Raw genomic sequence first — 144,179 nt, 5'->3', positions numbered from 1 at the left:
ATTATCCTGCATTTTCAATTGGATGTGGTACTCTTCACTCCCTCTCCTTAACTTTTAAATCAGCTACCGTGATCCATCCTGGCCACGTATCAGTAGCGGGTGAAGTGATTCCTACCTCACAAGAAGGTTGGGGGACTTAATGTTTGTAAAGGAGCCTTTGAGCTCCTCATATTGAAGGTGAAAAGTGCTGTTGTTATGAACAGGTTTTGTTTTAGAAATATATACAAAAAATCCCATGTTAGCCTGGGTTTTAAATAAAAATTAAAAAACCCTCTCAGAAGACCTGACTTTCGCATGCAGAGAGTTTTGGATTCAGAATTCTGTATGAGGCTTTATATAGACTCAGTGAGATCAGTTGGCTAGAGTCAGGGTTCCTATGTGACTTTTGGCCAGCACCAGTAAGATATTTGTGGATATATAGAGTATTTTTAGTGCATCACTTGTTTATTTTTGTTTGTTCTTAGACGATTACAAGGCTCTCTCAAGGATGAAAAGAAGAAAAAGTTTGTGACTGGTGAATGGTTTAATGAAGTGAAGGCAAAACGTTTTCAAGAGGAGTTAGCGGGACCAGATCTGCTTCGAGCATCAATTAAAAGGAAAAAGGAGAAACCAGAAAGTAAGTACATTACTGCACATCACTGTCTGTTTGTGGCCAGAAAAAGGTGAGACCCAGACACTGTATGGTCTGATTGCTAGATGCCATACCTTTGGGATACTAGCCTTTCTGTATCTGACATTTACATTCCAACAGGGGTTTTGTGAACTATGTTTTCAGTTCTAGGAAATGTAACTGGATCCGCATTAGGACATACAGGTGATATTCACCCTGCTCCAGAGACTAAATGCACTTCATCCCTGTTTTGAGGACATAGCTAGGAGTAAATGGTGCATAGTACCTGGTTTGGGTCCTCAGCACTGGGCTGATCACCATAAAAACACAGCCAAAACAAACTGGGTCCAACAGCCCCACAAGTGTTAGCAACAGGAGATCCTTTGAGAAATGGCTTAGTTAGCTCCAAACGCAGTTAGTGGAGAGCAGAGATCGGTGACTTGTGCTGAGGACCTTCTGTTTTACCACAAACTGAATAGGAGTGCAGGGCTGAAACCGTGTTTACTGTTCCTGGTGTGATTTCACTCTGGCTGAGTAGTGAGAATGGGAATACTGTACTGTATTCTGTTTGTTAGATAGACCGTGGAGACCCAAGATTAGTGGTATGCTTTCTCCACATCTCCCCACCTCACAATCGCTTCTCATTAAATTCTGGATTTTTTGCAAGGTATTTTTTATTCCTGTAGTGGCACCTCTGTATCCCAGCTGAGACCAGGGCCCCATAACACTATGAATATCAAGAGACAGTCTCTGGCCTGAAGAGTTCACAGTCTAAATCTGTGGTCATGTGTGCGGTAAATGTAATGTGATGTTCTAGGGCCAACTCGTTCTCTCTCTTTCCCCAGTGCTTTTCAGCTCGGTAGGGGGGAGTGCTTCCTCCTTGGCATCATTCCTCTCTTCCTTCAACCCTGAAGACGCTCTGGTGCCTAGCAGGGCTCAAATGTGTGAGGGGTGGGCTGGAAGTGACGGCTGCTTGTTCCCTCCCATTTCAGTCCTGCGGGATCCTCCAGAGTTCAGTATATTGGCACTGTGTCCATCACTATTACCTTGCTAGCATTCCTCCTCTGGAATGTGACCCATCCCTGAGAGGGGTTTGTGAGGTTTCAGATGGCAGGGAGCTCCCGCAAGAGCCATGCTGTCAAGGGACGAGAAGGGAATTGCTTCAGGGTTTCCATGTGGATGGCTGTCTCCTTCCTTGTGCTCCCTGGACTGTAGCCTCTGCCTCTTCTGCTGGAGGGGAACCCTTGCTTCTCTAACAGGAGAATGACCAGGCAACTCAGCAGGTCTAGTCAACTACCAGGGAGCAACTGTGCAGGGGACAAAGGGTGCTGAAACAGTGCTGAAAATGTCTGATGTTGTGCCAAGCAAGGGTGTGTCTAGGACCATGCACTAATTCCAGGATGCACTTGAGGCATTTGACACGCACGTGTAAATTTGTGATTGTGTACGGAACAGAACAAATCTGATTTGACTGCGAAGGGCACTGAGGAGAATAGTGCAGCTCTTTGTGAGATGGGTAGAGCTGTGCATTGAATTCAAATATAATTAGCCTGAATTTGGCACTTTTTCCTGAGCACTTGTGGAAAATAACACGGGGGATGATTCACATCCAGTCCTGAGCATGAATATGAGCCAAGTCAGACTCGGCAGAAATACTGCGGGACTATATGCTAGCCTTATGCTATCTGCAGATTAATTATTTTGCTAGGGTGGGAAATTTCAGATACCCAGACATGCCCGATTAATTATTGGCTCAAGCAGATTCTGGGTAGCCATGGTCCTGATGATAAATTTTGGTTAGAGCTGCCCAGTGATAAGATTGTGCTTTGTTCCTTTGCAGAATCCAGGTTGAGTTGCCTTCCAATTTTTCAAAACTCTCTGTAGAGTTGCTTCATCTAATTTCAAATCCACTTACTCTCCATACTGGGCTCCTTCTGTGTTTCCTTCTTGATACGCTCCAGGAGTGGGGCATGACTCTTTACTTTGCACTCTCCCATCCACCTTGAACTTCCTCACACAGAGTCCTGTGCCCAATTCAGCAAAGCACTTAAGCACTTGCTTAAAGCACATGCTTGAGCACATTTGCTGAATTGGGGCCTGAAACCATTTTCTCTTCTCCTTTATCATATGTCTGACTCAGTGGACCAGATCCTCAGCTGACGTAACTTGACACAGCTCTGAAGTCAGTGGAGCTATGTCAAATGACACTGGCTGAGGAACTGGCCCATTATATTTCATATCAATATTTACCTGATATTTAGGTTGTGTTTTTTCCCAATTAAATTCTGGTTAAGAAATTGGGTGTAATGATGTAATAGCAACTTCTGTCACTTTTCCAGGTTAAATTATTTCTTTGTAGAATGGCTTTTTCAGGGTGTGGAGAGGTTTCTCTAGATTTTATGTAAGTGCTGATGATTTCATGCACTGTACTATTTTATAATCTCAAGGAAACGTACAAAAAATTAAAATCCTTTCCAAACTTGCACATGATGACTTGCATCTTCTAACAAGTGCTCTGTGGAATGGTGTCCTTCCAGGGTCTGCAGCAATGTTCAAACAATATTTGCATACCGACTGGCATGCCGGCAGCCCATCTGTCATTGTGGGAGTGGGTGCTCAGGAGTCTTTTCTCAAAAATCTGGCTGGCAGCCAACACTGAATATGAGCTTTTGACTTGGTAGAGGCGCCAACATCATCAGCAAACAGGCTTGGTAAGAGGACAGGTTTTTTTTGTAGAAGTATGGCAACCAAAGTCCACATACCATACCACAAACCATACTTCTATAAAAAGAAAAAAACTTCAAAAACAGACTTCAGTGAGAAACTGCAGAGCTGGAACTCGTCTGCAAACTTGACACCATCAGACTGGGTCTGCATAGGGACTTGGAATGGTTATCTCATTACAAGAAGTAATTGTCACTGTTCACACATTCTCACCTTCTGATCAATGGTTGTGAATAGGCCTCATCTACTCTAACTAAATTAACTTTGTTAGCACTTGCCCTCCCCATTGTTATTTCTTACCCTTGGATGTGTATATATACCTCTTATCTGTGATTTCCATTTCACGCATCTGACGAAGTGGGTTGCAGCCCCCGAAAGCTTATGCCCGCAGAAATTTGTTAGTCTTTACGGTGTTACAGGATTCGCATTGTTTTTGCTGTATACAGACTAACACGGCTACCCCTCTGGAACTGCAGAAAATGTGTCTTTGCATATGTATTTCAAGCAGTGTGATCCATATTTGTTTAAACATGGCAAATATTGCTAAACTTTCATATTGTTTATTGTTGTGGTTAGACTTTGCCCTTTCTTCCTTCTCCCATTTTCTTTTTTTCCCTTCCTCCTTGTTTCTCTTTCTAATCTGAGTCTGATTTCAAATCACTGGAGCAGCATGTGACTTTATTATTTCTAAATTTAATCTCTCCTATTAACCTTCCCACTGCCATTCTGTAGTTTTCGGTTATGGGACAAAGATCAGGTATTGGAGCTATTACTTCTATCAAAGGCTTCCTCTGGTATTTAGCCAAATGCTGAAATCCCTTCTCTGGTTACTGTGTATTAATGTATTAACCAATTGCTCTCAGCTGTAAGAGGCAAAAAAAAAAAAAAAAGATTTCTCCAACACTGGTGTGATTTCATCGATGATGAAGTTACACCAGAATGACACTGGTGTCACTGAGAGCAGAATCTGGCCCATACAAGTAGGCAGGACTAGAATCTCTCAGAAGGGGCCATGCCCTACAGCCTATGTTGATCCTGAAATCAGTGGAATAAGGGCATTCAGTTGCTGTCTTGCCAACCTTCATTCTTTCCCATTGGAGATCAGAACTGTGCACCCTGCAGTCAGTTCTTACATCTGATTGGAAGAGGAAGGTGTTCATTTAACAAGATTAGCTCAATGCTTCCATGAGTCTCGGGCTCTAAATCTTGAATTAAAGCTCTGAGCATTGTGTTATGAAATGAAATGAGAGACCCTCTACTTGGAAAAGTCTGACCCAATTGGACACTCAGCCATTGCAAAAAGGAAACAGGAGGAAATTTTAAAAGTTTAAAAAACAAAACAAAAAAACCCAACAACCCTACCAGAAGCAGAGTTTGGACCCCAAAGGAAAAGTGTCAGAGACTCCATGTAGTCCACTGGAGACTTTCACTATTGCTCTTCGCTATGGAAGATGCTCTGATACTGTGGTGATGGGCAGCAGTATAAAATCCTGAGAGACAGAGACGGACTTCATATAGAATGATCATAGCTTGGCATTGAGTGAATTTCTTAGGTCTTGGAGATAATGACTAGCTTTGAAATCCTGGGAGGAATGTGATGGTAAATGTTTGCCTACAGTCAGCCGTCTTAGCTTATTCTTCGACTGGGTAATTTCGTGAATTTAGTGATAACTTCTTTGTTACTTATCCTGTGACAATCAGTACTTGAGAGGTGTAAAACACCTAATTGAGCAGCCAGGTGTTTTTCCCTGCCAATGCAGGATGGTCTCCTATAGTACAATTTCTAGTGTTTCATCTTGTGTCAAGTGCAGGTCTGTATTTTAATGCAATGAGAAATGGATAGCTGGTCAAATAGTTGAAGTATTAAAGCTCTATTATTAAGCTATACCTATGTTTGCTTGTTTTTTAAGAAATAGGTAGGCAAGCTAAACTGGTTTAACAACTGTTAATTCAGGGTGGAATTTGCCTCTCACTGTATCTGTTCTTAAAGTGACCAAGGCCACTTTACTTGCTTTTGTAAGTTATAATATCCAACTAACCCATTTGTTGTTAAAAAATCAATTATGACAGTTTATTTGACAGAGAAATCTAGATCGTCAGTCATTTGAATGATAATACATGAAGATCTCGCAATGCTCCGCTGCAACAGTGCAAACTATGTTTTAAACCTCCGAGAAACTTCTTAAAACAAGTATACAGAAAAATGCAAATAGTTGTGATGAGTTTCATGGTGAATGCAACTGTTAGTTGTCCAGGCCTGTCATGGCTTGAATAGGCAAGTATAAATGTGAGGGACTTTAGCGTTTGCCTCCTCTCTTTCTGGTTCCAAAACAATAACCTGCTTGCGTCTCACTATCTCGGGTGCAAGTGTGTTAGGGTGAAGAAGAAAGCTTTTGCTTTTGTTCATCAGCTTGGTTTTATATACATTGCTTGTCATTTGCCAATTCTAAGCATCTGCCCAGCCAACAGGGGACTTCTTACCACATTACAGCTCTTTGACTTTCCTTGGTACATTTAAATCCTACTTACTTGTTCAGTTCTCTAAAAAAAAGATTGTGTAAAAATGGAGAGACAAGGTGGGTGAGGCTACCCAACACTGCATATGTAAAAATGGCACATTCTGACTCAGTGGCCTGCTCCCTGTATGTGTGGGGTTTTATCTGCTCACATTACTGACTATAATTTTACTTCTGTAAGAATTTCAGAATCCCAGCAGCTCTAAGAATGTTTCTAGCTTGTGCATCACAAACAGAATTGTTACTTAAATTCCAGTGGGGGGGTCATATTCTGCCCTCCATTTACACCTCTGCAACCCAGATGAAGACAATAGTTACATAGATGCAGGTAAGGATAGAAAGTGGCTTGCAAAATCTTTGACACATGAAGATTCACAGACAAGAAAAAACCCTAGCTTGATTTTTTTCAGATCTTAGGAACATAGATATTGCTATATTGGCTCCAGGGATTGGTCTGACAGTGGCCGGCACCAGATGCTTCCGAGGAAAGCACAAGAATCCCTGTGGATGCAGTAAGCAGCTGTACCATAATCTGTCCATAGAGAGTTTCTCTGCTGTTTGACTCACATTTATCCAAACCTATGGCTATACAGCCAGTGATACCATGTTACATAATGTGTATGGAGCCTTTGAACACAAGCCTTTGTATGGTCTGCTTCATACAATATAATCTAAAGAGTGCTGGTAGGTTTAGTAACAGGTATATCATTTCTGTACTATAGACATTGCGGGATAGTGAATAAATACCATTTATGAAGATTAAGATTCGTGTATCTTTTATTGCTCAGAACAAGTTGATATTTTTCATCCCTGTTTGAGAGTATAACCCTTTTTGTCGTATGGTAGATGTGTTTGACAATTGAGTTTCTAAGGCAGCTTCTGTACACTGGCATGTTGCTTTTAAACATTACTGTCTTCTCTTGTTTTTCCTGTCAGTTGGTTCAGTAAAACTCAGAAGACACAGCTTATCCCTGTGCCAACACAAACAATAGGGATCTCCTCTTATTAACTCTATTGGCCTCCTCCTCTGTTTGCTGGGATCAGATGACTTTGAGTCAAAACAGGAAATAGCTGAATTCAAATCCTGGAATGGATTAACTTTATTGACCACCACTGTAGTGTCCTGTTAAGGCTTATAGCTGGTTTGACAGCTCCTATCGTTAGTAGAGTCATTAGCCAGATCTGTTTATGCTGTCAAATCACAAGGGACTGGGACACGCTTTTGACAGTGCTGCTTGTGAAAGTGCTGTGTGTGTGTGTTTTACATTTTCCTACCCCATTGAAACTGGCAGATCTTTTGAGTGAGAATGTAGGAGTGGAGAGGCGGCCAGCCTGCCTCCCTATCATTTACCCCGTGTTAATTTCACGGTTTAGCTCTGGTATGAATCATTTAACAAGTGTTTGCTTACACCAAAATAAAACATAGCGGCTGTCGCAGTTTTTAATTAAATGTCATTTCCCAATCCTCTCTGTTATATAATAGATGAGACTAACGAGCACGTCCGGCAGAGCCTGGAAGGCAGAGCAGCTTCACTGCCATCAGAAGCAACCAGTCCTCTCTTCCCTGAACTCAGTCCAGACTTGGGCGATGAGAGGTAACTGACGAATGACAATCATTCAGTGGTGAACGTTGACTGCACAGGATACTCTGGCTGTTTCCATTATTTTTCATGAAAATTAAATGTAACAACCAAGATCCTGGTTCTTTAACTGAGCTTTTGGTTACTAACAGATATTTTAAAAATCCTTTTCAGGGGATTGTCTGATATTAACCTTCACTTAATAAGTGTCTAATAATGTGCTTATTCCATCAAGGCTTTTCCCTACATGGTTTGATAAGGGGCCAGTAAAAAGGTGGCAATGGGTAATCTCAGAGTATTAGGGATAATTTTTCAGATAAATTGTGGTTTTATATTTGTGTAATTTTTGCAGCTGAGCACCATTAACAAAAGAGGATGTTTTGGGGACATTGCTTATTTCCTGGCAGTTCCTTGCCACCCCTGTTAATGATTCAGAATGCCACATCGGAATTTGATAGTCCTTTTTTAACTGTGCTGATTGTGCAAAAAATACCATGTAAAAGTATAGAATCATAGAATTGGAAGGGACCTCAGGAGGTCATCTAGTCCAACCTCCTGCTCAAAGCAAGACTAACCTCAGCTAAATCATCCCAGCCAGGGCTTTGTCAAGCCGCAGTTTAAAAACCTCTAAAGATGGAGATTCCACCAGCTCCCCAGGTAACCCATTCCAGTGCTTCACCACCCTCCTAGTGAAAACTTTTTCCTAATATCCAGCTTAGACCTCCCCCACTGCAACTTGAGACCATTGCTCCTTGTTCTGTCATCTACCATTGAGAACAGCCTAGCTCCGTCCTTCCTTGAACCCCCTTTCAGGTAGTTAAAGGCTGCTATCAAATCCCCCCTCATTCTTCTCTTTTGCAGACTAAACAAGCCTAATTCCCTCAGTCTCTCCTCATAAGTCCTGTGCTCCAGTCCCCTAATCATTTTTGTTGCCCTCCGCTGGACTCTCCAGCTTTGTTCACATCCTTTTTGTAGTGGAGGGGCCCAAAACTGGACACAATACTCCAAATGCGGCCTCACCACTGTACTTGAACAAGCAAAGTGATGACTGCCTTCAATATTTATAAGCTATGGATAAACCATTACAATATTTGCATTTCTGTTTGTTTCTCCCATCTCATTTGCATTTTGGTTGGCAAAATAAGAAAACGTTCTTAGCAACAGGAAGGCAATTATATATGACACAAAAATGCAGCCATGCCCAATGCAGTTTATCAGAGGGGATTATTTAATAAAGGACACAGTCTAAAAGAGTTTTCTTGCAGAAGGATGTTTTCTGTGTACTTTCTTTGCCAACATAGAAGTTCCTTACATTTCATTTGGGCCAAATCCTGAAATCCTCAGGGTTTTACTCTGTTTTTCTTGGTCCTTACTTGGGCAAAAGTCCCATGGGAGTCATACCTGAACACGGGAGTTGCTGTATTGCATCTGACCTGCATGTCAAGCTAGTTCAGTATCCTGTCTTTGACATTGGCCAGAACTATCAGAGGAAGGGGCAAGCAACCACATAGCCTGCCCATAGGGAAGTTTCTTCCTAGCCTGTAGGCAGTTAGCAATTGACTTATGCCTGGAAGCATTTATATTCCATATATATATAATATATATTTGTCCTGTCCAATGTACTTGTGGCTGTTCTCATGATCTGTATAAATGTTTAAACCCTCTTTAAATGCCACTAAGCTTTTGGATTGAATGTGGAAGAGCTGGGGGCCCAGTCATGCCCAGACCCTTCTAGAACCATGTCTAGAAGACCTCCCTCGCCTGTGCAGCTAAGGTGGCCACCGGCCTCAGTGGCAGCGTGGTATCTGGGGATCCATGTCTGACAGCAGGTGGCACTGACTGGGCTGGGAAGGAGTGGGCATACTGGGGGTGGGGAGGATACGCACTGATGCCTCCATTTAAGGCGGAGGTTTCAAGAATGCCGTTCCCTAGCTGGAGGCTGTGTGACTCCATTGGTGACTCAGTGCCAGGCAGTAGGGTAGGGTGGGGTGGGAGGCTAGCTGATAAAGACCAGTGCAGAGGCATGGGGCCTTCTCACAGATGGCTCTTGTCTCCTGTGAGTCCTCCGCAGGACACAGTTGGGAAATATGAGGGTCCCACCATCTGTTCTGCACCGGTGCCAATCCCACCGCTCTGATGGAACATACCGGGAAGGAGATTCCACGGGAGAGATCTCATGGAGTTTTATTCCCTCAGGTTTTCCTCCAGAAGGGGGAAAATCTCACCCCAAGAAAAAGGGACAAATCCCTAGGTTATTTTTATTGAGCGATGTCTCTATAAAGGCCCTACTGATTGCAATGGGAGAGATGTTAGTATAGCCTGGACTTCCGGATCAAGCCCTTTACCGTGCACCAAGCCATTCCAAATACTAGTGAAGAAAATAAATGAAGTCAGCCGCTCTGGATGATTTGAACAGAGAGATGTCTGCATAAAGAGCAGATGGAGAATGAAAGTAACAAAAGTAGCTCAACAGAACTGAGCAGACATGAAAGAAGGTTAGATCACCCTGTAAGGAAAAACCTCCCCGCAAAATGCACTTTCCCATTTGCTATTTGGTGTTGGAATCTCTTTGCTATGGTGTGTCTCCTCTTTTGCAGATCCAATACAACTGTTTTTGATTCTTCAAAGGGATATAAAACCCGGCCAAAGCCAAAACCAAGACTCTTCATACTGCCATCCTCATCAATTGAGGTAGTGTCCACCTGTAGCCTCTATAATTTGCTTGATTATCCCTGGGATCTGTACATAACATATGTCTACTGGCTTAGCAAGAGACCTGAAGGACTCCAAAGACTGACTGCTTTGTGTCCATGCTGGGATACAAGACAGTGTCTTTCCAATTTTTATAGTTTGAGGCCAGAAGGGACCATCCAGTCATCTAGTCTGACTTTGTATCAGAAATGACTAAGCCCTATCCAGCTTTCCCTGTCTTGAGTCCAATAACCTAGACTAGATTAAAGTATTAAAGCCCTCTAGAGACTAAACTATTGTGTGCCATAAGCAGAGAACAGGAGGTACTGAGGTGCACCAATGCCCGACAGTCCTGCAGTGACAGAGAATTGATCTGGTGAGAAATACCCAAATGTTTTGCCAGCCCATATACACTGATGGGGTTTATTTTCCCTGCAGAGATCCAGTGTAAGTGACATCTCACCAGCAGAGAGCAACACTGGAATAAGTCCATTTTTGGCTACAACAGACAACTGGCAGGTGTCTGAAAAAGGTATGGTTTTTTTTTTGTTTGTTCATCAATCTGCACTTTTATTATGCAACATGGAAGGCATCTAGGCACAAAGCATTGCTTGGTGTGTAGGATGAAGGACAGTTCTTACCTCAGCACAAAGGAATGGGTTCCCTGAAACACACAAACATTACATCAAAGACAGGAGAGAGGGAGAGAAACCCTCTGACTAAACCTTCCTTCGGATCCCCTAGTGTGTCTTGTGTTGTCTGGCTTGTAAACTCCTTCGGGCAAGGATCATGTTGTCTTCTGCCCCTTGTCCAGCACTAAGCACACTGTTGGTGCATCACAAATAGTCCATATGAGTAATATCTAAACAGAGTCAAAGCTGCGAAAGCAGTGCTGCTTGCTTTTCCTCACAGGGACAAACTAGAGCTGGGGGGATTTAAAAAAAAAATATTTTTTTTTTTTTTTAACTTCAAAATGTGAGGGGGAAAGGGAGAGGGAAGGAATGCTGGCCACTTCTGCAAAATTTTCTCCCTTTCATTTTGATCAGCTGTAGCACAAACCTTGTGGTGAAGTATTGTGTGAGCTCCTGGAATAGGCTGTGAATGTTGTTGTTGTAGGTCATGAAGTACATCCGTCGCCTGGTAAACTCTCGGAAGAGGATATGCTTCAGTCCAGTTATTCTTCTGGGGTGGAGGTTCCTGATGTGGCCAGTGGAACCCCAGCAACGCAGAAAGCTTCCCCTGAAGACACTAATATTTCCAGCAAGATACCAGTCAAGAGGAAAGCGAGCAAAGGCCTGGTCAGATCAGAGGCTCTTGTGAATCACACAGAGCAGACTGAGGGCAGTCACACACAGAGAGAGTCACTTAAAAGCTCAAAATTACTGTCTGGAGAGGAAGAAAACAATTGGACTCTGAAGCAAGGAGCCAACTATACTATCTCTTCAATGAGCAATAAAGAGGAGGAAACTGGCCTAGATCATGAACACTTCAAGAACCTGAGGAACTTTTGGGAAAAAGGTGCAGATACTGTAGTAGCAAGTAATGTTTCAGAGGAATCCTTTGAAAAACCCAGCTTGATGGAGTCAAATGGGAGACCATTCACAGTGAGTCGCTCTCTCTCTGTACAGTCTAATCAAAGCCAAAATGGTGAAGAAAAGTCCAATGTCTCCATGAAAACCAGAATTCCCTATAAAAGAACAGTAACTTTGTCTTCTAGTGAAGATGAACCATGCTACGTAGCTCATCCAAGGAAGGGCTCAAACTCCTCTTTACCCAGGTCTACATATAGCAAGAGCAAAGGAGCAGTGGTTACTAGAAATTCACCGAGTGAAAGTAATGGGAGGCAGGAGGAAGAGAGAAAGGCACAACGCTGCTTGAGGAAATCCAAACTGCCTGTGCGAATGCCTTCAATCAAAATACAATCACCCAGTACAGAGGAGCCCAGCAGCACGTTTGAGCCAGAAACTCCTGCAGATGAGTATATTATGGCTGAAGAAAGCAGACGCAAGGTGGATTCGTTGGCGAGTAGGGTTCAGATATTGATAGATCCTGCATATTCAGACAGTGACAGTGATAGGGATAAAAGATCTGATTTGGGCATTCAAGACAACATGGAAACTAATGGAGAGCTGCCTAAGACCCGAGAGCCTGCAGATAACTTAATGCACAGTGAACCAGCCATGGAGAGAGAAGCGATTCAAGGAACTGACTCAGCTATATTCTCAGGTATTGAGAACTCCAGCCGCATCCCCTATGAAGCCCTAACAAGTAGAATCCCAATGAGATTTATTTTCTACTTCCCTGCACGTATTCTCTTCCCTAAGGCCCTTTCCCCTCTTTACTTCCTGCACAAAGTTTTAGTGCTTGTGGAATGTGCCAGGGTAGCATCTTTGGAGACTGAGAAATCCTCTATTTGTCCACCGTACTGTTGTAGAATGGACAATAGTACTGAACAATTTCCTCACATCACCCCACCAGTGGGCCTAGTCTCTGACCTGGAGGAACCTAATCTGAGGATGAGGACTGTTTAGTTTGTCTAATCACTCCACTCTGTCTGTAGAGGCCTCCATCGGAGAGCTTTTACCCAGAGATTTCATCTTAATTAGGTAACCAGAAGGGACAAGTGTTCTTGTATAAGGGCTAGAAGATGGCCTTTGGGTTTATTACAGGGAATTATTTGTTCATCCCATTGAAGTGTTGCTAGGAATATCAGAGACACCAGGATGCCTACTTTAGCATAGTGGATATTTGGCTATTTTTGTTTTGGTGGTATGGAGACCTCTCCATCCGGAATTGGATTGAGGCCCCCAAACAGTGTTCAGATGGGAATGACTTTTGGGCATTTCACAGGCCTCCAAGATTTTATCCACCTTTAAACTAATGCACAAAATTGCAACCGCAATTAATTGCACTGCCGTTATTCATCTTGCTGGGTTTTTATGCCCTGCTCCTCCTCATGGTGATGTTGCTTTGATATGCCTAACTGCCTGAGGTGTGAGTTTGATTACATGCCTTAGGGGTTGCTATTAGGGGCAAGGTGAACTGAGCGAGCATGAAATTGCAGGTGAAAAAACTGTTCTTGCAGTACTGGGGCTGTTTTTTCTTAAAATGCGCGTTGTGCTTATGCGGCTAGTGACAGAAGTGGAAGACTCTGGGTCTCATATGTAGCCTCCTTAGCCACCTTCTGCTTTTATCATGGCCTAGAATAATGCCAAATAAGGATCTATTTAAAAACATTTTCTTTAAACTTTACCTACCCTTATTTTCAAGTGGAGCTGCCACGGCACGGCTTATTCTGTTTCTCCTAACATCTTGGTAGAAATACCGAATTGCGCTTTCGGTTAATGTGTTCCATGTAGGTACCTGGCAATTTTTCAAAGATATATTTAAATTTCTTTGTCTAAATGTTATCATCACAGTCATGATCCCGCCAGGTGGCGTGTGTTGTGTGGGAAGCTTTGTGCCAATGATGGTCTATTTTGGTGACTAGATTCATCCTTTAAGCGTTTGCCTTTTCCATGATGGAGATACGTTTTTTGTTTTGTTTTGGGTTTTTGGTTTTGGGGGAGATTTTTTTCTCAGGCACCTAACAGCCATGTGTGCCTTTGAATCTCCCCCTTTATTTAATCCAGTTAGTGTCCTAATTCTTTAATTAACATGCCAACAGTGAGACCCATATGTTCTGGATATATTGTTTCTTTTTATTCATTTGCTTATTTTGGTGCTTTGGTTTTTAATTTATTCCAGAGGAAGATGAGGATCAATCCCCTGTTGCCATGGCTCTGGCACGAGCGAATAGCATTAATTTAGCCAAGAGCATGGTGAACATTTACACAACCAGTGACAGTGAGTAATGTCTGTCTTTCCTCTTTCTGTTTCACATTCTCATAAGATCATGCTTTATGGCCGGGATCTTGCAGCCATTGGGTTCTCATAGGTGGACTAAGCAAAGAATGTTTCATCATCAAATTAGAAAGCTGATAATGCCTAGGATTAGATTCCTACCCAGTAAACCTCTAACCAAGTTGATGTTCATTTTTGGCTTGTAAATCCATTGTAGGTGAAACGTTGGTGGCTTCAGTGGGGTGATAAAAAGCCCATAACTTGGCTGTCTGGGCACTGTGGGATTGGGCTCCATGGCAGCCCACTCAGTGGCATAGTAGAGGTTGGGACTGTGGCAGAATAAGGATCTGCTGGCTGCAGTCCCTGTGTTCGGAGAGGCTGGAGGAGGTGACACTGTGGTAGTGGCATTACTGGCTGCACCAGTTTCCCACGTTGCACAGCTCAGTTATTTGGCCTTTGTTCAGAGGACCAGGATTTCAGCCTCTGTCTTTTAAGGTTGCTGTGAAGTTTTGTTCAGAGCCATTAACTCGGAAGGTAGCAAAATCTCCTGTGTAGTGTTATTTTGATGTGTCACTGGTTTGCAAAATAATAACCCTGGAGCGGGGGGAGTGGAATCAGCAATTTATTGTGTTTACTCCAGTTTAGAAGTGAAAATGACTTGTAGGTTTCTGTAGTATGGATAGCGTGCTTGGGTGCTTTGATCACTGTAGCTTGGTAGGCCTTTATAACTGATCTTGATAACTGGGGGAGGAGAGAGGGTGTATTATCTTAAAATCAAGCCCATTGTCTTAGAAAGAGGTTTGTCATTGGAAAGAAGTTAAACAAGGATCAAATAGGTTTGATATAAGTTGGCTGTTTAAATGTCTTAACCCTCTTTCTAACTTGGCACATTTTTAAAACTCTCTCACTTTTTTTTTTTTTTTTAAATACAAGGCTTTTTTTCCCCCCTTGTTTGTTTAATTTTGGATTTTGGATCTTCCCCCTGAGATGTTGCCATATATTCTGGAAAACCAGCTAGTCTGTGCCAATGCAATAACTAATTTTTTAAAAAAAATGTTAATAGGAATCAGTGCACACCATGTATTCAAAGGCGAACCAAATTCTGCTCAGGGGTACGCCAGTGTAAAGTTAAGGAACTGATTAAAGTCAGTGGAGTTTCCCTGATTTATACTTGTGTGACTAGAAGCAGAACTTGCCTTTAGATGTTAATGGCCAATATCATTCTTTTTTTAAACAATAATTAAGAAGTGAGATGACTTTCCCCCATATCTCATGCAGCATCAAGATCAAATCAGTTCCAGAGGGGTACCTGTGATAGACTGTATACAGCAAAAACAACGAGAGTCCTATAGCACCTTAAAGACTAACAAATTTCTGCGGGCATAAGCTTTCGTGAGCTGCAACCCACTTTGTCAGATGAAATCAGATATTAATGATGAGTTTGATAACTTATAATATGATCCAAAGCCACTGAAATCCATGGAATTCTTCCCATGGACTTCAGTAGGCTTTGGATCATGTGTCTGCATGACTGCAAAGAGAAAGTCGGACTCAGAATAAGCATCTGTCCATCTGCCTGTCTTCATCTGAAGTATTTGAAGGCAAGCATATTCAACTCTGAAATTGTAGGCACAATTCCTTAGTGATTTTTGCAAACAGTAAATACTGCATGCAATACACGAAGAGATGAAAATGTCAGAAATGTTTTGGTTTTGTGTTTACAGTCTATCCTAAATTAAACCTAAATTAACAAGGAGATAAACTGTTGTTGTTTAGCTTGAAGATAGTAAGTGACACACAACTCTTTAGGCTAATGTTTAGATTAAATTAGCCACTAGAGGAAGTTTACACATTCCCTCAAATATAATGAAAACACATTGAAAATAGTTCAGAAATGTTAATTGAAAGTATTTCAGGGATACAGTTCAACTTAAAGGACCAAATTCAGATGTGCAGTAAATGGTTAGAACTCCAATGACTTTTGAGATCTTTTCCCTAGTTCATCCCAAACCCTGTGTACATGCCACAGGTAATGGAAGCTGGGTCTGTCTTTATTATGTTTTCTTGCCTCAGCGTGTAGGACAACGTGTTGCCTTTTTCCTCTTTGTGCCTGCAGCGTACAATAAGCCTCAGATAACCCATCAACTTCTTGAGCCCGACCGCGCTAAAGAGCTGAGCAGATCTACCCCTGTCCTGCTATCTGAGGTAGGGATGTGTGCATAGCCCAATCTCCACCCACTTTAACCGACATGAATAACACCTGCATCTCAGTAAAATACATTGTTGCAAATGCTCTTCTTACGTGTGGATTGAACCGTGAGCTCTGGAGATGACGCTCTGTGTGGTCACTCGAAGCACTCCTGCCTTCAGTTTGGGAGGTTGAGTCAAAAATCCTTTTTAACAAAAATATTCCTGGAGGATCCCCAGGATTTCTCCTTGGTCATTCTCCCTCAAGCCCTAACATTATCTTCTCTTCAGCCAGGGAGATTCTGTGCAGCTCCACTTAGAGTCAGTTAATGATGACGTTTTTCAGTCAGTCAGAGGGAAGATCCCTGAGGGAGACTCCCTGCATTGCGTTCCTTTTAAACCTTCGTCTAACCTGCATCTGTCTCTGATGGGAGTCTGCTGAGCTATTGGTTTTTGTGCTTTAGAGTGCTCGTATGCAGTGTTTAAAGATGCCTGTTACTTTCTGTACAGACTGAATCGGACACGGCTTCAGAAATCAGCTTCCAGTTTAACAGGCACAGAAAGACTCCTAGCATAGGCAGCCACTCCTCGGACATGGCATCAGTCTCTTCGGTAGGTACTTAATGGGCTCATCTTGCTAAAAAGAGGTTTGCAGTAGGATGCAGTGATGCTGCATTTAGCTCTGGTGCTATGACACCTGGAGTCTCGTATTATGTTTCCGTGAGGAGGAGGAGAATTGTTATAATGATTGTATTTTCTTTTTATTATTATATATTCATGTTATAGTTGTGTCTGTAGGGCCCCATCCAAGATCAAGGTGCTAGTTATTAGCACAAACAGAGTAAGAAACAATCTATGCTCCAAGCTATTTACAGTCCAAAAATAAAACCGAAAATGTGTGGGAGAAAGGAAGGATTATTACCTTGGTTTTACAGAGGGAGAACTGAGGCACAGATTAAGTGACTTGCTCATGGACAAACAGGACATATGTGACGGAACTGGAAACCAAACTCAGATCTCCTGAGTCCCAGTTCAGTGCCCCAACAGCAAGACCATCTTTCCCATTATTGACAAACTGGAGGGAATTCAAAGAAGCACAACGAAAATGGGATGAGGGGAATTGACTCTGAGGGAAAGATTACATGATCTAGGTGAAGAGAAGAGTAAGGGGAAAGGCATGTTGGGGTGGGATTTTTAAAACTGCCCAAGTTAATTCAGGTCTTGTGTGTCTATCTCACTTAGGCGGTTTCGAAAAATCCAACCCTAAACTATCTACTGGGATGAGCCATTGCAGTGAATTTGGCTCCAAAAATTGAGAGGAAATATTTAGGGGATTCCTGAGGGATAATGGAATGAAGTTAAGAAGGGAGAAAAATGAGGCTGAATAGCAGAAAAAACTTCCTATAAAATGGGGGTGAAATATCGCCCAGGGGTGTTTTGCGGGTTAATGACTTGCTTTGTATACTGCAATGTCATCAACATATGCCTTCAGTGAATCCAAGTAATTGGTGTAATGGAAAAAAACTCTCATCTTTCACCTCTGGGCCTGTGTGTGATTTCTGCCTAATCACCTGCTCCTATTGAAGGCAATGGGATGGGCCAGTTTTGTTTTTTTTTTAAATGGGGGCCCGAGGCGAGGGAGTAAATGTACAGCTATGTTTGTGAATGCAGAAGATTCTGTAGGTGTCTAGCTATCCATTTCCTTGTGCAAACACATAATTTGTATGTGCAGTCCTGGCAACCAGGCACACAAAGGAATGTAGCTGATGGAATATCCGCTCCTTAGGGCAGGAGTTTTGTCTGCCTCTGTTTTGTACAGCACCATGCACACTGAGAGTGCTTAACAGTATAATAACAATGGGCCTAACCCTCAGGTTCCTGCTCAGTTTTTAATCAGTCTTTGCTCAGATAAAGCATTCCCTGACATCAGTGGGAATTAACCTGAATAAAAACTGCACAACAATTGAGTAAGGACTTTGGAATTTGGCCCTATAATTGTAGATGCGTGCAATGAGTTCTGGTTGTCTCAACTTTTTTCTGTTCTGAAAAACCCAGTGGTGATATTGGATCAGAATAACAGGCAGCTGTCCTGTTGTGTGTTGGGGTAAAATGGCTCATTCGGTCTGCTGTGGTCTGGTGGCCCAGCTACCCCCTCCTCACAGAGGGCTTTGAGATCTCAGGATGAAAAATTCTGTCAGTGGGGCACTTGGTGAATTCAGACATTCAGTATCTCTTAGCACTGCCCTGAGAGTATGCCAGTCTGCGCGCCTGGCTCCCATGCCATGGGGGGCTTGATCCCACAGCCCTTACTCACATGATTTGGGACACAATTATGTTTGTATCCGTGAGCCAGCTAAGACCAAGCACAGAGTGTTTACAGAATGTTTTGCTGTAATGTACCTCTAGGGCTAGTTGTTACCTTTTTCTAGCATAAGGAGGCTGCCTGCCTTATTAACACTAACCTTGGTCTCCTGCCCGAACAGGTGAGTGGTAGCGTGCTCAGCGTGTACAGTGGTGATTTCGGGAGCGTAGATGCACAAGGGACTGTTCAGTTTGCTCTGGATTATGACGAGAAAAACCGAGAATTCCAGATTTATGTTTCCCAGTGCAAGGACCTGGCTGTGGTGGATGAGAGAAAAAGCAGATCTGACCCGTGAGTGAGGCTTTGTTTTGGTTTTATTTCTAAATTGCCTGATCTGTTGCCCTGGGGGAATTCTTGCTTCACTTGTTTAATGTTTTTTGTAGAGAAAGGTATTGATTTCCTCCCTCCTTCAGATTTCTCTCCTTTGCTGGGCAGTACTGCCTGACAGCCCTGCGCCCATTGGAAGCGATAAGGGACGTGCCATTGCCTTTAATTTTAATGGGATTTTGAAACGTCAGGCTCTGGTCATGACAGGGGCTGTGCGCCTGGAATTCCTATTGAAGACAATAGGGGATACGGGTGCATGAAATTTCGTATGACCAGATTCTTGCTTAGTTTGGTTTCTAGAGACCTTTGGGCATATGGTGGCAAATACCACCACCACCACCACCACCACCACCACTACATTGTAAACACACTTTGGTGGATGTCAGTGATGATTATCCATCGGGAAGCTGAAAAGAATAACATCCTTTTTAACCTTTGCCGGAGCTTCAGTGGAATATCTTCTATACTCTGCAGATCAGCGTAGGACAAAACCCACAACATAATTGCTGGGGAGGGGACAATTAATACTCTGAGCTGCTGCTCTTCTCTGTTGTAGCAAATCTTGAACTAGAACTGTGCACGTTCGTTCTGGTGCAGAGATGCACCATAAACTGAAAGGAAATCGGTCTATCTGCATATGTGGCCCCTATTGCCATAGTATCTGAATGACTTACAAACATTAATAAATTACCCTGTGAGGCAGGGAAGTATTGTTCATCTCTGTTTCACAGATGGGGAGCTAGGGCACAGAAATGGATTGACTTCCCCAAAATCACACCAGGAGTTTGAAGCAGAGCTAGGGATTGAACCCAGGTCCATTAATCCAGTGCCCTGTCCATGTGATCATGCTCTGTGGCACAAGCAATAACCATACAAATTTCCCCCACACCTATGTACTATAATCCTGACCTGGAGGTACCACATCTGGGAGTGAAAGGGTAGTTCAGTTCTCAGGCAATTTCCAAACACTGTATTGGCCTGGCAAGCTCTGCATGCATTTCCAAAGCTGGAAGGGTTCAGAATACTTCACATCCCTTACCTTGGGCTTGCTGGAGATCAATACAGATAATAGAGCATCTGCCCAGGATGGAACTTCACAGTATATGTGGGGTGTATTCTCCCGAGTGAGTCCATTTTGTGCCTTATCAGTCCTTGGCCCCTCTGTGGAGAATACCTAAAAGAAAGCACTTCAGTCCAAATTGTAATGGTGGTTCTACTGATGTGGATGCTTATCCACTAGCAACTGGATGGTTTCAGATGGTGAAAGCTTTGGCTTACCACCAATACAGTTCGGACTCAAATGTGGAAGTGACAAGCTCAGTCCCCTTGAGACATCCTACCTTTCCTCCTCTCTTCTATTATTTTACCCTTACATAAGGTTGCCGCAGTCGTGCATGTACAGATATCTTATGGTATGACAGCTGGGCCACTATCCCATTTACTGTCTTTCCTGTCACAGAGAGCGGTCTGATGATTTTACAGTTTTACATATAGGCTGGGGAGCTGCCTGCTTCTGATTTCATTAGCGTTCGATGTATAACTTCACCCAGAAGTCGAGCTAATCTCCTAGCAGGTTTCTCAAGTTAGTTTTGGTTCCAGATGATCAGCTCCAGATCTTTTGTGACCATAAATTCCAGGTCACCGTGCAGAAATCTCCTTTGTTCATTGGGGCGTGGCAGTGTTGAATGTTACTCAGCTGGAGTTCTTTTTTTTCCAGGTATGTCAAAACTTATCTGCTTCCAGACAAAGCTAGGATGGGCAAGAGAAAAACCTCGGTGAAGAAGAGAACAGTGAATCCCGTTTACAACGAAGTGTTAAGAGTAAGAATGTTTTGCCATGAGCTTTATGATCGCACACCTGGAACTCATGGGCAACACCAGGGTCTGCTCCCTAGAAGTGCAAGGCCCTGTTGACTTCCGTCAGAGTTGTGGGTACTCCTAACCTCTTTGGATTCTGCTCTCCAGCTTGATGCTCCTTACAAAGTCACCCGGCCCTGATCTGAGCAGGCTACCTCCATGGCTGAGAAGATAGCCCAGCCACCATGCTCATTTATGCTTTGACCTCTAGGCCAGTGGTCCCCAAACTTTTTACTCCGCGCCCCCCTTACTCCTGTCCACGCTGCCCCTTCCCAGCTGGGGCTAGGAGCGGGGCCACAGTTGGAGCGAGGGACTGCGGCAGGGCAGCGGAGCTTCCCCGCTCTCAACCCCAGGGCAAGGCTGCAGGGGTTCCCCCACCGCCCACAGTGTTCCTCCATGCCCTCTCAGAGGGTCGCGCCCCAGGCTGTGAAGACCTCTGCTCTACGCTGAGGCTGCCAGCAAAGGCACTGTGTTGGGACCGTGGGTTTTGTGATGTGGATAGAGAACTAGGAGGAGCTGGGCCTGTACAGCTCGCAAAAGCAACATTGGATAAAACTAACTCTGCATTCTGGTGAATGTTAGTCCTTTATAATGGTAACCACTGAAGTGTGCCACCCCCTTTATGAGGTGGGTCATTAATATTCAATCCTATTTCACAGACTGAGGAAACTAAGACCGGTTAAGTAACTTGATCAAGACCACAGAGTGAGACATGTCAAAACTGGGATCAGGGCTCACGTTATAAGCTGTTGGACTCGTATGTCAGGCTCGAAAACTCAGGACTCAATCAGGCTATAAAACTCCTCATCTTACCTAATCATTTCCCTGCCATTGCGGGAGCCTCCGACACTGGTGCACCTTGGTCCCTCCTATTCTCTGCCTGTGGCACATAATAGTCTAGTCTCCCGTGGGCTGGAATGCTGTGGTCTCGTTTCAGTTGCTGGGGTTAGTGTGCAGGTGCTGGGTGGTGGTGGTGGCTTGTGACACAGAAGGTCCCTTCTGGTCTTAACCTCTAGGACTGTGACAGAGGTAACACTGGCTGCTTAGCAAAGGACCTTGCTCATGTGTAGGCACCTGGCCGGGAGGGAGCTTGTGGCAGTGCCCCTAATGCCATCAGTAACATTTAGGCTGGCACTGCATAAATAAGTCGGAGGTCCTCCAAAATATCAAGGGACTTGTGGGTGAGGGTTTTACAGTCCCCAAAGCCTCAGGAAGAGTGAGATGGGGGAGCAGAAGGGGTGACTTGCAAATAACTTCTGGAAAAATCTGGGGCCGGTATCCAGCCCTCTTTGTTTGGATTACGCTTTCAAGGCTCTGTGCAACAACAAGAAGCAACAAGCTTCCTTTAAACAAACAAACAAACAAACAAACAACATGGAGATTAGCTCAAACCCTTCTCAGCCCCCAGCATCAGAGGGTTGAGATGTTGCCAACCCTCCTGATTTTATCATGAGTCTCGTGATACTTTGGTGGGTTTCCTAAAGCCACAGCGGCTGGAGGCCTGTGATGACATGAGAGTCTCTGCTTTCATTTTGAAAAAACAAAAAGCTCTAGCCCTCCTGGTTGCAGAGGAAATTTTGAACATGTTAAATCCTAAAGATTGTAAAAGCAAATAAAAAGAACCCCCAAATGTTTTCTCTTTTTAAAAATCCCATGGCTTTTAGAGCCAGTCGTACAATCATTGGGAGGACTGAGTCGCGATTTTTGAGTGTTTGAGGTTGGCAATACTGGGGTTGTGTTGGGATTGGAAAAGGGGGTTTTAATCTGGTTTGAGAAGCCTTCTGACCAGCTCTGCCTGAGCTATTTATTTCCTCTATCCTGCCATTTATAACACCTGGGATTATGCAGCATTCACTACTATGATCTTACTGATGAAAGCTCTAATGATTATTTTAAAACCTTATATCCTTTTTAATAATTGTTATAAATGTATTGGAGTATCCTTATAAAAACAGAACTCGTTGTTGTTTCCCTGCATTAGCAATATCTGAATAGAGTATGAAGCAGCTAGGCTGACATGAGATTTTTAATTGTCCAAGGAAGGGGCCCCAATCCTTCAAAATAAGCACAGAGTGGGTGTCTTTTGGTTTGTTTTCTATTTTGTTTCTTTTTCAGGCTGCACTGGGACAGGTTGTTACTTTCCATTTGCACTGATGAAAAAAATTAGGTCTAGTTAAAAATGTATATCTAACATTCAGACAAAAGCAAAATATTTTGAACAGCCCAACCCTCTTTTTCTCCCCTATAGTATAAAATAGAGAAAATGGTGTTGCTGATCCAAAAATTAAATCTTTCCGTGTGGCACAATGACCCACTAGGACGTAACAGCTTCTTGGGAGAGATAGAAATAGACCTAGCTAGCTGGGATTGGAGCAACAAGAAACTCAACTGGTACATGCTGAAGCCACGGGTAAGTATGTCTCAGCTGGTATCCTGCTCAGTGTGTTAATTATGACTGAGCGTTTCTGAATGTTTTATCGAAGTGTTAAAGAACTCACTAACTTAACTAACAGCTTGACAAAATGGCACAGCGCCAATGAAAGGACATCACTCTCCACCTGGAAATGTGGCCTGTTGGGCCAGAGTGGGGAGTACATTTCAAAGTTACTGTAACTGTCCAGTTTAAACAAGGGATCTGTTAGTGCCTCATCTGATCTCAACCGCCACGGTGGAACATGAGCAGAGAAGCAAGGGTAGCCAAGGCCCAAATCACGTGGCAATTTTTAAGTCAAAGGCAACACCTTACGTTGCACCTGGAAATGAATCAGAAGCTAGCACGGACAAAGGCAAAGCAAAAAGTGTCATTCCATTTCTCTGTTTTCTGCACATGCTGCATGAAGAAGGTTGTTAGAGCATCTCAAGGCTACAGCCTCTCTGTCCTTACACAGCTAGGTGTTGCAACACACCCTGACAGTCAGGATAACTTGGGTATCAGGTGACAATTGGCTTCTGGGTGCCTCTCTGTTGAGATGCCCAGTTTGAGGTCCCTTTAAAGAGGCCTGATTTTTCAGAAAGTGATGAGCACTTGCCTTCTGAAAATCAGGTCCCTTTAAAGTGTCTCAAGCTGGATTCATAAATTCACAAACTAGTTTTGGGCCTTTGGGTTCTGACAGACTAAGTGAGGAAGCAAAGTCTCAGAGTGAAGAGCCCTCCCCCGAGAACAAACTGCTCCAGCCATAAATATCTAGGGACTATTGGTTTGAACATCCCCACTGATCTTAAATGCTGCTGGGGGTTTGTTGCCAATACAGGCACGTTTCGCCTAGCCTTAGATCTTTCTTTTTCAGAGCCTTTCTGCCACTAATGGTGTGGATCATCGAGGAGTGATGAATCTGTCTATTAAATACGTCCCACCAGGAAGTTTAGGTAAAATAAATTTCATACATTAAGAAGAAATATTACCAGTGCCTAGAGGGTATGCAGCTTGCAGCCCCGTCTATTTAAGGCCTGCTTAAAGGGTAATCTCATTAGAGCAAGAGATGGTCTTTGTGGTTAGCGTGAGTGAACAACTGCAGGTGCTTGGACTTCAGTCTGCAGGCTGTGTATGGTTTGTGCTTTAATCAACCCTTTGCTGTTCATTGCTCAGCTCTGGGTTAGACAGGAGCTTCCTCTTGCTCATCAGTGCACTCTGCCCGTTGTTCGAAGGCAGCTGTGCTGGCAAGTTCTGAATGGAGCCCTGTTTACTTACTCCCCGATGGGGGCGGGTAGCTGCATCCTGGGGTGTTTTGGGGCGAAAGAGGTGGAGTTGGGGATGGGAATCCTTCAGAGTCAGTCTTGAGTGGAGATGAACTCCCAGGACAAGAGCACTTGCCGGCTGAAATGTTGGGCAGTGGCTCTGACAAAAGGAAAAGTTAGTTAGGCAGGGGACTACAGTCTGCTTGGATCTCTGGTGGGGTCCAGAGGAAATGTCGTCCCTCTCGAGGGGGAAGGAGTGTGGGTGGGCACTAGGACAACAGCAGATTTCGGATGAAATGAGCAGAGAAGAGGGTATATAACATGCTCCCTTGTGCTCTTTGGATGTCTCCCCTCAATAATGCAGATCAGTCTCCTCTCTCTTACATGCTGCAGAGAGTTTTCAGTCCTGCCAGTGCCTCTGCCTCTGATCACACGTCTCTTACTGTCGCCACCTCCCAAGCTGCAGACTGGCCTGACTAAACCGGCTTTTCTGGGGGTGTAGCACCTTCTGCTGGGCCATGAGAGCAAGTGCTGCCTCTAGCATCTTTAGTAGGAGCATTTCAGTGCAGGGCTGTTGGGACAAACAAGCTGACAAGCAGCTGCAACCAGCACGACTTGTATCTAGACGAAGTTGTGTGTTGCGGGAAGTAGGGGTCACAGCTAGGCTCTGGATCGACACCTTCACACTTCAGTGCAGTGGTTCTCAAACTTTTTAAATGGAGCTCCTCCCCTCCTCCCCCCGCCCCGGACTTTTGTCTAGCAATCGCACCCCCCACCTCCCGCAAATCACATCCCCTCTTCCCCCTTCTGAAAGGGGGGAGCCTTCAGAAAAAAGCAAGGGGGCGCTTCCTGCACTGTAGGCCATAACAATCATGCCCCCGAACTCCCCCCTTTCAGAAAAAAACAGGGCCTATAGCACAGGGAGTGTGGCAGCAGCAACGAGGGGAGCAGCGGGGAGCAGCGAGCACCGGCAGCAGTGCAGGAAGCAGGGACCGGGAGCAGCAACGCCAGGGCAGCAGCGCGGGGAGTGTGCCCGTCTGTGGCAGGGGGCTGCTGCAGGAGGTGGGCAGCGGTGGCTGCTTCCGTCTCCAGGGAGCGTGGAGCTGGACCGGCTCTGTCCCCTGCTCCATGCTCCCCCATGATCCATATCGCACCCCCCTGACTCTGAGAACCACTGCTTTAGAGAAGGAAGCTGCTCCTGTGCTTGCTGACTACTACCAGGACTTGATTGAAAACAGTTCTATTTTCTGAAATGGCAGGTCCAAAGAATCCCTCATCTGGGGAAGTTCATATCTGGGTCAAAGACAGCAAGGACCTCCTACAGTTGCGCCCTTCTGGAGTTGACTCCTTTGTGAAATGGTACGTGTATGAGCTTTTTCCATATATGCAACAAGTGGGGAAGGTGCTGGTCTCTCATACCTCCAGGAAGGTAGGGTGTGTGTGTGTGTGTGTGTGTGTGTGTTCTCTTCTAATTCTCACCTAGCATGCATCAGTTCTTTGCACTATAAATAGCTGCCTGCTATCTCAGGTGCAGTGCTCTATTCTCTAGACCCATCTGGGGTGAATTGCCTTTTGTTGTTCACCAGAGCCCAAATCCTGATGTCTTTACTCTGGCCAAATTCTCACTGATATCAGTGGGAGTTTTGCCTAAGTGAGGATTGATTAAAAATGGAGAAAGGGCCTCAGGGTTTGACTTTGTGTGTTCAAGAGAAATTGAGTATTTTGTTTATAAAAGGACAGATGGACACACACACAAGGCACAGAGAGATAAGAGAGTTTTGTCTTTGTACGCTCCTTTCTGTGTGAAAGTTTGATATACCCAAACTGTGTGGCTGCACCCCTCTAAATGTCACGTAAGCACATAAAGCACAGAACCGTAGTTTCAGTCTTGGTCTCAGCAAAATGTGTTCTCGTTTATAACAGCAGCTGAGATGGGGAAGAGTGAGGCAAAGTGGGCTACTTCAGGTGCATGTCAACATCCAGCCTTTCTGGAGCAATGCTAGGGTGTCTGTGCTTTGGGAACATACCCAATTGCTAGACCAAGCACATGTGTGCAAAGCACACGGCTCTTTTCTGTAGTGCCAATAACCATACAAACCATGCATCGAAACCTTGTGAATCTGTCTGGCAGCTGGGTTGGTCTTTATTTTATTATTCATACATTCCCACTCAGAATTATAGGTCTTAGTGCCATAGCTGCAACCTAAAATAATAGGATCTTAATTAGAGAATTAGTATTCAATTTACTTTTCCTTTGAACTGACATATTTTCAGTTCCTGCCAGTAGCTGACAGCAGAGTATAAAGCATTCTTGATGGCATGTGGCTAAATGATACGTTTACCTTCAGTTGCTGAAGATTCCTCCTAAAGAAATCCACTGATATTGACAAGATCTAGAGACTTACATGCTGAAGGATCTTTGCTTTCATAATCCTAAAGCAAAGGAACCTCTGGACTTCAGTATTGTTTAATGGAGTGGTGTGAGAGAGAGAGATTGGGTATCTGTCCATGTTTATGCAGAGTAGAGATGGCCTCAGTCCTCGAAGTTTGGATCCAGGCTTTGTCCTCTCCATAGTCCTGTGTTTGTGATGTTGGGTATTGGGTCTGCCTGTTCCATAAAAGGCTGGTCAAAAAACCAAGAAAGTGTTCCTACCCTTCTCCTTTTTTCCTTCTGTCTGATAAATCTGGCTTAGTCAGCCAAGACTGTATATTTTGCGACACTGCTGTAAGCCTGTGACCAGAAAGAGGCAGCTAAAATCAGTGCCCTAAGGTACGAGTTTGCCAGTCTCAGAGTGGCTGATAAGACCATATGCTGTGCCTGTGTCTTTCCAGCTGTTAGGCTGCAAGAGTCAATGCTGGAAACAGAAGCTACGCTTTCCGTCTTTGCTGTTCTTTTTGTTTCTCCTCTTTTTTGCGTGCATCTTGTTTTTTCTTTTAAGAAATGGAATCAGACTTTAACAACAACAGCAATGACCACTCCAGCCCATCTCTGCTAACATCTCTTTTCCCCAAAAAGGATAATTGCCATCTTTAACACTATCTAAAAGACAGTTGGACAAGGGGGATATTCCTTCTAAACTCTCACTAACTAAAAAGGGAAAGGGAACAAGGAAAGTTGTTAACATGAAAGCCTTATTTAATACTTTACATTTCAAATGCTTTCATTTGCTTTTCCTTCGTCTCTGAATCTTTAATAAGGAGTTAAAAAGGATTTTTAAAAGATGTGTTTGCCGTGACACTCAGCAAGCGGAGATCTCGCTGTATCAAATCCTGACCCTTGTTTAACATTGTTTAATGTTGGACAGTGACAAGCGTTAACACCTTTGGCCCCATATATTCCATCTAAATTCATACAACAGGGCCCTGGGCTAGGATCAAGAGTGGGGCCTTTGACTGACTGCAACACTAAACCTAGCCTGGCTAGCCCTACTCACCCCAGCCTACATTTAGGGTTGCAGCCAGTAGGACTCCCCGGGCTCGGGTTAGGGTTGGGGCTGGCAGAGAGCTCTGGGCTCGGGTGAAGGTTGGGCCCTCGCCGGGCTAGAGGTGGGGACTGTATGAATCCCTGGGTCAGAGTTGGAGGTGGTAGGGCTTGCTGGTCCCACTAGGCTTGGGGCCAGTAGGTGTTTGTTTTGGGTTGAGGCCAATAATTGTACCAATGCTGCCATTGAATGTATTTCTTGTAGGAACCCCTGGGCTTGTATTAGGGTTGGATCCTGTATGACTTTCTGTCTTGTTTAGAATTTGTACTGAGATGAGGTCCAGAACTATTATTAAGATTAGCGCTGGTAGGTATTACAGTCATTGGGTTCTTGCGCTAATGTCCTTTCAAGACATTGTTTATTTTAAAAAGTTTATTTTTATAAGTATTAAATGAAAATGAATAATTTTAATAAACACCAAATCTTTGCCAAAACCATCACATTTTAAAATGGGGAAAATTCTTCATGAAAACTCTCACTTTTAAGATGGAATCTTATGGCAAAAAACTTCTATCATCTAAGACTTTTGACAATTCTCATGTCTATACAGACTAGTTGTTAAATTGAGATCAAATTTCCCCTAAGCTCACAATTGAGGAGTCATTGAACCCAGGAATTTGGTTCAGATCCATCCTTGCTGGAAAATAGCTCTGCATTACATGATGTATTTTTTTTCTCCTCTCTAAGCTATGTGCTTCCAGACACCAGTAAGAAGAGTTACCAGAAGACCCGAGTTATAAAAAGAGACCCAAACCCTGTTTTTAATCATACTATTGTGTACGATGGGTTCCACACGGAGGATCTGAAAGATGCCTGTGTTGAGCTGACTGTGTGGGATCATGAAAAACTAACCAATCACTTCCTCGGCGGAATCAGGCTGGGTCTTGGGACAGGTAAATGGATCCTTATTTGAGTCAGTAGATTGTTTTCTTTAAACTAAGTTTTGTTAAATTTTGTCGCCCCTCTGCTGAGCCATAGAACATGATGGGGCCTTCCTGGTCCACTTCATGTTGGAGGAGACGTCAGTGACAGTGAGTATGGGTGTATTCTAAGTGTAACTTGGATTTACATGCACACACCAGTCCTGGGTCAGAGGTGGTCACAAACAGCATGCTGGCAAACCCCCCTTTCAGAAATCTCAGCCCAGACACTAATATCCCTCCCAGTGTTCCATGGGCTAAAGTGGGACATGTTCTGCCCCCCAGGGGATGGGAGGGTGGGGGAGTTACAGAGAGACCTTGTCCTGCACTCACCCTGCAGCAGCAGCTCCTATTATGAGGGGCTGGCTGGGTTCTGTTCCAAGCTTGAAGAGGGGCCAAGAAAAGCTTGTGGGGGGCAGGACTTGGGACCAAAATTGTCTCAAAGCAAGGAGAAAATTGGAGAGCAGGGGGAGGAGGGTAAGCAGGTTGCAATGCCTGGAGCAGGGAGAAGAGCCCAGTCAGCCCTACAAGACAGGAGCCATTTCAACTGGGACAGGGGTTTCATAGGTGAGAGCAGGACAGTCCTGCAAAACCTGGGACTGTTGGGAGTCTGCACCAATACCTGGATCCTAAGAAGCAACTCTATCCTAAGAATTGGCTCTAGTTTGAGAGAGAGAGGCAAAGAAGAAACTCTCCTGTTTGCAGCAGCTCCCCACAAAGAAACTGCATCACAAACAAAGAATGCAGCACTTTTTCCTAGACTGAATAGCGCTTGCCATTTAAAAAAAAGAACTTGTATACCAGTCCCACCTGGTAACTCCCTCTATAACAATATATTGAAATGTACAAGTAATATCAATAATGAATACCTTAAAATGGTGTTGGGTGCACACTGGGTACTCCATGGTACACAGTTAGTGCTGAGGTTATGGTAGCTGGAAATACAGCACAAAATTGAAAAGTATAGTCTGCTGGACATAAACTATTAGTATATATTATTAGATTATTATATTATTAGATTTATTTGGATCACAGTAATGGAGATTGGCACCCTGTTGTGCTGTATAGAGACAGTCCCTGTCTTGGAGAGTTTACAGTCTAAGGTCCCAGTTCAGGCAAGCACTTAGACATGTGCCCAATTTATTTCACCAGGATTATGACGCGTAAAGTCGGGGACATATTGATGTATTTTGCAGATGTGGCTCCCAAATAGACCAGATAGACAAAGGGTGGAATACAGATGATGTCCATATTTCTGAACCTAGATTTCTACATGGACGTCCATTAGGAATTATGTTTTCTGACACAGTGCTTCGCTGTCCTTCACTTGGACAGTCGTCCTTCGTTGCATCTTCACTTCCATTCCAGTCTGATTATCCTCCGCACCACCACCACTTTCGTTGGGGGGATCATCATAGAATCATAGGAATGTAGGGCTGGAAGGGACCGTGAGAGGCCATCAGTCTGCACGGAGGCAGGACCAAATACACCTAGACCATCCCTGATGGGCGTTTGTTCAACAAGTCCGAAAAGCTTCCAGTGTTGGGGATTCCACAACCTCCCTTGGAAGTGCGTACCAGAGCTTAACTACCCTTACTGCTAGAAAGGCTTTTTTCCTAATATCTAACCTAAATCTCCCTTGTTGCAGATTAAGTCCATTACTACTTGTCCCACTTTCAATGCACATGGAGCACAACTTATCACTGTCGTCTTTATCACATCCCTTTACATGTTTGAAGACTGTTACCAGGTCCCACCTCGGTCTTCTTTTCTCAAGATGAAACATGCCCAGATTTTTTAACCTTTCCTGATATAGGTCAGGTTTCCTAACCTTTTATTGTTTTTGTTGCTTACTTTTGGATTCTTTCCAACTTGCCCACATCTTTCCGAAAGTGTGGTGCCCAGAACTGGACACAATACTCCAGCTGAGGCCTCACCAGTACCAAGTAGAGCGGGACAGTTATCTCCCATCTCTTACATACGACACCCCTGATAATACTTCCCAGAATGACATTAGCCTTTTTTGCAACTTCATCACACTGGTAACTCATCTTCCATTTGTGATCCACTATAATCCGCAGATCCTTTTCAGCAGCACTACCACCTAGCAGTTAGTCCCCATTTTGTAATTGTTTTTTTAACTTCCTAAGTGAAAAACTTTACCTTGTCTTTATTGAACTTCATCCTGTTGATGTCAAGGTGATTTTGAATTCTAATCCAGTTCTCCGAAGTACTTATGGCTCCTCACAGCTTGGTGTCATCTGCATATTTTATGAGCGTACTCTCCACTCCATTATCCAAGTCATCTTGCCTTTAACATAAATGGTTGACCTAAAAAATGTTACCTCCTAATGCAGAGATTATAATCCACATTATTGATGCTAAAGAAATGAATTCTGTTCTGGTGAAATCTGTTCTCTGTCTTTTTCTCATGTTGCTCATTGTGGGTTAGCTTGCAGCGTATCCTACATTAAGATCTTGGCAGATTGTGAGTTATACTTGTTGCACTTCAGCAATTTCATACAGAAAAATACAAAACTCCAAACTTCATTTATTTATTATTAGAGCAGGAAATTGTCATGGGAGGCCTTGCTGAGAGGAAAGGGACAGATGAAATTTCAGTGGGTCATAATACAGGATGAACAGTCCCAAGGGGTTACTTGGAAAACTTTGTAGCTGTTGGAAGATCTTCCTCGCAGACCTACTTAACAGTGTTGGACTTGCTAACACACCCTCTGTTTTCTGTCTCCTGACATGTCACCAAGAGTGTTATGAAGTTCCCAAGTGTGAAAATAGCAGCCACAACAAGCTAATAAACAAGATATAAAAATCTCACATGCAGGATTCACTGTTGTCCATATGATATGGTACATATTCAGACATTTATCTGCTTAGCTATGTTACATCATAATAGAAATATAGGGCTGGAAGGGACCTCAAGAGATCAGCTGGTCCATTTCCCCTCCCATGCTGAGACAGGACCAAGTATATTTAGACCATTCCTGACAGTTGTATGTCTAACCTGTTTTTAAAAACCTCCAGTGATAAGGACTCCACAATCTCCCTTGATAACATATTTCAGTACTTAACTATCCTTATAGTTGGAACATTTTTCTTAATATCTAATCTAAATCTCCCTTGATGCAGATTAAGACCATTATGTTTTGTCCTACCTTCAGTGGACATGGAGAACAATTGATTGCTATCCTCTTTATAACAGCCTTTGACATGTTTGAAGACTGTTATCAGGTCCCCTCTCGGTCTTCTTTTCTCAATACTAAACATGCCCATCTTTTTCTAACCTTTCCCATGGGTCAGGTTTTCTTAACATTTTATCATTTTTGTTGCTCTCCTCTGGACTCTCTCCAGTTTGTCCATATCTTTCTTAAAGGGTGGCGCTGAGAACTGGACACAGAAATCCAGCTAAGGTTCACAATTACCACTCGTGTCTCTCAACTCCTGTTCACATACCCCAGAATGACATTAGCCTTTTTTGCACCTGCATCACGTTTGTTGATACATACTCAATTTGTGATTCACTATAAGCCCTGAATCCTTTTCTGCAGTACTACTGCCTAGGTAGGTATTCCCTATGTTGTAGATTTGCATTTGATTTTTCCTTACGAAGTGTAGTACTTTGCATTGTCTTATTGAATTTCATCCTGCTGATTTCACACCAATTTGTCAAGATGTGTTTTAATTCTAGTCCTGTCCTCCAAAGTGCTTGAAACCCCTTCCAGCTTGCTGTCCTCCACAAATTTTATAAGCATAGTCTCTTCTCCCTTATCCAAAAAAATAATGAAAATATTGAACAAGACCAGACCCAGGACAGATCCCTGAGTGATCCCATGATATGCACCTTCCCAGTTTGAAAATGAACTGTTGATAGTTGCCCTTTGTGTACGATCTTTCAACCAGTTGTGCACCCACCTTATAGTTCATCTCAACCACGTTTCCCTAGTTTACTTATGGGAATGTCATCTTGGACTGTGTCAAAAGTCTTACTAATATCAAGATTTATCACATCTATTGTTTCCCCCTGTGCACTAGGCCAGTAGCCCTGTCAAAGAGGAGAATTAGGTTGGTTTGGCATGATTTGTTCCTGACAAATCCATGTTGGCTATTACTTCTCACGCTATTATCTTCTAGGTGCTTAAAACAGATTATTGTTTGAACTTAAAGCCAAGTGCTAGGCAGATGAGAATTGCTAGAGTAATTGAATTGGAATTAAATTTACACATTCTTACAGTATCAAAAACTTGATTCCTATATGGAAGAAATGTAGACCGATCAGGAGAGCCCTGTGCAGATACAAATATGTGGATCTGCATCCGCTGGAACAAACTTTTACCTTACCCACAATCCGCCCTTCCTGTTTTAGATTTAACTGCATTGCCACATCAGCTGTTTTGGAGCCAGCAGTCCCCCATCAACTGTTGAGCCCTGCCCACTGTCTAACAGCTGATCAGCCCCACCCTCCCACCTAACAGCTGATCAGCCCCACCCTCCCGCCTAACAGCTGATCAGCTGTGACCCTGCCTGGCAGCTGCTCCAGCTCTGCCCCAGAAGTCAGAGGTGCCCTGACCTCCATGACCATTCAATCCTGCAAGAAAGGGTCTGCAGATATAAAGCGGATATGTGTGGATTTGCAGGGCTCTACCTGATCAAACTGAATGTCTCAGGATTCAGTAATATTTTGAATGAGTCCTAAAATATCTTAGTTCATTCACATCCATATTTGGATGCATCTTTAAATTCTATTTGCACTTTGTAGCAAAAACTGCTGCTGTGCTTAAACATTTTGTTCTCAATGTTTTTTTTTCTTTAAAAAATAATTCACGATTATTTTTGATCATCTCTAAAACTTGCAGTGATGTCTATCTTCATTGTACCACTGTTAAAGGTCTGTAAGTTTTAAAGGAGGCTATTTGAGAAATTGGGCTTGTGCCATATTTTTGCTTCTTTATTGTTATCTCTCTATCATGTATCTCACACTAGCACCCAGAGGCCCCAGTTTGGTTTGGTTTCCAGTTATCTTGGGCACTGTGCAAACGTACAGAGTCAGTCCTTGCCCAAAATGTTCATGTCATTTGGCCCAATCCTGCAGACACTTAAGCACATTTTAACTTTAAGTAAATGGGTAATTCTGTTGACTTCAATGGGGCTACTTGTGTGCTTAAAATTACATGTGTATAAGTGTTTGCAGGGTAAGAGCTTAAAAAACAGAGGACTCAAATGATGGGTGGTGGAAAGGGATATAATATACAGGTAAAAGATGATGGATAGTGATGACTGACACCATATGAGGTGCAAAAAAAGGAGATTTTAAACATTTTTTTTCTTGCTCAGATTTTTATCTTAAACTATCAGGAATGTCAAGTCTGGTGTTCACTCACTTTGCTCCAAGACCTTCTAGGGACTCCACATGTATGGATTCTGAGCAATTCTGAGTTAATTTAAGTACGGATGTTGAATCTTTAACAATGACATCCTTTCTCCAAAATGTTCATTAAGCTTCGGTGTTAAATGTGTGTTAAAAACACCAAAAGTTTTTGAACAGTCTGACAAAAATCCCTTCACCTCTCACTGGCTGAGCTTTCAGTCTCTTGACCTTCGTGATACCATCATTTCACTAGTGCTTTCAAGGTAGACAAGGTGTGAATTTCTGATCTAAAACAGGCAAAAAACAAAAAAACAAAACAAAAAAAAAAACCCAAAGGAACCTTTCCCCCCACCCCCCCAGGCTCACAACAAGTTCCTTTTAAAAACAAATGCATGTTTAGGCCTTCCTTACCCATCCAAAAAAAAAAAAAAAAAAAAGGGAGAGAGAGAAAGGGCATGAACCCACTATCCTTTTCCTTTGCAGATTGCATTTAAGGGACTTCTGACTTTGGGCATTTAAACTGACTTTGGCCTGAAATGTGTAAATGTGACTTTCAAGGTCCCGGCAGTGGAACAATAAGTGTTCAGGGTGCTCAGCCCCTTTCAGGATTGGGCCCCCAATGCAGGACTAGATGACATTTAAGTATTCTTGCATGTAATATAAACCTCTTCTGCATCTCTTGCCATGACCAACTGCTTCTTTTTCTTTCTAAGGCACTAGCTATGGTATCCCTGTGGACTGGATGGACTCCACACAGGAGGAAGTGGCCTTTTGGCAGGAAATGATGTCAGCCTCCAATGAATGGATTGAAGGATCGCTGCCGCTCCGCTCGCTGGCAGGGAGGCGGAAACTGAAATAAAACTTCTGTTGTGCAATTCAAACTGAGCATGTTCATTAGAATTGGAAAGCTCCCCAAGACCAGGGAAGGGAGCCACTCCCTTCCCCAGACATGTGTCAGGTTAATTAGATGATGATTGGATTGCACTTTGAAGATGTTAAGTGCTAAATGGTGTTAATTCCCCAGTAGAGCACTTAGAAGATGCTAAACTGATGCTATGCTTGATCTTAGCCAAGAGGCCAAGAAAAAACACCGGTTACGTTTGTTAATCATTTATATACTCTATCTTAAGTTTCATTAGACTGAGTCCATTGGCAGGGAAGTGGAGGTGTAAATATTTTTTTTTATTACAGGGTTTATTTTGCTACTGGATTTTGTGCTGTTTTTCTGTGCAGTGTGTTAGTTGTAATAAAGCTGCTGCTTGGTATTATTCATATTCCCTTTAAAGTGGTACGATTTGTACTGGATGCAGGATTGCAAGCATCATCTCAGAATAGCAACTTGCCATCTGTCCCTGGGAATAATGTGGCTGTGGCACAGAGGAAAATTCCCCTTTAGATTGCTTTGAGATCTAAGGTGAACCTGCGGAAAGAGGACTGTTTTTGGAGCAGCCAATGTAGCAACATGACTGGGATGTCAGAGAAGAATTCAATACATGTAATTCCACATGGCTTTTATTTGGAAAAGAGGAGTGATGGTCTTGCAGCTAATGTACCAGCCTGGGTCTATTCCCAGCCCTGCCACAAACCTTCTCTGTGGCCTTGGGCAGTCACGTAGTTAAAGGAAAACTGCAGTGGGATATAAATTAGTTTGCAGTCACTTGGCCAAATATAACATATGATTGAATCACTGTTCGACCAAATCAATTCTTTGAAATACTTTGCATATAAAACATTAAGTATGAGATCATGATGTGGAGGAAGCAGCCTGATGAGGTGTATTAAGAGAGGTCAAAACTGCAGCCATAAAACAAGTAGTGGAGGGAGATTTTTGAACCTGCTGGGAAAGGTAAGTATTCCATGACTGTACACACTGAACCAAAGTAACAACAAGTTACATAGTAAAAAGAGCTGGAGAAATCTCCCACTGCTCCCCGTACCTCTGGCTACTTCTCTGATCTTCCTTTCTCTCAACTGATGTAACAAGTTGCAGTCTGTGTTGGAGTTATCATTATATAGCAGCTTACAGGGATTTTGCACTCTTCACATCAATAGAGGTTTTGCAACATTTTAAAATGCAGTTTTGTAATCTCCTCTTCAAATGTACATATTCTGATTAAATAGAATGATTTCCCTCAGGTACCAAATAATCTCCTTATACCCAATCATTATCATGGTTTGAATAACCAAATATATACAAAATAAAATAAAGAGAGAATGCCACACTAAATGGAATCATTTTTGCCAAGTCCAGAGTAGTAACTCTTGGAGAAATTTCTTCTCTAGCTATCTGACCTTAAAAGCAAATTGCCAAAAGCTGAGTAGAGCTGGATGAGAAATGGGGAGGAAAAAAAAGTCATGAAAATATTTGATGCTTGTTTTCCTTTTGAAGGGTTTGAAACTGATCCATTTTTGTGGATTTCTTCATTATTTGTTTACCAAAACCCCTCTTAGATTATCATAAACTTTCAATTTAGCAAAAACCAAATCAGAAGTAAATGATAGTCTTAATCAAAAATGTTCTCTATCAAGAAACTTTTCACAAACCCAGAAACATTATGATGAAGTCGGTAGTTTTTTCATTAAAAATTTCATTTTAGTAAACCAATCATTTATTGATAATGTTCTTAACCATTGTTGAAAAAATTTCACCAGCCGTAGTATTGAAACACTAAGCAATAGCCCCTAGGAAAACAAGACCAAAGAGAGAGCGATCCTAAAGATACATTCTGTGACTCCCATTCTGGCTCAAATCACCCACGCACAAGTTATCCCGTTGCCTGCCTCTATGAAGTGTGAACAAAAGGATCTTAGATTGGCCCCAGGGTGGGATTTGCTAAATTTAAAATCCTAACTTTACTACCACGAGTAGCCTCATTGATTTCAATGGAGATACTCTGAGTGGATTCCAATACTTTTACATGGAGTAATGCTTTACTTCATGCATTGAAAGGATTACTCCTTGGCTAAGGTGCTAATTACCACAGTAAGAGTATATCTGGCCCATAACATACTGAATTTCTATTTACATAGGACCAACCAGAGCCTGATATTCTTACTAACGCCGTGAGTGGTCCCACTGATTTCTATGGGATTATTTGTGGAGTGAAGTGCTATTTATTGTGAATAATGGTATCGTGTCTTGGCCCCTAGTGCAAATACATATCTCTTTCTTCTTTTACTGATTTACAATGTTGTACATTTGTGATGAAGGTGCCAAAACTGCTGTTTTTACACACACTTACACACACACACACACACACACACTAATTTGAAAAGGGCATCTAAATATTTATTTCAAATTGTTATTAGCACCACATCTAAGGTTCAGTTCTTTCATAATATGGTGCCAATAAAGTGAAATAATTAGTGTTAATGGGCCAAGTTCAGCTCTGGTGTTGAGGTTTGGATGAGATTGGCCCAAGATATAGGGATCTGTGTCTCTTTGTTTTAAGGTTGCATTGGGGTTTTTTTGTTGTTTGTTCAATAGTTTGTAAATTTAAGCCCTGATTAATTTCAGAAGCTTTTTGTATTTATTAGTGTATCAGACTAAAAGATTACACCGCAAAGCATAATACATTGGTACCATAGTCCTGTGTGAGGTAGGAGAAATTTACCATCTCATATCTGTTTCACTTAATAAACAGAAAGCACTTTATTAGCAAAAATGTAAGGCACTTTGTCACATGGCAGTGTCATAATTGGAGGGGAGGAACCTGTAGCAAATAAAAGGTTAATGACTTATTGGTATGTCTTATGATGTTGACATTTGTCATCTGTGAATTCTACCTGTAAGGGGGGAAGTATCTTAATGTTATAGGCTGCTATAGCCCAGGTCCATGCTGACGTGCTGCAGATTAATTTGGAAATAAATAGACCAAAAGGATTCTGATTGTATTTATTAGTTTTTTGTATGATGGACTAAACAAGGAGACAGGGCTTTTTTTTATACATAGTAAAGGTATTTAGGGCATAATTCCCCTGGATATGAGCATGCAACTTTGAACTCAGTGGGATCTTTGCATGCAGCTTAAACCAAAGTTATGGTTCTTAGAGCTAGACCCTGCAACCACCAATCACAGGTGGTACACAGATAGTCCCATTGTCCTGAGCAGGCCTACCCATGTGGTGAAGGGTTGCAGGATCTAGCCTTTTTTAAATGAAAAAGTTAATATCTTGACTAGACCTGGGCAAATTCTGCAGAAAAATTTCCCGTGACCATTCTTCCGCACTCGTGAATGAATGTGCTTTCACTAGGTTCTTGCCCCTTTCATATCTGCTTTTTTGCAAATATCTTGTGAACAAGCAGGGGTGTTTTGCTCAAATAGCACATTTTAATTCACCAATAACAAGACATACATAGGAAGCCGGATTATAAGAAGTTTTGCTCTTTCATTCAGGAAACGGAAGCACATCATGTGACCTGTGTCCAATCAGAACTGCTCAGATTATGAATACCAAATACTTGGAACAAACCATTTATGAACAATCTTTGGACAAATTAGCAGAAATAATTTGGTGAATAATCTTGAATAACATCTAGAGACTCTGTCTGTACTTAGATAGGAAAAGTCAACATACATTGAGTAAAATATCTATTACTAAGTATTTGCCTAGCTCTATTCTTGACCAAGACAGAAAAAAGCAAAATTGAGGTTATTGTGAAACTCATAAGATGTAGAGAGAAATATTAGTAGGCCCCCCGACAACCTAAATCTATGTAATAAGAGTTGCTTGAAGAAATACTGTATTTTTTGTGGGCTTGTTAAATAAACCAAAAGGAATGTGTAAAACTGATCTGTGTGAGAGAAACAAAATCAATAAACCACACTTCAGTTTCTTATAAGTGTGTATTCAATGTAGTTGTTCTTAGTTAACTCCTTCCCCCCCCCCCCCCCCCCCCCCCCCGCATTTAGTTACATTTTTTTCCATTTCTAAGGTGTTAGTCATGTTCTGTTATTTCCAAGAGGATTTTTCCCCGATGTGTTTTATTCACTTTGGCAGCTGCCATCAACAAGCTTGTCAGAAAGACACTGGCTAACTCATGTTAAAATGTCACACTAAAATATATTTGCAAAGACATGATAAGATGTTACACTGAAAACATATACCATTGGACATGAATATCACCATAGCAGGGCAGCACCTATCTCTTTGCAGCTAGTTTTGTTTCATGAATGCCAGAAGAAAGCAATAGAAGACAATTAGATCAATATAACTTGGATCTTGATTTTTTACCCTTTCCTGCCAATGTTCAGGGGTTTTGACCATGAGCCTGATTCCTGATCTTATGGCAAGTAACTTCAATGAAGTTTACACCACCATAAAAGTGACGTGAGATCAGGCCCAACATGTTAAAGATTTCCATTTCACAAGTACCAAGAAGGCAAAATCCTACTGCACATTGGAACCATTTGTGAAATGGAGATTGCATCTGTATGTGATCTGGGCTCTTCTGTGATGGGACCTTGCATATCTGAAAAGCACCAGGTGCCTGGCCTGATTAAATTCATGCTTGGGTACGTAAGGAACTAGCTGAAGCAATCTTGGAACCATTAGCAATTACCTTTGAGAATTCTTGGAGGTGCCGGAGGACCGGAGAAGGACAAACATAGTACTTATCTTTAAAAAGGGGAACAAAGAGGACCTAGAAAATCATCAGCTTAGTGAGCCTAACTTCAATACCTGGAAAAGATACTGGAGCAAATTATTGAACAATCAATCCTACGCACCTAGAGGATAAGAGGGTTATAAGAAATAACTCGCATGGATTTTCCAAGAGCCTAATCATGCCTAAATCATGCCTAAACCAACCTAATTTCCTTTTTTGACAAGGCTACTCGCCTAGTGGGTGAGGGGAAGGAATAGATGCAATATATGCTGATTTTTAGTAAGGTTTTGATGCAGTCCTACATGCCATTCTCGTAAGCAAACAAGGGAAATGCGGTTTAGATTAAATTACTATAACAAAAGTGCACAATTGGTTGAGTGCTAATCCACTGTCAAAGAGAAAGGGTGTGGGATTCATAGTGGGATCCATCAGGGGTCAGTCCTGGGTCCAGTATTTGGTCAATATTTTCATTAATGACTTGGATAAGGGAAAAGAGAATATTCTTATAAATTTGCAAATGACACCAAGCTGGGAGGGGGGGGCAAGCGCTTTGGAGGGACAGGATTAAAACACAAAACAACCTTAACAAATTGGAGAACTGATCTGAAATCAATAAAATGAAATTAAATAAAGCCAAGTGCCAAGGAAAGAAAAATCACATACACGATTACAAGAAAGTGAATGACTAGGTAAATAAGGATCGGAGGGCTATAGTGGATCACAGATTAAACAGCAGTCAATGATAGAGCTGCAAAAAAGGCTAATATCATTCTGGGGTGTATTAACGGGAGTGTCATATGTAAGACGTGGGCGGTAATTGTCCTGCTCTACTAAGCACTGGTCAGACCTCAGCTGGAGAATTTGATCCATTTCTGGGCACCACACTTGAGGAAAGATGTGAGAAAGTTGGAGAGGAATCCAGAAGAGCTACAAAAATGGTAGAAGGTTAGAAAACTTGACCTATGGGGAAAGGTTAAAAACTGGGCATGTTTAGTTTGGAGAAAAGATGGAGGGGGAACCTGATAAGTTGTCAAATGTCAAAGGCTGCTATAAAGAGAATGGGGATCAATTGTTCTCCATGTCCACTGCAGATAAAACAAGAAGTTATGGGCTTAATCTGCAGCCAGGGAGATTTAGATGTTAAGAAAAACTTTATAACGTTAAGGCTACTTAAGCTGTGAAATAAGCTCCCAAGGAAGGCTGTGGAATCCCCGTCACTGGAGGTTTTTTAGAACAGGTTGGACAAACAGCTGTCACGGGGGGGGTCTAAGTTCACTTCCTCAGTGCAGGAACTTGATGACCTTTCGTCCCACCCTACATGTCTATGATTCCATTTTCTGCACACCCCCTTAAACAATACAGCCAGATTCTTATTCCTCTACTCACCTCACTCCACAAACAGACCCCCTGAAGTCAGAGGACTGCTAGGGACATATGGTGTTAATCAACATTTGGGTATCTCTATTTGGCCTTTGGTAAATAGTAACAATTAATAATTGACATGGGCAGAGCAGATTCCAGAGAGAGCTTGACGCATCTAACCTCTCGTCTGGGCTCCTCAGATCTTCTGCCAGGTTTGTCAGACTTCTCGGGTTCCCTTTCAAACGTTCTGATTATTCTCCTGTGTCGGTTTCTCGGATCACAGCCAGGCCCATCGCAGCATCGTATCGCATCGTAGCTCGCTGATTTCTCACAGCATTGCTAAAGCCTAGCATGCGCCTCTAGCCTTTTAGCAGGCAGCAGATCAGATTTAGAGCTCAGATTAGCTGGATTTGGACTGTGGCACATGCCCCAGGAAGTTAGGAGATTGAAGAATAAGCCAAGCAATAAGGCCCTTATCTTGGGAGGTGCTGAGTGTCTTCAGGCAGGCCCAAGCCCTAAGGGGGGGGGGGGGGTCAACATTTATTATTTGGTTCCCTGTCACGCTACCAATCAACTTAATCCAAAATGTAACAAAGGGCCCGTGAAGGCTCTTTTCTAGGCAGGCTTACTTAGCACATCTGCTGCACGGGCACTGAGCTGGCAAATGGGTTTAAATAAAGAGGCAAATATTTGCTTCTTAATAAAATGGAAAGTCACACAGCTGGATCTGCCATGCCTTCATGGCAATTCAATCTCTCTAATGTTCCAGAATTAGGCCTCCACCTGTGTTTACTGGCCTGTCTAAAGGCAAAAGGTGGGGAAACCAAAGTACAAAATCCTGCTGGCTAAATCTGGGGGCATTTTTTTCATGACTTCAGTTGTAACATGGAAAAATATATTACCACACATCGACCAAATAACCCAATACTGTTTCTAACCAAGTAGTTGAGCGGCGGATAGAAGTGTGGCTGACGGCATGTTCGTGTGTTGTGTTTCGTCTTAGAACACAATTTCAAAACACATACCAGCTGCACTGTCCCTTATTCCATTCTAAGGGCCCGTCCCAGCTCCCACTGAAATCAATAGCAAAGCTGCCGTTGATTTCAATAGCGCAAACTCAGGCGCTGTATGTGTAGCATCCCTAAGCTGACCTCACAGGCTGCTGACAATAAAAAGTAGCTTTCCAGCTGTAAACAAGTGATTGAGGGCATGTCTCAAAGGGGAAATTATAGACCCATTGGCTAACAATGTTAAAGTCAGACTGCACAGTGAAAAATTGCTACACCCTCCCCTCCTTTCATTATTAATTCTTCCTGATTTGTTGGCATTCTTTTATGTATAAGGCAGTCCTGTTCGCTCACTCAAAAGACCTGCAGGGCTACAAAGGCATAATATTCCTGACGGAGGAGCAGCTCTTGGATTTAAGTTGTGTTTTATGGGACAGCTGCCACTTAGACCAATCAGAATGCACCCTTTTGAACTGTATCACGCTCTGAAATAAGGCACTAGCACTCACACCTACAATACACTGAGCAACGGTTTCTAATTCAGTTTCATGGCAATCAGTGCTTTGCTATGGCTCCTGGAGCATTTGAAGAAACCACTCTGAGAGGCTTTCCTTTATTTGGCTAACGGGGCTAGCCTAAAATGTACTATGCCCGCTGGCTGGCAGGACACCACACCATAACTTTAAAAATAGACAGGCCCAAATCGCTCCTCTGTGTAATGTCACTACGGTCAGTCAAGTTCTATCTGTTCTGAGCCCTTTAGACTCAAGGGCTGGCAATCTGGCACCTTTAAACCATCGCGTCTCATCCACAAACATTTCCAGTGCTGGCTGAACTGCAGCTGTTGTGGAGGCTTTGCTGCCAGGACCTGGCTTATTTAACAGGAAGCTGTACTTGTGTAACCATCTAATAACTTGTCTGGTGCATAGAGTTACTTTTAACCAAAGCCAGCACATTGGGCAATTTGGCTATGATGTATCAGCGGATGTTCAGTCGGTACATACCTAGGGGCTGAGTCTGTTGTGATTTGCACCAGCACAAAAGCCCGTGGCGTATAACGTAACTTCAGTGTAAGTGAGTGGAGAAGCAGGGGCCAACTTCAGAGCCAGTGTAAGGTGCCGTTTAAGACGCCTGAATGCTTAGTTGGTGTAAAACACAACCAAATCTGCTTGGGTGTGACAGACATGGCACAGCAGGTCTCAAAGCTCATAGACCCAGGGCGGCTCTCTCTGTAAGCCTGACGCTGATCACTGGTCAGTGTGAAGCAGAGTAACTCCATGGAAGGCAATGGCGTTACGCTGGTGTAAAAGCGCTCAGAGTCAGGTCCTCTGTTTCCCGCTTGTGGAAGCTGGTTATTCGATTCATTAGCCTGTCAAACTCGACACTGAATTAAAAAGTTGCACTTTTCCGTTGTGTGCAGAGGGGCAGGTGCTGCACTGTGGGGCTCCCGCACAACCGGTGCTACAGAACTGTATGTTTGATTGCTTTTATTTGTTAGTATCCTTGGAAACCAAAAGGGCATTAAAATTGCATGGAGGGCGCAGCTCTGGGCAGGGTTTATGTATTCCCGTTGTAGTGCTGCCGTCGGACTGGAGATGGCAATTAGAGGGTGTAAAAAGCACTGGCTGGTTACGAGGGCCATAAATCATGGATAACTGGTACCATGTTTGGAGCAAAGGGCTCCAGTAAATAGCAGTTCTGAGGTCCTGGCTGTGGCTTTGGCTTTTAGCCATCACTGCCCATGGTTCAATAGCTCCTCTGCTTGTGGTGATTGGGGTCTACTGCACTGCCACAATGTGCCGTGTTGGCACGGAGTCAAAGAATGTGGTTTCCGTCTAAAAGGCAACCACCTTCTCTGAATCCTTCTTTCCTTCTAGAAGGAAGCTCCCATTTCAAAATGAGCGCAGCACCTAACACCAGTGCTTACCGTGGCCTTGACCGTTTCAGTGAAAGCCTTGTGGCTCATTGTGCCCGAGGCCCATAGTGAGCGTGGCCAATCAAACCACAGCCCCATCGGTGCACAGAGACGATCATCATGGCCCCATTGAAGCAAAACACACCTTGACTTCAAGGGAGCCAGGATTTCCCTCCCGGTTTTTTGACCAGCGTGACTCAATGTGTGCTCTGCCCCCAGACCGGATCATGGCCCCTTCCCAGCTCTGCTGTCAAAGGAGCCAACCACATGCCCTTACTCACGTGCGTGATCCCACTGGAGTAAGTACGAATCACACGACGAAAGGATTGCAGGAGCAGACGCCATGATCACTTGTTTAAAGCTAGCCCTGGGGAGTCAATCTCCAACCGCCCCCCAGCATTCACTGTGGTCCAGACACCACCTCCAAATTTTAATAAAGTAGTTAATGAACTTCAGAGCAAAACCAAAAGGAATGAACAAGGTGCATGGACAAACGAGTGCTCAGAAATGAGCCATCACCATTGCAGTGCTTTGCTGTTCGCCTTGTCTTTCGTTCATAGGCATCCTAGTTCAGTTCTGCCTGGAGTTTCCGATTTTCAGTGTGCGCGCATTGCTTCAAAAAATATTAAATCTGTTTGACAGAGCGCTTTAAAAAGTCATAAAAGTGCATTGTCAGCAGGTTTAGCAATTTAGCAGCAGCAATGAATTATAATTCTGTGTTTTTATTCATTTAATTTATTTATTTCTTAGATCAATTTATTTTATTTTAATTCTTATTAATTTAACCATTTAAATTAATTTTAAAACCATATCCAAAGAGTAAATGTTATTAAATAAAGGCATTAAACTCAGAAGCGAATAGTATCTCAGTAGCGTAATAAAGCGCTAGCGGATCATCTCCCAGGATGCCACAAACAGGTTTCAGAGGTGGTCACGCCACCCTCCTTTTCTCGCTGGCTAGATGTTGTACAATGTGGTCACAGTATGGCAAAGCTTAAGAAACACGGCAGCTGAGCAAGCAGTAAATAGAAGGGTCTGAGCCTGCAGAGCTAAACGCATCTGTTTGTTTGCGCTCCCTGGAGCAGTCTCTTAGACAACAATGGCACTAGTCATGTGGCAAAGGCATGCACGTGTGAAAGTGTTTGCAGGGCTAAGCGATGTTTAAACGCTCCCATGCTCTGCCTCACCGAGGAAAAAACAGCCTCAGTTCAGAAAATGGGTGTTTCCCATTAGCACGCCCGACAGGAAGAGTAACACACCCCCCAATTCCAGCCACCGCTTGAGCTAAACTGCAGCCCAGCGGGCGCTGGAGAAGACGCAGCGTTATTTATCGCAGGTAAGGACAAGCGTGTTGGACTCGTTAACGCCCCTGTAGTGTTCCTAAATCAGAGCGAATTCTCCCTTCCTGTGCGGCTGCTCTGTCTGAGGAGAACTGCTACATCACAGCTGCTTGCTGACAAGGTGATATCTAGTCAACCACCTTCTGTTGGTGAGCGAGAGCCACACACTTTTGAGCGCACCCAGAGCTTTTCCTCTTCTTGTTCTTGAGCCCTGCAGAAGAGCTCGGTGAAAGCGTGTCACCTTCATCAAGAGAAGCTGGTCCAATAACCGATCTTACCTCGCCCACCTTGTCTCTCGCATAGCCTGGGCCCCACATGGATACACCAACCCTGCACCACAGCAGCAAGAGCTGTTCAAACTGGGCCTGGTTCATTTGCAGCACACGTCCCTTCCCCGTGACCATGTTGAGCCTCTGGGCTGCTAAAGGAGCCAGCATTAGCCGGCCCGGTGATGCTGCACATTTACAGTCACCTAGCGCTTGCCAGGTGTCACCTCGGCAGGACAAGCTGGCCTCTCCAGAGTCCCTTGCTTGCCGTTTTGATCTCTGGCACGCTGGTAGTGAGCGATGGCGCGCCGGGCTGGCACGTGGTGGCACGCTCGCAGGCTGGGTGTGCTGAACGATGGGACAACAGCCAGAGCAGAGGCTTCTCTGCTGGGAGATGGGGGGATTTATTTGGTTGCAATGAGAAATGTTCATGTGGGATTAAGGGGGGTGGGGGGCATTTTCATTTACAAGGGAGTAGTGAGCCCCCTAGATCGGCCCAGTTTTGACTCTCTCCTCCAAGCAGGAAACACTCCCTTCTTCTTTTCTTGTGCGATGTCTTCTGCAATGGGTGTTGCCACAGACCTGCGCCGGCGCCCATGAAGGCCAAGGAGAGCAGGCTTGGGCGCTGAGTGGACAGGCAGCTGTGGGCCGGACCTGGTGCCAAGAGGAGCCCTCATCTGCCCTCCGCGGAGAGCAGCTTGAAACAAGCACGGCAGCCCGGCAGCTCAAAGCGGCTGCTGCACCGGCTGAGCTGTGCAACTCTTGGGAAGGTGCCGCCTTATTTGCTCAGGCAGGGATGCTGCAAAACGGCCAGGGCGCATTTTTCCCTGCTGCCGCCTGGACCATTTGGCTCAGCCCACGCCCCTCTGCTGCACTGAACCGCGCCCAGCGGCAACGGAGCTGAGTTTCCACATGTAGACTATGGAAGGGAACTTTACAAGGCGCCAGCCGCAGTGTGGGCCGGAGCTAAGCCTGCTGAGTCGTTACCGCCTTCCTCTCTCAAGGCTAAACTGGACAGCAATGCAGGTCGCTGCGCCATCACGGCCAGTGGGTCTCCAGCCCAGCGCAACAGCAACACATGAGCCATCAGCCCAGAGGCCCCGTGCAGCTGCCAGGCAGAGCTGTGTGCAGCCAGGTATGCCCCAGCTGGCCAAACGCTGCCACCCGCTTCACAGACGTGCGCGGCAGAGGTGGCTGCAATGTGAACTGAAAGGGAGCCCGGCGCCTGGCGACAGGCTGGTCAGGCAGCAGCGGCTGGGGCTGGCAGCAGGTCGGTGTGCATGAGCCAAGAGCACCGCGTGGTGCTCAGCGATGTTGCCCAGAGAGCAGAGGAAAGAGCAGCAGCAACCCCCAGTGTTTGGTTTGACCGCACTGTACGGCCGAGGAGCAGGAGGATTTACACCCAAGCCCGTCACGGCCTGGCTTGTTAGGCCCCGTTAGCCTGTGCTGTTTGCAGCCTTCAGCTGCTCCCGCTCAGTAGCGTTGGGTGAGGCAGAGGAAAACTCACTCATCCGTCAGTGCCGGAGTGAGGCTCCGTGGCCTGGCCGTCTGCCGGGGCTGCGAGGGGGGAGCCCAGACAGCTCTGTCAGGTTCAGGTCACGGCGTTTCCTGCAACTCTGCCCCTCAGGGAGGGCGTTCGGGAACCAGCGAGGCGCCTGAGCAGGCAGCCGCCAAACCCTGGGCTTGTTGGGCTTCGGCCGGAAAAGGCATGAGTCAGGCCTGCTGGGCACCAGCCCCGCTGCAGATACGGCAGCTCGTCCCCAGCTCCCTCAGGCCTGCACCTGTGTAAAGACCCTTCTCCAAAGGCGGTACAGGCATGGGGCGCGTGTCAGTGCTGCCTGGAGCAGCATTAACTGCCGTGGGGTTAGCCAGTGGGATCACAGGAGAGCAGGCCCTGCCTCTGGAGCAGAGGGGCATGTTTAGGAGCTGGGGGAAGCAGACTATGCCATGCAACTACTGCTCCCCTCCCTTCTGTACCCACACGCTCTGGTCCAGTGGCACCTGTTCCAGGGCACTCAGGGCCAGGATGCTGCAGCAGGATGGAGCTGGTAGCACCCTGCGCAGGAAGGCAGAACTCCTCTACCACACACGCAGGTGCTAGAACCTTACGGCCCCGCTGCAGTGTAATTCTGGCACACTTCTGCTGACTGGGGCGTCTTGACCAGATGCAAGCTAGCTAGGCCCTGCCACAGTGGGGAAGGACAGACAGTGTCGCATCTTGCTGTAGGAGATGCAGCAAGTCACGTTATCTCACTATGGCTTCATTTCCTTATCTGCAAAATGAGGATAATAAAGCAATCTATGCATGAAAAGTGCAATGTAAGCGTTAAGGAGGAGGGCTGAGATTTTCAGCAGGGCCTGTGGGCTTTAGATGCATGCTTCCCATTGAAAGTATGTGTCTAAGCTGGCTTTGACATATCTAGCTATCACTGTTTCATTTCACTAACATGCAGCCACCTCTGGTGTGGCACAGAGATTCAGTTAACAGTGCACAGCAACACTAGCCAAGCACAGATTTGAAATGGGTTAGAACTGGATTTTAAAAGCTCCCCCACCTGCAAAATACACTTAAATCCTCAGCCATCAGTACTGAGGGGAGGCTGGAAATAACAGCAGGCATTCTGCAGAGTAGATAGGAAAAGGGTCTTTTCTCAGATGCTTGGATTTTCCTGCCTTAAAACAAGTTACCAAGTCAGATGTGTCCTCTGTAGTCTAAAGCCACTAACAGCAAATAAATGTGTGTTTTAGCTGCATCCAGGCCCTACAGTGATTACTACATACTTGTGCCAGAATGGGGTGGTGCCTGCAAGGGGTTAACTGTCAGGCCAATGCTGAGTCTAACGAGTTAGTTTGAGCCAAATGCTGGTCTTGTTTATACCTTTTGATTTCAGTGGGCTGCCAGGGCAAAAGTGATGGCAGGATCTTCTAGAGCCTTGTTTGCCAATGTGCTAGGCTGGTTTCACTAATGCGGCCTGAGGCCATTTTTCAAAGCTGGCAAGAGGCATTATAGGCTACTCAGTGCTAGCGTTAAAGAGCGTGTGTGTGTGGGAAATGAAGGGTGCCAGCAAGGAAACCTGAATCACACTGGCTCTGAGTTCCTGGCCAAAGGGGCCTCCATGTGTGCCGAGGTGAACGGGGCTCAGCGCATTCTGTCCAGTGCGCCTCTAATCTTTCTGCCATAGGTTGAAAGATGCCGTCCACAAATCTTCCACTGACCTATAGAACAGGCTTTTAAAAAAAAACCCTTTCGCACTCTATGTCATCACAGCAATGCGGAAGGGTCCTTTAGGGGTTTTTTTAACTCCACACATCATTGAAACGCTGCATGTCATTGTTAAGATCGCGCCTGTCCATTTTGGTGCTCTCTCTGCAGAGTACTGCCCCAACAGCAAACGGTCAGCTCCTCTAGCCAGCTAGTGTGCTTGTGTAGTTTGCATTAACTCTAGGTTATGTTTCTTTTAGGGGTCAGATTTTTCACTTTCTAAAATTGTCCCACAACCACATTTCTCTTAGGAGCTCATTTTCTTTGGCTTTCTCAGCTGCTACAAATTAACAGCTGGGCTGCCTAGGCATGCCACTTACATCCATCTATATTCATGTGTCTGAAGGAAATAAAAATAAGGCTAGTTCATGTGACCCTACTGGTTTATCTGGTGGGAAATACAGGCTCTGCTGCGCAGGGAATTCCTTGGGATTCAGCCTCCCCGTTTCAAAGAAAGCCTCACTGGAACTCAGGGCTCAGACCTGGCTCGCACACCTGTCCCTGACACACCCATTATACCAGTCCTGGGGACTCTTGGTTAGCTTTGCCCGCTCTCACTTTTGGGGTGGCCCCAATCCTGGATCATCCTCTCAGTCCCAGTTCATGATGCCACCTCCTCCTTCGTAGCCCTCCTAGACGCGTCTTGGTTCAATAACAAGAAATAATGCATGCGCACGCTAGCAACCCTGGCGCTGTCCATTTGCCTAATGCAAAGTAAACATGTGGTCTTATTATTATAGCCCTTGCCTGCGCTCACCCTTTCCCTTTTGTTTGCCATGTCCTTCAATTGCTGTATGCTAGCTAACAGTGATCCTGTGAGTTCTTAGCCAAGGTCTTTAGTGGAGCTTTTAACATCTCTAATGCACTCTGAAGGGTTTGAAAATAATGACTGTAGCATTAGAGTCACTATCGTCCTGTAATGGCCAAATGAAAGAAATACATTGGGGAAGGGGGGGGGGGGCAGGGAGTGTGAAAAAATAGTGATAAAACAGAGATCTGTTGTGAGGCTTAATTCATGTTTGCACAAGGCTTTGAGATCGTTGTGTTAAAATACAGTTGATACGGGCAGAGTATTACTGTTGATGCTCTGGTTAATTTAAAGCTAATTTTGATTAACATTTTTAATATCATGCTTTTGCCCTATTTCTGTAGCTACTTGAAGCAGCATTGCATCCTTTTCCCCCCATCCCACGATATAATTGAAATGAGAACTTCCTGGTTAAATATTTTAAATTAATAAATTATATTTTAAAATCCATTAAAAAGCCTTTGACATTTTTGCACAGGAATAAAAATGTTAAATTAAGTATCCTGGTAAAAGGCCATGTTGGGAAATTTACTTCTGCCTCTATAAATGTCCCTTGCAGTGTCAACTGGATATAGTTGTTCTTCGCTTATTATTTATTACCAGAGTAATGTTAGAGGTAGTAGAAGTTTTTTGAACAACAGAAAAAAACCCTTTTATCAAAAAATGCCCATTTTTCTTAATAAAAATAGTCACCAATTGTCAGCACTTTCAACATTTTTATTTTTCATGATTTCAGACCTTAAAAATTTCAGTCAACATTTTTTGTTGACTGAAATTTTGACTGTATTGTTCTTCCATTTAAAAGGGTTCAGTCAAGATCAAAGCTCCATTGTACTAGGTGCTGAGTAAACACAGGAGCGAAAGATAGTCTCCACCTTGAGTTTACAGTCTAATTAGCCTGTCCTAAATGGTTGTGATGTATGATGTGATGTAGCTATGTGGTGTTACAGAGCTACCATGTTCCACTCCAGAGATGGTTGCATTGCAAGTGTTGGGTGGATTTATTTCTAAATTGTAAAGAGCCGTGTGCTCCTTCAGAATGGGAGATGCTACAAACAATGTAATGTGCTTGTTCCTGTGGTTTTGTTTGTGCAGCACTAAGCACACAATAATGCTCCAAAGATTTTTGTTTGTTGCTTCTAGAGCCCGGATAAGCTCAGCTCTGTGTAAAAGACATGACTGCTCATTCAAAACATTGCTAAAAGTAGATGTGGTCAAATGTAATGGATGAGTTGGATAAGTTTTGTGATATTTCATTATCAGTTATTCAAATATTTTTCATTAGCCACTCAGTTTATGGGCGAATATTTACAAAGCTCTACCAGTGTAACTAGTTTATTTCAAATGCAATGTTTTCCATTATGCGCCCTGTGAAAAGCATCATTATCTAGACAGTGAGCTCTTCTACACGAGGACAGCACCTCGTGCGTTATGTGTACTCCCAAAATAGACAGAATAAATAATGATAATATTAGATGTTCAGGGCCAGCATTTCTAGATGACTGAGCCTTGCACAATAGGCCTCTTGATTTTACCAAGCGATCCGTTTGCTAATTTCCTTTGTCTTCAGCTAAAATATGGATCTTTGTTGTGGTAGGGGTTGTTTTTTTTGTGCGTAGCTTCTTTTCTAGTCAATGTGGTAGAATAAGGCAGCAGGAGGTAGCTCCTCTATCCTGGGGATTACAGTAGCTGATGATGCCAATGATGAGTCAGAGTGTTTGGTGCTGATGTTGCTGCCATTTCATCAGCTCTGTGGTCCCCAGCATTCACCAGTTCTCCATCTTTACAACCCTGGGCATCTCTGCGACTAAAGTCCACCCTGGAGGAAGGGTTGCAAGTCTGCTGTCTGCAGGGAAATCAAACCTCTTCTCTGGAGCCAGCCGGTGCCCTTGAGGACTGTCCCCTTTGTCGTCCCCGCTTGGAGGCACAGAATAATAGAGCCTAGGAAGCCGCCTAGCATCGGGTTGTTTTTTGTTTCAATCAAGCCCGGACCTGCCTTCTCGTGGGAGGATGGACGCTGCTTTGCTGAGGGGTGCAGAAGGGGGATCAGAGCGTCCTTGCTGACCTGGATTTGGGCTGCTGAGTTCTAGCTCTAGCGATTTGTGTTAACAAAGCGAGGAAAGGGCTTGAAGACTTGCATGGGAGCTGCACAGTCAGTCCAGCCCCTTTTGTGCTCCTGTAAACAGCCAGCCATTGCCAGGGTTTTTACAAAAGCGTTTCTCTGCCATCGCCAAGGGAAATCCTGCTCAGCAGGGAAAGGCACGACTTAGCCGGACTGATTAAAAAGCAAAGCGAGGAGCTGCTGCCGGGAGAAATCTGGGCTGGTTTGGGGGCAAAATGGAGACCATCTGACCTTTGCATTTCCAGCAGAGACATCTTGCGTGTGTGTTGCAGAGCTGGAGGAAGAGGCGGGGGGTGCAATCCTGCCATCCGCCTCTCTCTGCCAGGCAGATTTCCCAGCTGCAAGACACCATGACTGGACGGGTGGAGAGAGATTCCCTGCATTTTGAAGGCTTCCCTGTGGCTCACCTTCCACACAGACCTGCCCTGGTAATGCTTCTATTTCTCTCCTAAATAAGAGAACCAGCCGCTAGCAGCAGTGGGGAGACCGAGCGCCCTCTGGTGGCAAGTGCAGGCGAGGCAGCGCGCCCTTTGGTGGGGCCGTGTCCCGACAGCGCCCTCTGCTGGATTGATCTGGCGTCGGACCTGTGCGCAGAACCGCCGGGCAGCCGGCTGGCCGCAGAGGCTCCGTCTAGCATCCGCTCCGTGCTTGGCATGGGCCGCGGGGAGCTCGCCTCGCCCTAGGCTCTCCGCACCGGTGGCGTTGCGGCAGGCTGTGTGCAAAGCCAGCGAGCCCGGCCGGCTCCGAGCCCGCCCAGCACGGCGGCGGCTGGGTTCCGCGGCCCGGCTCCGCCACGCCGGCCCTGGAGCTGCGCGGCGGCTGGAGGGGAAGCATGGAAGCGATTTGGCTCTACCAGTTCCGCCTGATCGTCATCGGCGACTCCACCGTGGGCAAATCCTGCCTGATCCGCCGCTTCACCGAGGGCCGCTTCGCCCAGGTCTCCGACCCCACGGTGGGCGTGGATTTCTTCTCCCGCCTGGTGGAGATCGAGCCGGGGAAGAGGATCAAGCTGCAGATCTGGGACACGGCCGGGCAGGAGCGCTTCAGGTGAGGGCGGCCGGGGACCTTCCCGCCGGCGCGGGGCCGGTTCGCATCCCGCCGGCCGCCTCTCTTCGCCCGCCGCAGCACCGCCCGGGGGCAGCGGGAGGAGGCCGGGGGCAGAGGCGGCCAGTCCCGCCCGCCCGCGCCAGCTGATAGCGCCCAGCTGCAGGGGAGCCACGGGCCTGGCGCTAGGATCCCCCCCGCCCGGTTCATTGAGCCGGGGCTGGCCTGGGCCGGTGCCTCCCTTCCCCGGCGGAGTGACGGAGGCTGCCCGCGGTACCAGGCACCTCCCCGGTGACACACAAGTCCCAGGTGCTGCAGGGGCGGCAGCCGCGTCCTGCCTTTCTCCCCCTGTGCGTGTGACACCAGCTGGGCCTGGGCAACCATCTGACCGGGGGGCGGAGAAGGAGGCGAGCCCAGCCCTGGCTACGGGCAATCGGGTCGCTCTGCCCCAGGGGTCACACCCCCGCAGGGCCCCCCATGGGGGGAGAAGGGTACACTTCACCGGAGTCCCTGGGGGGGGGCAACTCCCATTACCAGGAGGAAGAAAATGTTCCTGGCTCATGAGATTGTAGGGGTGTGTGTGTGTGTGTGTGGGAGGGGGCCTGTGTTACAACTCTGTACTGGGCCCCCCAAAAAATTATGCTTGGGCCCTGCTCCCCAGCACACGTCAAACAAACCACAGGAACCTTGACCTGGAGAAAACGCTGCTCTCTGGCTGCTTGGCAGGAGAGCAGAGGTGCCTTGTAATACCTGTTAGGTCAATTTCCCCCCCTTAGCCAGTCGGGTCCTCCAGCCTAGACTGACTGGAATTAGCTGTGCACCTTTTTCTGTGATGCGTTGTTTGCCTTTTGTACAACGTTTGGGTTTCCATTCCGCCAGCCCGCGCTGGCTTTTGTTGCAACAGAACAGTACATTCAAATCTCCGAGGGGAATGAATGAAGCCTAAAGATCAGTACAATTCTGATTAGAAAAACAACCATTGTTAGTATGTGAAGGTGGAGAAATCAGGCTTTTTGGAAGCCAGGAAATGCACAGTGAACGCTGCTCACGTGGGCTTAGACCTGGCAATATGGTCCTGGGATGTCATTATGAATGATTTGTCCATTAATACTATTCTATGCCAACTGGATTTTCTAAACAGTTTTTAGAGCAGCAGGGTGTAGAACGATACTTACCAATCAAGGCTGAAGATGGTATGTAGCTGTCCAACAATATACGGAGAAAGCCAAATTATAAATTGTGACACAGAGACTAAGAGAGGTATTTGCATTTACAGCCAAATCCTCCTTGCTTTGTTCACGTGTCAGAGTCCCCTCGAAGTCAATGGAACAAAGAAGATTTTACCTTTAGTTTTCTGCTGAGCCCCAAGAGACACAGTACGCAAAACGCACATTCTGAGCATGTGTTAACATTTGCCCACGTTACACAGAAGCATGCAGCCTTTCTCTCTCCCCTGCGGAGGATGAATGGAAGATTTTGAAACATAACAAGGCTTGTTCGCCTCTCACTGGTCCTAGGGAAAATAAATCAAAAGAGAACTCCCCGTGAGCTAGATACGGGAGCAGAAATAAATGGTCACCAAGCCCAGGAAGTCAAGGCGCATTCATTGCAAATTGTTGTTGTCACCTAAAAAATGCAGTTTCTGCAGGAAGGTGAAGGCAGAACACGTTAACAGTCTGATGTAAAGAAACAGCAGCCAAGAGTTGCAAACATGGTTGCCTAAAGTTAAGTTCCTAAGGCCCCCGCTGAGGCATCTAAATATGCAACCTGATTTGCAACAGTGCAGTGCAGTGGCTTACACTGAAAGCTATAGATTATGGGATGTGCATCACCGCATCCAGCACTGAATACTGATTGGGGATTAGTCATTTAAAAGACTAATTGGTAGCAAACTTGACTTCATTAGCAAATAAAAGGAATACATGGGGGAACATCCATGGGATTCACTGCAGAACCATATGGTAAACTGCAGTCATGTGATAATTGTATTATTATACATCTTTCACCTGCCCTGTGCTCACTGATCCATCTCCCTCGTGGGCTACTTTCATCATTCCAAATCTCTGAACAGCTTCAAAAAGCTGCCATTTGTTGTTAACTGCTTCAGAAATATTTCAGTAACTGAATCCCTCCCTCCATTTGCTGAAATGACACTGACTGTGGCCCAGGAGGGACAATATTCAGTCCTGAGCTAGTGACATGTTTAAGGTCTGATATTTTGCAATCATTCAGGGCCAGAAACACCAGTTTTATACCATTGTGAGAGGACGGTTCCCAGATTTCAGATAGATACAGACTCTATCCATAGAGATTGGAATTTAAAGGTGACCTGTTAAGGACTTCTTAAAGATTGATTTTATACCACCTCCCCCGCCCCCGAGACACACACACCATGGTTTATGCTGCATAAAGAAGGGTTGAAAGATTTTCCCCTAAAATAATATTTTCTTGCTTTAAAGCCTTAGAAATATTGGGACTACTGATGTAGCTTACCCTTGGTTTTGCCAGCTGACCTCTTATGGGGTCTCAAATCATGTGGATGGTGAAGCCCTCCCACCTTCATTGAAAGATCAGGGCAGGTGGGGGGTTTTGAATCTTTAAGCAAGATGCCCTTTTTCCCAAAGGTTTGTTAGTTATTGGCACTAGGGAGGCAATAATAAAAACAAAACAAAAATGAAGCAATTTCAAATGGTTAGACAAAAATCACTTTCCCTCCCCATTGCTCAGCTTTCAATCTCTGGAGATGTCCTCATTTCACTGGTTAAGCATTAGGTATTGTTATTATTAGGATGAGGAAGAAGAATTCTCCAGTCACCATAGTCTTGCCAGGACGGACAAAGACCTGGATTTCTAATGCGAAAAGCATCAGGAAAAAAATCAATGTTAAAAAAACACCAACTCCTTTTTCCAGGTCCTCTTTGTATGGCATAAAGAATGAAAAAATCAGGCACAAGTCCAGTTTTCTTTTTGCTCCTTTGCTCTTTTAAAACTGTGACATCATTATATAGGAGAAAGGTCATTTTTACAACATTGGGGGGGGGTTTCTAAACTCTATTATTTAGATCTAATTTCTTCTTCCACTGAGGGACGCAGGCTTTTCAGTCTGGCATCTGAAAAATAGTACCTGTGAAATACACTAGTGCTCTCATGGTGGTGTAAGGCGAGTGGCTCTCAGGCTTTTTTCATCGGTTGAACTACTTCTTAAGAGAGCTGTCCTCTCACGAACAAACCCTGCTTCCGTGTCTTCGCTACAGCAATTCCATTGTTTGCTTACATGGCAAAAAGCACCGGGCAGCAATCATTATCCTTCGACAGCTTCTTTGGTATTTAGTCAAGGTTAGTTGTCTTCAACATGCAAATCTGCTCAGGCTAAAGTTCCCGGTGTGGTTTTGTGGTAGTAGTTCCGTTTACGGCATGAATAATACACAGGTTGGCTTGCTCTCACTTCATAGTTCTAGCTGCATGTGCATCTGCCCTTGCTCACAAAGCGCTTGCAAGGTGCCTCACAGTTCCTGGCGTGTTGGTTTTAATCCTCTTCATTTTTTTGCCGCAATGAGAACAGAGAACCCATTAATGTGCAGGACTGAGGAATCTAAGGACACAAATCCATTGGCATTCACTGTTTTCCACTAGAAGCTTAATAGCAAAAGCAGGTGCACAGGTGCTTGACTGAATTGGGGCCTAAATCAGTGGCAGAATTAAGTACCTGTTGCCATAATTAAGTTGGAAACAAGAGTAAGAGGCCTCATGCCAATCAAAGTGCCTTTATTACACTTTGTTGTAAGTTTGGGATTGCTCCATGAGGCAAATCAGCCCATGTGAGTGTTAATAAGAACGGCCAGACTGGGTCAGACCAATGTCCATCTATCCTGTCTTCCGACAGTGGCCAATGCCAGGTGCTTCCGAGGGAATGAACAGAACAGGTCATCATCAAGTGATCTACCCCTGTCACCCATTCCCAGCTTCTGGCAAACAGGGGCTAGGGACACTTCAGAGCCTGGGTTTGCACCCTGCCCATCCTGGCTAATAGCCATTGATGTAGGTGACATTCTTTATGGGCCTGAGCCACCTTCTTTTGGCGGCAATGGAGGGACGCCTGTTGACAGCAACGGGAGTTGGATCAAGCTCTTGTATGCCACATATTTTACCAAAAAGAAACAACCCCCTCATTTTAGTCATGTCTGGGGAGTGTAAAACTTTGATAGGGACCTTCGTTTTTCATTCCTCCCCCTGTAAATCCAGGCGCTTCAGTGACCATAGGCCAGATCCACCAGCGGACGTAGGCTCAACGTTGCAATGCCTAAGTGTAGGTGCCCTGCTGCGCACTGGAGTCCTCAGCCCCCAGGCTTCCTAGGCAGTGCCTGTGGAGAGTCAGGAGCAGGGCTTAATTTGTAATGAAAAAGGTGCTGGGACTGAAGCATTTTTTCTGCATTTGTAACTGCTGCAGCAAGCCCAGAGGTGCCAGGGCTATGAACTGCCAAGCCCAGAGACTTGACCAATGCCAAGACCATTCAGTAGTGGTCAGGAGCCTCGGAACGGGAGCGGGGAGCTGCCTACGGTAGCCAATAGGACTGAGGAGAGGGATGAGGAGACCTCCACTCAGGAGTCACAGCCACGAACCCTCTCCTGCAGTCAGGTGTCTAAAGCAGGTCCGTCCTTTCTCATGACCCTGTGAGTGGGAGGTGGTGGCCCCTTTTTACCCTATAGTCCCTATAAAGCACTCATCCAGAGCATGGGAAACCCTGCTTCAGTCCCCACTCTGTCTGATCCAGAGCAGGGACGTGACCCCAGGTGATGCCCTAATGACCGGGCTATAGGCATTTGGGGATGGGGGTTGTCCCACTTCAGGCCAACTACACCTATGTGTCCCTCTCATGGTCCCTCAATGGCACCGTTGTAGGTTTCCAGCTATCACCTCTCTTGGGCAGAGACCTACATCTCTGACTGTGTCCCTCCTGACTGGGGTTTTTCACCGTTCCCTGCCTACTTGGTGATACCCCAGCAAGCCAGGCTGCCCAACCAGGCCAGCATGTGTACTTTGCGTTTGCGCCGCAGACTATGAACAGCTGTCATTGGCAGCCGTTACACGTTACCCCCTGGCTCTTTCTAAGCAAGCACATTGGTTCTTAAGGTAAAAGCATTCCAGAGAAAACATTAAACACCCGAGAGTTTATTAGTATCCGATAAAGAACCACGAATAGTCCCGTCTTTCCCCTGTACAGCTTGGGTCTTTGAGCTGAGAACAGGTAATCAGCAAGCAATGGGCCTCTCTGCAGGGCATAGCTCCGAATGGCGGGGTTTTTGCATAACTGGGCATGGGGAATTTGCAGTCTTCTCCCCCTAGTGATTCCCCAGGAAATCCATATCAGACCCTTTGTCCCAAAAGACCATTCTTGTCTGCCACATTGTTCATTATAGCTCTTTGATCACCCCGGCCCCCAATAATACCTAACCTCCGCATTTAATACCATCGACTCCAGAGATGCATAAACTTAATTCAGTACGGTTTTTCCGAGGATACTGCAGGAGGTGGCTGTAGACATCACAAGGCTCTTCTGAAGCTGTTCCACTTCGTAGAAAATTCTTACATAGTCGTTGGAGCAGGGGGCCGGGAATCTGGGGCTACCAGGATCACGCACTAACTCCATGGCGATGGAGTCATTCTTTCTCTGGCCCAAGGACTATTTAAGTGTTTTATACAAAGTGAAACAGCTGCATGGGTGGTGGGTAATAGGCCATGGGAGCCTAAGGGCTAAGCCTCCCCTGACGCAGCCACCAGATGCTTCATGGGTGGTGGGTAATGGAGCTGGGGGGGGCCAGGCTGTGGTGGGCCTCAGAGCTCCTCTGGCTGACCAGATCTCAGGGCTTGGCCTCGGCCAGGCAGGGTTCAGCGCTCCTCTGCACTGCTCCAGGAGCCCGTAGGCCAGTCAGGGCTGCTCTGGGTGCTGGCTAGGGGGAGGGGCTGGGCCACTCAGTGAGAGTGGGTGGGGGGGGCGGAGCAAGGGGTGGGGCCTTGGGCAGAAGGGGCGGGGCAGGGGGGTGAGATTCTCTGAAGGGGAGGGGGTGCATGCACTGCCCATGAACAGCTGTACATGACAGACTGAGTGAGCCCACCCCAGAGTACCCTGCAGCCCAGTGGTTAGGACACTCCCTTCCCCCTCAGGCAGTGTGGGAACTTGATTTGTGGCTTCCACCTGCCAGGTGAATGCACTGATGACTGGGCTAGGTATGGGGGGGGGGAGGAGGGAGAGAAGACACGGACCACGTGTGCACCATCTCCTTTGGCTGTGTTTTGTGCAGCCTCCCCGGCCCTCCAGTAGGTGTGCTGTTACACAACCTCTGAGGCTGCCTACTGGATCAGTCCCCATTAGAGTAACCAGCTGTCCCGATGTTATAGGGACTGTCCCGATACTGTCTTATGTAGGATCCTATTACCTCCCCTTCCCCCCCCCCCTCCTCCGGTGCCGATTTTACAGACTTGCTATCTGGTCACCCCAGTCCCCACAGGTGAGCTAGGCAAGGAAACGCCTCGTCTGAGCAGCTTGGCAGTGTCAGCCCTTGGATGGATTTGCATATGCCCACGGGCAGAAATCGAGGAGAACTTAGCAGTGGAAACTTCGGTGCCTAGAAACTTTGGGTGCCTCCAGGGCGAGGCAGCAACTGAGCAGGGGGAGCGAGATTTTGGATTTAGGTGGCAAAAGCGGCAGTTGGGAGCTTAAACGCCTCTATGGCTCTAGAGCCCCATGACTTCAGGTCTTGCAGGGAGGGGAAAATGATAATAAATAACTAGTGCTGGCGTGAGCATCTGGAGAAGATTGACATGTTGGCCAAAAAAAAAGGGCACATCATTGTCCGCGGGACCTTTTCCCCATGTTTTCATCCAGCTCTATTATTAAACGTGATCATCGCTAATAATGCCCCTGCTTCCAAGCTGCTTCCAGCAGGGTTGCACCAGAGGGCAGTTTGAACTCTCCTTAGCTCTGCGTTGTCTGTGATGTCTGTACCACAAGCCATTAGAGCAACCGTAATAGAATGAACGTCTTCATGTGTGTGCCTCTGATTTTTCTAGGTTCTGGCTTCCAACTCCAGGCCATTAAAAACTCCCTCTTTCCCTAAAAAAAGCTATAACCTGCTGAGTGCATGGTTCCAAAAAGACCCTTTTTAGGGAAGGTGCACAGTATACAGTACGGTGTCTCTAAACTTGAAGTGACTGGATCATGGTGTATCTGGAGAAGAAATGTCTGAGAGCATACAACTCTTTCATATGGCAGACAAAGGCATAGCATGCTCCAATGACTGAACAATGAAGCTAGACAAATTCAGAGTAGAAATAAGGCAGTAATTTTTAACCGTGAGGGTAGCTAGCCATTGGAACAACCTGTCAAAGGAGGTGGTGCAGTCTCCATCACCTGAAGTCTCTAAGTCAAGACTGGCTGTCTTTCTAAAAGAGATGTGATAGCTCAAAGAAAAGTTACGAGTTTGAAGCAGAAAGTATTGGGTGAAATGTTTTGGGCTGTGTTATGCAGGAGGTCAGACTACATGATCAGAATGACTCCTCCTTCCCTATAAATCTTGGAACCCAAATACCTGTTAACAAACAGAACTGGTCAGAAATGTTTGGCAAAATGAAAATTTCAACAACCAACAAAAGCACAAAACCTGCCCCCAAAGTGTTCAACTTCTAAAATGATCTTTACTTTCTTGTTGGGGGGGACGGGTTCTTTTTCAGATCCATCACCAGAGCCTACTACAGAAACTCAGTAGGCGGGCTCCTCTTATTTGACATTACAAACCGCAGGTCCTTCCAGAATGTCCATGAGTGGCTGGAAGAGACAAAGGTGCATGTCCAGCCATACCAGATTGTCTTCGTTTTGGTAGGTCACAAATGCGACCTTGACACACAGCGGCAAGTCACCAGACACGAGGCTGAGAAGCTGGCTGCTGCATACGGTATGAGGTACATCGAGACATCAGCTCGGGATGCCATCAACGTGGAGAAGGCCTTCACTGACCTGACTCGAGATATATATGAGCTTGTTAAAAGGGGGGAAATTTCCATCCAGGAGGGCTGGGAAGGGGTAAAAAGTGGGTTTGTACCGAATGTAGTGCACTCTTCAGAAGAGGTGGTGAAATCAGACAGGAGGTGCTTGTGCTAATCATTTCTAGTGAGAAAAGCTATGATGAACTCTCCTAACCAAACTTACTCTACTAAGTGAACTCAGTGTGATGGAAAGAGATCGTAATACTAGCATGGTGAATGCCATCACTCGTTATTTTGGACACCAGAGGAACAGAACCCAGCGAGGAATGGTCAGTTCCAAATAATCTCTTTCAGGATTGGGTGGGCCACATACCTATACGAGACTGAACAAAGGTGCATATTTATGTTGTAGAAGACAGGTGGCATAAGACCAAGAGAGGCTCTGATGAGACGATACATAACAGGGGCTTTTACGTGTACTGTTTTTGTATGCCATGTGTTGAAGCCACAGTAATAGTCTATTAATATGACACACACATGGAGAGCGAGATTGATTTGCATTAACAATTTATTTTCAGGAAGATTCGAATATTGTGTGATAGCCCCAGAATTAACATTCATAAATGGCAAACTGGAAAGAAAAATATTTTACAGATGTGGCACTCACACTTTTTGGGGTTTCATGTTCTTGTACCTAGTTCAAACAGAGACTAAGACTAGAATATGGCACTTTAAATGCAAAATAAGTGTTATTTTATTGATAATTGAAACTTAACCATCACCAGCCCCCTGGAAAGATGTGTTTTCCTTGCCATGCCTAGCTGAGACTACGTGTCAAGTCAAGCGTGACAGCTCCAATGATAATTATTGGATGAATTTATAAATACTTAATATTATCTATCTACTTCTGCATGGAAGTACCTCGCCTGTATGGATTTCCAATATAATTCACAGAACAGGAGTATAAAGCTTTCTAAGTATATCCTCACATCCTGTATCTCACAGATGGGTCATGGCAACCGGTGATTAGCAGCCAGGTGAGGAATGCACCCTTACTGTCAGAAGTAGGGTGATGTTGGCAGCATTTCACTGTAAACTTACACTGCGCCTTAGGGGAAAAAAGGGAAAGAACAAAAGAAAACTAAAAATTGTAAATCAAGAGCATCATACATCCTGAAGGTGGGTTTTTCTTTTAAAGAACAAGGGAAAGAGCCGGTAACAGTACGGAAAGCAGTGGCAGCATTCTCTACTTTTAATGTGTTGTTTTCTTTACTGGCATCTGGAGCAATGAAAGAAAAAGAAAGTGGAAGGAGGGGTATAGAACTAAAGTGTCAGAGGGTGACGAGGGAAGAAGAGAGAAGCATTAGAGGAAATGTCTTCTCTTTGTTGTATGTGTAGGGTAGAGTATAAAGGACAGGTAGCTGACTGAAAAAGGTTATAAATAAGGGTCCGTTTTCTGGAAACACCATCCGCCATTCAGCTTTGCTTCCCGTAAGTACTGTAGTAACTCAAGCTTTTGGAATGCAGCGGGGTAACAATGTGCCTGTATTGGACCGAGGAGGATCAACATGTTAGCAAAACATATAGTGAAATGTATTCAAGTTTAAGGACTTTACAAGCCAAACTGTTAATTTCCTTATGAGAGATTAGGTAAACCGCATAAGAGATCCAGCATTTGAATGCAGGCCTCCAGGTAAAAGGAATAAAGTACTTCTAATTGATCTTTTAAGGTACTGTATTCCATAAGAATCTGATTTTTGACAAGTTAAACCTGTCTCTCTTCAGATCTGTTCTTGTATTTTGTACCATTTGAGCCCGACTGTATCATAAAAATAACAAGACCACTGCTGAGGTATGAAAGCTGTAAAAAAAAAAAAAAATGATGATTATTTTACTTTTACATTTTCTAGTAACAGTTGCAATCCTCAAGCTCAGCGGGTGATAGGAAGCATGGTATGCTGCCATGAATTCAAAGGGGTTACTGAAATGGGGGTGGCTGGGGGAAATGATACAGCCTTTTACTTCTGAACACCCATGGTCATTCTTGATTAGATCATCAATGTATTTAGTTTGCTGGCCTCACTCTGAAGCCCCCATTCAACTCTCACTGAAGTCAATGAAAGCCTTTCCAGTGACTTCAAGAGACGGTGGAGATGGCCCTCAGTCTGCCGCATGCATTACAAAACCTTTCTTGCCTGGCCCGGTTTGCATGATCCGGAGTCTTGGCTCAGGAGAGACCTAACATAATGTAGGTATTGCAGGCTACGGCCCCTCAGCCTGTACTGAGGGGCATTGGTGGAGGGTGATGAGGCAGCATTTAGCGAGAATCAGACCTAGTCAGACTCTCGCATTCACAAACACAAAAGCAGACATGTTTAAAAGGACCCAGTGTAGTTATGTACCTTCATTCAGTGAATGGAAAATATGCCAAGCTACCATTTTAGCCTTTCAAGTCTGAGCCAGCTCTAAAGTTGTCTCAGATTTTCCAGTTTAAAAAACATCATCTTAGATGCAGAGACTTTGGTTTCAAGTAGTACTCTGTGAACATAGAAGGAAGGAAAATTTTGGGAGCCTGCTATGTTTTCTGTACCACCAAAGTCTTAGGAGCCAGCAGAGCAGGGCCTGGCTGATGGGGAAAATCATTGAGCTTTTCACTGCATTGGATTTTTTTTTAACTATACAGAAAATCTACATTACATTTAGTGTAGGGTTGGGTTTTTAGGTTTTTTAAAAAAATACGACTTTATAAAAATAAGGAAGCTTGTTCTCGCCCTGAGTAAATCTTGACTTCATATTGTAAGCATAGTTCAAAAAAGATACAGTAAGAGAAAAAAATCCATACAAACGACATACTTTAAAATAATAAAACAAAAGGAAATGATTATATTGAATAAAAGAGAGATTATATACATCTTTTTTCTAATTCCTTGCATTTTCTAGGCAGCTTATAAAAACAGAGACAATACAGCAAGTCATGTGTACAAAGTTTGGGTTTTTTTCCTAAAATGAAAAAACCTTTAGGCTATGATAAACATTCTTTTCTAACACTTGGTTTTAGTGCTTTGACTACTGCAAGAGGTATTAGAGAAATCAGAGGGTGGGTGGTAGCATTCAAAAGATAAACATTCAGGAGTTCTTTTACTCTAGGAGAAAGGAAAACAAAACTTTTTGTGGTACAGGTCACAGATGAAAAAATAATCTGCATGTTGGACTGGAATTTCTCAGAACCTCCAGAATAAAGTATACTGTACACTTTTCCTTGCTTTCTGTTATGCACTGTAACAAAATGTGAAAAAAATGCTGTATTTAGCTGTATGTGAATGAAACATGCTTGTATTTAGCAAATGGTTAATGTGATTATGTGAAATTTAAATCTTGTAAAGAAAAACACTTATTTTTCCTCCCCCGCCCCCCCTTGCTCCCATTCTTCATCAGTAAGCCATCTAGTAACTCTGTACTTCTATACAGCAACCATGACTGAAAATCCAATACAAAATAATAAACAACATGCACTCTGTTTACAACAACTCTGCCATGCGTTTTCTCTAATGATGCGTGATTCAGTGACCACCATTTAAGATGGGCTCATTGTCCTTGTGAAAAAGTCCTAGGAAAACCAAAAGAGATCTGTCAAAGCTCAGTACAGCTCTACAGGAATTAGTCTAAAAACCCAATGGATTTTTAAAAAGTAATTCATTGGTTCACAGCCAGTGACTGTTACAGTAGTTATCCACAACATTAAAGCACCATAGGACAGATCCTCAGCTGGTATAACGTGTCCTAGCTCCACTGACTTCAGTGAAGCTGGAATAATTTCCACCAGCTACTGATCTGTCCCCACATAAAGCAAAGACAACTTCAGAAGCGGATATACTATGCGAATAAGACTAAATAACCAGAATCCAAAGAGTTAGATCAGCTCTAGATGTTTTCCTTCAAAGCACCCATTATTAGTTAATATCAAGGATTTGCTACCAAATCCTGCAGCATGGTTTTAAAAAAACAAACACACCCTACAGCAAGGTTATCGTCTACAGGCTGCATGCATAAGGGAATATTCCCTGCTTTAGAGACCAATGAGCTTGGAACGGGGAGCAGTTCAGAAACCCCTTAGAAAACGTCTCTCTGCTAAGCATACCCTTACTAAGTGTCTCAATCTCATGTCTTCTCTGCTGCTGCATTCAACATAGTGCAGGAGCAAAGAGCGTCCGGCATGGAGAGATGAGCTGAGCCATGCCTGAGCATGCTGCAGCTGAGCGTGACTGGGGCAATAGGGCTAGGAACCCAGCAAAGGTGAAAGAAAACAGCAGAACCTCCTAGTTCCATTAGAGCTAATTATCCTGTTCCAATGGCCAACTCACTCGCAATTTATGTACATGCTTCTTCTCTTACAGCTAGCATTGAGCAACTAAGTCCCCTAACAGTTTGTCCAATTAATTTTGCTCGTTCTCTGCTAATTAATTCACCACACCCCCACAGACGTTGCTTGCAAATACTATTGCACCAAATTCCTGCAGGTAATTCTTGGGAGATGGCTTGCAGGGGAACAACCTGGACCAAGCAGTCACAAGTCACGTTATGGGGGTAGTTTTGAATGGACATACATATAGCCTGTCTGGGGCAAGGAGGATGGGGAAACAAGATTCCCCTGTGTCCCATCACCTGAAGAGGCAGTCATTTGCTAGGAAGCTGGAGTCAGGAAGCAGCGTGAGGGCAATAGCTCCTAACTGGCCTGCAGAGTTTAGTCATGTATTCTTCTCCAGGATCACATGAGTAGTGCAGGCCACCACGAAATCCTTGCTGCCATGTCCCTGTACCAGCACCACCACCGATATGGATTTCTCTGGTAACTTCAAGGGAGAAGGAGAAGGAGAAGAGATCAGCATCAGTACTCCTTGTCTGACTGCCAGCTTTCAAACTCAGGTCAAGGAACGGCTGTCCCAAGACCATATAGCAAGCTGATCAGCAACAGCCTGCACCCATGGCATGCTCTGCTTGGAGGCAGTTTGTTCCCAGCTCTGATCCTCTGCTTACTGCTCTAGTCATGCTCAGGCTAGGCAGCTTATCAGAGAGGTGAAGCTGGAAGCTACTCAGCTGGGAGCTCTGGAGATAGTTCATTAGCAGTCAGCAGAGAAGCCTGCATTCCAGGGCCCAAAACTCAGTAACCATGGGAAGGCATTGAAAGAGGCAGCCATGGGGGAATGAAAGGGAACCACCAAGGGAAAACAGAGATTATTGCTCTGCCAAGTCTGCTAACTGAGCCTGCAGAGAGTGGTATGTGGGTGCTGGTGAATTTTAGGTTCACAAAATAGAGACCAATGTAATCTGTATAACATAGGCTGTAGAACTTCACCTAGTAATTCCTGCACTGAGCCCAGTAACTTGTCAGTTATTTTCTGCTTTCTCCTTTCACCTTCACATAAAAGTATAACCCCAAACTCCACAGCCTACGCACCCCCAGAACAGGGCTACCAAACTCAGATCTCTCTGCTTATTGAAATCATAGGTTTAGCAGGGACTGCAAGGGTCAATTGTCCCTGGCAAAAATTTAAAATGGAAAAAAACTCCTTGTGGTTCTGCCAAAGATGAGAAACTGCTGCTTCACAGTAAAGAAGTAAAGAAAACCAAAAAACCCCAAACCAAGATAGAGAGAACAGAAAGGCCAAGAAACAGGCAAGATGCAACACCTAGTGCAATGGATATGGCATGGCAGGTCCAGATCACAAATATTGGTCTTGATCCCAGAAAGGTTAGGAACTAGGACACTGGGCACCCTGGCCCTACACATGTAACTTTTGTGCTCTTTTAAAAAGGAAGTGGGCCCTCTGGTATCTATTTTCACTAGTCTCATCAGTGACCTAGACTCTCTAGAGCAGCGGTTCTCAACCTTTTTTTCCCCCGAGTACCACTCGGGCCAGGTACAGTCAGGTCAAGTACCACTTTACCTGACGGTACCCGACCCGAGTACCACTCAGGAAAAAAAGGGAGGGGACCTGCGGCGGGGTTTCGCAGCGGCGGCAGGAGGGATTTGTGGCGGGGTTTCGCGGCAGCAGGGAGACTTGCGGCGGCTTACACGGGGGAAACAATACCCGCCGCCGAACCCTTCCGCCGCTTGCCCATTTTCGGCAGCAAAGTTTCGCAAGGGCGGGCGGGAGGGCACTTCCGGCGGTGGATTCGGCGGCGCGGTACGGCTCGCGTACCACCCAGCCTTCTCGTAAGTACCACCGGTGGTACGCGTACCACCGGTTGAGAACCGCTGCTCTAGAGTGTCACTTCTGTCAAGATTACAGTTTACTTACCTACCCTCATCTCTTTGTACGTGGCCCAATGGTTTGTTGAAATGTGAAAAACCCTGAACTTTTCACTTAATCTCTGCCACCACCTCTGACACTTGCACTGTTCTCCCCACGTCTCAAACCTGGAAATCATGGAATTGGTGTGGACTACTCCTAATCGAGCGATTGCTGAAGTATAGCTTGTGCCTCTAATGTTAATATCTATCGCTTCTACATCCTCACTCCTCAAATCGTTGGGGCTACAATAACCTTCTCCTGTCTGGACACAGCTCTCCACTCTTCAGTCTAGCCAATCTTCTTTGCCTGCTGTTTCAACCAAGTTTCTCTACCCTCTCCTCTAAGGGATTGAAGAGTTACACATTTAAGTGCAAGACTTGTAACCTTACACTGAAAAGAAAGAGTCACAAAAGAGATGTTTGCCACAAGTGTTGAGTTTCACTATTTTAATATCATGAAATAAAAGTACAAAAACTTTACAGGTATATTGTTTATTACATGAAGATAGAACAGTTAACATTTGCATTTATTTTCTAGCAAAACCTGTATTACCAGTCACTCAGCAGTGTAAATACTAACCACTAATTTCACCACCATGTGTGCATTTTGTTTTAAGGAGGAAACTGCAGAAGTAAAGGCAACAATCTTGTGAGGCTTCATTAGAACTGAAAAAAATATACTCAGCCTGTTTACAACAGAAGTTGTGCTCAAACAGACCATTCATATTTAATACAGGTTTCGCCTTCTAGGAGGCTTTGCAAAAGTGTTAAGACATTTGAACTAATCATCTTTTTGTCTAAGGGATTGTAAATGGGATTCTTCTTGTATTACAGGCTATTAGCGTTTTGATGTCCTAGTTCTATATACTTGCAAATATAAACAGTGTGCACACGTGTGTGAAAGGGGCATGGGATGAGACAATGTGCAGTCTTGACATAGCTTGTGCTGTTTATTAAATGAAATCCATTGTTCTTTTCTGAAGACAGATCAAGAATTCTTGTATGTAAAGTGCAGAAAATTCAGTAGCTATCAGTTGACTAACCCAAACTTGATTAAAATCAAGTTTATCCAAAATGGCTCTCTGGGAATGCTTGTGGGTTGATGTTGCCAAAGCAGTAATCGACTAAGACACGAAACCCAGAATTTCACTGTATTTTCCCTGTTTGCTAAAATATCAGCTGCATGTCTTCCCCACCCCAGAGTTAAATTTTAACCTCATCAAGTGTATACAACACATCAGCAAACATGAAAAAAAAGTAAACCCTTACATTACAGTAACCTTATAAAATGTCCTACATTCAATTTCATACATGCACCTCACATTTTTAGACAACCTTCAGGTAAGAATTTACTTATGACAAACAGATTGAGCTGGTCAAAAATGCTATGCCCTCTGTTGGACAGTGTGGTATCTTTTCAAATTCATAATTTCATGAAGCATGCATGAAACCAAATTTTGAGTTCACAAATAAATAAAATGGTGGTCACCATTATTATTGATTTATTTTATAATCTTTTATCATTTATTGAAATGATTAACTTAACCCAGTTTCTTAAGGATGAATTTTGGGGGTGTTTAAAATAAAAGTATTTGGAAATTGTAAGCACATTTAAAATTGGTAGAACTATGCTTTGTTTTTGGAAGGGTCATCCTTGTTTCTTCTCTTTACATCCCAATTATAAACTCTAGCCATATCTGAGGATACGTTAAGGAAGATGCTTTAAAGTAAAAAGATAACTGCAGAACCATCTAAGTTAATCTTGCTCGTTTCACTGGTTCATGACAGACAACACAGAAATGGATTAACAAAACAGCTGACTGCAGTGCAGAATCTTGATGCTGTGGAAATTCTGACAACTGATGGGGGCAGCTATACATGGTCACTACTAGCCCTCACTTCAGAGGATCTACACAGAAGAATGCTAACAATTACATTTTATTTTTGCATATACATTTCTTCCTTCATACTTACTTCCCTCCTTTTTTCAGAAGCTAAAACTGCTTCCAGTTATAACTTGCCCCCTTATTGGTTGCAATGTTTATCTATCTCAGCCATTCATGACTTTACTCAGCATTGGATGTCCTTTAACACTGGCAACATTTGAAACCCTAATAACTCCACACTGGTACTAATATATATTTAAAGTATCAGTCTTCAACTAGGTAAACAAGTTGTGCTCATTACTAAAGACAGGTTTGAAGCAGACAATCCAAAACCACAATGCAAGATGAATCTGATAATGTGACTCTCCAGAGATGTTAGTTACCATGGGTCTAGCACTGATTTTCTTGCTCTGAAGAGCACTGAGGTGGTGGTTGAATTAGGCACTCTGCTGGTGGAGAACCCAAAGAACAGCACTTGTGTGGGGGAGGTCTAGGTTGGATATTAGGAAAAAGTTTTTTACTAGGAGAGTGAAGTGCTGGAATGGGTTACCTAGGGAACTGGTGGAATCTCCATCTTTAGAGGTTTTTAAGCTGTGGCTTGACAAAGCCCTGGCTGGGATGATTAGCTGAGGTTAGTCCTGCTTTAAGCAGGGGGTTGGACTAGATGATCTCCTGAGGTCCCTTCCCACTCTAATATTCTATGTTTCTATCTAGACTCGTGAGGAGCTGTTTTGCTTTGAAGTGGCAATAAATCCAATTGGCTATCAACTCTATCAAGTTTTAGTCTGTGTCCTCAAGTTACCGACTGAGAACAGCAGTGATCATCACAATAGGTTGCATTGGCAGCCCATATACTAGAGAGAAAATGGAATAAGAGATGGAATTCCAACAAGGACTAGCTGTGCGGCATTAAACAGGCCCTTCCCTTGCTCAGAATTTGAGAAACAAGGTCCATCATCACCATTCGAGAGAGCTACTTGCTAATCCTCCAGCCACTAGACTGGTTAGGGAAAGCAAATAAGCGGAGCTGAATAATGCATTTCTCTTTCTAAAAATATATTTATCTATAGAAAGTTGAGAAAAATTTGTATCAGTGTTTAAACGAAGGTTGTTTTTTCCCCAAAAAGGATACTAACTTCTGTGGTGGTGAACTGATCTCTAAGAAAATCCAGGTCTTCCTCTAGAGAATCAAGATTTCTTGTGGCTGTAGACAGATTCTTTTCTAACAGTGCCTGGGCTTCATCAATATCATATTCAAGCATCACATTGGCCTAAGAGAGAAGACATTTAATTTTAATAAAGCATTTCAGATTGTTTTCGACTTACTATGTAGACAAACTCACACATACACCAAAGCTATGTATACAGAAAGGAAGTGTAATTCAGGGCTCCGTTTGCAGCCTCTATCACCTCAATATTTGAGAAGAAAGACCCTCTAAAGGCTTGCAAATATTTCTCCCCATGTCATTTTAAGCAACAAATGGACACGTGCTGCATTTGTGGCCAGCAATCCATAAAAAACAAAAGCAAGACTTAATGTCTTCAGAATTACATAGAATTGTCTTAATTAAAATACTGTAACATTTCTTTTCAAAATGGAAGCAGGCTTCCTCAGCAAGAGTTTCCCCAAAATATCTTTGAAGTGTTAAACAATATACTATTTTAAATAAAGTCTTCTGGAAACAGCCAGATTCGACAGCAGAATGCTCATACCCTAGGTAACAAATGAACAAAACCATCTAAGGCCTTTAGGACAAAATTGTATTTTGACATATGCAGGGCAAATCTCATCTCTAATATGCTGTTCTCCCATCAACAAGGGGCTTCCACACATGTAGAAAGACCAACAATATCAAGTGATGGTGCTGGAGACACCAAAACAGTTTTGTTCTCGGTGACAAAATACTGTACCGAGTAACAGTTATGTACTGTTTTTCAACATTATTTTCTTTATTAGGAGCCCAGTGCTTACAATTCCACATTAGCAACTAGCATCAGTCAGGTGCATCACCATTCAGTGGAATTTCACAGAATTACAGATACAAAGAACTCTGTTATATCTTCCAGACTATTAAACTAATTTTGGGAGTGATTTTCAAAGACAAACAGCAGTTTGGCACCTTATAGCGGAAGACAACATTAACATACATTCTTGGCGGATTGTGGGGCAAAGAAAGGAACAAACGAAGTTAAGCAAACATTCCACAGAAAAACCTTGTCAAGATTGGTTTGGACCAGTGTATGCTGCAACTCATAATGGCAGGTAAACAACTCCCACAGGAGACTGAGGATGCACTATATTAGTAATTCATTTTTTCCGTTGTTGATGTAGAAAGCCTTAACTTTTCAAGAAAGCAATTAGAAACAAAGCGTACACAGCACAATACAAACCAACGTATGCTGTAAGCCACGATGAGGCAACAAGGTCAAGGCATGCCTAAAAACCGCATAAAATGCATTGTTAGCATGATTGTAATTTTTTATGACAGGCTTATTTTTGTGTGAAGACTAGTTAATGGCAATATATATTCAATGCCAAAAGACACTGGCCAGATATTTTGGACAGTTTTAAATGAATGTAAATACACCATACGTAAAAGTCTGCAACAGCTTTAATGGAGCCAAAGCTCTACGAACTCTGCAGGCAGGTTCGTACGGTGATGGGAACCAAGGAGAAATCCTTCAGAAAAGTTGACATTTAATAAAGGATGTTCAGGTTGGAATGAAATTCTAAACATTTCCAAAACTTTGGTACTTCAAGCCCTCACTAAGTGCTTCTCTTCATGAGGAAAAAGCACAAAATAGCTAGTGTGCACTAACTGCCCCTTTGGACACTCTTATTTCACACGAGTGTCTTTGCGCAGATTAATCTAAGAGTAAGAGAGCATCATAGAACTAAGACCTGTCTACACTTACCTCCGGGATTCGGTGACAGTCGATGGGAGTTACGCAAGCTACGCAAAAAACTTGCATAACTCCTGTCGACTTCTTTGCTCCTCTTCTGCGCGCCGTCTTCACTGCACTGTGCCGATGGGAACCACGTTCCCGTCGACACAGCACTGCACCACTTGTGAAGGTGGTCTTAGTACGTCGATTTCTGGATCAACTGAGTGGTCTTCACTGACTGCTCAGTCGATCCAGAGAAATCAATCTGACGGCAGCAACTTTGCCGCCATCAGTGTAGCCGTAGCCTCCGTGTGTAGACAATGTTTTTGTCCTAACCAGATGACTCGGTTCTGGTATGGGGTGTTCACAGACTTAGTGGTCTCAAAATAAACATTGGTAAGTTAGTTATCTTTGCAGATAAGGAAATGTATGAACACAGACTCTGCTTGATACTGCTTAAGTACTTAGAGGTCTTCCTTGTTTAAAACCTTTGACTCAGCTAACACGTTATCAGTGTTTAGATACAAAGTTGATAAGTGCCCTATAAATACATAAAACACAAGACAAATCCTCTCTCATTTGAAATACTATCCTGTTCAAGAAGTATCTCCATTGTAAGAGGCTATATATGGCTAAATATACAGAAAACAAATAAAAAACATTAGCAGATCTAACTATTAAACAAACTGTTTTATTGGGCATGTGCCCTCAAGGCAGTTGTGAACTAGTATTCTGAACTACAGTGCAATAATGAAATACCTATAATTAATCATGCTAATGAATTTAATCTTAAAGAAAAGCCAAATTGGAATTTATGGCTGCTCATTAAAATGTTAAAAAGTGTGAGCATTGAACAAAATAGATTAAATGAAGCCCCTAAAACAGGGGTAAGTCCATTATTTTTTGGCAAGGTCCAAATTTCTTGGTCAAGGTCCAGACTTCAGAGAACAACAACAAAAAACCCCAGTCATGATAAAAGTACATAAAAAGACTTGGGGGTCCATTCAAAAGCACCTGGCAGTCTAGATTTGGCCTGTTGGCTGCCTATTGACTACCCCTGCTCTAACATGTTTAAATTGCCCTGTAAGGTTTACTTTACAGACAAAACAATTTTTATTGTTGCAAGCAGAAAAATCAATGTAAACTGCAGATCAGCTACATCATGGTCTGTTGCAAGCATAATCAAAAATATTCATGGCTCAGAATTTATTCAGTTGTTGGTTATTATACATAAAGCCATTTGAAAGTGTACAGTTATGGTTAGAAAAAGTTGTCATACAAAAATGCCAGCTTCTTCCTCAACAGTTCTAGCTCGTGATTTTTTTTTTTAAGTCCTTTTTTACTTTAGTCAAAAAAAAAAATGTGTCACTATTTAGCACTCCTGTTACCCCTTCAGAGCCAACAGCTATAGGTGAGAGCGCTGGAATCTATTCTGGCTTGTGCTTCCCATTGGCCCTGTACCTGGACTTGGTTAAGTTCTGCCAAGTCAAAGACAATGGGGCTGCACAGGGGTAGCTGAAGAATCTTAATTACTGATGACGCAAAAAGTAAAAAAGAATAGTTTGATTTTCAGACCCAAAGTTGAATTTGAAGGGTTCTCCCGAGTATTTTTAAGATGCCTATTATTGCAGCATTTATTTGTATTACCATAGTGCCTATGAGCCCTAGCCATGAACCAGGACCTTCTCCTGAGCTAGGTGCTGTATAAACACGGGGAAAAAACCTGACCATACCCCAAAGAGCTTACAAGTGCTAAAGGCATAAACTAGAAATGGAAAAGATGGGAAAAGAAACAGACATTACTTTTCAAAAATAAACACCATAGTGTCTCTCTTCAGAGTATAACTGCATAATTTATTGTACTGAGTTTACAGTATTTTCTTAGCTGTGTTTTGTCTTGTAAATTAAGACTATAATTATGCAAGTTACTTGTCCATGGAATAGGAGGTCCTAGATTCTGAAGACCTTTTTGCACTGAACTCCCACTGGAGGCTGGTACATGAACCTTACCACCTAAATGTGTTGTGTTTCTAGTTTTGACCATAATTACACTTTTAGAGATTACACCAGGTAATTAACTTCCTAATACTTCATGCAACTCCATTAAACTCACTGATTGCACAGAATTTTGCCTTGTTGTATGTAAGCAGTAGAGTTAAAGAAATAATCTTATGAAACTACAGATTTAATTATTTAAAGAGTATTTTAGAGGAATTCTGTAGTCACTTACCCCCAACCACAAACAGACTTTATCCGTAGGAGGAACTGAAGCTTTACAGTAGAGGTTATCTGCCAATAAAAACCTGGTCTCCATTGGGTTTGTGGATTCCTTAAAATAGATCACAGAACTTGAAGGTGCTATTTGCATTGCAAATGGTTAAGACAATATTTTTCTGGTTTTTTTAGTAATATCTGGGGGACTACTGTAAAGTTTTACTTAACAATAGAAGTTAAAAATCCCAAGACTCACTAAAGCATGTTATGAGAAGGTGGTTTTAGACACAAATTAGAAATGGCTATGAAGACTAACAACAGTCTATGGAGCCCAAGCTTCGTGCATCATTAGCAGATACTAAAAGTGAAGTTTACAGTGTGAATGTTAACTTTCTTTACTAGCTTTCAGAAAGTCTCATGCCTTAAGAATAATTCCACTATATTTCTTAAAGGCAAATTAAGCGCTCTCACCAAACATTTATTGAAATGTTTTCTGCTAGTGTGGAAAAGTTGTTAGCTTTATTTATTCATACCCCATTATATAATCAAAATAGTTTACCTTTTTCTTCTGCATATATTTTAAAATGTCTAATGTCTGTTTAATTTCAGGAATCTGACTTTTTAGCCTGTGAATAAACAGTCGTCATTTAGTATTTTGCACATACAGAGAGATTTCCCAGTTAGCTATTATATAACCCAACCTTTTTTTTTTTTTTTTTTTTTAAATATTAGAAACTCAAATTCTAGAAGGCTTCTAGGCTTACAAAAGCAAGTTTTTTGAAATGTCTGACATTTTCTATAAAAGACACCTTGTTTATGGATTTTACTCCCTTCTGGTCCCATCAGAGCTTAATATAGACTTTTCCCCTCAATGAAGGATCAGAGCAATACATATTAATTCCAAAGAGGCACATACTAAATGTTTATAAACCAGATACTGTTAAACAAATAGGAAGAAACTAGTGAATGCATTTCTGGTCTCTCTACAGAGAATTGGTTGAATTATGCAGCAAAAATAAGAGGACTTTATATAAAATAATGTGGATTTTACACATTTTAAGTCAGTAAGAGAGACAGAAGGAGGTCCAATAAAATATTACCGTAGCCACCTTGTCTTTCTAATATCCTGGGATCAACAAGGCTACCATACTGCATATATTAAGTCAGAAAAAGAAGTCAGCGTTTGCTGTCCCCAAACTGTATCATAACAGTTCAGAGTTACAGGCTTATCCATTTTAATCAGGCATTAATTACAAAGTCATAATTAGGCCTAGAAGTTAAGACAAGCACTTCACTTCTGAATATACAAGAGATCCAGCAAGTACACTTAACTAGGGAGGCTGGGTGTACCTGGCATGTTCCAACATTCTAATCAATACAATGAATATAAGGAAAATTCTGATGGAACAAGCGTATGTTACTCTGAGCAAAGAATTAAAATTAGAGCTGGTCAGATATTTTCCAATGAAACTTTTTTCAATGAAAATTGAAAAGCTCTGTGAGAATGTGGCAAGTTGGACAAATCTTTGATGGAAACTTGCCTGGTTCACTGCCAGCTCCCTTGCTCTTGCATCCGCCTCTTTGGCAACCCAGACTCCCCAGCAGCTTGCCAGGTTGGCTGCAAAGGCAGGTACTGGAATTATTCATAGATAAGGATCCCCTTCAATAAAAGCAAGCCCCAGTATCTGCCTCTGTTATTGCTTGCAGCTTTCTCTAAAAGTAGCAGGTGAGTAAAATTAACAGAAGCCCGGTCAGTTTCACACTGCTATTCAGTAGCAAGGAGCAGTGGAACTAACAACAATCATTTCAATTTCAGGCAGCTCCCTAGGTTCACAAGTAACTGGGCAGCCAAGCAGGCAGGCTGCCCTGAAGCAATTCCCAGACCCCAGGGAGCTTATTTCATTCAGCAACACCAAAAAGTTTGCAAGTCTTTAAATGAAGACTGGATGTCTTTCTAAAAGATATTATCTTGCTCAAGCAGAAGTTATAGGCTTTCACACATCCTCTATACCTGTCAAAAATACAGGTGTTCTGGAACAACATATTCACTGCTCTCAAAATCTAAGTGATGCTATCTTTCTTTCTCCAAACTTATGAATTTTAAGGGTGCTGGATGAGTTGATATTACCAATTAACATTAAGAAATGGATTGCAGTAACTATTTTAGTGGCCACAAAAGTTATTTGGAAAAAATGGAAATCTGAAATTCCTCCCTCATACACAGACTGGCTTAGTGAGCTCCCTACTATTGAATAAACGGGGAAAATGACTGCAATAGAAACTCTTGGAAAAAATGAGGATGCGTGGTTATACCTGAAAATATTGCATACTTCTATTTAATCACTTTAATAACTGATGCCTTGTATGGCCTCTGCATGTGTGTGTTTTTTTTGTCCCCCCTCACCGTCAGGTTTCGCAAACAGTAAATGCTGAATTTTATTGTTTATGCTGTTTTATGTTTATACTCTTTCCATCTTGTGCATGTATTTATATATGCTTTGTTTTATTCTATGTTTATTTTTGTTTTTATATAAAACAAAGTAAAAATAGTTACAGGCTTGATGTGAAGTTCTATGACATGTGGTAGGTAGGCGGTCAGACTAGACAGTCACAGTAGTCCCTTCTGGCTTTAAAGTTTATCATGCTATAAGCTAAGGTGTACTGACAATACTGATCAAAAGTGGAGTTGCACCTTTCTAAATGTACTGCATTATTGGCATTGCTAACACTTTGTCACTTCTTAAGGCAGTTGGAAATATTTAATAAAATATAACCTTTTTTTAAGTCCTATTTTCAATTTCCAAACCTTGCAAAAATTGTAACTCACCTCCTTTTCTTCTGAGCAAGGTTAAGTTCCATAAATTTATACTTCTGATATTGTTCATCCAGCTTCTTAAGTACTACATCTGCAGTCTCATTTCCAGGCTGTTTCATAAAAGAATCTACATCTTCCTGTAAGAAAAAGATTTTAAAAAATAAATAATTTTATAGAAACTCAAGATCTAATTATGTGATCAGAAAGATTAAGCAGACAAAAGTTATTTTGCACTAAAAATGATTTTATATCTTCAATCCTTATTTTCCCATGGCACATCAGTCACATCTTTGCTTGCCTAGAACCTAGATCATGTACAGATATTTCACAATGCTAGAGTTGTTTGTATTGTATGTCTTACAGTTTCAGCCACAGGTAACATTAAACTATATCTTATTTTCTATTCAAAGTGTAGTATCGCCTAACTTCTTTGAATTTCAGTTTCTCCATCTAAAAGACGAATCATACTTCGTTTTCACATCCTTTGGCTAGTCAGATTTTAAGCTTTTTTGGACAGGGACCATGTAAATACAGTGCCTAGAACAAAGGGGTCATGATCCTTTTTTGGGACTTCTAAGAACTTTTGCAATACAATTAATTAATCTGTCTAGGGCCAGTACTTTTACATTTCTTGTTGAATATTTTGTCAGAAAAGTAGTGAGATACATGTTAAAGAAATATGGTTACAGTTCATTCACAAGCTATTGGGTTTGACAGCATTCATTTATTACATATAACTTGCTAGATGACAAAAAACAATGGCCCTTTCTCAATGCACTCTTTTATAGTTAGAGGCTTCCATTCTTTACTAATTTCATACAAGAAAAAAACCATTTCCATTAATATAGACTATGTTAAATGGTGCTTTATTGCAGTGATATTTATTTAAATAGGCAGATGACTGGTTGGTTTTGTTATAGTTGACTATGCCACTGACAGCATGAATCCCCATGGGCTAGTGAGACTCATTGTGCATTTAGTTCTATGCTGAGAGCCTATTTGGGTAACAATCAAATGTGAATTCCAAGTTTCATCTAAAGTAGGAGGAGTTCACATTGGAGATCATGTATCAGAAGGCAGCAAAGTCTAGTGAACAGGCCATTAGACTTGGAGTCAAGAGACTGCATTTTAGAGATGCTATTTATGCAGCACCTTCTGGATGAGAGGCTCCATATATATATATATATATATATATATATATGATATATAATCACAAAAACTTCATTTTCCCAGACTAATTCCTTAACTAGGAAAACACATTCCTGCCTCTTGAGGAGAGTGTGCAAAAGTGTATTAGGACCAACTTTAAAACTGGTTCACCAAACCCACAACAGACTTCAAAAGCAGCTTTCTTAGGTGAATCGCTTACAAAGAGATTCCAGCTGTAGCACTCAATTCATTGGGCTGCATTAAACAGTGCTAATTCTTAGTTTTACTTACACTTGGGAATTTCAGCAGCTCACTAAAGCCATTATCTTCTCCACATGCAGATGACAAAATATGATTGATTATCACTTTTGCAGTTTTCAAACAAACAATCTACTACTTTGTCAAAATTTGGTTTTCCAATGGTCTTTTAATTAATGAGGTGTTATACATGCAGTCAAGTAAACAAATGTGTGCCTTTATCATCCATTTCCAACATACCCATTGGACAGGAATGACATACTCCATACTGAATCAAATCTCTTCTTAGACATGGATTCATATACAACAGCCTCAATAGTGTACAAAGTCACCAACACCTTCATCAATACTTTTCAATCAACCTACACATCAGAGGATTTGTTGCCTACATGAGAGGGACTGCCACACACCTTAGATGCATCAATAATTTCAAGGCACTTCATGAATATCATTAGCAGAAGAATTCACAATAAGAATAGTCATAAAACATGAAAGATGCGAGATGGCCGCCACTTCCCCACAATGGATCATCATTAAAAACTACTTGTAATACAGTTAGACTTGACACCTCATTCCACTTGGAAAAATATCTCCAGATCCCTTCTGTACCAAGTTAATATCAATTTCCAAGTACTGTAGCATGACACTAAGTAGGAGCTGTTCTGTAGGTATATGTGAAAAGGTCAGTTCTCCACTCTGAGAAACATTAGGTTTTACTAAGATTAGAAATTTATCACTACTTTTGATTTGGCAAACAAAGCTAACAGTCAAAACAGAACCAAAGAATTAAATGACTACACGGCAATATCTACCTTGACCTACTCTTCAGGTAATAAAGAGGAAACACTTTCAGAGACTGAAGTGTCAAAAAAAGAGTGAGCTGGAACAAATTATACAGCAAAAAGTCAATAGAATCAATAGTATTCATTCAGAAGTTCTGAAGGAACTTGAGAATTAAGTGGATAAGCTAACAACAAAATATGCAGTCTCATTAAGATCAGCTACTATGCCAGAGGACTAGACAGTAGCAAGATGCAAGAGTGATTCTGGATACTGCAAACTAGTTAGTACCTTACTTTACTACCAAGTAAATTGATAGAAATAATGAAAGAGAATTATAAGACATCTAAATTCACATGACCTAATAGTGAGACCAGCCTGGCTTCTGTAAGGGAAAATTGTGATTCTTCAGTCTCCCAGAGTTCTCTTGTAAAACAACAAAATACTGGGGGAAAGAACTGATGAATATAATGAATCTGGACTTTCAAAGACTTTGACAAAATCCCTCACCAAAAATTAGAAAGGATTAAGGGAACCTAAACTAAGTAATCATGGCATAGAGTCCATTCTGTCATACATTAGAAAGTGACTAATGAAATCATTGGGAGTTTGGTGCATAGGTACTTTTGAAAATCCCACTATACACTTATCTACATCTCTAAGAGCCTAAAAACCCTAAAAATGCATTGAAGAGACAAAAAAGAAAGGGAGTAGAAAATAAATGGTAAATTTTTAACATAGCAAAATATTTATAGTGAGATAAACCCGAAGGATCAATACTGGGATGTTTCATATATTCATTATGAATCTGGAATGGGGGAGAAGAGAAAGAGCGAGATGATTTAAGATTTTCAAATGACATTATTTAAACTTTGAGAAATACAAAGTAGGCGAGATAATATCTTTTTATTGGACCAACTTCTGGTTGGTGGAATGGACAAGTTTTTGAGGTTCACAGAGCTCTTCCTTAGGTCTAGAAAACACCTCTGTTAATCTTGAAAGTGTGTCTCTTCCTAAATGCTAGGCAGTTGGACAGACAATGGCAGATGAAATTCATTGCTAGAAAATGCAAGGCAGTAACATGGGAAAAATAATTTAAAATACGTATACACTTTATGGGTTCTAAATTAATTACAGTACTCAAGAACAGTTCTAGATGTCATCACTGAGAGCTCAATATAAACTTCTACTTAGTGTGCAGTAGCAGTCAAAAAACCAAACAAAGCGATAAGCTATAGAAAGAACTGAATTGTGAAATATTTCTAAAATGTTATTGCCTTTATACAAATTGAGGAACAACCTCCCCTTGTATAATAGCCAACAATTTCTAAAGCACTGAGTGAAAATGTATGCTCAACTTGTCACACATCTAAGAGAAGGTGCTCAGTGCTTTCTGAAAATCAGATCACACTTAAGGAGTGTCAAATTGAACACCTAAAGTCACCTCTGAAAATCCTGCCCACTGTGTTCAGTTATGCCCACACCACAAGATAATATGTATCAGAAATAGAAGGAGTAATGAAAATTATTAGAGCAAGGGAAGACTTCTATACGAGGAGAGACGGAAAAAAGCTCACTGCTTATTTTAGAGGTGATGTGAATAAGAAGGAACATGACTTAATTTAATGAATGGTGGAGAAAATCATTCAGGCACTCCTATTAATAAACAAAGTTTCTCATAATACAAGAATGAAGGGACAGCCAATTAATCTGAAGGGTGAATTTAAAACTTACAAATAAAATATGCATGTGGATCTTTTTGCCACAATATCAAACAAACAGAGTCGTAGGCTTCAAAAAAGATTAGCCATTCGTATGGATACAAAGAACATCCATAGTAAAATTACACAGGATTTGAATAGTTATGAGAAATATAAACCATCATGCTTGGGTCACAAATCAAGTATTAACTGACAAGAAGCTTCCCAAATGAATACATTCTAGCAATTTCTGTGAAGCATTTAGTATTGACCATTTTTGAAGACTAGACACCAGACTAGACTGTCCGTTACTTTGATCCATTAATGCAACTCCTTTGATCCTAAAAGGACTGGGGATTTATGAAGGTTTTCCCTATAATATCACATTATACAATATCCAGTCTTTCCATTATGGTTTTTCTAACTCACTTTTCCTTTTTTAAAGACCGAGTTCCCTTTACAAGTGCTTTAGTGCACTGACCAAACTAAATAACTCATGTTCATGTCGGTTTTCAGTCTAAACTCTGTCATCAAGGCAAGTCAGTTAAAGTACAGATTTATTTTTCCCCCTCAAACTTTTGAAAGAAATTCAATATAGCAAAAAAGAACACTTGATTTCAAAGATGTGTGATGCTATTTAATTTTTGAAAGGAAAAGAGGTAGATCACCACCTTAGAGTCAAAAGAATTTCTCTGTACAGTGTAACACCAGTTTTCCCAAGCGCTCTGGAGATACCAAAACACCTTTAGGAAAACAAGGTTTTAGATAAAGGCAGAGCATTTCACATCTTTGGATGCAGATGACAATAAGCTAACCAGGGATCCCATAAAGTAAGTTGTGTAGTACAAGAAAAACTCTACTCCGTTTAACCTGTAGGAAATCACAGAACATGACACAAAAAAAAACCCCTGAGACTTCGGAGTCCGACCCGTTCCCTAACCGCACACTCACATCCGCCACAAATGTCATCACTCTCCGATCCCGGGACAGACCGACAGAGGACATGCACTAGCGCTGCATTCAGAACTGCATCCCCGGGGACCATCCCCCGGGCCCCTAGGGAGCCCAACGCCTGCGGACGGGAGTCACCGCAGTCCAGCCCAGCAAGCGGTCAGAGCAGACCGGAGCCAGGTGACCCGGGCCGGCCGGCCTCCCTCCCGCCCCCTCCGCTCAAGACTAAGCAGGGACAACCGGCACCGCACGCTACAGTCTCCCTGCCCGTCGCTAAGCCCCTCCCGCCCCCAGATCTCCAGCGCAAAGGAACCCCCTCACCCAGGGGAAGTACGGGTCAAGGGGCAGCGCGGGCCCGGACAGGGCCCCCTGCCAGGAGCCGCAGATGGGCCAGGTGCCCCCTTCCCACCCCCTCTCCGGGGCGCCGGCAGCGGGCCCCTCTCCCTGACGCGGCCGCCGGCCCGGCGCTGCCCGCTGCCCCCCGGCGGACCCAGCGCCGGCAGCGCCGCTCACCACGAACACGGCCTCGGGGATGCCCAGGTGGCCCCGCTTTCCGCTCGCGGGCGCCTCGCTGCAACCCATCGCTCCACTGGTGGCCGCCGCCATCTTGGGGAACCGACGGTACGTGCGTGCCTGTACGTACGTACGTGCGTGCGTACGCGAGCGCGGCCCCTTCCTCCGGAGCGGGGCCCGAAGCGCCTCACGTCACCGCGTCCGCGTGAAACCCCCTGGCCGCCGCGCTTTGACTGACAGGGCCAGGGTGGGACCGAAGGTGGGCGGGGCTCATACGAATGAGCGGAATCGGCTGGGCGGGCCGGGTTGGTGGGCGTGGCTTAGCGGTATAGGGGGAGGCGGGGAGTGTGAGGAGCTGGGAAGGGGTGACGCTAGTCTAGTGCCGTCCACGTGCTGCTGCCCCTTGCTCCGCGGCGTTCCCGCCCTGGGGGGCGGAGCCTGTCTCGCGGGCTGATCTTTAGGCGCAACAAACCCCGCCCTTTGGATGGCGGGGGGAGTGGCGGATTTGCTGACCCGAGCGGCCCCGCCTGCCCGCATCGCTCCGCCGCTCGTGTCCGTGGGGTGCAGGGGGCACTGCCACGCCCTGCTTCCCCCAGCGCCCACCTGCGGCGGAGCCTTCAGCCTTGCGCAGGCCCGACAGCCCATGGGCGGTTCGCCGGTCCCTGGGCGCGGCTGTGCTCATTCTGGGGAGAGCCCTGATTGAAGCGGGCCGGGCCGGGCCCCTGGAGCGGGGCACCGCTCGGTTTTGGGAACGGGCCCAGCACCGGGAATCTCTGTTGATGGCCCCGTTACGCGTCTCCCCCTTTCTGCCTGCACAGCTGTTCCTGCTGAACCGCAGGCCCGCGCCGCTCCTCCGCGCGGGATGCCGTCGGGGGGGGGAAGGGAGCAGAACTGTGAGGGCACGGGCCTCCTCCCCATGTCTGCCAGGGGGTGAATGCGCTGCCCCGTCTCACTGCACCCCCCTTTAACTTGTGCCCTTCACCCTCCACAGGGGCGTGTCAGCTCCGGCTACTGCACAGCCCCCTTCACAGCGTTTATTGGGTGCTTGAAAATCACAACCATCGCTTTGACCTTCATGTTTCAATCCCAGGAACCCCTGCCGGGGTAGAGAAGTCAGACAGGGACGATGACAGCATGGCAGGTAGTGGGAATGACAGGAGACATTGGGTCCACAAGATTCTCCTCATATCTCCTAACCCTGGGCTCAATTAAAAAAAGCACCTTCCTTCCTCTCCCCCCCACCCCCTATTTTTATAACCTCGAGCTAGTCAGGTCCTTCTGTATAATATGATAATGACTCTATCCAATTTCCCCTTTGGCAAGATGCCATGTAAATCTTCAGTCTGGTCAGCTAATTCCATCAAAACGGTCATTTTCTTGCCCGCTTCCAGCTCCTCTTTGGGTGGCTGCAACTTAGCTGTTTGTCCATGGATGTGTTTTTCTGCATCTCCTATCACCCCCCATGAAGTCGCTCAGTGAGTTCTCCACAGGAGACATTAGGAGGAACATCCATTGAAATTCAGGACTGCAGGAAACATTAAATTGCCACAGTGGCAGTTTTGGCAATGGTATGGGGCAAAAAGCACCATTTCTGCTTGGGGTGCTACACGGGGGCAGCTTTCCTTGTGCTGCTTTTGAGTGGTTCAGGAAGCCTGAGCTTTGGAAGCTACACAACTAGAGAATATACCCATCAAGAAGAGTTCCTAAACCCCATAGGAGTGATATTCCTGTACAGGTAACATCCACTAATTCAGTTGTAAGCACTGGGGGCAAATTCACTCTCCCCAGCCAGAACTCAGGACAACCCCTGTGGTCCTACAGCGTGTGTCTGACCCTGGAGGCAAAAAGCAAGGTGGCCTGGTGTGCTAGTGCAGTTGCATTTTGCAATTACTTGTTTGTGTATTAACTAGCCTATTAACATGACAATTATACCATATCTCTTACTACTATTTTGATGGAGGAGGGAACAGGTAGAGATTGCTAGATCTTGCTAAGTTTTCCCAAAATGGTTCTCTCCTTAGCCAGCACCTTCATGCACCCCACTAATGCACATTAGCAATTCTTAAGGCAATATTTTTATGTCTTGGTTATCAAATCAGGGATCCTTGGACACTTCCTTTTATTATTCTCAAACATGTAGATTTGAAAGTTTGTTGAGGAATGCCCTGCCCTTTATGCATGACAGTCTGAGCTTTTTACTGCCCAGCATTTGTTTTGCACCTTCTATGTTTCTATTGTGAGATGAAAGTAACCCTCAGCTGGTGCCCTCTCTTTTTTCATTTCCATAGCGAGATGCATCTTTCCTTTGTGGTGTACAAGGGATGTAGTTGGGTGCCTGTGCATCAATGAACCTTAGTTAGCCAGGAATTGTTTCCAACAGGATGGTAGTGAATTCAGGGGCTTTGTTTCACTATGTGGCATGCAGCTGTGCAAGCCCCATGAAGAGGATGTCTTTTTCTCTGCTTCCTCAGGTTAATGGACAGATTAATAAGGGTAACTAAGAATATCCTAAATTGCCTCAAAACACCGAGGGACTAGAGTGCATTTTAGCAAGCAGAGGATGAGAAAGAATGAAAAAAGGCACAATGAGCAGATAAGGCAAAACAGACAAAGGGGACTGCAAGGGATAAAGGCAGAGATGCATGAACATTTGCGAAGAAGCAAGGTGAACAGTATCAAGAAAAGGAGAAATCAATAAAAAATAGGGAACTAAGGTATGTGAGGCTTTTAAGTCTGTCTTTAGGTATGTAGATTTGCATAGATGCTGGCACCTTTGGGGAGCAGCAAGGTGCTCAGACTTCCTCAAAAGTCAGGCTATTTCCACAGGTACTTAAACATGAACAAAAGACAAGAACACTTACAGCCAGAAAGAACAGAAGAGGGAAGTCCAGAGAATCACACCCCCAGCAGGAAGAGGCAGGTCTACGTGATTGGAGACTCTCTGTAAGAATACAGCTGATGCAGAGAACAAAGGGTGTGCTGTCTGCTGGGAGCCAAGAGCCACAATGTAGACCTGAGGTTGAAGAGGATCCGCCTGGGAGCAGGAAAGAATTCACTGTCCTTCACGTGGGAACAAATGATACTGCTAGATTCTCACTGGGACACACCCAGGAAGGCTATATGTAAGGCTAGGGAAGATGCTTAAAGAAATGGAGACTCAGGTGATCTTCAGGGGGACTCCACCTGTCCCTAGTGGAAGAGAGTGAAGGTGAGACAAGATTATGATGATGAATAGATGGCTCAGGCAAAGGTGCTATAAGGAGGGCTTTGCGACATTCGACCACTGGGAGGCATTCACCGACAGAGGACTGTTCTCATGGGATGAACGCCACATGAATAGGAAGGGCGATCAACTCCTGGGATAGAGGTCAACACAACTGATTAAAAAAGAGTTTTAAGCTAGGAATTTGTGGGAGACAGTTGGGAGATGCACATGTAATCTTGACACCTGATTTTAATATTGAGCAGGAGAAAAATCAAGTAAAAGAGGATACAGCAAAGGAGAAAGGAATAAGAGTGTAGGAGAATGGATAACTAGAGGAAAAATAGTGCCAATCCGCCTGACAGGAACAGGTAGGTGATACGGATAGTAGAAGGACTGCACTTAATCAGGCAAGGAATCTGGATGAAGCCAAGCAGAAACAACTAAGATGTCTGTGCACCAATGCAAGAAGTCTAGGTAACAAAATGAAGGAACTAGAACTACTGGTGCAGGTAGGGATTGTAGGAACATGGTGGAACAGTAATTATGACTGCAATACAAGTAGGGCATGTGCTGTTCAGGAAAGAAGTAAAAGGTGGAGTAGTAGCATTGTATTGTAATGACAAGGTAGATTGTAAAGAAATTAGAGATGGAATGGATAAAACGGAATATCTTGGGGGTCAAAAACACTCTGGGGAAGAAAGGTAACAGAGGTTACCTTGATAACCACTAGTATAGTGTTTGGGACTCCATGAGCCAATCTGGATATGGATAAAGAACTAATATTTTTAATGAAATAAATACTACTGGGAATTATGTGATGGGAGATTTTAATTTCACTGATGTAGATTGGAGAACAAGTGCTATTAATAAAGGTAGGGCCCAGATATTCCTGGATGTGAAGCAGACAGCTTTCTGCACCAAACAGTCATTGAACCAAAAGGGATGCCATTTTACATTTAGTATCGGTAAGTAGTGAGGACCTCATAGAAGAGCAGGTTGTAGAGGACAAACCGTGTTAAGGGAACTTGTTAGAGAAATGGACTGGACTGAAGAACTCAAGGATCTGAATGTGGAAGACGCTTGGAATTACTTTAGATCAAAGTGGCAAACTATCTGAAGCTTGCATATCAAGCAAGGGGAAAAATTCATTGGAACAGCTGTAGACCAAACTGGATGAACAAGCATCTCAAACAAGCTATTAAGACAAAGCAGAAATCCTATAAAGAAAGGAAAAACAGATGGATCAGCAAGGAAAAGCTTCCTCTTGGAGGTTAAAATGTAAGGAAAAAAGTGAGAACTGCCAAAAGTCAAGCAGAGGAAATTAAAACTCAAAGTAAAAAGGTTGTTTAGCCATACAAATAAGAAAACAATGAAAAATGTAGAAGGGCCATTAAGCGCTGAGGATGGAATGGAGATTAAAGATAACCTTAGTATGGCACAACACCTAAACAAATACTTTGCCTAAGTATTGAATAAGGTTCATAAGGAGGCTGGGGGCAGTGGCAGGGTCGCTAATGAGAACAAGGATAAGGAAGTAGAAATGACCGCATCCAAGGTGGAAGCCAAACTCAAACACCTTAATGGGACCTAACTGGGGGGCCCAGATCATCTCCATCCAATCCAATTTCAGATTGTTTAAAGAGAAGACAAATTTCCGAGAAGAGTGAGGTGATGGAGCCAAACTATTATGAGCACACAGACTGAGAAGGAAGAATGGAGAGGAAAGTATAGTCACAAAGGCTCTCTGAAGGTTTATGGACTGCTTTTCAACCATCTCTCTGCTAAACAGATGTTGCTCAAGTACAATATATAATTTTTGAAAACTATTTTGCTTTTTGAGAGTGACCTTGTACCTTCTGTCAGCACAACCATTGCTGTTAATCCTCCCTAGAGTTTAATTTACTGTTTCCAAAGATTAATCCCTTGAGACAGATAATAGGTGTCCTATACTTCTGCAATTGTCAGTCTGAATGCAGGTGCTTTCCCAATTAGGAACAAGAGACTAGGGCAGATGTGTTTTCCAATTCATTAATCCATTTGAGAACAGCAGAAACATGGACTTAACTTCTGAGATGGTGCGGGACATGTGGATATAAAAAAACCCAATGAGGTCAGACGAGGAAAAATTAATTTATCACTTTGTCGCTAAGCTTTTGAAATACTCAGTTTTCATCCTATCAAAAGGAAGTGCAAGAATCTATTTAATAAGATTCCAGAATTGTCACTCTGTGTATTGCTCTGCAGCCTAGCATGGCTGTTGAGTCAGTGTGAAATGATGGAAACAGCTACAAGCATGCTTGGGGACTCTGTTTAAATTATCACCAAGTTCAATCATCACTGAGATTCATGGCCTGTTACCACCCAACATTTTAAATAATCAGCCATTTTGACTTAAATTTCATCTGTGTGGTATACAGCTACAGTAAGGCATGTATCTATGCCGTTCCAAATCCTAAACCATCGTGACATTAGAGGTAACTCCATCACCGCCCTCACTCTACAGCTAATTTGCATGCAGCACTTTCATTGGTTGTCTGAAAGACTGCAAATATAGTGGATTGCTTGGCTCAACTCTCACAACCATCCAACAGCATGGGCTTTCAGCTACTAATACAATAATAAAGCATCACAACATATGGACATTCAGGTACTAAATCTAAGTTTCAATATGTGACTCCAATTCACTCACCAGAAGTGAATTGTTTAATAACAGACACTAATAAAAAGTAACTTTGCTGTATTTGAAAAAAGCCTAGGCCCGGATCCATGCTGTGTTATGCCTAACTTTTGGGTGTCTAGCCACCCAGTGGAACCCAAAAACCCTGGGTTAAGCTCCTAGGCTCCCTAAACAAGACAGGGGAAATAGAGTCTGAGAATAGGATCCACAAAAGCCAGCATGCTAGGCAAGGAGGCAACTAACCTAACCAATAGCAGATGCTGAAGAGTGGGGTTTGTCCTAAGCCCTGCCCCTCTCAGAGAATTAGGTATCTAAGGTCATGTATGCACTCAAAAATTAAAATAAATCCAGCTACGTTGTTCAGGGATATGAAAAATCCACCTCTTTTAGCCTAATGGTTATGGTATTCACCTGGGATGCAGGAGATCCCAGTTTACTTACCCCATTAGGCACCTAGAGGGCTTGGTGGGAGCTGGACAGGGTTTCTGTGGATCACAGTTGCACCTCAATCTGGATTTTAGGTGCCAGAGTCCCTTTGTGGATCTGGGTCCTACATATTAATTTTTGGTTATATTAAAAATAGTGTAGGAAATAAATGAGGTACAGAAACTCAAAGGAAAATTCTGAGACTTGACAATTTTCCAGCCCTATTGTGCATTTTTAAAAGGTATCAGGCAAAATAAATTAAAAAAAAAAAACTATACTACAGTTTATCTGTTTCCAAACCTCCCTCATTATTTGATCTCTATGGTTTAAAAGTAAGTAGTTCTAATTATAGTCAAAGTATTTAGCAAAATAGAAAGTTTTAAGAGTATATAACATTTTCAGTATGTTTAAAGGAGGGTCAGCTACAAAAAGCTAACAAGTTGAAACTGCAATTGAGACTCTTGATATCAACAAAAGGGGGAAGCCCCAATATACATACCCTACCTGTTCCTGCACAGGTGAGCTCCTCTCTAGTTAACTGCCTCCAATCATAAGCTCCCATTTGCAGCCTAATTAGCTAATTGGGCCCACCTGGCCCAATTGCCCTCTTGCAGTGCTAATGTAGGGAGCTCACCCCATCACAGTGCCCACCATGCTAATATTGTCTCATTGTTCCCTTGTAAACTCCTGCCAGTAAGTATCTAACTGTTGTCTCTTGTTTTATACTTAGATTGTATCCTCTTTGGGGCAGGAACTGTCTTTTTCTTCTGTGTATGTGCAGCACTTAGCACAATAGAGGCCTGGTCCAAGACTAAGGCTTCTAGGTGCTATGATAATACAAATATATAATTTAAGAATACTCTGTGTCTTCGTATTAGTTATAGTGAATATTTAAGGAGCTGAATAGTCATCTGAAAGGGGCTCTGTGCAGGTACAAGGGACTGCCCACAGAGATCCACTTTTAAGATCAAGGCAGGCATTTTCAGGAACACAACATTCCAAGGAACAGCTCCACAGCACAGATGTATGTCAGGGCTAGTCAACCAAAGAAGAAAGTTCAGGCAATCAAGCTAAGTGCTTTAGAATGAATAAAAAGCTTTTGCTGGAACAGTGCCTCTCTGTATTAGAATGTGATCGGCTGGCAGTGAACCAGTACATCATGAATTTGCAGATTTTCTAATATTTTAAGTTATTTATTAAAACAAATCTTCTAACACACTTTCACCAAAATGCAGTTGGTTCAAAATACAGCTGCTTAAAGTGTTGGTCTCAGAGGAAACTTTGAAAAACCTTTCTAATAGTGTTAGGAACATCTGCATGGAGACAGGATTTTTGTTCTTTGTCACTGTGTCTGGTTCATGCTACCTGTGGCTCAGTTTAAGACCTAGCCAGTTGTTTGTAACAACCATTTCCAAGAGCAACTAGCTGTGACATCAAATGATACGAACTTTAGGCGAGACATATCCATGGCAACAATAAACCAAAAGTAATAAGATCCAAAGAATGCAAAATGCAAATGGATTTACTTTTCATGTGATGTTTTCTGGGGCTTTTAAGTACCTACATGCAGTAAATACTGCCTGGTTAGGATTTATGCCCTTAGTTTGACATTAGCTGACAGCTTTTTGTTGCTTGTTTTAAACAGACTAGTTGCATAAGGCTGGCAATTTGTGACTGAAAACAACTAGTAATTTTAATTTTTAGAGAATGAGAATCTCAGTAAAGATGACTTACTGGCTGTAAATGACAGCCACATGTTAAAGTAAGAATAACATTACCTTTCAGGAATTCAAGTTAACTACACAGGTAACAAAACCATGCAAATCTAGGATGTTGCCCCTTTTTACTTCCATTATATTGGACTCAGAAGTGGAGTATTGTGTGCAATCTGTATGCTTAGATTTGTGCTGACCAAAGCCTACTGCATCCAAGATGCAAACAGACACTGATCCCAAATGGGGTAAGTTTAGGGGAGGATAACTATTTTGCTCATGTATTTTATCTTCAATGATTCAATACATCCCCCCAAAGTTTAGTGACTACCTGAAATAGTTCCCCATTAAAGATTAGCCTGCATAAGGAAAAAAATTGTTACCTTTTCTACAAAGCAATTGGGCTCTCTCATTTACTGGACTGACTTTCTGATGGATCAATCCCTTAAATTATAAAACTCAGACATTCTGAGCATCACTTGAATGTTGGCAACAAAAAAAACACATAATGCCACAACTATATTTAAATAGAACAAGCTAAGCAGCCTTTTATCACATTGTTTAGGAATTTGAAGCAAGAACAATTAACTCCAATCTCTTATGGCAATTTTGAAACAAGCATATCTAAACACATTAAAAATAAACACATCTTATTTGTGCCAAAGTTTATTTTTCAAAACCTGTTTCATTAACAAATGAATGAATCTGAGCAACAATCTTAAAAAATCCAAAACAGTTTTGTATATTGCCAAATTAAATGCTACAATTAAATGTCAACATAGCCAGTCTTGTGCTTATGCAACGTTTTATTTTGTAGAATTTGTTTCTTTAAACTCCCCTCACCCTCAGTTTTATGGTTAATGGACTGTTTTCACACATTCTGTATCCATTTTTATAAAATGGAAAGAAACTCATTTAAACAGCCATACAAGAATAAGCCTGTAAAAAACTCAACCTCCTACATTATAGTAAGCTCCTTTTAAATAAATACCCAATAAAAGGCACAAACCTGTTATACATGGGGAAAATGCAACATATAAAATGATGAAAGATCTATTAAATAAATAATCCCAAATGAATAAATCTGTTCAGCACCTTTTTTTTTTTTGCCAGTGCTCTATATAATGAAATCCCAGCCAAATATCTGATAAAGATTAAACTTGAATTACAAGGCTACAGGTTTGAGATACTGAAGGAGGATTCCTAATGTACATTAGCTTTTCCTTTTTAAACTGCACCAGTTATTACAATCTCCTTAAATAAATGCACGAGATACTTTGTGGAAAAAAGCTATGCAGTAATGTATTTAGCAATACATGACAATCAAATACATCTTCAGAGTAAAAGCAACATAACTTTTCTATTTCTCTAATTACCAATAAATGTATAAATGATAACATGTACAGTTTCCATTACTCAAAAATATAATCTTTAAAATGGAAGTAAATGACTGGTACACAGTGCCTTTAGATGGTATCCTTACAATTCAAACTACCCAAAAGAAAAAAGTTTTCCCTTTTATTTACAAATAAAGCACCGATCCACAGTGCATGCTACTCTAAAATTGTATCCCACCCTCTCTGCCACACATCAAAAATCCAGATCTGGACACACCCTGTATTCAATCTTGCAGTAAGAGGTTATTCAACATTTTACAAAAAGTACTCACTATTCTTACCCTACAGTTTTTCCACCACTATGTGCACAGAACTAAAATTTCTCTATTACATAATTGTAGTTTGAAATCAAAATTTAAAGTAGAGAACTTCCTGGAGGCAAATTAAGAACATATGTTCTAAGGACATTAAAAAGGGACAGCTATTTAAAAGGGACACTTTCAAGTCCAACAAGCTCAATATCCCCATGTCCCATTCTACCCCCTGCAACAGATTCGCTGCCCCATATTAATTTGCCTCCCAAAAAAGGGCTACAACAGAGGTAAAATCCCAGTTATTAGGCTGAATGACAGTCACAAATGCCTCAGGAGTACATGATGGAGGTGCATGGCATCCCTCAGATTTCATTGATTTGGAGAGAAAGTAAGGAGCTGAAAAGCACTCAAACAGGATTCTTAACTTAATTATCCTTGTGAATCACAAAAAACAGGGTTAGCAGGGGAGTGAAGGGACAATGGCACATACATACAAGTCCTCTGTTGTCTTGCTCTTGTAACAGTAGCTATTTGCAATGCTTGCAAGGCCTTTTTTAAGGTCATATCATCCCCAGTAATGGGGATAATTCTGCTGTACAACAAAAGTTTTTTTTCAGAGGGTTAAGTGGGAAATGCTGAGCCTTAAGAATCTTGACAGTGTCCTGTTTCCTTGCAGTTACATTATTCTTAATTTATGAAACCATATGTTGTGGGCTAAAAGTGATACTCCAGCACTTTACATGTTCAAATATTTTCACAAGGGAGTTGCTAAAAGCAGTTCTGTCTACTTTCGTGAAGTCAAAAGTAGGCTAAAACCACCATTTCTTCACACAGAAAAAACTATATCAAGATTTTATGTAATCCATTAATACATCAACAAATGTTGTCAAGAGGGAAGAGAAGGTAGTTTATAAAAAGTTTTGAATGTACGCTGTGGCTCTTTTTCCTTTTTAATACTAAATAAAACTGGTATCAGACAGTCTGATTATAGGAAAGCTGCCTAACAAAGTCACTAAAAATTTCTCTAGCCAATCAGAAATTTTCAAAAGTACTTATGAGCCTATTTATGACTGTAGGAAATACAAAACAAGTCCATTCTAGCTAATCAGAATGTAGCTCTTCAATAAAGTTACAGTGAATGTATGCTGTCTGCCAGCTCATTCATTTGAATAATTTAAAATGTATCATTTACGAGGGGTAGAATTTAAAATGGAATTGAAAAATAGGACTATGGTATCTGCTACAGGAAAAAAGTCTTGATATTTAATTTACATTACCTGTTCACAACCTTCTGTGCATTGACATACTGCTTAATTATTTTACAAACACATATTCGTCGATCAAAGGTACTGATCTAAACTGGATTTAAGACAGAGGAATTTGTTGAAAGCAAGATATTTCAGTGCTGAGTAAACTCAATGGAATTCATCCCTATTATATCAAATAAAGATCGAAACATTATGGCTCACTCCAAGTTATGGATACATTTCCCCAGGATATGGAAGGACTCCCTGGGCACTGAAGAATTCACTGGCTTTTAATTTTGGTTAACCCAGGAAGAGGGGATTAAAGCCAAAAGCCTTTAAATTCAAATTTTAATATTTAATCACTGTATGTTAGTCCAGTTTATATCTTTGCCAGTACATATCCAGAATTTTGGCTTAATACATCTGTTCCATTTGCAACATTTAATTTCACAGAAAGTTAGTGGTTACAAATTTCAAATACATGTGTCAAAATGACTTAAATTCTTGTTTAGGTTGACTAAAAGTATATTTCTTTTATGAAATAAGTACGTTTCCCTTACACTCTTGGCACAAAAATTAAACAGATATCCTTTTTCTCTAGATATTAAAGAATTTAAGTGCTGTATTTCAAAAGGTTTGCTCTAGAACAGTTTGGCAAGATTACTAATTGACATGTTGGCATCAGTATATTACCCTTAATGCTATTATTGCTAACGTAACAGCCCCAAGACAAGACAGTCACTACTATACTGATGTAGAATGGTGCATACATAAATAACAAGGATGTTTATTTTCTTTTTGTGATGATCCACTTCAAGATTATCCCACAGGGAGATTTAAATGATACAAGAGTGCTTTTCCCTTTTTTTTTTTTTTAAATTCTCCCACTAAAGTTCTGGAAATGTTATGAATTGTATATATGTCATAAATTACATATGTTCTTAATGCTATCATTTTTATTCTTCAGATGTTCGAAGATGAGAGAGAGAGAGAAATCAGGCTGTAGTTTTTAGCCAACAACCTATGGTATTTTTATGGAATATTTTATTTAATAAATATGAAAGTGAAAAACCTTAACTTTTGAAATAATTTTTGCGTACGCATTGACGGACTGCAGTAATATTTTTCATAGATTAGATAATGGTTTGCAAGATTTTATTACAAAAGAAATGTATGTACATTTCTTAAGCAATACAGCATTTCTATTTTGAGAATACTACAAAATTAAAAAGATACTGCAGCATCAAAGAAACGTACTGAAAAGTTTACACATATTTACACATTTAAAAATAATTACTTTTTTGTAATTTGTAAGGTCTGGATGTGTTGCTGAACAAGTGGCACAAACTATAGTCTAAGGTTGGACAATACCACAAATATAATTCCCAGTCCTGAAAGATCATCTTTCACTGCTGAACTATTCAAAATGTGGACATTTCTCCTCTTTAGTGGTCAGCAACAAGATTTGTTCATCCTTCCAATTTGCTGCTGCTGGATGTGTCTGCAGTTTTACTGTGACACGAAGGCAACTCCTCCTAAAGCTAAGAATGATGCTCCTATTTGCACAAAAGATACTGTAAGGAAGCGCAGCTATCACTATTTGTTTGGAAGGTGCACATGCTATTCTGGAACATAACTTTCTTTCCCTGCTTGGAGATCTCAAGCTTATTCCAAAGTCTGGATCTCTCAGTTGGCAATGTAACACGCTGTCGTAATGCCAATGGACCGGTTTTCCATTAATTGTTTTTATATATGGTTAATTGATTCACAGCATTTAAAACTCACAGTATAAAATTTATGAATTATAAGAAGCTATTCTAAGATGAGAAAGCTGTCTGATTTCACACAATATTGGCTTTATATGATAATACAAGCATTACTCTATCAGAGTATTTTATTAGAGCATATGAAAGTTTTATTGCTCAACTTCATTTGAGTTGTGCCTTGATTACAACAGCCACATAGTTCAGGGAGAAAATAAAATAAATAGAAATATTATGCCCTCAGTCAACTTTCTACAGGCCATCTGTTGATGAATAAAGTTGCAAAACAACTATGTAAATAAGCCCCTCTTCAGAAGATACAGGTCCTTAAAAGTCAGATTCTTCTTATCTTCTAAACTGACCTTCAGCTTCAGAGATTTTGGTTTTCTACTGAAGCTAGTCTTACACAGTCTAAAACCAATGAACAAACATGATTCCATACCATAGTAACTGTTATAAACAAGAATCTCTAAAGCATTACAATTCAAAGTAATTTTATATTACACAGGGAGTAGTTGGATGCCCTGTTGAAAACTGCACTGTGAGAAGATTGAATTTTCTCTCTCTCTTTTTTTTTTGTTTACCAATATTTGGTCATCAACGTATCTTGCTGCTTTGGCGGCTCTACATAAACTGTATCTGTAAGGTAGAAATTAAAGTGTAAGTTTGTTTACTCAATGCACTGTTTGAGGAATAATGAATCAATTCACATATGTACAAGCAGGATAGTTAACCTGGTTACTTGACAACAGATTTATTTGGGGGGGTGAGGTAGGAGACAGTGCACAAAAATTTTGGCTCTTTATGGAGAGTTATTTAGAACAAGAGCCAAACATTTATACAAAGAAATACACAGAGAAATTCACAGCTCAGCATGAAACATATGTTCTCCCACCAGAGCACATAAATTAGTGTGAATCTTCTTCCCACACTCCAAGTAAAATGTGTGAAGACCATCATATTTGATCATTCCAACTATGGGCCCAAACCAGCAGAACACATCAATTCACTGTATTCTGTAAGGCTGAGCCCATCCAGGGGAATGACTGGCTGGGCTAGTCCTAGAAGCCAAATGCTTCCCTCATTCCTCCATTCCCAAAATTTCTAGGCAAGGATTTTCACAGCTAGCTAGGCAATGCTGGCCAGTAACCTGTGCTCTGCTGCTCTCCATTTATTTACCTCCTCCCCTTCTTTCCCTCCAAGCTGCAGTGCCTACAAGGAGCTGCTACACAGATGAAAGTAACTCCTACAAGCATGGAAATAAATGACTGTGGCCCTAATGAGTTCAGAATGGTGACCCTAGCTGGCAGGGAAGAAAGTCCAGTTGTATTCTTTAAGGTATCCTTTTAGATCAGTGTTAAATCTTTATGGCAAGTTTTTAAATAGTGTTAAATCTGGACCTGTTAACAAAAGCTAGACTTGCCCTTTTTTTTTCCCCTCCCCTTTTAAATATAAAGGCAGACTAGGTCATCAGTGCGCACAGGGATATTTAATTGAAGCACATCCACAATTTAGGAGGCCTAGAAAAAGATATTTGTAAAACTAGTGAAATTCCAGGCTTTTTTTTTTTTTTTTTTTTTAATCATTCATTTACTTCTAAGACTGGAACTTTTCTTTAATCATTTAAGTTCACAGAAAAAAAAAGTGTTCACCTGTGTTCCAGGGACAGGCGCAAAGGGATTTGTTGGCCTAAGACCTGGCTGGGTATAAATCATTGGCTGGGGTGCCATTAAAGGAGCAACACCAATCTGAGTAGGTACCTGCAAGGTACAGAGAAAGACAGGTAAAAAGTTAGTCCAAGCAGTATCTGAAACTCAAATTGATCTTGGAAACGTAATCTTGAATATTTTGTGCCTTATGTACTGGAAAGCAGCACAATAACAGAAGTAACATATGTAGGCTTTCAGGTCTTTTAATCTGTGTGAAGGAAGGAGTAAAAAACTTGACAAATTAGTATATTAAAGCATTGTAAAACAATTAAAATATACAATTACGTTTACAAAAGTGTGAAAATACAGTTATAACAATCAACTCCTTACCATTCCATACACAGGCACTTGAGGTGTAGTCACTGGGTAGGTCATTGGTGCAGGTACCTTTAATGGCAATAAGAAAAATTATGCTTGAAATTATTTTAAATACATTTCTACTAGTAACATTTAATGAGGGACTTTTACAAAATATGAAGATATATTTTGTAAAGTACTTAAAATAGGTTACAAGTAAGTAACTTACATATGCAGGGTAATGTACTCCATTCTGGCATACCAAAAAGGAATAAGGACAGAAAATTATTGAAGTGGTACTGAAACTAGATAACTTAACCCGGGAATGGGTTATGATATGGTACTGAAATTAGCTCTCTCTATGCTCTTAATTGTGAATATAATACAGTCTTTAACTGGAATGGATAAATGTACAAAAAGAGTAAAATGCAGTGTACTATAACAGTAAAAACAGTTAAACAGGCTGTACCACGTAACTTGAATATAATTTTCTTTTCTAACATGTAAGGAATAACTAGTGTCAGCCTAATAATGGAGACATATATTCATTAAATTTTTGCTAAATCCAGCAACACTTGAACCTTTTATTTGCTTTTCAAACAAGCAGGAAACAGGCTTTGTATAGTAATTTAAGGAGAAGAGGAAGAGAATAAGAGAGAGCAAGAAAGTCCCAAACACTCAGCATGAAAAGCAGTGAGGAACAGATAGGAAGAGACTCTCAAACAAAGATTTAGCCTAGACACCTTTCATATGTTTCTGCCCTACAATCAGGAACCCGGAAGCAAGGCCACAAATTGAAGAGCAGGAGCAAGGGGGAAAGGGAATTAGTGCCAGGAACAGTCATCTAAGCATTCATTTCTACAAAGGGCCACGTAGATTGTCTGGATGTCCCATTGTGACCTAGCAAGAAGTGCGCACACTATTAATAGCTGCAGTAATAGTTGGTAAAAATGGAGATAGAAGATTCCATCTGCGTGACAGATAAGAAAGAGCATGTGTTTTGTATGTGGGCTTGGGGAATATATGGCAGCTCACCAAATCCCCTGGCCATTTGATAAAAGTTTTGATTTTGTTCATTAAAATAAAAATTCTAATTCTACTTCTTTAAACAGGGCAGCCATTTCAGTGATACAATTAGTACATTTGTATGCAAAAGGTAGGAAGATATTCTGTGTTCCTAAAACGTTCAGGACAAGAATGAGTAAATCCAGCAATGTTCCTTATTATTGGTTCTACAACAATCAAACTATTGCAGATTTTAATAGCACTCTTTCATATCTTTTGTTGAACAGTCGGAAAATTGTCAGGAAATTACTACTGAGAATGACCAAGACACTTTGAATTGCTATTTGAATTTCTGGGGGTTGCTTCATGCAATGTTTCATTTAAGACTTTCCACTAATTATTCAGTTCTGGCATACCTGTTCTGCCTCAGCCATTGGATGACTTACAGTCCCTGTCACAATGCTTGTCCTGGTTTAGGTGGGGCATAAAAATAAACTGTGAACAGACAAAAATGGGCATTTCCTCATCTGAACAGAAGTATGGTCTATGCATTAAAGGGAAGCAGCATACAATACATAAAAAAAAATCAGAATATTTTCTTAGGTACTAAAACCTCCCAAACATTTCAGAAGTACCTAAATAAATAAGGAACCCTGAATTTGGGAATTAGGTAATTCTGAAAATTTTACCCAAGACCTTGAACTGTATGCCTTCTATACAGGATAAATATTTCAAATAGTCAAAGAGAACTTTAGCTGATACATTAAAAACATACAAATGTACTAAATGAAGCAGTGAACTGTCAACCATCCCCTCGCCAACAAATCTATCCTTTCCTCAATGTCTTCTTACATATTCTCATGGGCTGTGTTGAAACTCAGAAGTTATGTTTTTAACTAGGGATGGAATGAGAAGTTTAATTAAAGTTCAGTCCTATTTCATTGTTTTCTTCATTTTATTAGTTTGTCTTAAAGTGGCATAGATCTGGGTTCTTCCTTCTCTTTTGGTTTGACATAGATGTAAATGAACATTTCAATTTATAACTGATTCAGGATTTACTTCGGGCTGTTATGTTTCCTGAGTGGTAACTCAGCATATTACCATGTGAGAAACATTTCTAGTATTCATCTGAACAATTAATGCATCCTGGACAGCCATAACTTTCATTACTGAAGTGCTTCGGGATGGTTTAACAAGATGGAATATTATACCAAGAATTACATATAGAAGACCATATAAAATGCAAAGTGTTATCAGCAATGAAGTAGTTAAACAGCCACGTTCAAGCCTGAGAGGGACAAAACAAGCTGGGAATAGCAGTTATTACATGTGCTATGAGATGTGCGCTCTCAGGATTCTGAAGCAAGACGGACTAGACCCCTTCCTGACAAACCTCTCTCTTGATATCTGTTTTATCTTAAGATAACTAGATCCTCTCGAAAGAAAACACAAACACACACACAGTCCTTCTCAAAAACGTAAAACTGGAAACTAGGGTTTTTGTTTTGTTTTTTTTTTAAAAATGCCATTTAATGTAAATTTTTCAGTGGTATGAAGCCAAGCACACTAAGATGTATAGCTAATATTCCTGCAAGTCTTCACAAGTCCACTACTTGCCAGTGGTGAGAATACTTTTCCTGGTGAATGGGGAACTTGCTCACCAGTTTCTACTGCTGTTAAGCTTTTATTTAAAAAAAAAGTTTCTAGTCCTTATAGACCTTCCATTTATTAACAAAGCAAACCAATGCAGTAGTTCTTCTTGAATCTGTAGATAGCTAGAAGAACAGGAGATGTTAACTGCACAAATCCTAGCCCCAGGATGGCCCAGAAAGCCAGGAGTTTGAGGCAGAGGGAAAAAGCTGACTCCCCTTCAAATCACTGACTGCGCAGCTAGAATAGTCTCACAACTTGAATAGCTTCTGGTAGTTTTTTTTAACAAAAATATTCGTAATAGTGGAAAAGGCAGTGTACTTACTAGTATGTCACACAATTTGAAGTCAGAAATGGTACAAAACTTACCATATGCGGAGCAGGAGGAATGGGGGCAGGGTTCCATGTAGTTGATGTGCTTGTTTTTGCCTGCCAGTTTGTTCCGCCAGTAAGTTTCTTCTCTGTAGGCTGATTCCACTGCATGTCTGATCTAAAAAGAAATTACAGAACTAAGCTTCACTATGGAGGTAACAGGCTACTGCATAATGTATAACAACTTTGACCTGAAATTGAAAAGCATTTCTATTTATGAGCAGACAAACAATTGACAATCGGACGACCAGTAAAATTGAAGTACACTACAGATGAAGACTCAGGTGGGAACCAGAAATTTAGAGATTTTTATACAAGTCTTATTTCCACCACTAATTTATTCCAATTGTCATTGTCACCTTCTGCGTTCCTGCTCTTACAACAGTTTCCACTGGTTATGGAGCAAGATGAAAAGTAAACTCTCTCAATACCATCCCATGCAATGTAGCTTAACTGTTCCTCAGCGAGAACGTTACACAAAATGATCTGCTAGAGCTATTTCTACAATGGCTCACTTCAATTATGCCTTATTTGACCTTAACAAGCAAGGTGGCTCAAACCTTCAAGTCTAAAGATGGTTAAAAGGCTGACACTGAACAGTAGGCTAATTCATCATGAGCTTTTGCTTTTAATTCACACAGTCTTTTTATTAACAAGGACTGGACACATGACAGTTCTCCAGCTCACAATGATTTATTTAATCATACTATCTTAAATGCAACTTAGAACCTGAGCATGACTCCATATTAGCCACAACTATGTTTGAATACTGTTATTGATAAGATTTCCTGACCTATAGATGGTTTTCAGAAAAAATATCTTTGTTAATCAAGTTGTGCGCTCGACAATATTTCTTAGTCTATAGCATGGTTTTTGACAAGCAGTTCTTAAAAAAGAAATACTACTGTTCACACTGCATCATTTTAAGAGCTTGGATAAAAGTACAAAAATAAAATCTTACTTTTTGGAAGGGGTTCCTCCAAAGCCAAGATCTGTAACAAAAAATAACCCCCAAAAACATGTTTAATTAGCAAAATATGTTCTCTTTCTGTAATTGACATGGAAAACTAAGCTTAAAAACCACACACTTACTTCCTACTAAGTTAGCAAGTGAAGAATCAAGGTCATTTGCTAAAATTTTTCCACTCTGTTGACTGATTAGAACGGCTCTCTGACATTGTGTTGGTACTGTTGGTTGTAATACATCCTCTAGAAAATTAAAAACTGAAAACAGAGCATAGAAACAAAGTTATCAAAACAACCACATTTCGGCCAACAGAGAAAACAGGCAGACACACAAACTTCCATTCCCCTCAAAGCACTATCCTCATGACATTATCAGTAGCTTGGGCACCATTTCAATATGTCAAAGAGGTTTTCAAGGCTTAGGCAAAATTGAGGTTAATCTCTTGTTTTTCTTGGAATAGTGAGTTCTGTGTATAACCCTAAGAAAATACTAGAACATGTATGAATTTCACTTAAAGGGTTACAGACAGGAATTTTTGAAAGCTCTTGCACTAAAATAATTTGATGTAAAAAGGTACATAAGTTTCATACAAAAGCTGAACCATTCCTGACTTTCAGTGAAAAAACTACCTGACACAGTAATGTTACAAAATAATCTAAAAGTGTTCTTGTCACAAAAGCATGGCAACTTGAGTTAGACAAGTTACTATTAATAACTTTTGCATATAAATTGTAAAAATAAAATTAAAAAACCTCTTCACCTGTCAAGATAAGTTACTAATGCCCAGCAGAAACTGTATTAAAATATTTGCACCCAGAACATGTTATCCACTGCCTTTACCTGGAATTGGAACTATGTTTGCAAGAACTAAATAATCATGTCTTTTTCCTCAAAAAAGATTAATCGTGTCTGAGATAAATACATGTGCTTCAAATAGAGAAAAAAAAAAAAAAAAACAGTTTTTATGCAACACTACAATTCAATCTTAAAGTGTTTAAAACAGTTTGATATATAAACTTACCCATTAACAGACATCCAGTGGGCCACATTGGAGGGAGGAAAGAAGAAGAGATATTACACAATGTTTTAGATTAATGAAAGCTAGTTAAATAAATCTATTTTTAAAGTAGAAATCAGACAATCTAGCTATTATAAAAGTGTTTATTAAATTACCAAACCTATGCTTCAATTTATAAGTTCAATTTTGAATTCTCAGCAGTCATTTTAAGTTTGTTAATATAAAACAGTTTTTACCGCTTGTGGTCCTGTACTCATGTGCTGTGGACTTTCCTCCAAATACAGCATCAAAATCCACATTAATTGTGGAAGAGGTGGTGCTCGGAGGAGCTGAATGAAGAGGAAATCCTAAAATATAAATTTAAAAATGATTAGATATACAGTAAAACCATCTGTACAATCCAACTGTAATGAAACTAGAATGCTAAAAAAAAAGTTACCATCAATTGCCAAAGCAGGACACACAAGTGTGTGTAGGTTTATGACCACTAAAATAATCTTTATGCAAAAAATAAAGGAAATTTAGATTGGAGTACGAGAAGAGAATACCACATACTTGATAAACAGGGTTTTGTTAATTAAAATATTGTTTCAAGAATAAAAAGGAAGAATCCAATATCTACCAACTATGTAGCAAATCATCTGGAAACCTCAATTAACACTTTCATTCCCAACTTTTAAAATATGATATCCAAAGGAATTTTGGAGAAAGGCAGTAAAACCAGTGAATGCAAAAATGTTTGGCTATTTGATCACATCAAAACAGAAACAAAAATAAACCACATTTTCAAATCTAGAAACACAATCAACATTTTTAAAAAGTGAATATTTATTGCATTAAGAGATCTGAAATTAAAATATAATTATTTGGTTTAAATTATGGCAATCCAAAAATACTTGTTAATATTAGAATGGATTAGAAATATACAAGAAGTTACACAACCTAGTTTGCGATCATTACTGTTTCCATTTTGGAAAGAAATTAGAGGATGTTTTACCACTAAACAGTTCCACTGTTTGTTTGGAGGTAAAGGTGGAAGAGATGTAAGGGCTAGTAGATTTTACAGCTTCTTCAACTGGTTTCATGTCAAAGATGTCCAGATGGGGCGGAGACCCAACACAACCATTTGAGGACGAGAAAGGACCTTTCAGATATAGCAGTAAGTAATAAGAAAGGGAAAGAGAATCTAGAGTTCAAATAGCATGTAGAGAAGCATAGAGATTGTGCATATCACAGTATGAAAGTTCCCAGAATCAGTTAAGCAAAACCTATTTGAAATAAATGTCTAGCTATACGTTTTCCCATGTGGTGTTCTGCCCATCTCAGACAGTTTTACTGAAGCTCATACCAGTTTTATTCCCACAAAGGATAATATTTAATTCTGATGTTTTTCATGTCATCATTCAGTTAAGAAAAAGGACATTTACTTACCTGTGAACAGAATTCCCAGAAGGCATTACCTATGGAGACACATTCCTGGGTCTCCAAACTTGGCAAAATGGCACTGAGGTCATTCGCAGCTCCACTGATTAACATACCACCAGTTATAGTGGGGAACATTTCCTTATTTAAGTGTTTTATAAAATCTGCACCTTGTTCATTAACAAGTTCTTCCCTCAGATGAGTTAATGGGAGATGCGTGTGCATACAAAAGGACTAAATTTGGCCCTGTCTTCCCATTTACATCTGCTAAGTTTATTATAAAGTATCTATTTTTACTGCTATCAAAAATTGCAAAGTCAATTGCTGTAGCTGTTGTGGAGCAACCTATATTCTACTCTAATTCATGCATTAACAGCAAAACCACCATTTACATTTTAATTCCATCTGATCTACTAAGCAGAATACTGCTCAAATCCATTGTTTGCAATAAAAGAATAAAACCAAATCTAGGTTTCACATATTTCTTGTCAGAGAAATGAACTATATATATTTTTTGAGTTTGCAAGTTTAAACACGAGTTTTTTAACAGTGCCCTCAATTGTTTACTGCCATAACAGAATAACATTTGTAATTTCTCTGAAGTACAGAATGCCATGCTCTTTAATTCATTTAAATTTAATGTCAATTCTAAAATGACCCGTTTCATCTTTTATCAAGGTAAGAAATAATATTCGGATTTTCTGGCAGTTAACTGAACATAAAACAAAAACTCATGCTTAAGGATTAGTTGTAGCAGGACAACGATAACTAATGAAATTTTAGATGTCAAGAGTACTATCTATTCTTTGAAATCACAATAGTAACTTACCTCCCCATGCACTGCTTGCTGACGTTGCTATAGCTGGAGTACTTTGTACAGTTGGAACAAACGCAGGTTGAAGATCAAAGAGATCACTGGAAAGGTTGGGCATACTGAAAATATATAAAGAAAAATATGTGCTATACAAGTGAATTAAGCAGTAGTTGGTCTGTTATCCCATTTAAGTTTTCTGAGCAGATTAAGCAAGAATGGAGTTTGGTTTTTGTTTTAATGGTTGCACACACCTCCCAACTCCTAGAAATACCATACAGCCAAAAATATATCGAAAAGGCATATCTAATATGCATTTAATGCAGTTCTTGTAGAACGTGTTTCGCACAAAATAATTTTGTTTGCTACAGCCTCTAAGATTCAATTTCACTTTACTGGTCTATTAGAATTATAGAGCAAATACATATGTTACCAACTTTACTTTTCTGGCAGTCATACTGAAGGCCAAGATTGGTCCTAACATGACTATCTTTAAAAAAAAAAAGTGAAGCATTTCAGTTTGGCATCTAATCTAATATCAAGAAGATCTCACAGTCAGCCACAAGATTACTCTTATTCTTGAGAAATAAATTCAATAAAATTTATCTCTGCTTTTCATTCAATTATTCAGACAATTGGCTAGTGCAGTGTCACTTGTTTAGGGAGGAAAGTGTCCCTCACCTACTGGTTGTAGGTGCTGGTGCTGCGAAGAGATCAACAGCTGTAGTGGTATGTACACTTTTCCCTGATAAGGTGCTTGGAGATGCTGATGTAGAAGTGGAATTTGATACCACAGAAATCTCTTTTAACCGCTGCTCCTGAAAGAGAAATAAAGAGAGACAAACTAATCAATTTAAATGTAACTGGACTAGCTATTCAAGCCTCAGAAGTACTATTTTTCAATAAGAATTTTTAGTAATAAAGGCTTGATTAACACCAATCTCGTATTCTTCTGTGATGCCCAAGAAATTGAAATAGAGCTAGCTGTAATATTAAAGGAAAAGTTTCTATTAAAAAAAACTCAAAATTATGTTGAAACAAAATCAAGAGTCTGACAAACTAACAATGCCAATATGTTTAGTTTTGAAGCTAGCACCATACTTGGCTCATGCTGTTGGTCCCATCATCACTTATGGTGTATTATGGCATGCATTTATATAGCACCTATCACTAAAGGATAATATGCATTACATTGACAAACATTTCCTAAGTAAAAGGAACTAACTTCTCCCACAGAGAAGTTGCCGATGTCTGGAACACTACAAACTTTATAGGACAAATGGAAAACTTTGCCAGTAAAATAAATATTATGGGTCCCAGACCCAGCAGGTAGCTAAAGCTAGATAGAGGTGTATCTTTATAACCTATCCTGTGTACAGTGGAGATAAAGTGGTTATGAATACACATCTCAAAAAACTTGTTTGTGCTAGACACATTTTTGATGACTAAACCCTTTCTACTTTATAATTTTATACTGCTGTCCATCACTGTTGAACCTGACAACATTCTATGTAATAGCAACCTTGAAGTTCCCAGCAGACTTCATGTAGTCTGCCCCATCTTCCTTTTCCTGACAACAGCTTTGCTTGGGTGCATGTTTGTTTTTGAAATCCTATTTAAGCAAATGGAATCTCTTTTCTATGCAATGGGTGCTCTGAAAAATAAATGAGTTATTTGAAAACACTTTCATAGTACTAGGAGTGCGTTTCATTCTAAAAGACAACTGCCAGCAAAATCTTATTTTTGCATTTAATTAAGATCGTAGCTCCATATCAATAATTTAATCTGCCCCCTCCCCCATCTAAAGGGAATCTAGCCCAGTCAGCCAGCAACCAAACCTAGATTTCGAACACAGCAAACCAGCCCGCGGTCCTCACAAATTGGATGACAAATTCCAAGCACAGAAAAGTGCTCCTCCCCCTCCCCCCCGAAGTTAACAAAACAGCAATAAGACAGAAATGCCCCAAAGATACTCACCAACTGCCTAACTGTCTTAGTCTCACCAAACATGTCTATACTACCCATGTCTCTCTACACTACACCACATTCTCCAGAGGGACCTGTTACAAATAGGACTTTGAAGGACTAATGTCCAGTTCTCCCGCAATAATGAGATGGTGCCATGGAGGCCTCTGAGCAAGTAACAGAGGACAAATAAAGGAACAGGCTTTAAGAAACCAAAGGGAAGAGGAGAGAAAGAAAATAAGCTCATTTTCCTGAGATAGGCCACTATTTTGTCATAATTATAATTTTAAAAAGGACATAGTTATGCCCTGAGATTGAAAAATGAACTGTGCTGCCAGATTAACACTTTCACCTTTCTGTAATTTCATGGACAGTGAAATCAAATATTGTCCTGTCCACACTGGAGAATTATAAGCAGTATTATTACTGTTGCACTAGGATTCTAACATATGGGGACATGGATCTGTTTTCTAGAGCTGTACTTGCTAAACCACTTGCTAAGTAGTACAGAACACTTCATACATTCTTGTCCAGTGGTAGCACTGAGCTCACAATAGTAATGTTATACACTTTCGACTGTGTGGACAGGACCTATGATTCACATACAGCTCCATAAGTGAAAAGACAACAAATTTTAGTACCAAAAAAATATATATATATTTTTATATATATATAAATAAAAAAAAACCTCTGTGGGCAACATGTGTTTGACAAAATGTGAACCCAACCTATTTTAGAAGTATAAGTGAATAAAAGTGTTCAGATTTAAGTTTTCAAGTGATGTAATCACTGTAAGAGACAACATTTACTGGAAGCCAGCGCACTTGCATATTTAGGGGAAATCTTGGTCCCAGTTAAGTCAGTGGAAGTTTTTCCATTGATTTCAATGAGTCCAGGATTCCACATATAAAACATTTAAGCAACAGGTCCTGGAACACCAATCCTTAAAAGATACAATACCTTAAGTGCTTGCAGTCTAGCTTGTTCCTCCTCCAAAGCTTGCTGTTTCTCTTTTTCATCCATTTTGCTAAATGACATTCCTGTGTTTGCAAGTGTGGAAACAGCACTGGATAGGGTGCTCGCTCTAAAATAAAGTTACATCAAGCGAATGATTTTTTTAAATTCAGACCTTTCATTTGCATCCAAAAGGCACCTAAAGAGCTTTATAGGGAGCATATTGTGTGTCACTTGGCCCACCTCTAAATACAATCACCTTCTGCTGAGGAAAAACTGCAACTGCATAACACTGTACATTTTGGGGGCAAAGGCAGAGAAAGAAACAAGTGTAGAATGAATTATTCTTCCATAGTTTCAACTGAAGAGGTATCAGATCAATAATTAGAGATTTCATGTAAGTGTTTATGATTTTGCCTCGCAATTTATGTACCTACTGTAAATATGATACCTTATATAAGTGGAACATAATTCCAAATGGTATACGTAAACAGGTATATGTCAATATTTTATATTGACATAGGGAAACAACCCTTTTAAATCTATAAGGGTCTTGTGTGCGCGTGCGCGCACATGCGCACACACACCCTTTAAAATTACACTAAGGAAAAATCCTCTGAGCTACTACTGAAAATTTAAGGTAAGATGCTCAAGTGATTACTTTATTGCAGTGCAGAAGTGTGATTTTCTGCAAAATATGCACATCCATGTTGACTCCATCTCAAAAAAGGGGTATGTTATGCCAAAAAAGGGTTTTTTGTATCACTATCAGAAATATGGATTGTATGCATTGTTGTATCTTTTGGTGAGGCAATGAAACTATACCCCATCTCTTTCTCACATCATCACTCAAGTGACAACTCATCTTTCAGTAGGAAGAATAAACAGACTTGCCATCATCCCATCCAAAAAGCACACCTTGGTGAGAAGCCAAATAGGGACAATGGTTTTAAACACCATAAAATGTCCCATGTTAAGATGGGGAGGTAGACTCACACCACAGTAATTCAGAATTCCATTACCATGATTTTTCTGCCATATCTCTGGTAAGCATAGTTTGCATATCAGAGCAGCAAAAGTAATATGGCATTTGTGATTACTGTCTATCCTATGAAGCCTTGGCTACCAGCAAATAGCACAGTAAAATTGGTTGGCATACCAAATATATCACACAGTCATACATGCAAGCAGTACCTATTACAGAAAGCTGCAACTTCTTGGTACCTTATCAGAACTTGAGGAAGTGTACAGCAGAGGATTTACATCTTTATCCCATGTGTGCTAAGCTACAATTTTGGAATAACAAGTCATGAACAATCTTTAAAAATTAAAAGATCGTGCTCTTCAATTTCCAGCATGAATATGATTTTAAGTTTGTATACCATGCTCTTGATCATTATCAAGCTATCCGAGCAACTGTAACCATGGTATCTGGCTTCTGAGTTCAGATAATGCTAATCCCAATTAGGAGGCTATGCTAGGTGCAGTCAGGCAAGATGGAAGAAAAGCAAAATTTGCATTTGACAAGAAGATCCCAGAGCACAAACAGTCCGATAGCTGGTCTGGATTTGCCTACTGACTGAAGTCTACCACGTGCAGTGAGGATGCAGGATATGAAACACCTCCACATAGCCTGTCAATGTAGGAGGATTTGAAGTAACCAACTACCTTGTCACCATGCAAAGATTCACAGACATGCATCTGACATGAGAAATTTGCCCTTAGAGATGACCATTTTCCTGCAATCCCACAACAGTGGGAGAGGAGATAATTTCCACAAACACATTCCCATCTCAGTGCATCCATACACCTTCTGTGACTCATTAAATCTCTTTACTTTTGTAAAAGTTGTATTGATTTTTAAATAAGGTTGGTGGTGTAAGCCAAAAGTGTTAAGATCATCTTCAACAGATTGGGTCTGTTTTTAATTTACAGGTCTATCAGCTTGCTGCTTGGACTGGGAAGTGCAACCCATGACAGGGTCCTCACATTTCTTAATTATCGGGAGGGGCACTGTATAGGAGTAGTATTGCCAGGTCCTGAAGAAGTCTTATCTAATACTTAGCCAGAAGTACAATGATTGTGATGTAATTAATAAATATTACTTAACACTCAGCATTTTGCATGCTCAAAGCACTGTAGAACTACTAGGTAGTCACAGCACCATGCAAGCTTTGACTGCTGATTTTTCAAGTGGCAAAATAACTTGCTCAAAGCAATGGAGCAAGTCAGTGGCAGAATTTGGATTAGAGCTCAGGACATCTTGTTTCCTGTTCTCTCCAAAGTCAAGAGAAAGACGGAAAGAAAAAAGAAAAGAATTTAGAGATGTTACAGATCAAATAAGAAAAGACTCCTTACCTGTGTTTATAATACCTTTGAGACTACTGAAACTAAAAATCATTACTAATCTAATTTAGTATGCATTATCTTTATTTTTAATACATCTATTTTTGCTCTTCATTTATCATGAACAAGTAAAAAAGAATAATCTGCTTCAGTTTCTGATTCTCCGTATTAACACAATTCTGCAATGTTTCTGCGGAAAACATTGTGGAAGAATATTCAAACTTGCCTAGGTGTTTTAACTGGAAAAAAAAATCTAATAGCCGTAATATTAAGTTTCTAAACAAACATATTTGGGACCCTCAACTGCTAAATGGAGCACCTTAGGATACTAGGAAATATTTCACCACTCACCGCAAGTTTCTCTGAAGAAATCTTCAGTATCAAGCATGAGGAAAATGACAAGTTCTTAGTGGTTTCTGAACTATTTTAAGCAACCACAATAATACCACAAGATAGCAAAATAAATAAATAGGGCAGTATGGTAATCCATATTTTGGGGTGAAGGAATTTACACAATAAGGCTAATTAACACAACTGGGAGGTCTTTAGAAGAACTTGTATTCTGCAACATACACATCAGATAGTAAGCATTAAAGGCATATGTGTACTTTAAAATCCTGTTAAATTCTCATGGCTTGTCAGACTACATTTAACAGAGAAGGTAAAAATATTTTGAGGAAAGCTACTACCTGTGGCTTCAGCTCAGCACTTTGCTATTACAGCTGTATGTTAACACAGAGAGTTTAACGAGGAGTTTGGTGACAGGAAGACTAGACACATAGGTGAAGTCATGTGTTTTTGTCATTAGATGAGAATATTTAATGCACATTCAAGTGATATTCTCTACTAACAGAGTAACACTGCTAATAAACTTTAGTCTAGGCTTTCCATGCTTACAAAAGAAGGGAACAAATGCATCCTCTTAGAAGTAAGTGGAAGAAAACAGAGTATGTCAAAGAAGACCTGAAATTTACTGATGCCTAAAATACCCCTATACAAAAAATTAAAATTTAAGGCATCCTTGTGATCTATTTGATGCTTACCTGCTGGCAGCTGAGACTTCTTTTGTTTTTTTCCCCTCTAGAGAAGCCAAATGCTGTTCCAATGCTTCAAGCAAGCTGCTGGGTGCCTAAAGTTAAAGTTCTTGTAAAACATCTGCTTGATAAAAATGCAGTATCTTGTGTACAGATTAATTCCCCCATCCACCAACTAAACAATTACGCATTTCTTTTTAGATCATACATTTGAATTTGATTTAGAAGATTCATTTTTTGGCAGTCTCATCTTTCAATCAAAACATGCGAACATGATCACTAAACGCAGGTCTACGAAACAGAAGTTCCCCCAAATTGGGCATGTATATAGAAGCAAAAATTGGAATTTTCTGGCAACAGCATTAGCTGTGCTAAGCACGTTAGTAACAAGGCAGGTCAGTTAACTATACTCAGCTCTAACTAGAACTCCCCAAAACTGTGAGAGTGCTTACATAAAGTGTTAATTCTCTACCCACAGTAGCAAAAAAGACAGGATATATGTTCATTGGTCTGAAATCCATAAACAAATTTAAATCAGATGATAAATCCTTAAAATGAAAATCCCACAGTGTAAGCAAACACAATTATCTCCGTACAATAGGGATCTACCTTTCAGAAAGAAAAGCATGATCCACATAACCAGTTTACTGGAAGCAACGAAACAGTTTTGTTGCACTCACACTATTAATTTTTTTTTTTTTTTTTTTAAACCACTGATCATATGTTTACAGCAAGTTAACATTCCCTCCCTCTTCTCTCAGATCCATCAGTGAACTAAATCAACATCTGAAACAAACAATTCTTATAGTCTACACATTAAAACTGGCAATATACTGATAACTTTTGGTCAGGACAAAGGTGTTATACATGAAAATGTTTTTTTTGTTTTTTTTTAAAAGCAGACTTCTCCAGCATTCCACTATCCCTAGCAAAAAGCTAGGTTTTAAAATGCCATTACTAGAGACTTTTTTTAAAGTGAAAGCGCTCAACAGTAGATATCAGTATATGTGTTTAAAATACTACAAATAAATGTACGAAGTTTTTCTATATCTGGAAACTTTAATCTCTGTGAAGTGTTTAAGATTAAGTGGATGAACTGAAGTAAGCCGCTAATAAAGGAGAATAATAAACCACACCAAAACCCAGTGCTGATTTACTTCTTAGTAAGATGTAGGAAAAATTAGCTAGCCACTGATTAGGCAAAAATACATGCCTTTTTTCAATCAAGTTAGTGTAACAATTGAAATCTCCTCAACACTGACCGACACACAGTTTAACACCTTTAACACTGTTTTGGATGGTCCTGTTTGTGGCGTAGGTGGGATCCTAGCCTTTTCCAACACCTCCTTGAAAATAAACCTACTTTTAAGGGCAGGGCTGCTAGTTGGGCTTTGGAGGGAGAATTTTCTCCCCACTGTTTTACACACAAGACTCTGTCTGCCATCAATGCAGCCATAATTCAATAAATTGACTGGATTATAATCTACATGAACTCTCACAAAGAGAGCAAGTCCCAGAAATTAAGGGTTTCTTGGCCAGTTCCAAGTCCTCATCTTTGGTCACTAGAGTTCTGCTGCCCACTTCCACAGCTGCCTATGAAGTACATACCAATACAATGTTGAGAGGAACTAACAAGTGTCTAGACTGGTACAGAAGACAGACAGAACTTGCTTTTGTTGGTCCACTTAGACCAGGCAAATAGAACTAAGCTATTTCAAGAAATTCAGATTTCTAAAATGGTTTTAATACAATCTATATTCATCACGGAAAGCAGGTTTTACCCATGTTGGCTGAACATGATTTTTAAAGACAGGTTTACCCAGAGGATAGATTTGAATAGAAATACTTTGTAGAGAAAGTTTTCTTGTAACTGCTTGTAACATCATTCTGGGATGTATTAGCTGGAATGTTGTAAGTAAGATACGAGAAGTAATTCTTCCACTCCACTCCATACTGATTAGGCCTCAACTGGAGTATAGTGTCCAGTTCTGGGTGCCACACTTCAGGAAAGATGTGGACAAACTGGAGAAAGTCCAAAGAAGACCAAAACAAATGATTAAAGGTCTAGAAAACATGACCTATGAGGGAAGATTGAAAAAAATTGGTTTTGTATAGTCTGAAGACTAAACAATGGTTTGCCTACAAGGTGTTAGGCTATTTAATATCACAAGCCATTATGACAGTCTTTCAGAAAGGTAGGAATCACCTATTGTGGTGGATCATATTGATACAGGACAGCTAAAGTTAACTCAGCAAAAAATAATATTGAAAGATTGGTAGAATGTATAACACAATTATGGAAAAAAATCTTGCTGGAATGGTAGTAAGTTTACAAAAAGTATTCTTGCTAGGGCTTTGTCCTGAACAAGGACATACTGACAACGAGCATGTAACTGTTCAAAATAAGTTTTGGGAAAGCAGGCAAGTACAGAGGAACACTCAGATTGAACTATTGTCTTTGGGACAACAGATGAACAAATAAAAAACTGTCTCACAGTAGGGCTAAGACAATTATGGATACAATGGGGGGAAGGAGTAGCAATCCTTAAGTTTCAGCAAAGAGAAATGAGTACACCCATTACAAATAAAAACAAGAAGATACCCAGTGGAAGCAGCCTAAAGCAAACGTGTAAGTTGGAATACCTGATATGGGAGAAAACCAAATGTTTGGTATTTTCAAAATATACTGGAATAAGAATACTATATTTTCTGACAAAGAGGTGTCTTAAATAAGAGTGTGTGTGTGAGTGAGAGTGTGTGAGTGAGAGAGAGAGGAGTAAGTGAAGGGCAAGGGAGAGCCTATACATTAAATATTTCATTTAAACTAACAAAAGAAAATTATGAGTAGAGGTGACCACAACATAAAACACATGGGGTGTGATTCCTGCCTGCCTCCTGAACAGTGATGATGAAGTTGGAATGTTATTGGAGATCAGGGAGGCAATAAGATATATTAGAAAAGGAGTAACAGGTGAGTTCAGCTTCCAAAATATAAATGGTTTATTTAAAAGTTCTTTAAGAACATTGCTTGGAAAAAATACCCAAGAGTGTAAATATCTCAGAATAAGAAAGAGTAAGAACAACATGCTCAAACAGCAAATACAAGAATTTGAGCCAAAGACACAAAATATCAAAAAGTGGTAGAGCATAACTTTAGTGGCTAATATGGAGATTAAGAGCCAATTTTCATCTCAACCAAACTAGACCACCATTTTTGTTGGTGCAAGTAATTTAGAACAAACATAACTAACAACGCCCTCAAATCAAGAATTTAAGTAATCTGAATTTGGATAACAAAACTGAATGAGAAAAAATGGAGGCTATATTTTGAAAGTCTGGTCCTAACAAAGCTTAACATACACGTAAACAAATAGCTAAAAATGATGACTCATTAAAATGTACTATTCAAGTCTAGTAGTGTGTCCATGAATTCACTAGGGAATAAAGGTGTAACACAGTCAGAGACAAAGGTATCAGATGGTGTGCTAAAGCACACAACAAAACTGCCATATATCACCAGGACTATACGGTAGTCACCTGAGAGTTCTAAAGTAAGTGAGCAACTAAGAAAAATACATAGAAAGATATCTAATTTAGCCTTGAAAAAGGACAGCTACTGTTAAGTATAGCCAATACTTGGTCATTTTTTGAAAGTGTTACTCTAAAGGAGGGGGAGAGTGGGAAGGGAACAAATTCAGATTATGACAATTTATTTGGGTTAGTCAAGAGTAGGGAAGACTTTGAACAACATTAGAATAACCTAATAAAACTAGTTAATGACTAGTTAATGATGGCAAAGAAAACTCAATGCTGACAACTACAAGGTACAAGTACTGCATGGAACAAACTATTCAATTAATAGATTTTTTTGGTCTTAGACCTTATGAAAATGATATGGGCATTATTGCTGAAAATCCACCTGAAAACATGTTTTGAACATGCAAGGACAAGCCAAAGACATTCCTTAAGATATGATGATATTAAGAAGTGAATAGAGGGTGTAACAGAAAATAATGCTATTATATACATAGACTGTAGATCTTCATCTTGGTGACTGTATTCATATTTAGTCTCGTTACTACTTCTTTATTTGTAGTGAAGTCCAAAAGAAGGGTAATGAATATTAACAACATTGATGGAGTGGGGAATTTTCACAAAGAGAAAAATTAAAGACTAGTATTATTTAGTTTGTAAAAGAAATGAGTACAAGATCAGATAGAGGTATACTGTACAAAGCAATGAATGGCACAAAGAAAGAGTCAGTTCTGTAATGACACTTTCCATAATAAAATAAAAAGGTTATTCAGTGAAACTGAGGTAACAATTTGAACGCAGATAAGAGGAAACATTTGTGCATGATTAACCTATGGAATTAATGGTTGTGGGATACTGTGTATACAGTGAAAGATTAGACATCAAGGTTTAGTAAAATTTATGGATTACATCTCAACCGTGCTAAATTCAGCATGCTGCAACAGTCTCCAGGGGCTGTTCTGGAGCAGAGTGGCATTCCAACCCTAGCCACTAGGCTGTGAAAGGGGGCATAAATAGAACCATTAAAACACCAGCTTATCACCACCTGGCACTACCCTTACAGCAAAGGAATCCCCAGGAGGCGGTTTACGCTAGCTTGCCGGCTGCTGCGCACTGTTGGAAATACCACATATTGGAAAGATAGGCTATTGGTCTGTTCTTATATTGATATTCAGTGTTCCTCTAAACTGATTACACATATCGTTTCCATTTCTGTGCTGTCCCTACTCCAGTTCAGCAAGAGACTGCCCTTCCCTCACATTCAAGTACTTTCTAAAAACTAATTTATTCTGCCTTGTAAATTATCCTCACCACTGGATTTTCCAGTGTTTCCCATCATTTAGACTAAGTTTTTTGAGGCCTGGACTTTGTGCATATCTTACAGTGCTGAGCATAAATGACCTATTCTGTCATCTTTGTGGACCCTGAAAAGTGAGTAACAAAACTTAAGATACAGGTATGTACTTGTGTAACTTGGGGGGGGGGGGGGACGACGACGACGACGGACAAAAAAAACCACACCTGTTGCTTGAATGGAATTGAGTATTTTCCCTAAAATGAGGCACAGTATGCCTGCGTACTTGAGAGGCAGATTCACCAAGAATTCAAAGGAAAAACTCATGCATTTTAGTAAAAATATCCCTACAAACCAGAGACACTTCACTGCTTTAAAACAGAACTCTTTTTTCAACAATTGCAGAACTGTTCAAGAACTGTGTACATGTAACAAACTATGGGAAAAGTGAACATGTATATTTCCATATATAAATATATGGAAGAGAATATATTCTCAGGATGAATATGACACACATCAACCATTAAAACACAAAGGACAAAAGAACTGGGTTAAATTAATATGAAATGTACACTGACCTGAGTAAGATCTGGAATGTCACCCTGATCAATTCCAACTTGCTGGGTTCACAAAAAAGGGAAAAAAATGTACATTACTACATGCAGCGGCAATGAAAAGAAAAACTGTGGGGTCTGAATGTTACACAGAAGCTAAGGTATCAAAAAGGGACGTGAATAACTTTCTGAACTGGTACAATTTCATGCCAATTCTAACAGATAAGTTGTAAGCTAGAAGATCAATGTACACATCAAACAAGCTCAAACCATATTTCTATATGGACTATTTCATGCAAAGATGTTAAGATTTATTGTAAGTGCTGGAAATAATCACATTTTGCTAGAATTTCTGCTCTATTTTGAGCAGAAATATTGAAGGAATGCTTTGTAAATTTTTATCATCATCATCATCCAGCCCAGTCATTTCAATCTATTAATCAATGTGTAAAAGCAGATTCTAAGTAGCATTTTAGACAGAAAGATTTACAGTATTGTTAGTAATTTTTAAGCAAAGAAATATGCCTTAAAATATCACTCACAATATTAAAAAGCAGTTAGGCAACATTCACATTCAACAACAACCTTCAGAATTTTTATTTTGCACAGCTATCACACAAACATTACACTGTTTGTGATGAGACTATTGTACCAGTACAGATAGCTAAAATGACACCCTTTTGATGCATATAAGTTTATTTACCTCCGCTACTTTGAGGAATTCTGACAATTTGGTCATTCTGGCTAGGAACTTTTTGTAAATATCCAAACCTTCTTTGCACTGGTTCTTCTTCATATCAAAATACTTCTCTGAAGAGTGAAAAAAGGAAATTTGTTTTTTTAAAAAAAAAAAAAAAAAAAAAAAAAAAAAAAAAAAGGTACAAAAATACTCCCAACTCTCCCCCTGCAAAAAACCCCAAAACAAGAAAACTTTCATAGTAATACAAGAGATTTGAAAAGATACAACACTGCAAAAATAATTTTAGATAATAAATCCTCTCCCTGAAATTAAGTAACTAATACAGAAAGCTATGTTATTTTTAAGAATAAGATATTTTGGACTATTCATAATAATCTATATATTTACAATGAGTTTGTTGATTTCAGAAAGTTTTAACTTGGTGAACAGCGGTAATCAGATTAAACATTTTACATTAGGCTGTTTTTAAATCTTTGTCAACTAAACAGGACTTCATTTTGAAGAAAAACATTTGCGAGAAGTCAGTCCATAAGGTGGACTCAACTACTAGTACTGACTTCAGTAAATTAAAAATGCACCATGAGTATTAGTTACAGTATTTTTAAAGCAATTTTTTAAACTACACATCAACATCTCAATATTTGTAGTTTGTAAATGGAAGTGTAGAATCTGAAGGAGGCATTCCAAATGAAAACTCAACTTTCACAAGTATCCAACTTTGACTGTCAATATTAATGTACAGAATCCTCAGGTGTAAACCTGTCAAACAGGAATAGCATTTTCACCCTTTTGAAGTATTTAGTTTTATTTTTCATAATCTGACACTTGTAGATTTTAATATGTCAATAAAATGAATGACACTGGCAGATTTAATGGAGGAGTGAAAGCTGAATCCAAAAATTATAAATGCTTTTACTCTTTTACTATCTTTTTTTATACAAGATTCTCAAATTTCACCACTATTTTCTCCAACTTACTCCTGAAGGCACAATCCACTTGAAAACCATATTTAACATATGTTAACCATAGGCTCTGAGGAGGAGGTTGGATTAAGTGATCTCCTGAAGTCCCTTCCAACCCTAATATTCTATGATTCTAACCATAGCTAAGAACTCAGCAAGGTAGAACTCTCCACTCTATACAAGACCACAAACACCAGTTGTTAAAGTTGAACTCTAAAGATAAAACAAAGATGGAGGAAACCCAATAATGGGCACTGGGTGTGCTGTGTATTCAGTGAAGAAATAGTTATCTTTTAAAAAAAGGTATTTGTCTGACCGGTAAACCCAGTTCAGGCCAACCTACTTTAGCGCCTTAAACCTCTCCCCAACAAATTAAAGTGTACTTATAGGCTGAATTATTTTACAAAACAGGTTATAAGGGACATTCCACACACATTGCTGGTATTTCTAAAATAGAAATTAAGGCATGAGTAACTCAGATTTATACATCAACTCGAAAAATAGTAAGGCCTATATATCAATGCCTTAAAGGCCAATCCTGCTGACACACACACCAATGATAAAAGTTACCACTGACTTCAACTGAAGCAGGATCTGGCCCTTAATTTGTTAGGCTATTAAACAGACTCAATTTGTTTTTAAATTTCTCTCTTTCTACCCCACTGTTCCCCCTCAAAGGTTCAAGAACACACACGCACCCACAGTTCCACATACCTAATAGGTTAATAATCCCCTCATTATAGGCTGCAAAAAGCCGAATGGAATCTTTGAAGAGAAGCATGAAGGCAGCATTTATCACACCATTGGTTAATTCATTTGGATTTGCCTGTGTAGAAAGTGAAGAGAAAGAGTAGATGAAAAAATATTGGTGGTGAGAAAAATGCCAACAAATTTGCCAATAAAATGCCAATAAAATATTTTAACAATAAAATATAATTTAGAATGTGCTTACATCAAAATCAAGGAGCGCATCAAGCTGGTTCTGAATAATTGGAAGGGTTTTCAGAAGCTTTTCAGTATTCATAGTTCTCATCACTCCATCTATCCTACAATGGGTAAAATGGCAAATAAGGTATAAATATAAATATGACCTAGAACATATGATGGCTTGATATGTTTAGTACCCATTATTTAACTACTGTTTAAAAGGCAGCAAGGTTCTATGGCAAGCATATACATGACCATTAATAACATCATAGATCTAAAATGAAAAACAAAAAGGAGAATATTTCTTACCCTCTTTTCATTTTGGTGAAGTCAACTGCTACAAGTCTGTAAGAAAGTGCTTTTTCATTCAAGTATTTGCTATATCGCCTAATGAAGGTAGACATATCATAGCCTGAAAATTAAATGTTTACAAGTTAGACATTTAAAAGAAGAAGAGTATCTATTTCTTACAGAATAGTACTGAAAAATGATTATGAAATCTGAGTGTCACTGCACATAACTTATATAAGGAGAGAGAGCTCCACGTTCACAGTGCAGAGACCCTAAAGCCTCCCTCCATATTTTTCTCTTCATTATTTGCAGTAGCCTTGAGGTACCGTGTTGCAGCCACCATCTTCCCAAGTGATGACAAATACATGGAAGTTATCTGGACTATGTTAATGCTTCTCCTAATAACAGCAAGAGAAGCCACTGTTGGCAGCCGAGACTCTTATTCTCAATAGCATACAACTCACGGGAAACAAAAATCAGACACGTACTGAAGACTAACGATAGGAAATACAGCTACTATAAAAAAAAAACCCCAACCCTAAATATATATATTTTTGCCATCTCACAAACTACCATTAACACCTTTCAGAGATCTGCATGAAAGGTTTTCAATAGCCACACAGTAACGCAGGGGTGTCAAACGTATGGCCCATCAACCTTTTTGTTCCAGCCCGCGTGCGGCCTGATACGGCCTGTGATCCTTTTTGGTGCGGCCCCTGGCAGCTGCCGCGGAATGTTAGGACGCCGCGAGATTTCTCGGCGGCGGGTAATACGATTCAAGCTGCCGCCGAAAGGAAGGACCCTGCTAGTTTTCTTGGGGGAGGGTAAGATGCCGTGACCTGCCGCTGAAAGGGAGGACGCAGCGAGATTTCTCGCCAGAGGGTAAGACACAGCAAGGGTCTGGCCCACTAGAAGTTCATTTTATTCCAGTGTGGCCCGCCATAGGAAGTTAGTTTGACACCCCTACAGTAACGTGTTCTAATGACCAATTTATGAAGCTTAACAAATAACAGTAAACCCCCTAAATTGTGGAATGCAGCCAAATGAAAAAGATGAATCCAGTGCTCATGTTAAGTTATAAATACCTTTTTTAAAAGACACATGTAACGATAAGCACATTTCTAGCTCTCATCCATGTAATTTTCACCCATCCCATAACTTTCCCTACTTCCTTTGCTTACGGTCATACCTTGCTGCATTGTCTAATATAAATTAAGCCCCTTTTCATGGACATCATTTTCTATTAAACACCAGTGATATATAATCACTACTAATGCAGAACTAGAAAGATACATGTACTAAATAGAACATTAAAAAATCATTTTGTTATGTTCAGTTTTTTGCTTTATTCTGTTGCTTTGTGAACATTCTCTTGAAAAAGTAATATTTTACTGTCTGCAATTAATTTTCACAAAGTTAAAGATTCTTACCCTGCATGGCACTTTTGTCCAGGTAGTTGTTTAGATTGAACAATGTATTTCGGGACGCAAGATACTGGATAAAGCGCTGTTGAAGAAAAAAAATGTCAACTGCTTGAAAATTACTTGCCCTTCATCAAATGTAAATCATTTAGGAATTAGATTACAAAACACCTGCACGTAACTTGGGGATTTCAGAGGCAACATTTACCCTACGATATCCAAATTAGTTGCAACAAAAACAATTTACCAAAACTTTAAACTATTGTGAATTAAACACATTAATTTCTAGAACTGAGCATTTGGAAGAGGAAATTAGTTAAAGAAAAGCACTCCACTTTCCACACATGAAGCCACATTAACATTGGAGAGTGTTGCTTACATGCTTTTTTAAGTAAATGTTTTGTTAATTCTATAGTTCACAGTAGAGAAATTGGAGAAAAACAACAGGTGCTCTAAAAGTTTGTTTCATATGACTCTACAACTTCTACGTAAGTGTTAGACAATTAAAAACTATTGGAAATATTTTTCTACTTTAACATAGCTTTATAAAAAGAGTGAGAAACTAAAATGTTCAAGTATTTGTGGAGTTATTAATAGAGCAATTAACTCACCTGGCATTATACTACTTCTGAGTAAGTCTATAGATTTAGTCGCCTACTCCTACTCAAATATTTAGCTAAACAGATGAGACAAGTGTAGGAGACTAAATCTATAGCCTGACTTAGTAATGCTATTTAAAAGGAAACTGCTTCATGAACATTTTCATGAACAAGTTTCTCTACTGCTTTCAATACATACTAATACCCACACAATCATGGCTTCCTACAACTCAAACTATAAATTAGAACTTATCTTTTCAGGAAAAAAAATATGGTCATCATAGTTACAGGGCTAGCTGCATCTCTCACCCCAACTGAGTCTGAGCAGCTCCCCTCAGGTGTAAAGCTTCATACCATCATTTCTCTCTGAGTGGAATCCTGTGGTCCTCCTGGTCTTAGTCTGGATCTTGGGCTACAGCACGCTGCCTACCAACAATGACTGGCATGGAAGGCCTGGCTGAGGTTGGTACCTGCAAGTCTGCCCTTCAGGAACTATGACCAGTAGACGTAGTTGGTAATTTTTCAATAAAACAATTTTTTGTCCAAAGATGCCAATTTGTCAAAACTGAAACTTTACATGGGAATGTACCAGAGTCAACAAAACTTCTGTAAGGAAAGGTTTCTCAGGTTCAGTATGGCATTTCTGTCAAAACCAGAGACAAAACCCACCCCCACCCCAGAATGTGCCAGTAGTGAGCAGACTAACCTAGTATGTGGAAGACCCAGGTTCAATGCTTTGCCTGATTCAGACCAAGGACTTGAACCTGAATCTCTTACATCCTAAGCGTCCTAACCACCGGTCTATTTTGGGGTGGAATGGTTGTCCCTCTCTCTTGGACTAATGAATATTTTATTATTTATACACACTAACAGTTCCAAAAGACAGAGACAGACCCTATATCTGGTGGTAAGGGTAATCACGGGATATGTAGGAGACCAAGGTTCAAATCATTGGTCTGAATCAGGTGAATACCCTCACTGCCAGGCTATTCTGGGGTGTGTCTCTTGTTTTTCCACCAAAAACATTTGAAAGGTCTTGGTTTCATGCCAATGAGGAACAGGGAAGTTTTAGAAATCTCAAACATGATTACAGGACAGGAAAAGTATTTCCCACCCAGCTCAGTGACTAGTAGTTAATACAGTAACTAGGCAGCTTTTTTAGTACAAAGCATTTTTATCTTAACAATAAGAAAACAAAGCAAAGAGGAAACAGATTTTAAAACAACGAAATAGTCTGTATGCAAGTCTAGCTTACTTAAAACCTTGTGTCCCCTGAGAAACCTTGGAAGGTCTACTGCTTCAGACCCTCCCATATGGTCTGTGGCTCTCTCAGACTGTTCTTTGTGAACAGCTCCCTTACAACTACCTCGCCCACTCTGGACACAGAGAAAGTTTTGAACTGTTTTCAGCCCTTTTGATCTGTTCCTTCTCAGCCTTGGCAAAACAGCTGTGTAACTTTGGCAGGAGCCAGACCAGAAGTAGCATCTTCACAGCTAATTGCTCAGCAGCTGTCTCAATCTCTTGAACTGTTTACCAGATAGTGTTTTATCTGGAGCTATTGTCTGCCCCTCCTCTATTTCCAAATAGGCTACTATGAATTAACTCAATACAGTCAATATTCATAGAGATACTTTGCCTCAGCCATAATTCTGCACTCAGATGTCTGTCATGTGCAACAGACAACCTATAAACAGCACGGGGATGCACACTTGGATATTTGAGAGGACAATCTCAGGATCTGACATAAAAGGTTGACCTTCACTGAAAGGTTGAGAAATTGTGTACAATTAAAGATGAAATTTCAAATGCCATATTGTGGTCTGGAAAAGAGAATCTTTCCCATCACTTACTACGCCACAAAGATTTTAAAATAAGTTTTACTTATATTTTGTTTTAAACTGAATTAAACATAGGTAGAAAATGAATGGAAGAAGTAGTTTTGGAAGGAATGTTACTGGAAAAGAGGCATGACATGGATTCAGAAATCTACTGCAAGCGATTTTCAGCATCAGATTTCAGTATTTTAGCCACAACTTTTTAGAAGTCTCCTTCTCTTGCTTGATATTAGGTTACCAGTATGATTATAGAAATGCTCTTTAACAGGCCTCCACTGCTAATGTACTTTAAATCAAACACCAGCATTCAGATTTTAAAGTCCATTAGGACCATACTGAGTCCTTATTCTATAACACCCACTCTAACTCAATACTTAGACTCTGTCTACACTTACCTCCGAGATTCAGCGGCAGTCAACGGGAGTTACGCAAGCTATGCAAAAAACGTACATAACTCCTATTGACTTCTCTGCTTCTCGTCTTCACTGCACAATCGCGTTCCCATCAACGCAGCGCTACACCACTTGTGAAGGTGGTCTTAGTACGTCGATTTCTGGATCGACTGAGCGGGTCTTCACTGACCACTCAGTCAATCCAGAGAAATCGATCTGATGGCAGCGACTTTGCCGCCTTCTGTGTAGCCGTAGCCTTACTTCCCCAATAAACATCTAAAATTAAGTGTAGTGTGAAATTAACTACTGACTTTCTAATTAGTGAGGCACAGAACTTCACTAATTTTCTATCAGAAAGTTTATTTACAACAAATAATGATAGAAAAATAAAGTTAATTAAATAGTTCTTTTTATTTTAATTAATTAGTCTTCCTTTTTTTAAGATTCACAGCAACCATTTCTTTATGGCTTTCTGATTTTTTCAGAGATGTCACATAGTATCGCTATTATAAAGTAATCACTCTTACCTCATTTCCATACATCATGAGGTGGTGTGTTGTAATTAGAGCTTTGAACACTACGACCCAGCTACTGTTAGCAGTCCTCTCAAAAAGTGTGTCTGCCAGCTGTGGAATATTCACATTCATCTCATTCGTGCACTGGATTAGATCTAAATTTTTAAAAATGCAACATTACATTTAGTTAGACATTCAAAGATGCAAAATTAATAAGTTTCAGAGACTGAATATGTAATATAAACATTAACTGCTTTATACAGGACTCCAGACCATTTGAAAGCTTTAACCAGATGCATGAACAAAATAAACTTTCTTTTGGAGTTGATAACCGCAAAGAGCCTGCCATTTCTTGCTTTATTTCCTTAATAGCAGTTTTACAGAAAAATAAATGAAAACTAAACTAAACTGAGGAACTGAATTCTTTATTCTAAGCTTCTCTAATAAAGCACATATCAATTTACCAGTTTAGAAATTTTCTAAAAGCTTTGATAGAAAAAGGAAAAAATCCTAACATAATTACCATATAAAAACTATATTAAAATGGAGTTAAGATGAGAGTACATATCAATAATTTAGGGTAAAATGTATTATAGGGATGCTGCAATTATTCTCAAAAGCAAGCATTACAAACCTAGGAAATTCAGAGTTAAGATTAATTTAACGTAAAAAAAGGAAATAAAGTTAGGGCCACTCACACAACCTTAATTCTGCCCTCTAGTGAACACCATGCAATAACCACATGATTAAAGGTATTAGTGAGCACAGATTAGATTAAAGTGGTTTTTAAAACACACAAGATTCCCTCTCCCCTGATCGTCACGGTAACACTACAAAATATGTATATTAAATGAAAAGGCTATCATGTTCTTCCCCCCTTTAAATAAACAAAACAAAACACTTCCTACCAGTCATGAATTTGCAAAGTAATTTATAGCGTTTTCACTGCTAGTAGTGCAGAAAAATGGTGAAAAGAGAATTTGAATGGTCTCATCATCAAGTTTTGTCTTTTAAAATGGACTCTATGCTTTAAACTGATTTTATTGTTTAGTGATCAAAAATACTAATTAATATTATACTGCATGAAGATTCTACAAATACGTTTAAAAAATCCAGTCATTAGCAGTTATTGATAAAATTTGTTCACTGTTGTGATATCTTATCTATTAAAATACTTGAGAGATCTATTTTAAGTATTCTCTTAAAGAGATACACAACGCGTAAACATTTTGTAGACGCAGACCTGTTTACTTCCAACACCCCCTACAAACAGAATGAGTCCCAATCCTGAAATTTATATATGGACAAGATTCCCACTTAACGCCTAACAAACTTTGCCACTATAGAGACTACAGGATGAGTATCTACATTACATAGCTCTTTTGCAAATGTTTTGTGATTAAAGAACATAGACAAGATGCACAGAATAAAATCGTTCCCTTTAAAGGTACATGATTGCAATTTCTAAGTCTGCCCAAAATCTGGTCATCAAATATGAGTCAAAGGCAAATTTACTATAAAATTAACACCTGCAGAATTAGTCTAGCATCCTGCATAAAATGGAAAGATTTGTGTACAGCACAGAAATGTGATTATTTTTTTAAAACAAGTGATGTAGAAATTTCCTTAGTTTAGAATAACTATAATTCCGCAGATAAAAACAGCACAAAAACCTGATATAACATTGATCTGTTAAGGCCAATGGCTGTAGAGACCAGCAATTTTATACCATGAAAATAAAATTGCTACACAAACTAATTTTTTGCTTTATGTTACCCTTGACCAAATATTTAGTTTAAAATAATCCAAAATTAAAATTCCTTATTTAATAAAAAAGTTGAATGGAAACAAAAAGGACCTGACAATGCAAAGTTATTTTTTACCCACACCCTCAAACAAATGTAGACAAGTTGATTATATCCAGAATCTGCCAAAATATCTTGCATGAGAAACTTTAATCCTAGGGTTTTCCACCCCCATACATTTTTAAGTCTATGAAAATAGGAGTCTACCAATACATGTTGTGATGCTGGCTGGATTGGGGGGCATTTATTGTGTTATTTAACATCAATATGTCAAAATCATAATAATTCATATGAGATATGCCATGTCAGATACTGTTAGAAAGGCTATAATGTGCTAAGTAAGATGATGATGTTTATGTTCATGTGTTATATGTGTGATGGAAGTTATGGATATGTTTGATATATCTGTATTTCAGCTTGTGCTGTGTCTAGGCGACACCCCAGACAGGATGGCTGCAGCACTAGCCTGCTTAATGGCCCATTAAGGAAATTCACAGGTATAATGGGCCCAGGGGGAGAAGCCAGGGATATACCTGATGAGTCACCAGGACTTACTCAGGTGACCCGGACTCCATCTTATTCCTGTCAATTTCCACAAGCAGCATGGCAAAGGCCAAAGGACATAAAAGGCAGCTGCACCACATCCATTTGGTCTTCAGTCTTCACCTGCCTCTGGATCAACTCATCTACAACTGAATTGAAGTTAAGCTGTGAAACAAAGGACTGAGACCCATCCAGGTATTGGATGTACACCAGAGGGACTATACAAGCCTGCAAACTCCACAATTCTACTAGAAACCTGAAATATAGACTTTTTCAAAACAATTGTATGTATGTGATTGCTTTCATCATTTAACATTTATCTTATAGTTTGTTTCTCTCCTTTTATAATAAACCTTTAGTTTTAGTGACTAAAGGATTGGCTGGCAGCGTGATATTTTGGGTAAGATCCAAACTTGTATTGATCTGGTACTGTGGCTGACCCTTTGGGGTCAGCAGAAACCTTTTTGGTAAAGAGCATAGCGTTTTAAATAACTGGTCTCTTTACTGGACCTAGTGGCCAACTGGGAGCCAGAGACTGAAATGCAGTTAAGGTGGCTGTGTATATTTTTATTCTCGCTTCTTGATAACCAGTGTGGGGAATCAGAAGCATTGTTTGTGGCTGGCTGGGAAGTCTGACTTCAGTGTCATACACCAGTGTTAGGAGAATCTGCTCTCCTTTTGCAGCCTGCCCTATCCTTGGCATTTTCAGGTGGCTGTCCTAGGCACGGACAGATCACAGTAAAGAGATCAGTTATTTAAAAGACACAGGAGGCAACTGTCCTGCTCTGTTCAGCACTGGTGAGACCTCAGCTGGAGTACTGTGTCCAGTTCTGGGCACCACACTTTAGGAAAGGTGTGGACAAACTGGACAGAATGCAGAAGAGAGCAACAAAAATGATAAAAGGCTTAGAAAAACCTGACCAAAGAGGAACGTTAAAAAACTGGACAAGCAGAGTCCTGAGAACAGAAGACAGAGAGTATTCAAATATGTTAAGGCTGTAATAAAGAGGTGAGTAACCAGGTCTCCTAACAAAGGAGAACATCTAACAAAGACAGGACGAAGTAATTGACAATCTTCAGCAAGGAAGATTTAGGTTAGATATTAGGAAAAGCTTTCTAACTATAAGGATATGTAAGCTCTGGAATAGGTTATCAAGGGAGGTTGAACTCCCCATCATTTTCTAACCTGTTCTTAAAAACTTCTAAACACTTGACAATGCTGGTCTTGGTATATCTGGTCCCGGGCCTCAGCACAAGGGCTGGACTAAATGAACTCTCAAGGTCCCTTCCAACCTACATTTCAATAAGTAGCCAGTCACACTTTTGAACAAGTGAGACATCCTGCAAACCTACCATCTTGGGATGCGTTTTTGTCAGATGACAGAAGCTTGCCCACAGTGGTGAATAAAGATACAATAGTACTTTTCACATGAGCAGGGATCTTAAGTTAACAGCAAAACTGTGAGTATTGTGTACTCGAGCATCTTACATGATCAAAGCAAGGTACAAACTTAGACCCAATGAAGGAAGTGGGAGTTGATTTAACTAAGATTAAGCTCTTAGTTTTCAGGTTCTGGCTGAACTAGAATTTGTAAATCATTATATCAACCAAAATTTGCCTTAAATATTCATTTTTCTAGGCAATTCCACTTTCAGGTTCCCCTACACTGCAATCCAGACATCGTAGTGTTGTGTGAGATGACAACTGAGGAATGTCACTTTCTACCGGAATATTTAATAAAAAGGGAGTTCATGGAATATTCAGTGTGTTTTATAGGCTAAAAGCCTACTTCCACTAAACTTAAATTTGATGTAAGAAGTCCCTTTAATACGATTTTAAAAACACTATATTAAATAATTACTCTAAATACTATTTGTACAATATTAGATTCATTTCAAAGATACAACGTTTATTCTGCTATGCAATATGTAGTAATCAAAAAAACCTGTGACTGTATTGTAGCTCACTCAAATTATCTACGTTTTTTTAGATCTCTAAATACAAGGTATTAATTGCCTTAGTTACACATTAGCCAGATTCTGCTGTCCTTCAGCTGAACTCCTGCTGCCCTAGCATACTTGTGGTTATGAAATACTTGTTACCTTCCACTAGGCAGCTGGTAAATACTTTTATAAAGGGCAGCTACACTTTTCATGATTTTGAAAAACTAACTATTTCCAGAATAGATTGGTCTATAAAAAGGTTATTTTCAGAGAAACTTAAAGAGTTGAACTTGTTTCTGTAAGGGGGAAAAAAAACTAGGAGAAGTGAAGTATTACTAAAACCACACACCCAAATCTGTGTAAACTTGTGGCAGTCAACTATTCTTAACATACCCACCTCCCTCTAACAGTTGGTGATCTATATGTGTGAGTATGCATGCACAATGAGACAGAACAAAAGGCAGACACAATTTTAATATAGGACTAAATATTACAAATGTTGTAGGTTATGAAAGGAATGAAATTAGTCGAGTAAAAGACGGTAGGTCTCCAATATCACTTTATATTTACACAACACCTTTCTTTCATCTCCAAGTGTTTTACAAACCACCAACACAGGAACCACTTCCACCACAAGTGAAATATAGCTATTTCTGGAATGGAATTTGGAAACCGTTCTCACAGCAACACTAAACAACAGTTTTAGACTGCTTGACTCTGCAACCTTAATATTCTTTTTAAAATAGTTAATCTATGTAATAATAAATATTGAAGATGATTACGTCAAAACTGCAATGGGCTTTGCATGCCCTCAGCTTTCCGGCAACTAGTAAGTAGTTCAGGAATCAGCCATGTCATTTGGTGACAAATTTCTAAATTATGAAATCAAATGCAAGAAGGTTGTTTCTATGAAGTGACTATGTTTTAAATGGAAATTAGCACAGCTTGTCTGTTTCAATATAGATTCTTTGGATTGTTTAGTGCTTCAATTGTTTTTATGGCATGGTATGTGTTTCAGTGGGCTTTGTCTAAAGAGGTAAAGATTAGAAATTAAAGTATTCTTCTAGTATAAAACTAAATCCATTAAAGTATTTGAATTCCCTTCTCCCATCCTTTTTGAAAGATTATGTGATGTTGGGAGTGTGAAAAGAACTTGTGTTAACTATATCAGGGCCCTCCCATGTACAAAAATGAAATTAAAGCACTAGATGTGTGCATATATTCCTTTGTGTACAAGTGACAACACATGCCTTTATGAGTAAATGCAGAGGATCAACAAAGAAGATATTACAGACTGTGCAAAAACACTAGACTGACACCATGGGCAGGACAAAAGATCATTTAAAAATAGGTGGTGTCTCAACACGAACTAAAATTGGCATCACCTATTTAACTGGCATCACTACATATTTTACTGGATAGTCATCTTCTACACATGTAACAAAAAATTACACCCTCTTTTCTTGTGCCAAAATCCATTTCAGACAAAAACCAGAAATGCCCAAGAGTACTGATACTCAAAGAACACACTAAAATATATTGTACAACTAAAGACAGATAAGCATACAAGATAAGAAATAATCCAAAATGTAACCATGAAACCCCTAGAATGTTCTCTAGAAGTATTATATTTAAACAAAGGTATATTCTGATGTTCCCCTGATAACAGAGGCTATTAGTATGGGCAAACTGTATACTTTATAAGCTGCTGAACCTAATATGGGTCACTCACATAAAGCAGTTGTTTAACAAGTATCTTGAAGTGCCAAGGTACTGAACATTTAAAAACCCCCCACTGTTTTACTCACTATTGTTTACCAGTTTCTTTGAAGTATGAAACAGAAAACATTGGACTTTTCCTCCCTATATACTCTAATTTGTTACCACAGGGTTGCTCATAATTGTGGGACTGCAATCAGATCTAGGCAGACGACCATTCTGCCTGCACAAAGTCACAATGAGTGAAAGAGGCTGTATACAGGCACACATCTGTCTGTGCAGACTGAACTGCAGAATCAGGGCCTAATTTTGCAATGTATAATACAATTTTACATTGGTTGTACTACTGCAGTGCTATTAACTGTTCCTATATGACATTTAAAACTTTTATACTCTTCACAGATTGTAAATGTTAACTGTTATTAATCACCAGTGGTAAATATTTTGTAACTTCTTCCCTCCTTCATTTTCCCCAGGTATGTCTTGACTTCTGTATATTTAAAAAATGAAACAAAAATCTTGGCTTTGATCATGTTTCTTTAAATTTCTGTTTGAGTCAAATAATTCAATGTCATTTGAATCCCAGGTAAATACTACCAATAGAAAATGTTTAAAAATTGGGCTAAAACTTTGCCTACTGTATAAGTTGTCAGCCTGGATACAGGTTTTATTTATTTTTTAAAAGCCAGTTTGAGATCAGCTTATTTTTCCCCGGTTTGTTAGTGGCAGAGTTATGTTGTGAAGCAAGTGCCCTGTTCTGAAAACAAAGAAGCAGGGATTGTGAAGTCAGCAGACACAGAACATTCAATCAGACAAGATGCAGACTAAAGGCAGAGCCAACAAGCAGAGAGGTGTGCACTTAGGAGCATGATTCTGACAGACTTGCAAAAGAAAAGATATCTAATCCCATCTAAGTACCGCAACATAAAATGGGGGGGAGGGGTGGGGGGAGGAGAAGTTGGAGAATAAAGTAAATTGGGGAAGTTAAGAGAACCTCAGTGATCCACTAGGAATGCAGAAGTACCACTGCAAAAGTTATTTTACTTTGGTCTAGTATCTTAAATTTATGAAAATAGAGCAGCTGATTTACTTTTGGGACATTATGACCTACATTAAAAATGGAATATTTCTGTTCACATGGCTCTAATCCCTTGATTTAACAAAAATTAACAAAGATTAAATACGTGAGCGTACTACTCAGCAGCCCAACATAAACTTAAAGATCCACAGCACTATGCAACTGCGCACGCACGCACACCCCCTACATGTGTAAGTCTTTCCCTATGACAATGTTCTCTTAACATTAAGTGATTTTTCTTACTATTTAAATATGAGTATATTTGGAGATCTTTAGTATTAGTTTGAAAAGCAGTGCTGAAGCTGGGTTTAGTCCCTGACAACTGTAGCAACCCTCAACAAGCATATACTAGTCCTGGATTCATTTTTGAGTAATAATTAAAAATCATATTGAATGATGTGGTGATTTTGTGATGTGTACACATAGGGACCAGAAGGAGACCACAGTAATTTTCACTTCTAACTAAAGTACTTTGTTCTGTGCAGGAAATATATTTACCACGCCTCTAAGAAACATTCTTTATGGATGTTCCAGAGAGCTATTCAATAATATATGTTAATATCCTACCTGCTTATGTGATGGCTGCTCTCTTGGCCAACATGCCAGGAATTGAACCAGGGACCTACAGACCTAAAAGTATGAGCTGCCAGCTCAAGCACAAGAGCAAAGGATGTTTCCATAGCTTAGGGCTGTAATAACTCATAACTTTTGTGCATCTGCAACTCACACACACACACACAAAGAAAAAGTTGTGTGCACCTGTGACCCAATTAACAAATGGCAAGTAAAAGTTTAAACCAGGGGTTCTCGAATTGGGGGTCAGGACCCCTCCAGGGATCACGAGGTTATTGGGGGGGAAGGGGTGTTGCAAGCTGTCAGCCCCCGTGCAGCCCATGGCTACACAGGACTGACAGCCAGAGCCTTTCAGAGCTGGGTGGCCAGAGAACAGCAACTGCTGGCCCGGTGCTCTGAGGGCAGCACCGCCCTCAGCAGCAGCACAGAAGTAAGTAGTGGCATGGCATTTGGGGGGGAGGGGGTCATCACTTTTTTGGGGAGGGGTCATCAGCCTGAAATATTTTCAAAGGGGGTCCCAGAAAAAAAAAGTTTGAGAACCTCTGGTTTAAGCCTAGCCACTGAAAAGCAGCTAGTGTGTGCTCAGTGAAGATTATAGCATGATGGATCCTATGAAAAAGTCCAATGAATAAGACATTTTCACTAATATTTACATTACAACCACTCACATGATATCTCTGTATTTCTTATATACAGCCAGAATCATACTTTTTTATTTGTTCTTAATAGCAGAAAAAACCAGAGAGAAAAAAATCAATCACCTCAAACCATGGACTTCTTTCTAAACAAATCCCTGTGGAAAGCTGACACCTCTAAATAGAGATCTGTATCAAATGACATCCAAAGGAATCTGATGAACACAATACAATCTGAGTGGAAGTTCCTGTGGTGGCAAGCTGAAGACAATGTCAGACAATGTACATTTCCTCATTTTGTGAATTACATCAGACTCAGTTTTATTTTAAGTGTATTGCACTCAATCCACTGATCAACTCAACTGTTGAAACTTCCAGACTACTGAGAAACCCCACTCACACCATTTTCTGGCTTCCTCTTACACTGCAATTTATGGATCTCAGGTTTACTCAACTTGAATCTACCACAGGCAGCAGAAAATTAAAGAGAAAAATCTGGCATAACATATCTGGGCACGGGGCAACGAAAGGGTGGGGATTTCATCATGCTGAAGGACCCCCAGACAGTACCTCTGTTGCCATATTCATCGGCTTGCTGTCTTAAAAGTCACACTATTTCTACACAGCCGAAGCATGCACACAGGTCTCCTGCTGTCCATTCACAGCGGAGTCAAATGGCAGCAGCGAGGCACGAACAATCGCTCCACACAGACACACGCAGGTGTCCTGCGGAACCGTTCAAAGTTCACTTGCTTGCCGGGGGGCAGCAGCTCCAGCTCCTGAGGCTGCCACGGCTTCAGGTAGAACCCTCCCCAGGCGCCGGGGCGGCTCAGTCCCGCCTCTCTTCCACACCCCATTAGCTCAGGGCGACACAAAGCGAAGCAATGTGGCTCCTATGGGGAGGGAGCTCCGGCGCTGCCGAACCGTCAGAGCAGGTGACTGACAGGAATCGTGAGCCCTATTCCTGGCGCGGCGCTGCCTCCGCCGGGCCCGAGGCAAGGCATTTCACCGCGGCTTACTCAGCGCCAGCCCGGGAGGGGAGTCGTGATGCTCCCCCGCCCCGGGCACGCGGAGGCTTGGCCCGGCACCGAGCGATCCCCGCCGCCCGGAGCCAAGCGGCGCCGGGTGATACTCACAGTCCAGGTGCTTCTTCTTGGGCCCCATCACTTCGTGAGTCGTCGCCTTGCAGACGGCTTTGGCGATGGCTGAGCCGGTGACACTGTGCTGGGCGGCCGCGATGCGGTCGGTGATCGACTGGCCCGACATCTTCCGCTCCGCCGGCCCCCCTCACCAGCCTCGGGTCCCCCCGGCCTGCCCCCCGTCTCCCGCACCGCACTGCACTGCACTCCACTCCCGCGAGCAGGCAGCCCGTCGCCTGGGAACCAAGGTCCCCGCGGCCCCCGCTGTACGCCGGCCGGAGGGGGTCCAGCAAGCCGCCACGGGCACCAGGCTACCCCAGCCCCCTGCCGCCTTCCCTGGGCTGCGCGCAGGGCCCGGCCCGAGTGGGCCGCGCTGCTCTCTGCAGGACGGGGGGGGCCCGAGGGGGCTCTCTCCGCCGCGCGCCCCGATCGCTCTCCTGCCCTGGGCTCGGCTCCGGCTTTTCCCTTCACATTTCCACTCCCAGACAAAATGGCGGCGGCTCCGCGTCGGCGGCGGCGTCACGTGACCCGGCGGCCGCCCCGCCCCGGCTCTCCCCTCCGCTCGGGTTAAGGTGGAACCGGCCGTGACGACCCGGAGTGGTGCTGGGGCCGGTGGTCGAGCTGACGCCGGGCCCTCGGACCTTCTCCAAAATACACCCGACATCCAGCTTGTCGGGGTGCTCCCAGAGAGGGGCCCCCCCAAATATACTCCTGCCCATCCTAGGGGGCCCCTCCCAAAAGTGTATCCATCCAGCCCCCCAGGGGACTCCAGGAGCCCCCCCCCCAGTAATACCCCAAATCCAGGCCCCCTCAGAGACAATCACTACAGCATATGGTAACTTGTTTAAATTAACCTGGGCCTCTTCCCCCCATCTCCTGGCCAGAGCAGCAGAAAGTGGTGCCAGGGGAGGTCTTCTAATCTCTGCCCCCTGAAGCTTTTCCAGGAGAGGAAACGTGATTGCATTTTGTTCTGCACTGCGCCAGCTGGGGGGTGGCCTTTTGTGATCTGAACCCAGGCACGCAATAAACCAGTGTGTTTGCTGGGACTGGGAGACAGAGTCATGGGTGCAACATCCACTTAAACCATTGTCCGGTCAAGTGCTGGCGAAGGAGGCATGGGTTTTGTAAAGGGATCTGGGGTGTGCTACTGATCTCGATGTTTTGGAGGACCTATTAGATTTTCAAGAGTCCACCCACCCTATGTCATGCACAATTTAAAAAAATCCCCCAAATCTCAGAAATTTGAGTCATGGAAATGGATCAGGTCAGGATGTGGCTCATGGCTTGAATTGTAGTTTCAGACTGCCTCCGCACACCAGTCATGAAATGATGCTTGCCCTGATGTGGCATGAAGATGTTGCAATGCTGTGTTCACAGTGTTGCAGTTAGTGATCCTGCAGGGAAACTTAGAAAAGATGGCAAAGCTCCTCCAAGGAAAAAAAAAAAGTCCTTTTTCTTAGCTCTCTTGTCTGCTCTCCTCATCTGATTTTTGCTCCTCATGGGTTAAAAAAAGAAAAAAAACCCTGCTTGCTGCTGTCATTCTGTTTCCTGCTGTGGATGAGGGAAGTATTACAAAACACTAGTGAAAGTACAACTGTGCATTGTCAAAGTGATGGAAGAGGTGACCTAACAGGTCTTATTTGCATCTCTAATTTCTGTGGGTCAAGTTCACCCAGCTATATCTGTGCAACACCATTGTCTTCAGTGGAGTTGTACTGATATAAAAGGGGAGACTTTGACCTGAACACATTTGGATCCCTTGGTAGGCTCTTTCCTGTGATCCTATTATGAGTCTCTGTATGATCAAAAATACTAAGAGCTTCATGCGTGATTCCTTCACAGAGGGCATAAATTGAGTCATGGAGACTGAAAACCTTTCTTTAACCACAGTGGAAGCTATCTGACATTGGCTTGACTATGAGGATGTGTTCTGTTTCTTTAAAATTTTAACTGGAAGCCAAACAGGATGGGAGCTAGATGGGGATAGATCTAGTCAGAAAAGAAGAAAAATGGTAGTTTAACTGCATATGTACGTTCAGTTCTTTGATGAGGCAGCCAAGAGGAGAGCAGTTACTGCCAAGTGTGATGGTGTTTTTTTTGTGATATGGACACCTGTCCATTAGCAGCTGGACTGTGTCCAAAGACTCATTTTAGATGTGTTACCAATCAACCATGAATCAGATAGTAATGATATTTGGCCACTGGATTTAAACAGTCTAGAAATGATAGGCTGTGTAACTCATTAGCAACTCCCTTGAACCATCCATTCTTGCTGTCTTTATACCAGGTGGTCAGCTGGCTAAAATATTGCAGAGGGTTGGGTGGAACTCTAAAAATAAACCAGGGCCTGAAATTCACCAGTCTAGTTTGTGGGGGGTTTGGACCACTTTCTATGGGTCAGCTAGTTGTGATTTTGAAAGACTGTCTTGGACACTTTACTGTCTATATCTATAAACATGGCAGCTCTTGGAGTAAGACAAGAGAGAAGAAGCAGGTCTTTGAAGATAATCTCTGATTCAGGATCTGCTCCTCCCACTCCAATGGTAGTCGGTGATAAAACTCCCATTGATTTGAGTGGGAGTGGGCCCCCAGAGCAAAATGAGTAATTTACTTTTTTTGGCCATTTTAGTGAGCAGAAAAAGGTACTTATTGCTTTTACAAAGAAATCAGACTGTAGCATATTACCGAAAATTGCTCATCACAGCTGAAGTGCAGCAGAAGACAAAAATAATTTTAAATTCTGACGTTAGGCTGAGGGGGACACCCTTCCTCCCTATAAAACAAATGTTCGTTGCTGTTTTCTCTGCAGCTCCATGTGTTCATCCAAGCATATGTTGTGACTGACGGATATGGCAATTTCCTGAAATATCCTTGAAAGCTCTTATTGTATTAAGTTTATGTGTTATTGTGGGCTGGGATTATATGTAACCTCTCTAGGGGAAAGATGTGACAGTTGTGAGACCTGGGAGTTCAAAAGACTATATTGAAAAGGTGCCAAATAAGCACGGGCTTTTGGGACAATAAGTATTAAGTGGATTTCCTGGGGAATCCCTAGGAAGAGGTTAATCAAATCCCCTACTCTGGTTATGCAAAAGCCCAGACTTTCGAAGATATGCCTTAAGGAGAGGGGTTTTGTCTGCTGATCATGTATTACAGAAGGCCAAGATCAAAGGCCCAAGCTGTATAAAGAATTGGCTGACTGGCCCAGTCTCAGTTCTGGGTGTAAATGGTTATAAACTTGTAACCATTGGGAAAACCCAGTTGTGGGTTTTGAAGGACTGAAACCTACCAGAGTTCTAGGTTGGAGTTGGTTGACCATTGATAAATGTTTTAGAATGTGTGTAGGTTTTTTTATTGCTTTAATATATTTTCTCTGGCCTGCTTTTACTGTAAGAATAAATGTGCTTGCTTAGAAGGAGCTGTGTGGTAACTTATAACTGAGGGCAATATTCTGCTCATGGTCTTTGGAGATAAACCATGGGTCAGCCCTGTAGCCAATCTGGCTTGTTGAGGATATCACAGGGTAAACCAGAGAGCTATGGAGTCTTCCTCTGAGTCCCATGGTGACTAGGTATAACCGTCACACCAGGAATTATTTGTTTTTCAATTGTGCCTTGACGCTTCAGTCAGGATTGAGGCTCTATTATGCTAACTAACTCTTCAAACACCTGGTAAGAGACAGTCCCTGCTCTGAAATTTACATTCAAAATAAGGGTCACCAGAATGGCTATTTAGAAAACATTTATGTATTTGTCTATAAAATAATCCATGCAAAGCACATTGTGAAAGCAGCATGACATTGCAGCAGAGTTATTAGCAGTCCTGTGATCCAATGCATGTGTAGGGAGAAAATGTTCCAACTCTTTTATAAGAAAAGAAAAAAAAATAGAATTCCTGCCATAGGTGAAAGATTAATATAACCCAAGGGCATAAATGCACTAAAAACATGATCACTGCTGTTAATGATGACAAACACTTCCTGCAGGAAAAAAAAAATTAAGAAATCTTCTTTAGTCCTTCTGGCAACTGGTAATCTCAAGCTGCCTTGGTTTTGCCTTGAGACTGGTGCTGCTGAGAAAAAGCTTGAATCATCAAGGTCCAAATGGTGCACTGAAAGGAAATACGCCTTAGTATTTACATTACCATGGGTGTATTTTCTTTTATCCAGTTGTATTTCTTAGCTTCTGCATTTATTTGTTCAGCATATTGTGTGTGTGTGTTTTAAAGGATACAGATGTTTTAAATTATGCTAATAAATTATTATTGCATGATTATTAAATTACACCATTGCTTTATAAAGGAAAGGGTGGTAACTTTTAAAAAAAACCATTTAAGAGAATCTGGCATAAGTTTAACTCTGAACAGATTTGGGATGTTCCACTGTTCAAGTAAGCGTTTTTCCAATTTACCACAGATCCTGTGGTCAATGGAACCTTTAACATGAAAAAAAATGGAGGACCTGGCCTTGATGAGCAAGTGAAAGCATAAATAGAAAGGGTGCGTGGATCACACTACTTTGTCTGTAAACCATTGATCCCAAGATGCACTTCTACATCTGTGACATAATTCAGATAATTTTGCTAGTAAACTGGAGATATTTGAATGGGTGAAATTCTATACCTGTAGGATCACATAAGCAGGAAGGTAAACAAAGTTACCACAAAGGTAGAGTGATATGGAGAACTCATCACAGTTAAGGACATCCAACCAAGTATAATGAAGGGCAAATGTTTGACAACCTACAGTGTATAGTGATAAAGAAGAATATTAAAAAGTGCACACGCATGTGTTGTGGTGTGAGGTTGCATTGTGCTGCCATGACAATGACAATTTCAGTTAACTGCAGATTTATGTAAAGTTTGAGGGAAATCATGCCAAAGCACCCAAGCCTAAAACCTACCTTCAATCAAAACCTTGATGACAGTCCCTTCACCATCCTCATCATTGAAAAAAATTCCTCAGAAAAAAAATTGCAGTTGCTGAGTTTGAAGTCTTATGAAAACAATACAGTGCTCTAGCAATGGCCCAAAATACTGAGGGCAAAATTCACTGTAGTTTAGAGGGCCAACAGAAGGTGTGGGGAGTATTAAGCCTCACCAGACCATGCTGAGATGGGACAAAACCTTTTATCCAACTCCTCTGAACATTGGTGGTTCAAATAAAGGAATTCTATATCCCAATCAGCCATGTTTCTGGGGTTATGTTTGCAACAAAACACAAAACCTGGTGTCTTTGACTCTATTTATTTTTAAAGAGCTAAGAATATCTAAAATGTCTGTGGTACTTCCAATACATAGCAGTATGTGGGTTATGGTAGGCCACATATTAACTTTCTCAGCTTTTGTCCTATGAGGAAAAATCGTGCTTCACTCACTGTTTACTTAGACAAAACTCTCATTGACAAATAATGGGAGTTGCGCCTGAGTGAGGATCTCAGGAATTCTCTGTAGTGTTGCAGTTGGGAATTTTCAGTATCATAGAATTCGATGGGTTCAGCCTTTGCAATGATTATTGTTGCAATGTGTAAAAGCAATTTGTATAATTCCTTTTGTGAAGAAAGAAAAAAAAATGTAGTTAAGCCATGCTTGCAAATGTCATAGTAGACAAGAAGTGAGCCTGTCCTTAGATCTCCAGCTATGGAAGCTGTTTTGTAGTTCTTTGCTTCAAACCTTGGCTCTCTTTTAGTGTCAGCAACACACACAGTGGACAGAATTTTTGTATAATTTCTAAAATGCCTCCAGGTAAGGCACTTTCGATTCAGTCAATCAAAGTTTGTATTTTATAATGTTGAGCACTTAACCACAAGCCCTTAAACTTGCATCTTTTTGACTTTAGTTGTGAGCCTTCAAATTTAAACCCTATTTAAAAAATACTACAGCATGCTGTAAATACTGCAGTATAATTATTTTAATATGTAGCATTCTGAACTATTACTTTAATAAGGAAGCCCACCAAAAGATGTGATTGTATCAGTTTATAAGAACATATAACACAGCAAAAGTAGATAGATTAATTTTCTATCAGGTCTGTGCTTTTGAGATGAACAAAGCCATGGCCAGTTTGGTATCTAACCCCAATAAAAAGACTTTTGAACTCTACAGGTCCAGAATGTCTCCAATCTGAAACATACAGTCAGTATGCAAACAGAGTTCTCAGACTTTGTACATTACACTACTTCCCTGTAATTTTAAAACTGTAGATTTAGGCCAGCATTCCCAAGCCTGGGTGTCTAAAGTAAAGGGATATATTGCCTTTCTAAATGAGCAGAATTCTTTGAGAATGTTGGCAAAATAGTGGCTAACAGCCAGCCAAACAGGTTGATATAATTAATTTGGACTTTTAAAAGAGTTGGATTAGGTCCTTCACAAAAGGGTTTTAGGGACACTTATACATACCCATTTAACCGTACTATTTACAGAGTCATTCAGCTTAACTACCCTTCTCCCTAGGGATGGAGAGGGTCTCTCTACACAAAGCACTTCCTTTATCAGGCTCAGCTAGCCTGCACCAGCACTTCCTTGGTGTGCTCTTTTATTCAGTCTCCTGGTTAATAGGCTCATTAGCTACCCAGCCCCAATCTGATCTAGTGATCAGGAAACCCTCTCCTTAATCAGGCTGTCCCCTGGGGCCTAATTGGTTAAACCAGAGTGCTGATTCAGGTGCTGATTCCCAGCACTCCGTCACAGACAGTCAGAGATAGTTGGTGTTTACATTAGTTTTTAAAAGAATATGTAATGTGTTACAAATGGATGCATTTAATGTGTCCCTCTGCCCCACCCTTCATATGTTCCTTGTTTTATTAGATTATGTAAACTCTTCAGGACAAGGTCTGTGTCTTCCTGTGCATTCAGACAATGCTTAGCATTGTGTGGACACCACCAGAATAAAAATAATAAAAATGGTGATGGCAGTGAATCCATTAGTAGCAGTAAATACAATGTAACTCCAAATTTACCGCAGTGTAAGGAAAAAGCAGTTTGATTCATTCTCTGTGTGATGATAACACTTTGTCTCTTTTTCTTGGGAAGGAAAACTAATCTGATTATTCTTAAAGTAAAAATAATCCATACTGACACTTCTTGTGCCTTTTTTTTAACTTAGAGTGAGCATTGGCTTTGATGCTGAGCACCCAATGTGCAATTCCATGGTACTGATTGACAAAGGAATAATTCCTCTTCTTTTATTAAACTAAACGACTGCTGCCTCATTAGAAAACAGGCTGACATACTCTCCTATGTATTGAACAGAATATGTTTTAGGTAATGCAGCGATTAGGCAATAACACTTATTTACAGTATTGGCTCTCTTTGTAGTATTATTCAGAGAATAGTGAACATGCCGCCTCACATGGCGTGGATTGATTAGTGAAAGATGCTTCAAATGGCATTCTGTTCTAACACTTCTCACCTTTTAGGATCAACTGTAATACTCCTGACCTCATTTCATCAAGAGTAGCAGAGTCACCATTCACAGGTTCCCTCTTGACCTTTCCTGTCTTTCACACTGTACATGATATTTATAGCAATGGGAAAATAGCAGCATGTTAGCTTGAGGAGGTACAACTGAACAGTACATTTAATAAAAAGTCAAAACAATTACTAACTTTAAAAGATTAAGGGTGAGTGAATCATGAATGAAAGTCAGTGCCTCTTCCTGAGTCTTCAGATAAACTTGGATTAAAAAGGATGCCACTGTCATATCTTCTAGGTCCAGTCCTTTGACAATTCTCTGCAATTTACTCAGAACTAATGGGTTCTTGGGGATATGACATAAGGAACAAAGTGGATGGACAATATGACAGGGTTTTTTTTTCCATCTGTAGGATTCTGTGAGACTATTATAAATCTGACAGGAATGAAAGTTACATGTTGTGGAAGAAAGAGTATAGCTTTCCTAACTTGCCATGATAGTGGCTGGTAGTTTAAGCAGAGGAACAGAGATGTGAAGAAATGTGAAGACACAGAGAACAAAAAAGGTCATATTAGAGACTGTGGACAGGGAACTACAAAGTATTACTGGCCAGTAAGCACAGGGTATTCGCTTATCCTGGAGTGCCATAAATCAGCCTTCCCTCTTCATATAGAGTCTCCTGGTTGCTGAATTGGAGTGGGCAGGGAACACATTTCTATGAGGATGGTTTCTATAGTGTGTGTGGTGGAATAGGAGGTGTAGGAGCTGCAAGCAAATCACTGCAGGAGAGGAGAGTAGGACAGCCAGCTGCATCTGAAGATACAGGAGAGATGAAGCCAACTGACTTCTCTTGAATGTGTGGCGTGGGGAGGCTGCCCCCTACGGAAGATAAAAGGGGTCCTACTACTTTCTGGGGCAGAAAAGGCTATTCCCTAGCTCATAGTTTTGTGTGTCTTTGAGTTTTAGGAGTTGGAGCTTCAAAGTAAAAGCAAGAAGTAGGGGCTACAAATCCCCATGCATCCAAAATGAATAAAATATTCACGTTAACCCCTGTGAAAAGAAGCTGCTGAACTTCCTACAACTCTAAAAGACACGAAGGAGAGAGAGGCTGGAAAAGTGAACTCAACATAGATAATAATGTAAAGAAGAACCAGAGAGAATATAGATGAGAGCCAAAATAAGGAAAATGAAGTTATTTAAAGTACAGCAGCTGACAGACAAACATAGGCTGTGTGACACATCACAGCCATTCCACCTTAAAAGCCTGAGGGTGTTAGCTGATCAGTGTTATACAGATGCTGTTCAGCAAACCTCTAAATATATTAAGGGATGATCCAGAGTTACAGTATTTGGCACTACAGCTGAGTAGAGTGAGATATTGCTCAGTGTGTTATCTATCCAGAGCAAAGTATCCTAGAAACATTTTGGTGAACTAAAAGCAATTTGCACTAGTATGACCTAAATATCCAGATAATCAAATACACATGCTTCCTCCTGTTTAGTATTCAAATTGGTGTGTTTTATTTGCCAGCTCACGCAGGCAGGCGGCTGATGAGATGAAAAGTATGAACGGTACCATCGCTTCAGGCAAACAGGAAATGACAACCACTGTTATTTGCAAATTACCTATGCAAACAGCACAAGTGTAAGAATGAAGTATGGCCAGTGTAATTTACTGTTCTGATCAAGAAACAGTAATTAGATTTGTTATAATTGGCACAGCTTGCCACAATGTCAAGTAACTTTTGTTTTAATCTTCCAGGTTTGGAATAGAAGCAGCTGCAAGTTCATGCAAAATGTCATTAAAGAAAATTGTACAGAGAGCAGGCCGGATTCTACTCTCCCATGTGTGCACCTGTAACACCACTGACTTCAGAGGGATTGTAGTGATACAGCTGAAAGCAGAATGTTAGCCTATGAACTTGGGTTTAAAGAAAGGTTAAAATCAAATGCCAAGGACAAGATTCAGGGCTCAGTCCTACAAAGTGCTGATCAGTCTGCTCTCAGTCAAGCGAAACACTTAAACACGTTTTTCCAATAGCAAACATAAAATTAAAAAAAAAAAGAGATGCTTCATTCTTTTCCTCCATGCTATCACCACATTCTTCAGTATATCAGCCATCGTCACAACTAAAGAGAGTCCATCAAATGAAAAGATAATGAACTAACTAAAAACCCTAAGAGGGTACAAGAGGAGCAACCAAGGCCTCCTTATTTGCCTTGGCAGAATAAAGGTTGAGAGACATTCACTTTCAGTTCACCATGGTCCTGATTGATCAGGGCAATAGTTTTTAAGCATTATTGCCAATAAAAGTCAATATGAAGTTGGTATGACATGATACAGCCAGAAGAGCTTTGCTGTCTCCTACTGATAAGCAGCAGCAATTTGCTAACGAGGTAATGATATTAAAAGCGTTTTCTTTTTTCCTCTAATTGAGCTGGTATCAGTGAGGCCAAGAGGTCCAGCTCCTCAACAGTATTGAGGAGCTTAACTTCCTTGATTTCAATGGGAGGTAGGCATCTAAACACCTTGGAGGATCTGGGCCTAAGTCTTCTGATAGACCGCAGGGTACCAAGATGCTTGTCAGGTCTTTGGGCCAAAGTAAGATGGGCTGTTTAAGATAGTGTAAATGGATTCCCTTACTCTCAGACTCCCATATGCTCAGTTAGTGTAGAACTACTTCCAATTAGTGTAGATACTTTAAGCTATTTACAGCCACCTACCAATATGTAAATGAGCAACAGGAAGATTAAGAGGCTGTAATTTACATTCCAAGGAGCTGAAATGAGTACTTTACAGAGAGGTAGGAGTGTCTTTACCTTGCACAGTCCTCATTAGGTGCTTTTCTTGCCACACTCTTCTTTTTGGTCCCTCTATACCAATTTCAACTTGATTACATTCACCTCTGAACTTGGGCCTTTGAATGTTTGTGTATTGCACATGCAGGAAGTAAGCATCATAGCAGGAAGTGGTCAAACTATTATTTTACAATCGAGTTGCAAAGCCTACTGAACATGTCTCAAATCAACTGCTGATCTGGTTCCTGATTTGCAGCATTGTTTCATCTGTCTAGAAAACTATTGTGTCAACATTTTCCAAGTAAAATATTCAGCCTAGTTGAAGAACAAACAACATGGCTAGCAAGGACCTCTGTTTTTTAGACTTGGCCATGGCAGCTATTAATTTCAGAAATAAAAGAAACCCTCGACCTATGCTCCACCCCAGTGCTTACAAATACTATATTTTAGTAACAACTTCCTAGTGAGTGTATTTTATCCTGAGCCTTTTTGCTTGTTTTTGATGTAAGCAAGGTCTGAGTGGCACTCCCCCTGCTCAGCAGCTGAACAGGGGGGCGGCACTTTATTTGCATGGGCTTTGTATTTGCACAAGTACAGTTAAGTACGCAGCATATTGCATAAGCACAGTAGGTGCTGAGCATGATGGGAAATGGTCAGTATGTCTGGTATTGTGTTACAAATCACTTTTGTGTTAACTGCAGGAGTAATGAAATGTCCTTCGATTGTACGAACAAATGGCAGCAGATCTGTGTTTAGCCTGTTCTGATGAAAAAATCACTCTCATCTAAACAGAGCCCAACAAGGGTGGCGGATGGATGTTCCAGCATTGTAAGGGCAGTAGGGAGGGGGTGAGAAATTTCATGTGGAGATTGCAATAACCCTGGCAAAGGGCTACTCTCAGGTATGGATTGACTATCTCCTACCACTGTTAAAAGGTAGAAATAATGATTCCTTTTGGCGTCTT

General features: G+C 41.4%; 4 protein-coding genes and 1 long non-coding RNA gene across 6 annotated transcripts in view; 3 read left to right on the top strand and 2 right to left on the bottom strand.

Annotated features, from left to right (window-relative positions):
- The window catches only part of LOC137153136 (synaptotagmin-like protein 2), a 66,505-nt gene extending 27,506 nt beyond the window's left edge, over nucleotides 1-38,999 (top strand). The window contains exons 3-17 of the mRNA XM_067548208.1: nucleotides 465-616; nucleotides 7,334-7,445; nucleotides 10,028-10,121; nucleotides 10,560-10,653; nucleotides 11,238-12,347; nucleotides 13,869-13,967; nucleotides 16,081-16,169; nucleotides 16,662-16,763; nucleotides 18,635-18,804; nucleotides 20,558-20,660; nucleotides 22,945-23,106; nucleotides 23,984-24,062; nucleotides 25,631-25,730; nucleotides 28,541-28,746; nucleotides 34,870-38,999. Of these exons, the coding sequence (XP_067404309.1) occupies nucleotides 465-616; nucleotides 7,334-7,445; nucleotides 10,028-10,121; nucleotides 10,560-10,653; nucleotides 11,238-12,347; nucleotides 13,869-13,967; nucleotides 16,081-16,169; nucleotides 16,662-16,763; nucleotides 18,635-18,804; nucleotides 20,558-20,660; nucleotides 22,945-23,106; nucleotides 23,984-24,062; nucleotides 25,631-25,730; nucleotides 28,541-28,746; nucleotides 34,870-35,015 (2,818 nt within the window). The 3' untranslated portion in view covers nucleotides 35,016-38,999. The remainder of the gene's footprint in view (nucleotides 1-464; nucleotides 617-7,333; nucleotides 7,446-10,027; nucleotides 10,122-10,559; nucleotides 10,654-11,237; nucleotides 12,348-13,868; nucleotides 13,968-16,080; nucleotides 16,170-16,661; nucleotides 16,764-18,634; nucleotides 18,805-20,557; nucleotides 20,661-22,944; nucleotides 23,107-23,983; nucleotides 24,063-25,630; nucleotides 25,731-28,540; nucleotides 28,747-34,869) is intronic.
- Nucleotides 39,000-51,850: 12,851 nt separating this feature from the next.
- On the top strand, nucleotides 51,851-64,398 carry RAB39B (RAB39B, member RAS oncogene family). The gene is made up of 2 exons (XM_067548207.1): nucleotides 51,851-52,893; nucleotides 60,620-64,398. The coding sequence occupies exons 1-2, from the start codon at nucleotides 52,679-52,681 to the stop codon at nucleotides 61,044-61,046; spliced, it is 642 nt and encodes a 213-aa protein (XP_067404308.1). The 5' UTR covers nucleotides 51,851-52,678; the 3' UTR covers nucleotides 61,047-64,398.
- Nucleotides 64,399-67,595: 3,197 nt separating this feature from the next.
- Nucleotides 67,596-82,422, bottom strand: VBP1 (VHL binding protein 1). Its single transcript, XM_067548206.1, has 6 exons — nucleotides 82,316-82,422; nucleotides 76,977-77,101; nucleotides 74,709-74,775; nucleotides 74,166-74,264; nucleotides 70,182-70,320; nucleotides 67,596-68,860 (listed from the first exon to the last, which is right to left on the bottom strand). The coding sequence occupies exons 1-6, from the start codon at nucleotides 82,406-82,408 to the stop codon at nucleotides 68,790-68,792; spliced, it is 594 nt and encodes a 197-aa protein (XP_067404307.1). The 5' UTR covers nucleotides 82,409-82,422; the 3' UTR covers nucleotides 67,596-68,789.
- An 8,431-nt stretch (nucleotides 82,423-90,853) lies between these two features.
- LOC137153133 (phosphatidylinositol-binding clathrin assembly protein-like) lies at nucleotides 90,854-133,488 on the bottom strand. 2 transcript variants are annotated; one of them, XM_067548204.1, is made up of 20 exons: nucleotides 133,004-133,488; nucleotides 123,583-123,725; nucleotides 120,239-120,314; nucleotides 118,827-118,929; nucleotides 118,543-118,636; nucleotides 118,305-118,416; nucleotides 116,632-116,738; nucleotides 115,953-115,994; nucleotides 110,556-110,641; nucleotides 107,173-107,296; nucleotides 104,929-105,065; nucleotides 104,266-104,369; nucleotides 103,012-103,158; nucleotides 102,251-102,361; nucleotides 101,122-101,238; nucleotides 100,991-101,021; nucleotides 100,027-100,147; nucleotides 97,036-97,092; nucleotides 96,649-96,756; nucleotides 90,854-95,635 (listed from the first exon to the last, which is right to left on the bottom strand). In XM_067548204.1, the coding sequence occupies exons 1-20, from the start codon at nucleotides 133,131-133,133 to the stop codon at nucleotides 95,621-95,623; spliced, it is 1,965 nt and encodes a 654-aa protein (XP_067404305.1). In that variant the 5' UTR covers nucleotides 133,134-133,488; the 3' UTR covers nucleotides 90,854-95,620. The 2 variants fall into 2 exon arrangements, with proteins under 2 accessions (XP_067404305.1, XP_067404306.1); XM_067548205.1 differs by lacking the exon at nucleotides 103,012-103,158.
- An 8,308-nt stretch (nucleotides 133,489-141,796) lies between these two features.
- Nucleotides 141,797-143,063, top strand: LOC137153913 (uncharacterized). Its single transcript, XR_010919946.1, has 2 exons — nucleotides 141,797-142,061; nucleotides 142,179-143,063. It is a non-coding gene; the product is annotated as an uncharacterized lncRNA (long non-coding RNA).
- The last annotated feature ends 1,116 nt before the right edge of the window (nucleotides 143,064-144,179 follow it).

The sequence above is a fragment of the Emydura macquarii genome, unplaced genomic scaffold, assembly GCF_026122565.2.
Source record: "Emydura macquarii macquarii isolate MOO-44397 ecotype Brisbane River unplaced genomic scaffold, CSIRO-AGI_Emac_v2 contig_1253, whole genome shotgun sequence".
Lineage (NCBI taxonomy): Eukaryota > Metazoa > Chordata > Testudines > Chelidae > Emydura > Emydura macquarii.
Note: the sequence above shows the minus strand (reverse complement) of the source record. Positions and strands in the feature narration are given on the sequence as shown.

Coding starts and splice junctions, on each gene's coding strand:
- LOC137153133 (XM_067548204.1), bottom strand. CDS start 133,133: ATGTCGGGCCAGTCGATCACCGACCGCATCGCGGCCGCCCAGCACAGT. Junction 123,726..133,003: donor CAAGAAGAAGCACCTGGACT/GTGAGTATCACC, acceptor TTAAAAATTTAG/ATCTAATCCAGTGCACGAAT. Junction 104,370..104,928: donor CCAGCACCTACAACCAGTAG/GTGAGGGACACT, acceptor ATATATTTTCAG/TATGCCCAACCTTTCCAGTG.
- RAB39B (XM_067548207.1), top strand. CDS start 52,679: ATGGAAGCGATTTGGCTCTACCAGTTCCGCCTGATCGTCATCGGCGAC. Junction 52,894..60,619: donor GCCGGGCAGGAGCGCTTCAG/GTGAGGGCGGCC, acceptor GTTCTTTTTCAG/ATCCATCACCAGAGCCTACT.
- VBP1 (XM_067548206.1), bottom strand. CDS start 82,408: ATGGCGGCGGCCACCAGTGGAGCGATGGGTTGCAGCGAGGCGCCCGCG. Junction 74,265..74,708: donor AATATATGCAGAAGAAAAAG/GTAAACTATTTT, acceptor ATCTATTTTAAG/GAATCCACAAACCCAATGGA. Junction 70,321..74,165: donor AAGTCTGTTTGTGGTTGGGG/GTAAGTGACTAC, acceptor CTTCTCTCTTAG/GCCAATGTGATGCTTGAATA.